A 144179-nucleotide genomic window follows, 5' to 3' on the forward strand; every position below is an offset into this window, starting at 1 on the left:
GGGCATAAAAGTAAGCTATATCCATGTTGTTGAGACTTTGAGCCAAGTCTATCCTTCTCTCCCTAGTACCTTCTTGTTTGTTGATACAAGTTATTAGCCTCACATTACTGTCCAAACTATTCTAGGGGGCTATATGAATTGTCTCTAGCTCTATGCTTATCTACATTCATTATAAAGAAATTTTTATTGCTCTTTAGTTCCTTGGCTAGATGGCTTTCTATTAGTGTACTAACTTAGAGGATATTGGAATTGTCTTTTAGCTTTGGATGTCTAGAATGGCTTTTTAAGGTCTGTGAGTCTTTGGTTCCATGCTCAATGTGCCTCTTTATGTTGCAAGGCAAGTCTTGGGCCCAAAAGCTAGGGTAATTTGTCTTTTGCTAAGTTCAATAAGCTTAAGGCCTAAAGGACAAGCCTCAAGGATTTTATAAGACTTCTTAAGCAAAAGGTCTATGATTAAGGTAATATTTTGTATCCACACTTAATTGAGGATATCATCAAGTATTACCTTGAGAGAGAATTTTAGTTGCTTTGAGTTGCTAAGATTGGTGCTTCTTAGGCAAAGGTTCTATGATTAAGATCATATTTTTGATCCACACCTAATAGAGGATATCATCAAGTATTACCTTGAGAGAGAATTTGAGCTGCTTTGAGTTGCTAAGATTGGCTAATATAGTAAAAATTGGCAACTACATAAGGGTCACAAGACTATAGTGATATCAATAGGATGTGTTGCAAGGCTTTGGAACCAAGTCCACATGCCCTCTTGGTATCATGAACGCTTTGACCTCAAGGGAAATAAATGTATCTTCTAGGTAAGTTAGAGATGAAATTTTGTAATTTAGGAAAACATATTTTAAATTCCTACCTTGAGAGAACATCATTATTGTCAAATAAAAGACTCAATATTTGAAGTGCAATTATATTTGAAAAATGCAAAAAAGTAAGACACAATTGTTTGCATACCTTGGGGATCCAACATGCAAGATCAAGCACAATCTTACTACAAGTCAACCACAAGCCCAAACAACAAGTCTAGATTGATTGTTTGTAGTTTATCATTTGCTCTTGAGATAAAATAATTTTACCTAGAGGACTAGACTTGAGAATGAAAATCATGTGAAGACAATCAAATGATGAGAAGCAACCTCAAGTGCAATGCCTAAGATAGATAATGCTATGGAGGAAGTTCAAAAACCATGTTATGGTGGTCAAGGGATGCTACAAGGGAGTTTTAACCTTGAGGATTGAAAGTACAATATTTTAACTTGATTGACCAAGTAACAAAGCAAGGAAAATTAAAGTAGCCTCAAGGGCTATCATTTTTTAGGTTTGGGGATGACCTTGATGGCCTACAATCCTTGCAACCAATTGATAACTCAAGACAAGGCTACTAGCACACTATATGATACAAAAGCAAGCTTCTAGGTGCAAGGCAAGGTGGAATAGAGGCTCAAGATCCTTGCTCTCAAGGTACTATCAATCCCCAAAAAGTATTATAACTTCAAGAGTATGTTTATCCATGGGTGCATATCCTTAAGCAGCAAAAGTATTATGACTTCAATGAGTATGTCGATCCATGGGTTACTCTTAGGCAGTTTAGGCCTTGAAGTAGCAAAAGAAATGTAGGATCACCTATCGAGTGAAATGACACCATTAAAAAGGGAATGGTATGGATCAACAAGCTTCAAGTAGTACAAGTACATGCCCTTGAGGCAAAGTATTTGAAGGCTCCAAGAGACAAAGGTAATCAAATAACATTTAGAAAATGCAATGCAAGATATAAACTAGTCAACATGATGCCTTGTGCCTTTGCGAAATGACAGGGAGTGTACATTTATCCAAGATAAACCTAAGATGCAAGAAGCAATGCCCCAATGGTAAAACTAGAAAACTTTACCTCAACATTGGCAGAATTTTATGATCTAGATACTTTAAGCCCTTAGTCTCTCATATGAAACACAAATGGATATGCCCAAATTGCTCCCCACCAATCTTTTAGCAATGACACTTTTAGGCCTTAGTCTTTCATATGCAACACAATGGATGCCCAAGTGCACCTCCACACAATAACCCCCCCCCCCGCCCCCCCCCTTCTTAGGCACACTTTTAAGCAATACCTATGAGTGAGAAGCCTCCAAGCGCAAAAATGATGTTAATCACACCCTTCCAAGCATCCCCCTTAGCTTTCCAAAATAAGATGATGATTGGATGGGTGTGAGTTGATGGTTTAAAAAGGTCAACAAGTCTCAAGGAAGCTTGGGATAGCTTGTCAAGTGAACTACCAATGCCAAATGTGGAGTATAGTTGATCAACCAATGTCAAGAAGCAAAAGTTAAAAGCAAAATTTATTCTTGTGAGGTTCTTACCTTGAGCACTAACAAACTTCTAAAGCTCTAGACACAATGCTAATAATGCCAATGCTAGTTGAAAATGTGAAGCCCATGCCCTAGGCATGATTTTCCTAGCCTTTGAGGTTTTTTAAATACCCAATTTTACCTTAGGGTGATGAGATGCATGATTATAGAAAGTTTGATCTTTGAATGCCTAAAATGCAATATGGTTGCTCTAGCACATGGCTAGTGTCACAAGCATAATTTCTATGTGCCCAAGAACTATTGTGTGCAAGGACATATTGCTTGATGCTCAACTCTCAAAAATCCACTCTAAGTATATATTGATCTAAGGGTATGCAATTTGGTTCTTGTAATTGAAAATTAGTCGAACAAACTAGGGATGACCCATTAGGTGAATTAATGCTAGCAAGCAAGGAATAATGGGGATCAAAAAGTACTTAGATGCAAGATCAAAAGTACAATGATAAATGTTTAACTTGAGGGTTTGAAATATGAAAGCACATGCTCAAGTAAGCATGCAACTAGTGGAAGGACAAGCTCAACAAATAGAAGAAACAATGGACAATTTTATACATAAGCACTAATAGAAAAGGCTTGAGATGCAAACGTCACAATGATATCCCTTGATGCCCTAAAGGTAAAATAAGCTAGTTTTTACCTTGAGGATTAGATGTTGGTGGTATTTGATGCCTTTTGGGTGCCACAAGTTCCCAAGACTTTACCTATTCATAGTAGTCAAGAATTAGACCTCCTATGCAAGTTCACAAATATCTAAAAACACAAAATGGTGCCAAATGTGTCAAATAAAGATAGCATTGAGGTTAAAACAAAGTTTTTGACATTTGGGAACTATCTTTAGTTTTCAAGTGATATGCACATCTTTTGACCAATGTAAGGTGCCTCAATCGAAGATGATGCTCAACAACTAATCTCGCATGCATGCACCAATTTTAACCATGCGAAGTGATCAAATAAGCTAAAAATCCAAAATGTAAAGTTTGCCTTGAGGGAAGGGAAGCAAGTGCAAAAAGACTCTCAAAACATGATAGACATGAAGATCTTCCAAGATCTACAAGCTACAATGAAGGTAACCATGCATATACATTAATTACACGATGTTGAATGTATTTTCTTTGAAACTTTTTAAAATTTCAAATTGATTGACATTCTAATCTACTCATTCTTCTCTAACCTTCTCTACTTAGTCTTTTCTTCCCTTTCCTACTTTAATCCTAATATCCATAGTGGGTATTAGATTAGCTATGTTTTCTTCGTAAGAGAAGTAATGGATCGCTTGATACTTCTCAAGTAATCATTGTGTCCTTTTCTATCAAAATGGTGGGAAATTAATGCAAGCACCGAAAATAAGGAGCTCTGGCTTGGTCCTGGAAAGGAACTAAAGTGAATTGGGGTTTACACCTCAATCTTGAGATGATGGTAGAATGCTTAGTCCTTTGAGCATCCTCCTTTATAATGGATCAATCAACCTCTCACCTAGATCATTCGGGGAGTTGTTTCTATTGGACACTCCATTGCACACCGATCTTGTTGTAGTTTAGCTACGAAAGGGTAGCTTCAATAGTCCCATGGTCACCCCATGTACTCCTTTAGATCTCCAAGGAAATGCCTCCTCTCTAAAATTGCAACCATTGTTGTTGATGGAAGAAAGGGAGAAAGTAAGAAAAAGAGGGGAAGTCTCTCATCAAGCTCACACACTCTCTCTTATTCACTCCCTCACTCTCAACCTCTCTCACAAGCAATGGTACTAGAAGGAGGAGAAAAGGATAAGTTTGAGCCTCAAAGTGTGTAGACACAATAATGAGTTATTTATTCATATTTACACAATATATACAAGGGATTCTTTTTGGATGGGCGCCTTTAACCCTTTTGTCCCTCTTGTCCATTCATAATGCCTTGGTTTTCACTATATAACTTTTGATATCTTATGTTGTCTTTGGGGAGCTTCTTTAACATTTTGGACTTTAGCATTTCTATACTGAGTAATTATTATTTTTAGCAACTACCATTTTAGGTAGTTACTAAAATTAATTAATAGAGGGACCGAACTATCCTAAATAATGAATTATATTCTTATTCCTAGATTGCCATAAGGTTTGAATTGATTCCAAAGAGAGAGCACACCATAGATGCTCTCAGATATAAAAACTCCAATTTGATGTTGAATGTAACAATCAGCCCACATAGGGAGAACACCATACACTCTCTTGGAGAAATGTAAGATTCTAACAAACCAATAGAAACTGAAAGCACGGTGTTCTTTGTGCTTCTAAATTGAGAAGATGTTTGGAAAGAAATTCTAAAATTCTTCTCGGTGAAGTCTCAAGAGGATTGCTAAGTGTAATGTTGACTTTGATACCCAAAGAATACACCTTAGCCTTCCCAATGTCATGATAATTACTCCCTTTAGTAAAGGGGAACATGCTTATCCTCAAGGGAGAAGCAAAAACATTATATCAAGATCCACCATAACCAATAGAGAGGGGATAAACAAGTGCTTGAGGAATTTCTTGAAGCAAAATATGAGAAGAAAAAGTCTCTAAGCAAACTCTTTTTTATGAAAAATATTTAGCACTATATAGTTGTAAGTGCATCCAAAAAACCAATGGTGTCTCACGGACCAACTGTACTAAAATCGAATATAGGAAATGGCACAATAGCAGCTTCATACTGGATCCTGAAGGGAAGGCAATTGAAACACGAAAAGTTCAACAAAAGTGATCACAATTTGTTGTCAATTCCATAGCCAAGACTTCTTGAGAAACACTTACTCCAATTTTGTAGTCATTCTCGAGTGCTACCACTACCAAATCTACTAAATCAACAATTCAAGAACAAGCCTTCATTGCTTCAACAAAAATGGATTAAAAACCCAAGTCGCAGAGCACAACTGACACATCAATTTCAACAATACATTAGATGTGTGTAATGGATGCTCAATCAACAACAACCCTTGGTTGGCATGCAAGTTTCTAGAAGATTCCAAAACATTCTAGAATATTCTAGAAGATTCAAGAAAGTACTAGATGGTTTTAGATAATTCTTTGGAAAGTTCTAGAAGACACTATCAACATCGCTTATGTGATGACTTATGTCAATAATGCTTACATAATCAATGAAATCATCATCTAGAAGCTTCCGCTTAACCTCCTCAATTCTAGTATAAATACGGTCATGAGCTACAAGCCCTTCAGTCTTGCCAAACTATTATGAGCACAGCAAGTGCTCTTCAAGAATGAGGAGATTGCTCTCGCAACTTACAAGAGAAGAACTTCCAAGAGAAATTGAACTAGAACTCGATTACAAGAGAATGGCTACAAGAGTGTGGCTTGATTACAAGACAAGCCTCCATACAAGGCAAGAGTAGAATGAGACAAAAATTGAAAGCGGACTTACCTTGCAGGAGCCTCCTTGGACTAGGAAATTCATGGACAAAGAACTTCTAGCTATTGTGGACTCCTTAGAGACCTAGCGACACCTAGTTGAAGGCACCCCTCATAAGATCACTATCTATACGGATCACAAGAATTTGGAATATTTTATGACTTCTCGTGTCTTGAATTGTCGCCAACAAGTAAGATGGAGTGGTTTCCTATCCAGATTTGACTTTATCATTACTTGTAGGCCTAGCCACAAACAAGGGAAGCCAAATACTTTATCTTGAAGATTCTAGCTAGCACCAAAAGAAGGTAATGAATCCCGTGACCAATAGAATTCAGTAATCTTGAAACCTAAGCAAGTGAAGTTAAGGGCAGTTATTCGCAAAGCTCCAAAAGACTTTGGATTCTTGTCAAAGCTCAAGAAGGAAATTACAAAAGACTCATTTGCCAAGGATATAAGGAGGCAATTACATCAAGGCCAAGAACAAACTCTAAGGGATTTCCAGGACACTGATGAGTTGCTCTATTATAAAGGACTTGTCTATATTCCTCTTGGTCCTTTGCAAGTGGATACACTCAAAAAGTGACATGATCTCTCCTCAGTAGGGCATTTTGGGGTTAACAAGACAATTGAGTTGGTTTTAAGGGATTTTTGGTGGCCGCAAATCTGGAAACTAGTCAAGGACTTTGTGCGTTCTTATGACATGCGCAATCGAGCTAAAGTCCCTCATTAATGACCTCATGGCCTTCTTCAACCATTACATACTCCAAGTAAGCCATGGCCATCTTTATGCATGGACTACATTGTCAAACTATCTTCTTCTAGAGGGTATGATTTCAATTTCGTGGTAGTTGATTGATTCAAAAAAATGGCACACTTTATTCCAACAACCAAGAGTATCTATGGGGAAGGGACAACAAGGCTCTTCCTAGAATAGGTCTATCTGCATTGCAGGTTACCTGATAATATTGTTTGTGATCGCAACTCCTAGTTTATATCTCGGTTTTGGAAAAGCCTCTTTAAACTTCTAGGAGTACAATTGAATCTTTCTTTAGCTAATCACCCATATAGTGATGGAAAAATAGAAAGAGTGAATCAAGTCTTGAAGCAATACCTTAGCTGCATAATCAACTATCATCAAGACAATTGGATGGATCTACTACCCCTTGCTGAGTTTGCATATACAATAATTCCTCCCATGCCTCCACTCAATTCACACCATTCTTTGTTATTTATGATCGACACCCAAGGATAGACAATCACGTAAGATCACAAGAAAAGCATCCAATTGCTACAAACTTAGTTCAACATCTATTTGATATTCATAAAGAGTTGCAAACACATATCAAACAAGCTCAAGAGAAATATAGGAGAAATGTGCATGCAACACCCATCATACAAAATTGGAGATTAAGTTTGGCTTCTTCCATGTGATCTACATTCTTCTTGCCCCTCCCAAGAATTGGGTTATCCAATGGCTTGGGCCCTTCAAGAGTCTTGGCCAAGTAAATCCAATAGCTATCATCTCTAGCTTCCCTCATCCATGAAAATCCATCCTTTACTCCATATTACAATATTGGAGTCATGTCATACATCCAATATCCTTGGTAGAATACCAAAGCCATCACCTCCAATCATAATTGAAGATCACCAAGAATATGAAGTAGACAAAATCCTAGATTTGAGAATTTTCAAGAGGCAGATTATAGTATCTTGTCCATTAGAAGGGCTATGATGCATGTGAATGAAAATGAATCAGATTCACATATTCAAAGAGCTCTTGTTAAGGTTCTCAAATTTCATCTTCAACACCCAGCCAAGCCAAGGCCTATTCAAAAGTACACCATTGCCCCTTGTGGAACTCGATGCTAGAAGGGGGGTAATGTAATAAACACTCGAGCAAGGACATCCCTTGGTTCGTATGCAAGTTGGCCCTGGTTGCATGAAGTGTCTAGAAGATTCCAAAATACTCTAGAACATTCTTGAATATTAGAGAATGTACTAGATAATTCTAAGAATTTCTAGATAATTCTTTAGAAAGTTCTAAAAGAGGCTTGCATCAAGACTTATATCAACATTGGTTATGCCATCACTTATGCCAATGATGCTTATCTAATCAAAGTTGTCATCATTTAGAAGCTTCCCCTTAACCTCCTCAATTCTAGTATAAATAGGGGTCTTGGGCTACAAGCCCTTCAATCTTACCAACATCAGTTGTGAGGCTCCTACAAGGTAAGTCCTCTTCTAGTTCTTGTCTTACTCTAGTCTTATCTTGTATCAACTCTTGTCTTGTAATCAACCCACACTCTTGTGAGCATTATTTTATAATCGAGTTATCTCACAATCAAGTTCTAGTTCAATTTCTCTTTCAAGTTCTTCTCTTGTAAGTTGTGAGAGCAATCTCCTTGCTCTTGAAGAGCACTTGCCATGCTCATAACAATGTGCTCTTCTCCACCATAAACTCCAGAATGGACTTAAAGCCTTAAAATCAAGAGATAGCTAATAGAAATGACAAAAAAACATGGCACAAAAGGAGAATCGACTATGATCCATGACTAAATGCCCATAAGAAATTGATGTTACAATGACAATACTTGCCCAATTCTATGATCAAGCACAAAAAAGAGTGTTACCTAAAAAGCATAAAAAATTTCTTGCAATACTGATGACACTAGAGGAGCAAGGACACATTGACATTGGTTACCCATCGATTCTAGAGGAACTCTTGAAGCTCAAATCCAAGGACATAATTGTTATGCTCAAGTAGATTTCCTCTTTCCACACATAAGTCTACCAAATGGGCCTAGAGGCTACAAGAGTTGAAATGGAAACCAGCAAGACAAAGCCCATTTAAACAGAAATGGTATGCCACTTGAGCATCGATTGTCAAAATAGGAAGTTAATTATAATGACTAATGCTAAGCAAAAAAGAGGTATAAAGACTTTGAAGTGTGATCCAACAAATGCAACTCTTGGTTCCCCTATGAGTGCTAGCAATCATGTGCAATTTTTCAAATGAGCAACTATTACAATAACTTTTGCACGGCAAGCTCAAAAAAAGAGTTACATGTTGCTAGTCGATTAGGCTAAGAGAACACAATCATGGATATGATTGTCTACATATCATTATTGGTCATTACATCCCATGTTCTTGATGATTATGCATCTCTTCAAAGTGATCCAAAAGGCTTATTTCAAGGCCGACTAGCCTTATAATATAAACCAAATCTTTCTATAAATAAATAAAACACAATTATTTCCATTACACATAAATGATATTTGCAATAAAATAAAAATAAAACAAAACCTTTAATGCACACCAAGATTGTAGGCAACAAAGATAAAATGTGAAGTGACCTTTATGTATACCAACTTTTAGTTTGTAAGTACATGCCATGCTTATGGGTTAATCTAATGACTTCAAAGATCAAGCACAAGTGACAAGTTTGTAGAGGACCAAGCTTGGAGACACCTAAAGGAGAATAGAGAAAATGCAAGTTGATTGCTTCAAACCTTGATCAAAGCTAGGAGGGGGCAATGCCTATCCACTCTCAAACCTTATCTTTATGCTAATTAAGGAGGAAGCCATCAAAGCCCATTAGTTCAATCCAACCCATATTCAAGCAAATTGTACCTCGACAACCCACCTCCTTTGACGTAAACTTATTTGAGAAGAGTCGCTTGATGCTTCTCCAAATGGCTCACAAATCTTTACATTGATAACATCCTTATAGAGCTTGATCTTCTACAATAGCAATATTATCATCAAATTTCTCAATTTGCATTATTAATATCCTAGCTTGTACTATCTTGTATGCACTCATGTGTATGTCATCGCATTGGGAGAAAAAGATGTAATTCCAATCAGCCTTACACTTTAGCATGCTATGTCAACAAGGCTAGAAGCTTGAAAAAATGATATGTATGAACACAAAAAAGCAAAGATGGAATAAAACATGAAAAACAAGAAAAGTCAACACTCATATTCACCACACTAAGGGTTCTCAAGTTAGAGATGTTCGATGGCCTTGGTCGATTAGCTTTATCTCTAACCCCTAGCCCCCTTCTCAACCCCCACTCAGGTCACATGAAGGGAAGAACATTGCTAGGAAGCTCTTGCTTACATAGTTTTAGATTTAACTCCTTGAGCCACATACACCTTTCTTTCCATCACTCCATTTAACACCCTAGTGCCAAGAAAGGAGCTTGATGATAGCAAGGTGGAGAAGGAATTTCAATCAAAAGGAGATTCTATGTGCACCAACTACACCATTTCAATTGGTGGTTGTGCTTATAATGGACATTGATGTATCAACTCTACCATAGGTCTAGGTCAAATTCATGAGTTTGTCTATCTTGCCTTCTATCTCCTTACGATATTCATGAGTGACCCTTTTCTTCAACAATGCAATGACAGTACTTCCCATCCCCCACAATGAAGATTGCCTTTGTTACCATGACAACCTTCAACAAGAAGAAACCAAAGAATTTTTCTTCTAACTATGTATTAGGCTTATGTAAACATGTGCACTCATATATTAGTTGCACTAAACTCTATACATGGATTATGTCCTTGAGTGTGCAACACACAGCTTGCCTAGTATTAGCCTCATTCCCAACCCAACAACCATATGTCTAATGCACAATAAGACTAGCACTCCCTTAGAAAGTGATTAGACATTAGGTTTTTAGTTTCAGGTGCTAAATCTTGTGAAGAATCGCTCTTCTATGCCAAGTAATTCCTCTTCCCAACACCTTTAGTCATGATCATTATAGAAGCACCCACTAGTCAATTGTACCACCATGGATAATAGCACAATCCTTTGCAACACTTGTCATCCACCCTAGCCTCAACCAAGATCCATCTAACAAGACCAAATGCATTTCTGACCTTCACGATCATGAGCTATACATCCATCCATAGCCAACTATTGCTCTCATCCATCAAGCTATGCCACCCAAGTTTCAGCATTTCATGTCTATGTTACACACAATAGCAAGCTATATTTGATAACAAGTGGCAAGGGATTGGTACTCATATAGAAGGGGGGAAATGTTAACCAAATTTTGGATATGCTAAAAATAACTATCGTTAGAAATGATAAATGCAAGAGTTAAATATGTGAAGGAAACTATTAAGGATATTAGGAGTTACTAGAAGCATTATTTTCACAAGTTGCCATAAATTGTAATAGTTAACATTTTTCACAAGATGAGAGAAGTCAAGACATGAGAGGAACGAGGGTTGAGGCTACCCACCCAAGAAACCCTACGTATTTAATGTGTAGCATGAATAGAGAGCCTTGTTCTTGTGTGTGCACTCTATGAGCTTAACCCTTTTTCTCATTGTCCTTGCTTTTGCCATACTTGTGTGTGAAAGAGAGACGAGAGGTTGAGAGAGTGTGAGAATAAGAGAATGAGGGAGTGTGAAGGACTTGAAGAGTAGATCTCTCTCTCCCATTTCATTCATCTCCTTCTCTTCTTCACATCATGGGTTTTTGAGGCATTCATATCCATTTGAAAGGGTGCAAGAGAGTGAGAAAGTGAGGGAGAGAGTGCAAGACCATGAAGGACAATGAGAAAGTGGAGAGAGTGAGAGATTGTGAAGGAGAAGCTTCTTTTCCTCTTTCACTCTCCACATCCTCTTGGCAACATGAGTGGAGCATGGCAATAGAAAATTGAGAGCTTGGAACATGATAATCATACATTTGTCATGTGGGGCCATTTGTCACTTGCTTTGGTGATGCACTACAATTAGAATTTGAGAAATAGGCAAGAATACTACATAGTTCAAGTTCTTCATTTTTTCTTTGCTTTCATGGGTTGAGAGGGAGAGGGGGGGGGGGGGGGGGGGGGGGGGTTTGGTGGCTGGGAGGTAGAGTACGAGTTAGCTAATTTAGACATAGTTCAATCTCAAGCATAGAGGAAACACACAAAAGAATGTGTCCTTGAAAGTTTCACATTGTTGAGGTCCACATGAGCCTAGTAAGAATACTCTCTAATGTCAATTCTACCTCACATCTAAGAAAGAAGATGTGGCCTATGATCAACAAGAAACATTACTAATGAAACCTAGATAAATTCGATAAGTATATACTAACTCCTAAGAGCCACAGTGACTTTGCCTTCCTCCTCCAACTAAAGAAAGAACTCACTCATTGCCCTTTCTCTCAAGATATCAAATGCCAACTACAACAAGAAAGAGGAAACTATCTAGGAAATTTTAAGGACATTAATTGGTTGCTCTACTACAAAGGTCTTCCCTACATACCATCAGAAACAATGAAATCGTAAGAGCTCCAAGAGAGACAAGTTCTTCCAATAGTAGGACATTTTAGACTCTCAAGACAATTTAAATTATCATAATAGGGAATTCTTGGTGGCCTCACATGTGATCACTACTTACTTATATGTATAATAGAGAAAAGGTGCCATGACATTGTCCACATGGATCACTTCATCATTTGCCTATTCTTCCTAGTAGTAAACCATGGTCATCGACATTAATGGATTTAATAATAACCTTCTTCCAAGAGTTTCAATATCATTCTTATGGTGGTTGACAAGTTCACAAAAATCAAACATTTCATTTGAAGCAATCAATGAAGAAGAAACAAAAATCAATAATTTTCCTTGAAAACATATATCACTACCATGGATTGCTTGATTGACATGGCCTCATATCATGAATTTCATTTCATATCCAATTTTTAGAGAGGAAACTTCAAGATCTTATGTGTACAGATCAACCTCTTTTTGACTTAGCACCCATAAAGATTTGGACAAATAGAGAGGGTGAATCAAGTATTAGAGCACCACCTTTGTTGCACAATCCACTATCATCAAGAAAATTTGTGGATCTACTACCCTCATCCGTGTTTGCCTATTGTAAAATTACTTGTGCTTCTACCCAATACACCCGTTCTTGCTAATTATGGTAACATCCTAAGATGAATACTGACACATCTTATCAAATCAAGGGTCTAGCTACTACAAATCTAGCACAAATGTTATCGAATATTCATAAAGAATTAGGAACATGCTTATTGAATATTCATAAGGAATTAGCAACACATCAAACAATGCCAAGATAAATATAAGATGTATATTGATGTCAAATGCAATATCAAGCAAACAACATTAGACATTGAGCTTGGCTTCTTCACCACCATGATCTGGTCTCATCATGCCCATATTAGAAGTTTGATTAAGAATGACTTGGACCTTTCAAGATTATTGGCCAAGCCAAAATCCAATAAGTTGTGGACTCTAGCTACCACATCCCATGAAGAGTCATCAAGTTTTTCACGGTTTAGTCTCAGAACAATGCATAACTCCATGATTCCACAAAGATCCTTACAACCACTACCACCCACAAAGATTGGTGGTCATCTAGGATTTGAAGTCAATAAACCCTTGGATTCAAGGGTCTCACAGGGACAGCTCTAGTATCTTGTGCATTGAAAAGGTTATGACATAAGTAAAGTAACATGGGAATCTACCTCCAACCTCCAACAAGCACATGCTAAAAATTTTCAGTACCATCAATGCATCCATCAAAACCTACAACCTTATCAAGAATTAATACCACTCCTCCTAAATTTTGTCACTAGAGGAAGGACAGATGTCACAAATATGCAAATTCTCTAGGGCTCCAAATTCACAAAGAAAGTTTTAGAAAATTCTAGATTAAGATTCTAGAAGCTTCCTTGGATCTCTCTAAAACATCACTTACGTAAGCACTTACATCAACAATGCTTATATCATTGTCTATGTCATCAAGGTTTATATCATTGTTTATGTTAATATTACTTATGCTATTGGTGATATCATCAAGGCTTATATCAATTCTTTTGTCATTTTCAATGTCATAGCTTATGTAGGTGCTTATGTTCGCACTTGCTCAGTAGCTTCCCACTAGTACACTAATGTCATCAAGGCTTATATAATCACTTATATTAGTATTTCTTATGTTATTGTTTATCTCATCAAGGCTTACATTGTCACTTATCTCATGGCCTATGTCAATGCTTATGTTAGCACTTGCTTAGAAGTTCCCACTAGGGCTACAAGCCCGTCTTGCCAACGTTAGTTGTGAGGCTCATGTGAGGTAAGTCCTCTTTCGATCGCTATTTTGTACTCTACTCTTAACTTGTATCAAAACCTTGTCTTCTATCACATTCTTTTATATCAATCTTTTGTTATAATACTATTAATTTTTCATAGAATTATTATGCAATAAAATTATTGTATTCAATCTAATTTTGTAATATTGTCTATTCTCCATAGAATTATTATGTTGTCTTTTTGTAATGTGAGGCTAAAAAAGGATAAAAAACACAATGCCCTAGACTATCACACCTGCCACAATATCATAGCAAAGCAAAACATCCAAGAATCATAGAAATAGACAGGTATAACACCTTCTAGCTTTAAGAAAGGTTTAATACCACTCTTTTATGACCAATTACAAGGGTGAGTTTACTTAAAACTATTACTTAATGAAGTTGAGAGCAAGTACACCATGAGAATACTTCAATGAAATAGATAAAGCATCACACACTATGAATACAAACGTACTCTCCACATTGAACATAATAGCTCCCTTGTATTCATAGTCCTCCTAGAGGACCAAATAACTATCCACCCATGGCTCACAAATCAACAATATCAACGTACCTAGATTTCCTCAACACCTAGGCAAGTATATCATCAAATAGCACCCTTAATACTATATTAGGGAATTGGGAAATTCTCATATAGTTTGGGAATTTCCAATATAGTTAATATTTGGCCACATGATCAAATCTTGTCCCCTTACTTGAAACTGGAGTCTACCCTAATTACTATATAGGTTGTCTTTCCAATTTCCACTTTGAAGCATAGGTTAAGATTTAGCCACATGGCCAAATCTTTACTCCTTATTTGAAAGTGAGAACTTGGGAGATTCCCAAATTCTCTAATATGGTGTTCCTTGGGGTGTCCACTAACTCCAACCCATAGCTCCAACTCTCCATGCCACCATAAACAATATCTTCTCTTTGAGCACCACAAATAACAATAATAGCTCCAATTTCACTTTTCCTTTTGCTTGTCATTATGCATTTTATAGCATTATGGCCAAATAAGACCCTACTTTTCACAATAATGACAAGTCAATGCTCACTTACTACAAAGTCATCCACGTGATTGGAAATGAGACTTCTGAGAGTCTCTCCCATAGTGGTCATTATTGCACTTATCATTAGTGTCTCTAATTCAATTTCAGCCCATCAATACGCATATTCGCATGCATAGCAATACAGAATGTGTCCCACGACTCGAGCAATGTAACCGGCAAGAAGAAGGGATGAAGATCGTCCTTAAATTCAATCCCTTGTGAAAACAAGAGGCTAAAAATAGAATGAAGCTCATTTAAGTGGGCGGACATGGAAGTCCTCTCCATACGAAGGTCCATGAGTTGCTTTTGCTAATACATTTGAGAGGTAGAGCTTTGCTTATCCTAGATATTACGAATCTCATCCCATAACTACCAAGTGGTATGCCCTTTAGAGACAACATTATAGTAGACCTACTTAGAGAGTGACACAATGATTATAGATTTTTGTAACATCCAATTCAACCCAATCCTTTGTATCAAAGCATTCGAGCTTTATACCCTCATGTCTCAATGGCTTAATCAGCAATGTTTGCACTAGAACTTGCCTATTTGTGCCTTCCAATAGTTGTAATTTGTGCCATTCTACTTGTTAATATCGAAGATAGAATTGTCATTCAACCAGTCATAATGCAAGAAATGAAGGCATATCACAGTATAAAAGGGCTACTATAAATGACTGTAAACAACCCCAAAATCATAACCGAATCAAGGGTTAAGCAAGAGGAGCTAGCAAATTGGTGAGCTATCCAAAAATTGTAATCAAGCAATGGTCAAATCCAAGTACCTACTCTAAGATAGAATGCATAAAATTGAAATGATAGCTTGCTATAAAAATTTGCAGCAATATGCCAACAACCAGCTATGAGCAACCAAGAAAGAAATACCAAGAATAACTTGCATTGAAAGCTATCACAACTACAATGTGTCGATAGCCATACATGCTATAGGCATTAGTAGAACTCCAAGCAATGAAGCGATGTTGTCCCTATATGTATTACAATATATTTCCCACATTATACAACAATAAAAAACTCACTAAATTGGAGCTAATGTGAGCTCAAAGTCAAGCCAAAATCACCTCAAGACATGCGCTATGTAACATGTCCACCTATTCACTTGTAGGACAGGTCTTAGCAGCCCATCAGGAAAAGAGTCCACAAAGCGCCGCCCGGCACTCCCACGGAATGTCACGGGGTTTGCGATCTGGGTCCTCCTGAGTCTGCCATGTAGCGGAAGCATTCCGGCCGTTCCCACTTAGGACCGGGGTTTTTTCTAGTGGTTAAATTCCTAGAGCGGTAGCTAGCGTTGAACCCCAGGAGAAATACTTTACGATGAAATGTCAAGGTCGAAGCGGATTCATGCCGCACTTGGTTCAAGGAGAATGGGAAACGAGAGGGATGCAAAGCTCGACCTCTCTACCAGTAAGGCATAGTCCCATTCTGTTCCCCTAAAACATCATAAATCGGAACTCTAGTACTCTAGATTCTAGGTCATCGTTCCTTGCTGTCAATTTCCTTTGAGAAAAGTTCCTGGCCAACTGGGACTACCCTTCCATAGGACGGACCCATGGTCACATCTACCGCACTTTCGTCAGGGTTGCTTTAGTTATCTAATTACCTACCACATTTAGTTTGATATGCAAAGACAGCTTCCTTAATTAGCCAATTAGTCACTAGTTCCTTTATGTAACTTAAGCACAGATATAGAAAAACAATGTCAAACCAGTTCCTTTTCAACACTTTGATCTTATTTATCAATCTCAGGAATACATCATATAATCTAGCCTGAAGGCTAATCCATAATCCGCCCGAAGGCTATTCCAGCAATCCTCAAGGATTGCTATTCCAAGTTTCCACCCGTAAACTAGTATGTGGGCCTCGAGATCCAATCTCGAGTCACGTCGGCCTCTTGTGCAGGACACGGAGGCAAGGGATTTACAGGCAGAGCCCCCCCTAGCACCCAAGCGTCCTCCTCCTCCAAGTAACACCCACGAAGAGACCTCTCGCGGCGGGTTCAGTCCACGTACCCAGCGCGGCTAACAACCCCCTTGGTTAGGGTCAGGCAGACAGTCGAGGGTAACTGATGTCGCCTCTCCCTCCAGGCTTTCAACCTGAAGCATTAGTTATTTTTCAGCATTAGATTCCTTGAGCAAAGAAGTACAAACAGTGCTCCTAACTGTACAAACACAGTCAATCCAGTGGTCATTTGTTTGGCCAACTGCTAAGGTGTGAATCCTTCTCTTCGAATGCATCCAACATTCGATCCGGGATCAATTGTGACTTGGCAAGATCCCAAGGGTTTTGTTGTTTGTTTACCCTTTTATCCTTGGGTTAGGGTTTATACCCTGTTAATCCAAATTAACCAACTTAGGTTCCTTAAATTAAGACAGTAAATCCTGGGCAACCTTGTCGCCCTATCTTGATTGGTCATTTGCTTGCTAGGCAATACATAACTTCCCTAACTTGGCAAATCAACCCAAGGAAGGGTGATGTAGCGGGATGACCACTCATCCTTTTTGCAAGTTAGACTTGCACTTAGACTCGCCAACCTTGTTCCAAGGAGTGGCAATTCTACTTTATGATTTAAACACAGCATCCTGCGACGTTGCAACTTGTTGCATAGGTGTCGCACCTAGCTTATGGGGTTATTTCTCCCTCGCACGGTATTCCTTGGTCAGGGATACCTTGGTCAAGATGTAGGGTTTGGGAGTCTTCTTGACCTAGCCCAACCCTAACCCTACTAGGCCGACAACATTTGGCCCTAGGGTTTCTAAACTCAATCGAAAGTCTAGTATTAGGCCAATAGATCCTTCGGGTAAAAACCCTAGATCGTTCTTGTATAGGCGTTCAGCTAGCCCTAACATTCTATGAATGTGGGTAGGATCTTTGGGATTGGAAGTCTTGACTTGGCATCCCAAGTGCGATACTAGGTAGAATTCTTAGCGTACTAAACTCTACCTAGCGCATTGAGATAATCATCGCTTGAGTTACATCATTGCAAGCGAATTACCTAATCAAACTAATTGTCTTGCGATAAGAAGTGATATTTCCTTAAGATGCTAATACTTTTTCCTAAACAGATGTAAATAATTTCAAAATGCAAGATTCCATGCAAATATGCGGTTCACAGACTTTTTCCTTCTATGCAACTATGAGATTTACAATGACCATTTCTTTTCTTTGCCTAAACTATAAAGATTGATAATTTAGGACTAACACGTATGGAAACCTACGTTGAATTTCATCAAGAACTATGCTCATAATGCTTCCCTTAATGCATTAAATTCAAGCTTTAATATGAAATGCATCTTTTTGTAAAATAACTTCGATAAAGAAGTTCATGCATGAGTGAATATCATAGGACTATTTATTGACTTAATCCGTCCTACAGCAATTTAACCCAACCTAGGATGTAATTAACATTTCATGCAACTTGCAAGGTGCATAAATCCTTTTCATGCATGCAACTACTTGGACAACCTCTAATAGACGTCAATGATTATCTCATACGAATCACAACTAGGGGATTACTATCTAAATGTATTATGCGTTGTTTCTTTTTCGCGAGGAAACCAAGGATACATTTAGACAAATCCACCTTTTTACTTATGCAATATGCATTTAGGATTTTCAATTTGGAAGTGCAAGCAATTCCAAATGCACATTACGCAACTAATTCTTGTACGTCGACGAGCAATTAAAATTTTCAAACATGATTAAACTTGCCTATGAGAATTGGACATGCCTAGTGCATTCTTTTCATGCGGAATCAACTTTTAAGAACCTGGGCATGAGGACTCGCAGCGTTGTCCACGCGTGAACTTGGGTTGGAGGCTCCCACGTGTGCACCTTGCGTCTTTAGGTTTGGAGCCATCAATGGCATAGATCCTTAACTCCACAAATTGTCCTTGCCTTTAAGCGATCTCCGAACTTCCTCCCGGCTTTGGCAAATCAGCCTCAAAAACTGCCTACTCCCCTCGCGCAGGAATTGCCTTTACAAGACATGGTTTTAAGAAACCCGGGGGAGGCCGTGTGTATAGGGCTTATGGAAGCCTTATTTTTTTAGAAGCTTCTAACTCTGTGGACAGAAAACATGACATGGAGAGAGAAAGTGGATGATGGAGGAGATGATGATAATAATGATGATGATGATGGTAGGGTTGATGAGGGCGGCAGCGTGGCCCAGCAGCGCCCTGTGGTGGCAATGTGGCGGCAGCACGGCGGGCTTCACGACTGCTCTAGCAGCACGACGCTCCCTCTCCCCTCCCCAAGATCCAAGGGGAGGAGTCTTATAGGCTTTGAAGGGGGGGATGTCCACACATGTGGATTGATTGCATGCCTCCTCCCCTCCCCCATGCACTCCACCACTACACCACTCCTCTCACACTCCCTTTCCCCTACCATCCATCGGCTGAGGGGGGAGGGGATTATTAAAAAAATTTGTCAAAATTTTAACCATTATCCCTCTTTCCCTCTAGAAGGTGTTCTCATGCGGGCTTGCGGTCTTCAAGCCACGGCCTCTTTGCACGTCATGGAGCTAGAATTTAACATTGCGCGCGGAGGGAATACTTAGCCACCGACATTAATCGATGCGGGAGATTATTTTTGCACTGCTTTTGCACGATATGTGCGGGGTTTTTAAGGTCGATTAATATTTCAAGCGGAAACATTACATCCTCTCCCCCTTAGAGGAATCGAGATGTCCTCATCTCGAGAAGAGCTGGGGGTATTGTTGGTTGAGAGTACTTTCATCCATCCAAGTGGCATCCTCTTTGGGATAATCTTTCCACTGGACGAGGTATTCTCTCAAGGTTCTGGATCTCAAATGCCTCTCCCAAACATCTAAGATCCTGTCAGGCCGTAGCTCAAGGACTCCTTGACTAGGCATTACAACTTGTTGATTATCAAGCACGTGACTAGGGTTAGGCACATACTTTTTCAATAGATTGATAGGGAATACATTATGAACTTTTAGGTTTTCAAGGAGTTGCAATCTGTAGGCATTAGGTCCTAGGCACTTGAGGATCTTGTAGGGTCCACAATACCTTGGACTTAGCTTTTTACATTCACCCAAGCATAGGGAACTCTTCTTTGGACGTATGCGAATGAAGACCATATCTCCTTCAGCAAAGGATCTATCTTGACGTTTCAAATCTGCGTAAGCCTTCTGTCTGTTCTTGGCGGCTTGGATGTCCTGTCTTATTGACTTGATTTGGTCATCCATATCTTCTAGTATCTGCTTTGAAGCTTCAACCCTCAAGGTTGGATCCGAAAAGTTTTAAGGACTACGACAGTCGTGTCCCTACAATGCTTGAAAAGGGGTCATCTAAATGCTTTGTCGGTAGGAAGCATTGTAGGCAAACTCAACCAGTGGCAAATATTGAATCCACTTTTTGGGTTCGTGACAGCAGTGTGCCCTTAGCATAACCTCAATAACTTGGTTGAATCGCTCTATTTGACCATCGGTTTGGGGATGGTAAGCTGTACTGAAACAGAGTTGAGTTCCAATGGCTTCGAAGATGGCTCTCCAGAAGTGTGATGTGAAGAGAGAGTCATGATCACTAATGATTCTTCTGGGTAACCCATGCAGTTTGAAGATTTCCTTAATGAATAGCCTTGCAATGTCTGAGGCTTTATAGTTTGTCTTAACAGGAATAAGATGTGCAACCTTGGCGAGCATATCAACCACAACCATAATGGAGTTGTATCCTCCCTAAACTTGGGGCAGGCCAACAACAAAATCCATACTAATGAATTCCCATTTCATTTGGGGAATGTCAAGTGGTTGCAATTTCCCTGGCATTTTGACATGTTCAGCCTTAATGCGTTGACAAGACAAACATTCCGTGACATATTTGAGAACGTCACCTTTAAGTCTTTCCCAATAATAGCTCTTTTTGACTGCATTGAGGGTCTTGGCATAGCCAGGATGTCCTGAAAAAGGGGAGTCATGAGCTTCCCAAAGTATCTTATGCTTGAGTGATTGGCTTGCCGGTATACATAATCTCGTTCTATAGTAGACAAATCCACTATTGATAGAGAATTCTTGATACTTTTTATGTAGCTTCGGGTCCTAATCCTTGATAGGGATCTCCCTTAGCAATTTCTGATAGGTTGGATCATGGCATGCCTCTTCTCTAGCTAGCTCAAGAATTGGGTTGTTTGGCATGGATACCTTTGTGGAGAAAGATCTAGCTATTGATGGATCTTGTAAAATCAGAGAATTCAAAAATGCCTTGCGATTGAGTGCATCGGTAACTACATTCTCCTTTCCAGGCCGGTATTTGATTTCAAAATCATATTCCTCCAGCACTTCAATCCATCGATGTTGCCTCATGTTGAGCTCATTCTGGGTAAAGATCTACTTGAGACTTTTATGATCCGTTTACTAGGGTAAACTTGTTACCCAGCAAATAGTGTCTCCAAACCTTGAGAGCATGGATAACAGCCAACAGCTCCAGATCATGGGTAGCATAATTCCTCTCATGGCTCTTCAGTTTCCTTGAAGAGTATGCTACAAGATGACCTTCTTGCATAAGCACACATCCTAAGGCAAGTGTGCTAGCATCAGTTATCACTTCAAACTCCTTGCTAAGATCTGGAAGTTTCAGGATAGGTACTGATATCAAGCTTTGCTTTAGTTTATCAAAGATAGACTGTTCAGCAGGTGACCATACAATTGATGCTTGCTTCTTCAGTAGATCGGTCAGTGGCGCTGCAATCAAAGCATAGCTTTTGATAAATACTATGTACCATCCTGTCAATCCAAGAAAACTACGTATTTCTTTGACAGTGGTTGGTTGGTGTTGGCCACTCCAGAACGTCTCTAACCTTGGCCGAATCTACTGAAATTCCTTCCGCTGATACAATGAATCCCAGATATTCAATCTTTCGCTTGAAAAATGAACACTTCTTCTTCTTGGCATAAAGCTTGTATGCCCTCAATGTCTCAAGGACAATGCAAAGCTAGGGTTCATGATTTTCTTCATGTTTGGAGTAGACTAAGGTATCGTCAAAGAAGACGAGTACGAAGTCGTCAAGATAGGGCCTAAAGATATCCTGCATTAACCTGTTGAAGGTAGCAGGTGCATTTGTCAGCCCGAATGACATGACCAGGAACTCAAAGTGTCCATATCTTGTGCTGAATGCCGTCTTTGGGATATTTTCTTACTTGATCCTTATCTGATAATATCCAAACCTGAGATCAATCTTGGAGAAGATCTTCGCACCTTGAAGATAGTTAAAAAGTTCATCTATTCTTGGAATGGGGTATTTGTTCTTAATGATTGATTGATTCAACCCTCTATAAAATCAGTACATAGCCGGAGCATTCCATCTTTCTTCTTCTGGAACAGCACTGGAGCTCCCCATGGCGAACTGCTAGGATGGATGTAGCCTTGGTCTAACAGTTGCTTGAGTTGCTCCTTCAGCTCAATTGCTTCCAGAATAGACATTCTATATGGTCTCTTTGCAATTGGTGCAGCTCCTGGCGCTAACTTGATTTCATGATCAACTTCCCTTTGAGGAGGAAGTTATGTCAGCTCTTCAGGAAATACGTCTGTGTACTCCTTTAGCCATGAAGGTTCTTCACTAGACTCCTGATTCTGATCTAGCTTATTTAGCTTAATCAAATAGATAGGTAGCCCCTTCCTAACTCCTTTTATTATCTGAGATGCTTTGGCCAATTGAATTTTTGGCTTACCAGCCTCTCCTTGAGTTGTGACCAATTCTCCTTCAGAATTTCGAAAGGAAACTCGGCCCTTTCCACAGTGAATGTGGACATAAGCCAATCCATTCCGAGCAAACACTCGTGGATACCTAGGTTCATAACCCTGAATCTGACTGAAGTCAGATTTCCACCCATTAAGAATCTCACATTACATTACATGCCCAATTCAGTTTCTAGCCAAGTGACCTAATCACTTAACTTCTTTACCAACACTCACAACCATGACAAACATTGATAAAAAAGTCTTATTTCATTCATATGGGCATAGCCCTTTCTGAGTACAATTATTTTTGGAAAAATGGAACAAGCTTTTACATTAATTTGGGGAGAATAAGATTGTGTTACATTCAGGTATCGGAATTGAGTAATAGTATGAATTGGGGTCATGGATTTTCAGGAATCGATAGGTCATAGAAATATTAGGGTATTCTTTCCTTTGATACCCGTTCTTCTCATAACGTCCCAACACCTTGATCCTGTCGGCAAGGATTATTCGAGTCACTTCCTCGTACACATACTTGTTCTGCTTGACCTTTCAACTGCCGACATGTAAGGTTGTGTTTGCGTGAGCCTCAACAAAGATGAACAGCTTCACGATCTTTAAGTCTTCCATCCACTTGATTCTCTTCAAGTTGGTCTGAAGGTACTCAAGTCGGTGGGCAGCTATGTAATAAATTCCCAAATCGCCCGTCCATCTCCGTTCCACGTACAGGGGTGAAGGATTGTAGATGCGGTCTAGGATATTCATCATATCGAACCTTCGTCAATAATCCGAAGCACGCATCACAGTCATAAACATAACCTCGAACACCAAGAATTGGTTCCATGCCTCGCGACTCTGCAAGCCAACATCGATAAGTAAGTAAGAAAATGTTCTTAACAGCAACATTTGCTCTACTTCTCCTTATTAAGTTTCCTTATAAATATTAGATCCTCGTTGGTTTGCTCTGATACCAACTGTAACGTGTCCACCTGTTCACTCGTAGGACACGTCTTAGCAGCCCATTGGGAAGAGAGTCCAAAAAGCACCGCCCGACACTCCCACGGAATGTCACGGGGTTTGTGATTTGGGTCCTCCCGAGTTTGCCACGTAGCGGAAGCATTCCGTTCGTTCCCACTTAGGACCAACCTGAATCAGGGTTTTTCCTAGTGGTCAAATTCCTAGAACGGTAGCTAGCATTGAGCCCCAGGCGAACTACTTTACGCAGAAACGTCAGGGTCGAAGCGGATTCATGCCGCACTGGGTTCAAGGAGAATGGGAAACGAGAGGAATGCAAAGCTCAACCTCTCTGCCCATAAGGCATAGTCCCATTCCATTCCCCTAAAACAGCATAAATCGAAACTCTAGTACTCTAGATTCTAGGTCATCATTCCTTGCTGTCAATTTCCTTTGAGAAAAGTTCTCGGCCAACCGAGACCACCCTTCCATAGGACGGACCCATGGTCACATCCACTGCACTTTCCTCAAGGTTGCTTTAGTTATCTAATTACCTACCACATTTAGTTTGACATGCAAAGACAGCTTCCTTAATTAGCCAAATAGTCACTAGTTCCTTTACGTAACTTAAGCACAGACATAGAAAAACAATGTCAAACAAGTTCCTTTTCAACACTTTGATCTTATTTATCAATCTTAGGAATACATCATATAATTTAGCCCGAAGGCTATTCCATAATCTAGCCCGAAAGCTAATCTATAATCCGCCCGAAGGCTATTCCAACAATCCTCAGGGATCGCTATTCCAAGTTTCCACCTGTAGACTAGTATGCGGGCCTCGAGATCCAATCTCGAGTCACGTCGGCCCCTTGTGCAGGATCCGGAGACAAGGGATTTATGGCCAGAGCCCCCCTTGGCACCCAAGCGTCCTCCTCCTCCAAGTAGCACCCACGGAGAGACCTCTCGTGGCCCTCTCGCTCTAGGTTTTCAACCTGAAGCATTAGTTATTTTCCAGCATTAGATTCCTTGAGCAAAGAAGTACAAACAGTGCTCCTAACTATACAAACACAATCAATCCAGTGGTCATTTGTTTGGCCAGCTGCTAAGGTGTGAATCCTTCTCTCCGAATGCATCCAACATTCGATCCGGGATCAATTGTGACTTGGCAAGATCCCAAGGGTTTTGTTGTTTGTTTACCCTTTTATCCTTGGGTTAGAGTTTATACCCTGTTAACCCAAATTAACCAACACCTTAGGTTCCTTAAATTAAGACAATAAATCCTAGGCAACCTTGTCACCCTATCTTGATTGGTCATTTGCTTGCTAAGAATTACATAACTTCCCTAACTTGGCAAATCAACCCAAGGAAGGGTGATATAGCAAGATGACCACTCATCCTTTTTGCAAGTTAGACTTGCACTTAGACTCGCCAACCTTTTTCCAAGGAGTGGCAATTCTACTTTGTGATTGAAACACAGCATCCTGCGACGTTGCAACTTGTTGCATATGTGTCGCACCTGGCTTATGGGGTTATTTCTCCCCTCACACGGTATTCCTTGGTCAGGGATACCTTGGTCAAGATATAGGGTTTGGGAGTCTTCTTGACCTAGCCCAACCCTAACCCTACTCGGCCGACAAGGTTTGGCCCTAGGGTTTCTAAACTCAATCGGAAGTCTAGTATTAGGCCAATAGATCCTTCGGGTAAAAACCCTAGATCGTTTTTGTATAGGCATTCAACTAGCCCTAACATTATATGAATGTGGGTAGGATCTTTGGGATTGGAAGTCTTGACTTGGCATCCCAAGTGCGATACTAGGCAGAATTTTTAGCATACTAAACTCTACCTAGCACATTGAGTTAATCATCGTTTGAGTTACACCATTGCAAGCGAATTACCTAATCGAACTAATTGTCTTGCGACAAGAAGTGATCTTTCCTTAAGATGCTAATACTTTTTCCTAAACAAATGTAAATAATTTCAAAATGCAACATTCCATGCAAATATGCAGTTCACGGACTTTTTCCTTCTATGCAACTATGAGATTTACAATGACCATTTCTTTTCTTTGCCTAAAATATAAAGATTGACAATTTAGGACTAACTCGTATGGAAACCTATGTTGAATTTCATCAAGAACTATGCTCATAACCCTTCGCTTAATGCATTAAATTCAAGCTTTAATATGAAATGCATCTTTTTCTAAAACAACTTCGATAAAGAAGTTCATGCATGAGTGAATGTCATAGAACTATTTATTGACTTAATCCATCCTACAGCAATTTAACCTAACCTAGGATATAATTAACATTGCATGCAACTTGCAAGGTGCATAAATCCTTTTCATGCATGCAACTACTTGGACAACCTCTAATGGATGTCAATGATTATCTCGTATGAATCACAACTAGGAGATTACTATCTAAATGCATTATGCAATGTTTCTTTTTCGCGAGGAAATCAAGGATACATTTAGACAAATCCACCTATTTACTTATGCAATATGCATTTAGGATTTTCAATTTGGAAGTGCAAGCAATTCCAAATGCACATCATGCAACTAATTCTTGTACGTCGGTGAGCAATTAAAATTTTCAAACATGATTAAACTTGCCTATGAGAATTGGACATGCCTAGTGCATTCTTTTCATGTGGAATCAACTTTTAAGAACCTGGGCATGAGGACTCGCAGCATTGTCCACGCGTCAACTTGGGTTGGAGGCTCCCACGTGTGTGCCTCACGTCTTTAGCTTTGGAGCCATCGATGCCGTAGATCCTTGACTCTGCAAATTGTCCTTGCCTTTACGCGATCTCCGAACTTCCTCCCGGCTTTGGCAAATCAGCCTCAAAAACCACCTACTCCCCTCACGCAGGAATAACCTTTACAATTCGTAATTTTAAGAAACCCGAGGAAGGCCGTCTATACAGGGCTTATGGAAGCCTTATTTTTTTAGAAGCTTCCAGCTCTGTGATAGAAAACGTGACGTGGAGAGAGAAAGTGGATGATGGAGGAGATGATGATAATAATGATGATGATGATGGTGGGGTTGATGAGGGCGGCCGCATGACGACGCAGCAGTGCCCTGTGGCGACAACGTGGCGACTGATGGCAGCAGCACGGCGGGCTTCACGGCTCCTCCAGCAACACGATGCTCCCCAATCTCCAAGGGGGGGAGTCTTATAGGCTTTGAAGGGGGGGGTGTCCACACACGTGGATAGATTGCATGCCTCCTCCCCTCCCCCATGCACTCCACCACTACACCACTCCTCTCACACTCCCTCTCCCCCTGCCATGCATCGATTGAGGGGGGAGGGGATTATTAAAAAATTTTGTCAAAATTTTAACCATTATCCCTCTTTCCCTCTAGAAGAGGTGTTCTCACGCGAGCTTGCGGTCTTCAAGCCATGGCCTCTTTGCACGTCACGGAGCTCGAATTTAACATTGCACGCGGAGGGAACACTTAGCCACTGACATTAATTGACGTGGGAGATTATTTTGCACTGCTTTTGCGCGAGATGTGCGGGGTTGTTAAGGTCGATTAATATTTCAGGCGGAAACATTACACGCTAGAAATCCTAGCATGAATGTATATGCATATGAGCATCAATAGAGACAAGAGTGAGCTCCAATGACTAAGAAGACCCTATTTAAGCATGTATTACAGTAGGTCTACTATATATTACAACAAGTAATTGAGGTTGGGAGCTCCAAATGGTATCCAAGATGTGTAATGTTGATATTCGAGAAATGCTAGATGATTGCCAATGGCCAATTGAGTTGTTGTAGAGGCCTAAGGTACTACCCAAGCAACTTGCAAAACAAGCCCACTCAATGTGGGTAGCTTTTGGTGTTGTGCTAGTTATGCTGGGCACAATGGTGGTGGAGGCAAAGCTCAATGCACTCCAAAGAAGCTCTTATACAAGTCTTGAGTAGTCAAGAAGAAGCGAATCGTGAATATTTACCTCCTCAAGCTAAAGCCATGGATGCTATGAGTGAATTGTTATGGGTATTCATCGTGAGCTGAGAAGAATATCAAGGAAGCTCTCGAGTGCAATGGCTTTGGTACCATTAAAGGGAGAGGCCTTGAGTGGAAGCACACAAGCAGACGCAAGAGCTATGGTGGAAGGAGCAAGAGAGAAAGAGCAAGAGACACAGGATGTGGGAACTCCAACTGTCTCAATGAATGATAGAGGCCCTTCCTTATTCAAATGTCACTGAAAGAATATAGAATGAAGTGACAATGATGGGTGCCATCCACCTGCAATGTACATGTGTGTGGGTACTATTAGTGTAGTGAATACATGGGTGGTTAGGCACATGTGTCTTTATCCCCAACACAAAATGCTAAGGGAAAACCCTAGCTTCGACATTGATGCAACATGGATGGATCCCTTATCCATCAAAAGTTCTCCTGACATCATATCTCTCACTTAGGATGCTCCTCATTCACTCTTTAAACCTCAACAAAAAGTTGTTAGACTTAACAAATCTATTGGTCCCTCTATTGGAGTCAAGATGATGGGACAAATTAATTGGTTCTTGATGTGTGTATGGCCTCCAACAATCTTAGATGGCTCCAAGGGTTCATGCCTCATAGCCTTGATGCTTCAAGAGTCTCTAAGCTCTTCAACTCCAAGCAATGGCTTCAAGCTTCAATCTCTTGTCAAAAGAGAGAAGAAAAGAAAAAGAGATAAAGGGATGAGGAGAGAAGCCTCCCTCTCTTACACTCGCTCAATCAAGCTTCTTTCCTCACTCACCTTCAATCTCTCAAGTAGTAGAAAAGAGAAAATGAGAATTGAGAATGAAGACCAAAGTTGGCACATGTAAGAACGAGCTTACTATTCCACTTTACACATTATATGTATTAGATCCAATTCCTCTTTTACAATGTTCCATTCTTTACCAAGGTCTTCCTGACTTACCATATGATATTTCTTATAAATTTGGATATGAGAGAACACTCAATACTTGTTTTTACATGGAATAGTTGAAAGTTGGAAAATGCAATGACTCAATTTTACAATGGTACTACATTTGATTTTACTTGTCATGCATGCACTAACCTTCTTTACTCTTCTTTGAGTTTTGTTCTTTTCTTGTTGCCTTTACTTTTAGCCTTTGCTCTCATACTTCGATGCTATGTGTTTACTACAGAGGAGAGGAAGCGAAAAAAGAGGCATTAAGAGGAAAAGCACAAGGTGGAAAAAAGGGCGCCTCAAAAGAGAGCGGGACTAGAAAAAACCTAAAAGCATGGGAACAACCACCAGGAGTCTAAGGCGCAACGATGGAAGCTGCAAAAAAGTCAAAAGCAAGAAGGGGCAACCAATATATTTGTAAAAGAGCGCCAAGCTCCCTCCTGTGCAATTTGTAACCATGAACGGACGGTAGGACTAAGCTAGGAAGTTAGGGCAAAGGGAAAAAGGGCCTAGGCTATAGCCAGGCCATGTAAAAAGGGGATGACTGCCCAAGGGAAAGAGGGCATGTATATAAGCCAAAAAGTTAATGGAAACTCTCATTCTTGGTGTGTGGCAAAAAGCTTATTCTCTTCTTCTTGCCTTCTTGTGTGCGCTTGAGTGAGGGAGTGAGGGGATGTGAGGAGAGTGAGGGAGTGAGTGTGTGAGAGTGAGGGATCGAGGAGAAGAAGCTCCCCATCTCCTCTCTTCATCTTCTTCTCTTCTCTTCTCTTCTCTTCTATTCTCTTCTCTTCTCTTCTCTTGCGCGGCTATGGAGGATGGAGCTTGACCGAGAGGGATTGAGGTTGCTCGAACTTGCATCAAGGATCATGGAGCTACCGGTGTGCATGGGAGAGGAGGGTACTCGATCGGGTATCAAGGTAAGCTCATTACACCCCATAGGTAGGGAGAGTGCATCGGCTATGTGAGAGGTAGCCATAGCCGCTCGGCTCGAAATGCTTGACGAATAAGCAATCCGTAGGTCTCGAGGGTTGAGCAAGAGAGCTCCCTTCATTTTGGTTCCATTGCCGAGACCGACAAATTCAAGCCTTGAGCGCCACATGCTTCGAATCAAGCATGGAAGTAGGGTTTCATCCCCAAACCGATGCTTGAGGTAGATAGGAGATTTAGGAGTGTTAATCATCGAAAACAGGTAAGTATTTTTGGGTTTGGATGTGTAGATGAGTAGGCTAAAGAAGCATGAACATTATCTTGTGATTTTTGCTTGCATTAGGTAGGATAGGATCAAAACTGTGTGAGCACACAGTAGGGTTTTTGATGCTGTATAACAGGTTGAAACAGGAAAAATAAGGCCAAAAAATAAAATCTTGGGTTAAATGCTGGTAAGAGGAGCAAGATTAAGGTGAATGAAGACCTGGGCAGGGCAATAAGAGGCCAAGACTGGCAAGAGAGACCTCATTTTGCATTTGAGAGATTAAGGAGAGCTTGAGAGAGAGAGAGAGAGAGAGGGAAAGACAGAGAGACTTGCTCACCAAAAGAGATCATGGCATTCAATTTTTGAGCTTTTCCTTTGATCCAGGTATGCAAAACCCTTCCTTGCTTGGCGTAGATGTGATCTAGAAAGCCTTGCAGGCAGTCGTGAACCAAGCATGAAGAAATCGTCAAGGATCATCGTGTTCTGCCCCGTCGGTCGCAGTCGAACCACTGTGTCTAGGTCCCGACTCCTAGAATCGAGTAGGCGAACCATCCAATTGCGAGAGTCCGACCATACCCCTTGGTCTGATCAAACCGCCTGTCTAGTCACCGTACCAACCCTAGGGAGGATCAGACCACCATTTGGAATTGGACCAAGCTGTCCGATTTTGGGAGTCAGACTAGCTCAGTCGGACCATCTGACTCTGAGAGTCGGGGGACCCCCTAGAATCAAATAGTCCGATTCTGGGAATCAGACCACAACCCATAATAGAAAAACACAGAGACAGGACCACACCTAGAGTCGAGAACTAGTCGGGATAGAACCCAAAACATCCATGGAAACCTGCCCCAGCTTGCAAAGGTCAAAAACCAAGGAGAACAATAGTTGAATGGCCTAGAGGCAACCTCTAGTAGCTTGGTCACATAACCAACTAGACTTGTAGCCCAAAGTTGGCCTCTAGATTGTAGCCCACCAGCCTTGATAGAGCATAGAGGGAGCAGTAGACCCCGGAAAATTCCTAGGAGTGACCAAAGACCGCGCTTAGAGCCATACTAGATCGTAGACAAGCCAAGGGGGTAGCCATACTTGTATGATTGTTTTGTTTTGTTTGCACACCCCACATCGATTTCTTTTACACAAGTGCACCAAAAGAACACTCAAGCCCCTTAGGGACCTCCTGGACAAACCTAAGTGGAAATGGACTAAGGTGCATGACCTAAACTTAATGTATAATTGGACCTTAGTCACTAATGAAGGACAGGCTAGAGACGAGAGTCTAGGGGATGACGAGCAGTCATGAGGAGCTAATTCCAACAATGAGTATGAGGACTGCCTCTCTATTAGTGAGGAAAGCGAAGAAGAGATAGACACCGTAGAGTCAGAAAGGGAGTGCTTACAAGATAGAGAGAACAGTCATGCGGATGGAGTGCAATCACTCCTGGTTGAAGCACATAGGAGCAAGAGATTACAAACAAGCAAGGATATCCCAACCACCCACAACACCCTTGCCTAGCATGGACGCATCCACCGAGATACAATCCCTAAGAGAAACTCCTTCCTCTAGTGAGGATTGCGGGCTTAATTTTGAATCGAAGGTCAATACAAAGAGTGACCCACAAAGATACCTCGACCTCCTAGGACCCAACGCACCAAGGGGGACCTGCCAATTCACCTGAGACGCAGACGATTTAAGGAAGAAAGGAGAGGACAAATGAAGAAGTTAGAGGCAGAACAATAGAAGAAACTGCAGGACCTACCAAAATGCTTTACAAAGTTTAAGAAAGGTGACAAGGTAGTGATCCTGGTGGGGGCGAAAAGACAAGGACAGACAAGTGAGCCAATCAAGGGACCCGCCAAGGTCAAGGAAGTCAACATGGTAGGGGAAGGCGAGAAACCTCGACCTGTGTTTATAGCTAATGACCTGATTGAGGGGGAAGAGGTCAATCTCATTGCGCTCTTGCAAGAGTATGTGGACATGTCCACCTAGTTCTTAGATGAGCTCAAAGGAGTGGATCCTAGAGTGGTAACGCACAACATACCAATGGCCCTAATGCGGTGCCTGTAAAACAATGACCATACCCTATGAATCCAAAACATACCCAAGCCATGAAGGAGGAAATCAATAAGCTAATGAGGGCAAGATTCATCTACGAAATAAAGCACATGGACTGGGTATCACCAATCGTGATATTCATGAAGAAGAATGGGAAGATCCGAGTGTGTGTGAAATATAAGTTAATGCTGCGACAAAAATGGATAATTACCCATTACCATACATGAAGTACATGCTCAAAAAGGGTAGCATGTAAAGAGGCCTACAGCTTTCTGGATGGCTTCTCAGGATACAACTAGGTACAAGTACATCCTGATGATAAATTAGGCACAAGATCATGTTTGCCACTGAATGGGGTGTCTTCTCTTATATCGTAATGCCCTTTGGATTAATGAATGCACCTGCAACCTTTCAGTGTCTAATGTGCACCATCTTCAAAAATATACTTAGACGAGAGCTAGAGGTGTTTGTAGACAACCTGTGTGTGCACACTAGCTAAGTAGAACACTTGGAAAAGTTGCAAGCAGTCTTTGAATGATGCCGGCTTTAAAACATGTCATTGAACCCCTTGAAGTGCCAGTCCTGGGTCAAGCACATATGCATTCTAGGGCACGTGGTGTCCAAGAACGGCATAGCCATCGACTTTTCAAAAGTCAAGGTCATTGTCGACTTGCCGCCACCCAAGGATTATAAGGGAGTTCAATATTTCTTAGGTCACATAGGGTACTATCGTCGGCACTTTGTGGTGAATTACGCATTGATTGTGAGACCATTGTACAAGCTGTTGATTGTATCCGAGTGGACCAACGGGTGCCAGTAGGCATATGAGGAATTAAAAAAGGCTCTTGCAACTGCACCAATCTTATGAGCCCTAGGCTCAAGCATCACGTTCCACGTGCATATAGACGCATCTAAATTTGCTATTGGAGCTATCTTGTGCCAACCTGGTGAACGTAACTTGGATTACCCTATGAGTTTTGCTACTAGACAGCTCATTGACACAAAGATGATTACTTCACCACAGAAAGGGAGGGGTTGGCCATGGTATTCACTATAAAGAAGTTTCGACACTATCTCCTTGCCATGCCTTTCGCCTTTTTTTGTAGACCATCAAGCATTGTTGTATCTTGTGAATAAACTATGTCCTACTGGATGCATTGCGAGATGGTTGCTTCTTCTTCTAGAATTTGATTTCTCTATGGTGGTACACAAGGGCAAGCAACACTACATGGCTGATCACATGTCCCGAATACCCACAGGAGAAGCCATTGGACAAGGTATAGCTGACGATTTGCCAGATGCTCATCTTTTTAGCTTGTCTAGCAAGAAAGACTTGTCTAGAGCTGATCTAACGCCATACTGGGTGGATGACATAGTCCAAATGCTAGAGCACGGTTTGCCCAAGAGACTTATCAAGAAGGCCAGGCTTAGGAGACTTATTCTAAAAATCCAACCTTACCAATTGATAGCCGGTCAACTTTATAGGTTAGGGCAAGACAGGTTACTACGACGATGTGTGTGCAAGCACGAGATGCATGATGTGTTGAGCAAAGTGCATGGTGGGATTGCTGGAGGGCACTTCAGCGGGGATACAACGGCCCATAAGGTGTGTTGCAATCTCAGATGTGGTGGCCCACCCTATTCTGCGATGCTGTTAAGTTCGTAAAGCATTGCAATGAGTGCCAAAGGACTAAAGTTCCTACATGAAAGGATAAGATGGAGTTGACCCCTGTCATTGCACGATAACCCTTTGAGAAATGGGGAATCAACTTCATTGGACCCAACAATACTCACAGGCTAGATACATCATTGTAGCAACTGACTATCTTACAAAATGGGCCGAGTCACAATCCACCAGGAAGAATGACGTTAGAACCATATCAAAGTTCTTGTGGAAGTAGGTTATCTTACAATTTGGTTACCCTATCGAATTAGTGAGTGACCAAGGCACTCACTTCATCAATGAGGCAATTGCCCACATGCTCTCAATCTTCTTAATCATCCACAAGAAGCCTCGCCCTACTACCCTTAAGCTAATGGCCAAGTAGAATCCACGAACAAGATCTTAGTCAATGTCCTTACAAAAGTAGTTTCTACCTTGCGAGGTGACTGGAACAACAAACTTATGGCAGCATTATGGGCTTATCGGACAGCCTATAAAATGGCTATAGAACATATACCCTTTAGGCTGACCTACAAGACTGAGACAATCTTGCCATTAGAATTCTTTGTCCCTAGCTTGAGGATAGCAGTACATGAGAGATGGGAAGGGAAGGAAGCTTGGACCGACCGTCTCATGGAATTGGAACGACTCTCTGAGACTCAGCTCATAGCCACCCATGCCCTAATTTGTGAGAAAGCACGACGAAAGATGTGGTTTGACAAGTATGTCAAACAACGCGACTTTTGTTGAGATTTGCAATCACATCCATGTTGCCCCTTTGTAAGAATAGATGGGCTAAAGACATGCAGGCTGCATGAATCCCATATGCATAGAGAGGAAGACTAGCACCTACCCATCTCTATATAACATTGTACTTGGATGTTACTTTCATATATGATGAATATAATATCATGATGCTTTTCCTCTCTCAGTTAGTGTCTTGGTCATTCTCAGTCTCACACTCAAGATTGTGTTTATGAGTCCAAGCTTTCATATTGGAACCTAATTCACTTGAGTAACAGGTCAAGTCTTCAGTCTATGTCATCATGAACATTCTCTTTGTGTTCCATCCGCCATAGCCATGCTCTAGATTCCGCGTCTTTTGACATGGTATCAGAGCTCAGTTGAGCATGGACCCAGCTCTCCTTTCACTCCTCTTAGCTTCTCTTCATCTCAGTCTAGCTCAATGTGAGTGTATGACTCCAATTCCTCACTTGAACCCCACAGTCACTATTTGGCAGCCATAGCTAGACAGGACCTACAACACTTGGAGCTTCTATATCTTACTCTACAGGCCATATTAGCTCGCTATTTCTTCTGTAGACATCCTTCTCTACTTAGGGCGCTGATAGATGATTGTCCCCATCGTTTTCCTCCCCCTCTTGCTGGTGTTTATAGCTTGGAAACCCTTGAAGGTGAGGGCATGGGCTTCTTTAATGGAAATTGCATGAAGAAGTACTACCCTCCCACGCATCCATTGCATGAGCCCCCTATGCTAGAAGCCCCTGTCAATGATCACGTAGCCACCATCACCGAATTAGAGGACGAGGATGAGGAGGTAGTAGCACCATCATACATGTGCATCACGGCCACTGCCTGATGCACGCAGGCATTTGATGCCTTGATCAATGAGGGAGCTAACTTCAATGTCTTGACTTATGTTCATTAGACCCTCATTGGTTAGCCATAGTTACAACCCACCAATGCTAAACTCGGCCCATTTGGGGACAAACCATATGCACTCCTAGGGAGGTGCAAGATCACAATCTCTATCAATCGGAGAGCCTACCAGTCATCTTCTATGTATTGCCAAATACGAAGGATGCATGTCAAGAATTGCTATTAGGACGCACTTTCAAGAAGCAAGCACACTGCAACGTGGACTATGATCTGCAGCGTATTTAGCTTTCCATTGGCAATGTTCGAATTGTGACAGCTTTCAACAAGGGCATCAAGGCTCTACCAAAGCTTGCTATGCCACCGATAGAGCTACCTAGGACCAAGCCTAAGGAGGGGGGTTGTGAGTCATCACAACCAACCCAGACTACAAAACCACCACCAACTAAGGCCATCCCCAAAGCCACATAGCCCACACTTAAATGGGTGCCAAGGCACCAAAAGCGACCTACTCATAGCAAGCAAACACAACCTTGCAAGGCTAACAACTATCATTCAAAACCTAAGAGATCGACCCAATGCTATCGACGTAGGTGCACAATCAAGCTGCAATGGATTCCCAAAGATCTGTTGCGAGCCCAAGGATACTACGAAGGCAACACCTGGATATGGGTGCCCAAGAAGGGAAATCATAGAAGCATAGCCCAACCACGACGATCGCTTGCCACCCCACCCCCAAGCAGCCACACTCCATCTAAGGCAGTGACAACCCACGAAACCCAAGCTGCAAGAGCCACAAAACCCACGATGGTTGCGGTCACCGAACCCCAACTAATATATCGATCGAAACAACACCTTGATATCTCGGAATCATCTAAGTTAAGAGAGCTTGGCACCCCAATGGTTTTGCAAGAGAAAAGCAATGCACCATCTATGCCACTGGAGCCACCCTCAGTACCCCAAAATAGCACTGGACACATGGATCAGACTGCAGAGCTCCCCTTAAAAACACCACTGTCTAGTCTGCTGCCCCTAGAATCATTACTGTCTAGTCCAATTCCACCACAACCACCTACAGTCTTAGGCCTTCCTATGATCGATGTTTGTTTCTATTAGTCGCCAAGGACTTTGCTGAGAATACATGAGATGACTTGGTGACTTGCTTCAAGCTCTTGGACAACACTTTCACCACGTTCGCTAGGAGCTATGAAAGACTTGACCTCGACTTGCTCGATGAACCCCTTGCCTCTAATGTTCATTCCTTATCCTGCACTTCAAAAGAATACAAGTTCATTACCATAAAATACCCCAAGGTCGCAAAGGAGTTGATCGATAATGGTGAAATCTCAAAGGAGCATGTGCTCATCAGATGACTAATAACATCATACTACAAGCCCTAAAGGCCAGCATCACCTGTTGAGCTTGAGGAACTCACTCGCCTTGCTGACTCTGACTCATCGTTCTTACAAAAATGGTGTAACCTACATCTCCAATGGGAGAAACGGGGTTGCCAAGTAATGACTAATGCTGAGCAGCAACGTGCGATTAAAACAACCGAGTATGACCCAACTTACGTAGTACCAACCTCTTTCAGGGTCTTGGCCATCACTCGAAACAAACACCTATACATTAATCACATCCTTACAGAAGAGGAGCTACATGTGGCTAGCCATCACTCGAAACAAACACCTATACATTAATCACATCCTAACAGAAGAGGAGCTACATGTGGCTAGCCACATTAACCCAGATGATTTTCTAAGTGATGTTCTAACTTACATTACCCAAGTATGCGTTAGCCCTCATAATCTCAATCATCATGCCCACTTGGAATACAACCCTGATTTCTATGATTGGCTTATGCGAAAGTAGATAGCACCATACTATGCTCAAATGCCTTACCTCTCCCGTGTCCAATCCTTAGAAGGATTCTCATCATTTCATGAGGGGGAAGGGGGTAAGGTGGTTAAGAATGTGATTAAGAAAACATAGGCAAGAAGGAAACAAAAAGCATTAATTAAAGTTAAAAGCAGGAAAGAATAGGGAAAGAAAAAGGGGTTGGAAAGAAAATGTCAAAAATGTTTTGGAATAAATAGGCTGTTGTTCGAAAATTTCATGTCTTTACTTCAACTTCTTCATTCTCTTCATGGAAGCAAAATCAATTTCCTGCTTACCAAAAAGTCATTTGAGGAATACTAATGTTGGATTATGATAAATGACAGGTACCCACAATGGCAGGGCAAGATAAAGGTGGCAAGCTCCCTTTCACGAAAAAGAGCAAACTATGTACGGCCCGAGTGTCGAGACAAGGGGCTTTAGTCATTTCACCTTCAAACACATACTAAACTTGGACGAAGCCATCTTGGAGGAGTCGGCTGTAAAGTAGCTGGTGGACAAATGTGCCCTTCGGTAGGGCAAGCAATTGACTATAGCATGTGTGTGCAGAGTTCCTAAGAATCTTTGATGATGCAAGGAACTGCATCACAGTAACAGTCAGGACAAGAGAAGAAGAGCACCAAGTGGAGGTGCCACTAAGTGCTGCAATGGTGGAGAAGGCCCTAGGTTTGGTCTCCCAAGAAAGACAAACACCCTCGAAGAGATGTATATGCCATGCTGGGAGTAAACAAGCATGATGTGCACACATTGGTGGACGAGATAAGTCTAGCAGACATCCCAAACCCTGAAGTAAGGATGCAAGCAAAGATTGCCCATACCCTCTTCTCCGGACAGAGGTACAACGCATTGATGAATAGAATTGACGTGCCGCTGCTAGAGAGCATAGCCGTAGGGTCCCCTAAAGAAGTGGACTGGAAGGGTTTTGTCCTGAAAACCATCAAGAACTCAGCCGCTGTCCTAGCCACAAGTGCAGCACCAGTAGGAGGGGAATCCCCAGCCTCAACAACCAAATCAACACGAAAGAAGCCTACTTCTAAGGCATCCACGATCAGTTTTGGTGGAGTCTTAATGGCTATCATCCAAGAGGCTATAAAGGAGGTAGAAGGAGTTGAAGAGGAGGTAGGAGAGACACCCCAGCAGTCGTCGCACCCTGACGTGGAGCAATCTAGCGAGAGAACCATCAGCGATCGGGGAGAGCAAGAAGTATAGACTACCCAAAAGGAGGCCAGGGCACAAGAGAAGAAGAAGGCCACAAAGCCCTAGCAACAAAGGAGAGAGGAGATGATGAAGGAAGAACAGGTGGAGCTAAAAAGAGCCCAAAAAAAAACCAAAAGGGAAAAAGAAGAACAAAGGAGGAAAGAGGAGGAAGAAACGAAGAAAGTGAGAGAAGAATCACAAAGAGTCAAGGAGGAGAGAAGAAGAAGAACATAAGAAGAGGTTGAGGAGCTAAGGAGAAAGGATGATGAAGACATGGTGGAGGCCATGCACACGTCTATCAAGGAGACTCATGGTGCTAGAGAGATGAACCCCCTGAGCCCACGACAGGAAGGCAAGCCCAGCAGCAGTGCGGGAGCGGCCCCTGTTGTTGCAAGAAAGGGCAAGGCCCCACTACATCCCCTCCCTTCGACTTTCATGCCTCAAACCACCGCCGCCGCCGCCACAACATAGGAGCCAGTGCCTTCCATGCACACCACTCAGCTCATGTCCGCGATGCAGTTCCTGGTCACGAAAGTACAAGAGATGGTGCCAGGGGTAGGAGCCAAATGACCGACTACAACAGATGCCGAGTCAAGGCAAGACCCAAAGCAGTAAAGGTTGGAAGCATCCACCACCACAGCACTGCCAACAATGCCTATGGTTGCAGACTATGATGCCTATGTAGCTAAACTCCTAGCCCAACTAGAGAAGGCTAAGGAAGAGAAGAAGGCCACCATTGCAGAACTAGAGGTTGAAAGAGAAGTTTCTGCAACGCTAAGGCTAGGGATAACATGGCAAGCTGTGGAACATCAGAAAGAAATTTGAAACTTGAAAGAACAACTCAGTGCCAAGGAAAAGGAGGCACAAGAGAATGAAGATCGCCTAAGGCAAAGGCTAGAGGATGAAGCCCAAGACCTAGTAGCGGAGCAATGGGGCCACAAGTTGCTCATCCAACAATATGTTGAGCTCCAGCAACGAATGGCACGGATGAAAGAGATGAATGCAGAACTGCGGGAGAGCCAGCGGGAAGGGGATCATGCATCAGAAGAACAACGCCAAGGACATGAGGATGCCGTGGTATTCAGGCTATGGTTAGCAATGGAACAAGGAAGGCTAGAGAGAGAGAGATAGAAGTAGAAGTCGTGTCGAAGGAGAAGGAAGAGGCCATAAAAGAAGCCACCAGGAGCCTGCAGGACAACCTACGAAATGCCCAGCAGGAAGTTGAGGGACTGATAGCCATGGTCATGACTAAAAGAAGGCTGCACCGATGGGCAGAACTGCAAAGCCAAGTGCAAGTCAATGAAGATCTATCAGAAAGGCTCGCAAAAGCCCACCAACAGTTTGTGGTGGTGGGTGGTCACGGTAGAAGAATAGCCGATGAACTGCCAGGATAAAGAGAAGACCCAAATGCTGGAAGTGTGGAATGAGCAGCAGTAGATGGTAATGATGTTGTCTCAAGAGATGGAAAGGGTAAGGAAGATCTAGAAGAGAAGGCACAATAGTGGGAGAGGTGCAATTTTGAAAGAGTGCGAGGATTGACAGAGCGCATAGCAGTGGCAGAGTGTGAGAGGGTGCTCGCAGAATCCAGAGCTAAGGCCACTAAAGTGTGCTCCGATACGCAAAAGCAAGCCCTTTTGAGCACAATGCTTCATGTCACACAAGTTGAAGGTGAGGATTCAGTGGAGAGAATGAAAAGAAAGTTGGAGTTGATGACCATAGCTTTAAGGTATGGCTTACAAGAAAGCACACTTCCGACCGGCACAGGCATAACCCAGGAGTAGCAACGCAGCTACTTGTGACAAGTCGACCTCTCCACTGATGAGCTCAGGGAACTTGGATTCGAAGAACAACAATAGCCCCATCCACCCCCATTTCAACCCACGATGGAACATGACATCGAGGAGGGGCCGAACTTCGAGCAAAAATTGGAAGAGGAACAACAACACAGAGAGCCGAGTCTGCCCTTGCCTAATCTACCCCCGAAAAAGCTAGAGGGTGCCTCGGTCCCGTGCACATTTATTGTTGCAAGAAGAAGAAGACAGGAACTTGTGGAGCAAGCCTAGTAAAGAGCATGAGCACGGCCACTGCAGCTTCTTGATGAGCCCATGCCACTATGCGGGGATCACCATCCCGTTATGGCCGTAGGAGCTGACTATCTGGCAACAGCAAGAGCTCCAATCCCGACCCTTCAAGTTCTCCTTCCTCTACCCACGAGCCTTGGATCGAGTCTTACCCTTGGAGGTAGTGGAAAGGATCATTCGTTTGGGCGATACTTTAGCGAACTAATGGGTTGAGGAACAGAGTATCGTAATGACACAATGGAGGTGGGAACCCACAAACTACTGGCAGGATAAGGTCTATCAGGTTCCCAAAACCGTCCAATGTTACAAGGCACAGCCAAAGTGGCAGAGGAGGATCTAGGACACCAATTTTGATGCATGGATGGCCTATCTACATGCCCTACCCTCACAGACATGGACTGGATTATGATAGGGGGTGCATGGTAGATATGACTTCCTGAAGATCTACAACATCAATGCAACAACTCTTGACGAATGCATGAATTTTAAAGTAGGGGACTTGCACCCATCCACCATCAACCACTTCCTTAAGGATTTCTCTTCCTGTATGGACCCAGCCTTCATAACTACTTGTCATTACCTTAGGACCATTAGGTTTTTGCTTAAGCAAAAGCCATTAGCTGAGGAAGGCCACCTTCCCCCACTGTTTTTTGACATTAACTTAGGAATAGATAGTTGCACTATGGCTAGGCTCATGATGAGGGTGACCCTACTTCCCTCTTTTTGTATGAAGATCCTTGAGGACATGAGCAATAGCCACTTTACGATGTGTAATCATCCTTTCTTGTCAACCACACCTCTTAATGCAAAGGCTAGTATTAAGGAATACCTGCAAAGCCACGCCTTTTTGACTAAGTCCCTAAGACCACCTCACGAATCGTCCGAGGAAGATCAGGGCATAGCCTGAGTGCACCCTTGTGTTAGAATGCTAGCTGTAATCATCTAATCCAAAAAAGAGAGAGAGAGAGAGAAAAGAAAAGGAAAAAAGAAAAGACAAAGAAAGAAAAAGTGGAAACACTGGATCCTCCAAAAACATCTTGAATGCCACAATCATTGCACCTAGGGTTTTATACCTAGCCCCATCCCCCACTACACATGCTTAGGGCACATCAAGGGTAGGACATTCTCCTAGACCTATCTCCCTAAGTGATGCACTGCACATATAACGATGCACAAACTAGGTCCTCAAGTGTGGGACACCAAAACGAGGGCTTGCCCAAGGTTACTCATCTCCAAGTTCCACAAGGGCTTGCCCAAGGTTAGAGACCCATCTCCTAGTTCCACGAGCACGTGCACCATGCACTACATGGTAAGGTAGACATACCCCTTAGGAAGTGCACAACTTTGTCTTGCAGGTTAAGATCATGTCACATCAAGGAGAGGGCACAACGAAGGAAACCTGTCCAATGGCATCCTCAACCTCGAGGACAAGTCTACCATCCTCGGCTTCTCCAAGAAGCATCCACCTAACACTATTTTCAATTTCAAAGGTAGATCCACCCCTAGCCTTAAGACAGGAAGTTTGCCCCAACATCATTTTCAATTTTAAAGGCATACCTCCCCCAAAACCAACTCCCGGGAGGGACTCACTCCAACACCATCTTTAATTCCAAGCATAAATTCCTCCAACACATCCTCAACCAGGGCTTGTATACGAACTCAAAAAGCCACCCAGCTACCCCATCACCACCCAGCATTGCCATGGGACTGGCACTTGGCTAGGAGGGGGGTAATGTTTACTACGAAGTAGAGGACGTGAAAAAAGAGGCATCAAGAGGAAAAGCGCAAGGCATAAAAAAGGGCGCATCATAAGAGAGCGGGCCCAGAAAAAACCTAAAAGCATGGGAACAACCACCAGGAGTCCAAGGCGCAACCATGGAAGCTGCAAAAAAGCCAAAATCAAGAAGGCGCACCTTTAAATATAAAGGCGTAGCCAAAATCTTTGTAAAAGAGCACCATGGTCCTTCCTGTGCAATTTGTAACCATGAACAAGCAGTAAGACTAAGCTAGGAAGTTAGGGCAAAGGGAAAAAGGGCCTAGGCCACAACTGGCCATGTAAAAAGGGGATGACCGCCCAAGGGAAAGAGGGCATGTATATAAGCCAAAAAGTTAATGGAAACTCTTATTCTTGGTGTGTAGCAAAAAGCTTCTTCTTCTTGCCTTCTTGTGTGCGCTTGAGTGAGGGAATGAGGGATTGAGAAGAAGAAGCTCCCCATCTCCTCTCTTCATATTCTTCTTTTCTCTTCTCTTCTCTTGTCTTGCACGGCTATAGAGAATGGAGCTTGACAGAGAGGGATTGAGGTTGCTCGAGCTTGCATAGAGGATCGTGGAGCTACAGATGTGCACGGGAGAGGAGGGTACTCGATCGGGCATCAAGGTAAGCTCACTACACCCCATAGGTAGGGAGAGCATGTCAGCTACGTGAGAGACGCTTGACCAATAAGCAGTCTATAGGTCTCGGGGGTTGAGTGAGAGAGCTCCCTTCACTATGTCTAGTAATCCTAATAATAAATGGCCACATGACTAAGTCATGCAAATGCTATCACTGGGCCAAATCCTTAAGCCTTTGGTTTTGTCAAACTATGATACCTCTCGGGACACCAACATTGCGTTGGTGAGGAAAGACACCAAGCACCACATTTAGGGGCTCAGGTAACCCGAGACTTGAGAAAGGATCACCCTAACCCTCATGTACAATGCCCCATCTCAACTGATTCCCATGTGGGCTATTCAACACACTCTCGCATTTCATATCCAAAATTCTTAGCATTTGCAGAGAATCAATCATGCAAAAAGATTAAGTTTATAAGAACTAACAATGGAGTTGACAACTCCTAAAAATCATGCTCAAAATGGTATGGCAAAAAAGATGAAAATGACCATTTAGAAAAGGGTTTGTAGTATGCTTTCTTATGTTGGTCTCACTAATGGGTTTTGGGCTAAAGGTGTAAAGTCAATAGTACACTTGATTAATAGGTCTTCTAACAATCTATCGTGTAATGAGCCCTCATACTAACCCTAATCTATGGTGTACTTTTACTTGTTAGTGCAAGACTATTGAAACAATGATTCTTTAGACCTAACCAATGCAATAGAGCTATAAAAAACCAAATTTATTGCAACACAAGTGATAAGGTACTTACCTCCTTATGTATGATAATAGATGTTGTTCCCTACACAAGTCATTGATTGTGAGCACAAGCCTCTTGGCCACACTTGATGATTGCCTCCTAGTGTATATATGCCTTGATTGCCTACTTAAGGTGAGGCAAAAGCTGTAAAGACAGTAGTACAATTGATTAATAAGTCTCCTAACAATCTGTCATGTGATGAGCCCTCATGCAAACCCTAATCTATAATGCCACTTTTACTCATTACTGCAAGACTATTAAAACAATGATTCTTTAAACCTAACCGATGCAATAGATCTATAAAAAACAAATTTGAATGCAACAAAAGCAACAAGGTACTTACCTCCTTGTGTATGATGATGGATGTTGTTCCCTACACAAGGCATTGATTGCATGTGCAAGACTCTTGGCCACACTCAATGATTTCCTCCTAGTGAGTGAAAAAGCATACTGCTCAGGGTTTGCACAAAAACATGATAAATATGAAAAACCATCCAATTCTCAACATACCAACGCTTAAGCAGGAGCTTGAAGGCCTTATGGCCAATCAATACCGACTTTTGCTTTTCAATAGACTTGCCTTTTGATTTGCTTTTTGAGATTATTGCGTTTACAATAACACATCAAGTATAGACTTAAAGTTGTTTTGTTTGTTGTGTGTAATATCAATGCTATCATGTTTGGCCCCTCAACTCCTATTTAATAGTTTAAGTTACTAGATCCCAAAAGTTGAGTGTTTACCCTTTTGACTATTCTCTTTACAAATTTACCCATGTCGAAGACTAACTAAACAAGGAAAACATTGACCACGCATGCTTGTTCTGACAAAGAAGAAGAGTTTTTGCTTTATGTTTTGTTTTTTATTTTTGTGTTTTTTGAGTTTTTTGAAAATTTTAAGTTTTGGGTTTTCTACTTTTTTAATGCTAGCCTAACCTATTTAATATTCTCAATATCAATCCAATGAATCAATTTGTCATTTCTAAACTAGTCGTGTGCATTTCGGAGTAAGCAAGTCCTGAGCATAAGAGATCAGGTCAATGTTCCACGTAGATTCAAGTGGGCAAGCCTCCAATTCCACCATACAATAAGAGTATGAGAATATCGACGGTTGATTCCATCCTCTCTCTCCTAACAACAATAGAACCAGAATGTTAGCCTCAATGCTGAACAACGGGACATTGGATAGAACTCCTATTGTTTGAAGAGCTTCCACCTCCTTGGATCAACTATTTCTCACCTAGTTGTCTTACACTTTGACTCCAAATCAACCATGTATTAATTCTCTCTATCTTACGAAAGCAAAGAACACAAGACTAGCTTTAAGGTCTAGTGAACTTAGCTACTTACCTTTGCATGTTTTAGTTAAAAGCTTGAAGGCTCAAAGATAGTTTTGTGATCCAAGTTACACTCATAAGCAAATGCCTTAGCTCCTCTACATTCATATTGAGCATGCGAACCATTGAGAAAAGAAGAAGTCTTGTTGGGTCTTTCAATCTCTCACAAGCTCTCCCTTATATACAACTCCAAGCTCAACCTCTTACCAATATGGGAAGAAAACAAGGGAAGTAAAAGATGGTGTAGAGTTTCACTTCGATGAGTCCCTTACTTATGTACATACTCTCACTCTCTCTCTCTACCCCTCACTCTCAAGCAAAAGTTGCACAAGATGGAAGCATAGATGGAAGAAGTGTGGTTTCTCAAAGATTGCACCCACATAAATAGCATGGTCCAATCACTTTTTGCCTTTTATACATGAAAATTAGGATTAGGGTTTCACCCAAGTTGTGTGTCCTATCCACTCTTGTGGTTCATGATCAATCCTTTCGTAAATGAATGTTTCCACCTTAGATTAATTGGAGATAGTCCAAGCTAAGTGAATAGAATTACATGGTTGCAACCCTCACATCTATTGTCGGTTGTCTTATCTAGCATTAGCAACTTGCCTGAGAGTGAGTTTGAATCTCACAAAATATTACAAAAATAATAGTGTCTCTCATGGAATAAATTACAAGTGCCTAAAATAATAAGATGAAGCTTGGAAAAATAATCTTTTTTTAAAAATAAAATTTGGTACTTTGAGGTTGACTACTGCTTGATTTGTCTTCCATCTTTTGACTTTTTCCTTCTCATTTGCAATTAATAACTTTATAAGTAAAGGCTCATTATTTTTAGAAAACAAGAGTTGGGACATGTGCAAGTAAAATTGAATTAGGTAAGTCAATGTAGTGGGGTTGTGATCGACTTGTGGATAAAGCTTCAACTCTACACATCATAGAGTTAAGTAAAGGGTTGCTTGGGCTAATTGACAGCATTTGATTGGAAGTAGTTGGAGTAAAGCTAATTGACAACATTTGATTGGAAGTAGTTGGAGTAAACAACAACTATCTCACACACACTTCCACCTTAGTAGATCTATAATGAATTCTACTTGCACCCACAGTTGCTAGTCCATTCACTAGCATGTGCAAATTCATATACTTGCATGTGTTGATCAGATTACATGTATTTTCCCATTGTTATAGCAATAAATTTTGCAAAGTCTAGAGTTGTGAGCCTTGTTCCTAGAATTTCGAAAACCTTTTTTAATTTTTTGTAATACATTTTACATGGAACCTTAGTTTTTTTTTGTGAACATGAGACCTTTGAGAGCCAAAAGGACATGCCATATTGTATACAAATTTTTTGCATTGCTCGGCTTTCAAGAAACTATGGGGAGTGTTGTGTATGACACGTTCTTTAGTCAATTTGTGTTTAACATTTACAAAAAACATTTTTAGTAAACAAATATAAAGACCTTAAATGCAAAATTTTGGGGGGATTTTTTGAGTTGAATTACACATTTTTACCAATTTGATAGCTAAAATTTTTGAAAGATTCAAGGTTTTAAACCTTCTTCAAATTATGGCCACCTCGAAAATCTTAAAAATTGGATAACTAATTTAGGCTTCAAAATGGAAAAATGATAACAAAATTGTATTTATAGCTTGGGAATTCAACTCCACTTAGACTCGGTGCACACAAGTTTGGACGAACAAGAGACCTCTCCTTAAAAAGGTATGTGTTAGTTTCACATAGTCCAAATGGAGTATTTATTAATAATAAAATTCTATTTCACATAAATAGAGTTTAATTGGTGTTATGAAATGAAGCTATATTTGACACATGTTAGCATGATTACATGTTACATCTCACTTTTGAAATATTTGCTTACCTTTTGATCTTATTAAGGTGGATATGCCCCCCAAAATCTCCTCTCGTAGACAATCTTTTCAACCATCCATTGCATGCCATATTAGCATCACACTCTTGTACTCATAGGTGATTTAGACTAATGTGAAACCCATCTTGATGCAATAATTTTTGATTGAGACGATTCTTTGACTTGGGCATGGATGACCCAATGATGCTCTTGGGTGGGCCTCAACGCTATCTCCCACATGCATTTAAGAGTGGGGAGAGTTGGGATCGATGGCTAAAAGGAAGCCCCACTCTTTGGATCAATCCTAGTCATTCATCGAAAATGTCACATCATGCAAGTAAACTAGGATGAGAAAGTAAACTAGGCTGTGCAAGTAAATTAGAATGGTTAGAAAATTGGCATATGGTCTAATGGATGAGAAATTTACACTATTTCCACAATACCATAAGTCCAAATCCCTTAATTTTTTTTGTCTTAAACATCCTTACAAGCCTACAAAGTTTGTCTTTCTTATTAACAAAAACTTAAATTTTTTAACAAGATAGTGTGAGTCTAGAAGCCTAAAGCCCTTCCAAAAATTATTTTTTTAAAAATATGGTAGTTTATTGCTAAAAGCCTAAACTCGATCAAAATTTCCGTATGTTTTAGTTTATTTGTGCAGCCTAATCTACTCTCTCATACTAGTTTACTTGCATGAATTGACATGTTGGCAAACAATCAAGGTGATCGAAAGAGTGGCCTTCCTTTTAGCCACTGATCCCAAATCTCCCCCCTCTTAAAGGCCTGTGATGAGAGATAGTGTTGACTCTTGAGGCTTGGGCAGGGGATGTTGCCTATCTAGATCTTTGTCCGCAGGGCTGGAAAATGCAGATTGTGAAAGGCCTAAATTTGATGGGTCCCTTACATTTTTTTAATGACAGGAAAATTTTTAAAATGCCTTTCACATGACAAGTGATATGAAAATTTGTATTAGTCAAATAAGAGACAAAAAATGTAAATGATAGGTGGCATAGGAAAGTCTCTAATTAAGGTATTAAAATTGCAAATTTGAAAGCTCATAGGATCTAAAATCAATGTTCAGTCCAATTTGAATATGAAAAATAAGTTTCACTACCTAGCAACACTCCATCATAAGAAAATAAATTCAAAATGCAACAACCCAACATGAGTCACAATCCATCATGCATACATAGATTCTTAGCAACCATTCATCATAAAATAAATAATTTAAAACTCTCCTTGAAATCGTCGACACAAGTAGCAAGAAGATGCATCCATCCGATCATTCTAATGGCATTGCCCTTCTATTCTTTGCATCCATCCAAATATCCCAAATATCTTTCCAATTAATTTGGGAGCTATCACGTACATCAATGGATAATACCATCAATGCATCCAATGTATCAAGGCATAAGTTGAATCTCAAATTATTTTTTATTAGATTTTGTCTAGAAAACTCTTGCGCTCACAAGAGGTTGTACTTGCTGGAATGACTATGCATGTTTGCCATTAACACATTATCCCTGGATATAAATCCCACCAAGTCTTTGTGCTACTACAAAACTCTCAAGCATCATACATGCCCCTATTTCTTGTGATATGATATAGCATCCCAACAAAATGCTCTCGCTCATTCATACATCTTTGAATATATCTATTGTTTGAGTGTCAACATTAAGTTTCTTGATTAGTCTTTCCAGCCATTCTTGGCTTCTTTTGTCCTGATCAATATCATCCATGGGATATGAAGAAGGATTAAATATCTTGAATGCATTGAAAACTCGTAGATCCTCAAATCTACTAGTCAAAGCATTCAAAACATTTCGCACGTATGCTCGTGCAACACCAATGCATTCTAAAAGAGAACGTGTCTCATTTCCATCACCTCCAAGACTTGTATTTAAGTCCAAGTCATCGTCATCTTTTTCTGAATCACTTGTATTCTTAGCTTCTTTATTCTTCTTTTTTGACACTTTTGGAATTGCAACATACTTCAATACATGTGTATGTGATATACCATTAGCATCTACAAAAGCCAACTTTCCATTTTTTGTCATATTTAGGAATGCTGAGAGATGCTTTGAACCAATAGGCCGCTAGACAGCATGCTGCTAGAGGAGGTTTGAGGAGGAGGAGCCAAAGATGAAGATGGAGAGTGAGGAGCCCACTAAGAGGAGCTGAAGATGAAGATGGAGGGTGAGGAGCCCACTGATAGCGGGCCGCTGGAGGAGAATCGAGGAGGAGCTGCTGAAGATGAAGATGGAGGGCAAGAAGGCTGCTAGACATTGGGCCGTTGGAGGTAGGGTAGCAGACTACTGATGGAAGATGGAGGAGGAGGAACCGAAGATGGATACAGAGGGGGAGGAGGAGGAGGAGCTAAAGAAGTAGGCTCGAGCGGCCACCATCAGAGGAGGAGGCAAAGATAAAGATGGAGGGCAATGAAGATGAGGGAGAGTAGAGGAGAGGAGATGAAGATGGAGAGTCGAAGATGAAGATAGAGGGTGATGAAGATGAAGAAGTAGGCGACAGATGATGGAGGTGGAGAAGTTGGACTCAAGGAGTCGAATGAGCTGGAGTCTAAAAGATGAAAAATACCAAGGACTCAAGGAGATGGGAGTGAATAAATAATTTGAAAAAAATGGTCATGACTTACAACCATTGTTCACAAAAAATCGAGGTTTAATGTAAAATGAATTGCAAATTTATAAAAATCACCTTTTAAAATATAGATAAAAGGTTTAGCGAATTTCATAAAAAAGAGAATAGAAATTATTTGCATGTAAAATAATATTTGAAATAAGAAATAAATGAAAAAATTTATCAAATATAATTTTTTTGACTTGATATTATATTTCTAAAATATATTTAAATGATATATATTATAAATATAATTTATTATTATTATTATTAAATATATAATTTTTAATTATTAAATAATAAAGACTCTTGAGTCTTGACTCATGAGTTATGAGGCATAACTCATGAGTCATGACTTGGCAGTTATGAGTCACATGTGTAAGATTCAAGAATATTTAGTGTGACTAAGAAAAATTTAATTTATTAAATGGTCCCTCAACAAAGTTTGAAAATTGGGAGTGGAGACGGGTAATCATGGCCTCCATCTCCCCCTTCTTCTTCAGCTCCATCTCTCACTCCTTCTTCCACTCCATCTCTGAGTCCTGAGTCCTGACTCTCCCTCCATTTTCGGCTCCTTCTTCAACCCCATCTCCCACTCCTTCAACTCCTCCATCTCTCTGATTCCTCCATCTCCCCCTCGTTCTTCCACTCCTCCATCTCAACTACTCCATCTATCTCCCCCTCCTTCTTCAAACCCCCACCACTCCTGTGATCTCCCCCTCCTACTCCAAAGGGCGCTTCCCACTCCTGTGCCCACCAGTGGTGGTAGCACCGCATCCTCCTCTAGCAGTGCTCCTTCACCTCTAGCACTACCATACTAGGTGGCTCCTCCTTCGCGTCCTCCTCTTGCGGTGCTGAATTACTCTAGTGCTGCCTTATTGGGCAGCTTCTCTAGCATTGCCTCTTGCTCCAGCAGTGCGTTCTCCTCTTGTGGGGCCTCCAACATTTCTCCTTCGCTAGCGCTACCTTAAGGGGTGGCTCATGCTCCTACAGCGTCCAATGTTGTGCCAGCGGTGACTCCTCTAGTGCTGCAAGCAGCTCCAAGGCTCCTCCAACGGCATCCCCACTCTTGTGATCTCCTCCAGTGCTGCAGCAGGTGCCAATGCTACCTATTGGGCGGCTCCTCCTCCTGCAACATCTAGCCATGACTCCTCTAGCGCTACAGGGCAACTCCAAGGCTCCAATGCTCCTCCAACAACGTCCAATGCTACCAACGATGATCTCCTCCAACACTACCATTGGTGGCTCCTCCTCCTACAACATTCAGTGCTCCAGTGCTGCAAGCGCCAGCATTGCCACCACTAGTGACTTCTCCTTTAGTTCAATGCTACCAACAACGTCTCCTCCTGCAGCATCCCTGCAGCTCTCCTCTAGCTCCTTTAGGCCACAGTGCTGCCATCAATGACTCCTCTTGTAGCAATCTCTCTGGCTCCTCGGATGTCCAGGCACAACGACCTCCTCCAATTTTGCTGTCGATAGGGTCAATAGTAGATTTTTTTCCCTTATAATTTATCAGCTTCCTAAATTACTAATGCTCTAAATCTAGTAGTGGCAGCTCTAAATCTAGTTGTGGTAAAGAAGGCTTTGGAATATAGTTAAGTTTGGTATTCATTTGAGATTCATGCGAGATTAGAAGCTCTACCTATATAAACCAATGAGAACCTTAGAAGATAGTTAATCTTGGTATTCATTTGAGATTCACCAAACTGGAAATATGAGAGAGAGAGAGAGAGAGAGAGAGAGAGAGAGAGAGAGAGAGAGAGAGAGAGAGAGAGAGAGAGAGAGAGAGAGAGAGAGAGAGAGAGAGAGAGGCCTTGCACCGCTTATACCATGAATTTTGCACAATGAATTGCTTGAATACAAGCAAAGTTGGCATTACCCACCATGCACAATCATTTGCTTGAAAGAAAGCGAAATTTGTACATCTAAGTTTGGAACACATCATTTGGCTAGGAGCTCTTTTTTGATTTTTCGTCTTCCTCTCTCATTTGATCCAGCAACAAAGCAAGCATTGCTAAATTCATTGGGGGCATGGATGGAAGAATAGATGAAAATGTTGCTAAGTATCAATTAATCTAAGTTTGTATAGTAGCTTACACCCCTTTTGCAATGGTCTTCAATGATCTTATGAGGAGGCCTTAATATTGATGGGGTAAACTTTTGAAATAAAATAATAATAATCTTGATTTTCTTTTGTTTAATTGCAGAAAATGAAAGATACTTAGCAAAAAAACAAGCAAAGGCAAACATAACTCTTAACTATACCAAGCTTTACATAAATGAAAGTAGAAAACTCTAAGCACTCGCAAGTTGAAAGCAATGGTAGTACCTCGGAGGTAGATGCATGAATTACAGAAAATATGGGTGAGGAAGAGGCAATTGGTATTAAAAACGCATAGCATACATGGAATGAATCTTGGGCAGTTCGCTTTGATTGGGCATATTTTGATAAATCACTAGGAAGAGTGTTTTATAACATATGTAAAAATCATAAGAAGTGTATAACTGAGTATGGCACTACCTACCAGGTCCATTAATATTTAGCTTAGTGCGATAAAGCACCATGTAGACTCCAAGGCACATAAGTTTGCAGCTTATGTGCAAGGATACAATCAAAAGGCATTCGAAAATGAGTTACAAAGATAGCAAGATAATGCGGATGATAATGGGCTGTGTTTATTTAGAGTAGCTTATTTCATTGCAAACCATAACATGTCTTTTTTGAAATTTGCTCCACAATTGGAACTATTGCATTGTTGTGGTGCTAAAAATGTTCCAGAGTACATGTATAACAACGACAAGGCTACAGCCATGTTTGTGTCTTTTATTGTTGATTCTATGAAAAATGATATTATTGACAAGGTAAAGCGATCTTCTTTCTTTGGGCTATATGTAGATGAATCTACAGATGTCTCAGCTACTTCGCATATGATTGTGTATGTTAGCTACATGTGGAGAAATGAGCCACATGTTTCTTTTCTTGGTTTGCTAGAAGTATATGACAAGTTAGCAAAAGGATTGTATGCATTGATTTCAGAATTATTTGCAAAACATGGAGTTGATATGTCAAAGATGGTTAGTTTTGGGCTAGATGGTGCATCGGTAATGGCAAGAAAAGAAAATGCCCTTGCTAGTATGTTAAAGAAAGGCAATCCATTTCTTACTACAATCCATTGTATTGAACATCGAGTGCATCTATGTGCAGGTGATGCAATGAGGGGAAGTGATTACACACACAAAGTAGATATGATTCTTAATGAAATTGGTACCTTCATAAAACAAAGTCCTTCGCGTATAAAAATGTTAGAACAATTAGAGCAAGAGTTTGATTGTTCTACACTTCATGTAAAGAACATTCATAAAATCAGATGGCTAAGTCGGCACAAAGTTCTTCAAACCATTTGTGAGGTTTTTGAGTCACTTTTGGAATTTTTGCGCATCAAAATCCATCTCTTTATGAGCAGGTATCATGCTTTGAGCTTGTTTGCAGTGTGCATTTTCTTGCGGATTTGTTGAAACATGTATCACATTTGAGCTACACATTTCAGAGTGATTTTGTGGATGTCACAACCATTCCTAGTATTATTAATGCTACTATTAGAGCCATTGAGTTAGAGTTTATTATTGACCCAGTTGTGGATGTTAATGCTTGGAATCATGATAGCAAAGGATATCCTATTATTCCTGATTATGGCTCTAAGATAGGTCACTTGGCATCTTTGAGATCATCTATAAAAGGTGATTGTTTTCATGGTGTGAAGCTACAAAGATGTGTAATATGAATTGATTTGCATATTGCTCCTACTTTTCAAAAAGAGTATTGCTCTCAATTGTTGGGTGCTTTGAGAGAGGTTTGAATACAACTCCATCTTGAAGAACTAAAACATATTATGTCCCTCTTCCTTCCTCATTGGACAACTTTTTAAGATATATGGGATTGAAGAAGTGAATGCCTTGATTGACTTTTATGCATCTCCTAAAACAATGGATAGTCATGTATACGAAGGCATGATTGATGGTATGAGCTTGAGGGGGGAATTTCAGATTTTCAAATTTCAAGGTTCCTTAGAATGGAAAAACCTAGCTTTAAAAGATACTTAGACTCGAATTAGCTTCAATCTAGTGCTATGCGAGAAGTATCAAAACTTATTAAAGCTTAGTCAAATTGTACTATTGCAGTGTTCAAGCAATGCCGTTTGTGAAAGAGGCTTTTCCATTCAAAACCTAATCAAGACATGCAATAGAAATTAGCTAGATATAGCACATATGGAAGCTTTAATGATGATTTCTATTGAGGGTGGTACTCTACAAGAAATGGACTTTACCAGAGCAATTGAAGCATGGAAAATTTGCAAAACATCAAGGCATATCTATGGTGCTCCTCAACCTTAATTTGTAAGGTTTTAATGCTCTATATTTTGTTATATTTACTTTCATGTTATTTTAAAGTATACTTATGTAACTATTACTTATGTTTGAGCTTTCAAATTATGTCTTTTGCAGGTGTGGAATTGCTCACCGATTGGCTTCTTCATCTCTTACTTAAGGAGTTGAGTCTTGCCATTCTCTTTACACATGTTTGAGATATTTAAAAAGTTGTTTTGAAGGTAACATAACCTCCCCTTTTTATTTGTAGGTGATGCTTTTTTGCTTGAAGATGACTGCAAACGTGGAATTTTGGGACAGTTGCATATCTTACTTTGTATATGAAAATTTGCATGGGGGCTATATGACTCATCCAATGTCAAAAGACAATAGTTAAACTTCTAGTATGCACTTGATGCAGCTTCAAGGTAGTAGCTTCTTTTTGTAGTACGAATAGAGCTACCTTGTATGATTCATTCACTTTCTCTCTATTATCTTGGATCCTTGTTTGTCATTGAGAATGCCAACTATAATACAAAAACACCTCATTTTGCGATAAACTCTATCTTGCAAATTAAAAATTTTAGAATGCAAGATTATTTGGTACAAGGTTGTTGATAGTTAGATTATGAACTTGAATGTAAAATACCTTAAACTTTTAAGGAATAAATTTGTGAATTATAAATATTGAGTAAAAACTACATTTTCACATGTTTAAAGGTTGTTGTATTGCTTATAAAAAATGTCATTCATGAACACTGCTCACAACTCACTTTGGATGCTACCCACCCTTCTCATTCTACTATTTAGAATCTATCGATTCCAAATTCCAATTTCCAAACTTCAATGCACTACTCAACCACCCTAGATATTAACACCTAATAAATGAAATTTTGTCACCAAATATTCTTCTAATCTTTCTTATATGTTTAATCATCAATAATTATACATATCAAGCGTTGAGCCATGAGTTATGCCTCATAACTCATGACTCATGACTTATGACTTTTTAATAAATAAAAGTATATATTTAATATTTAATAATTATGTTTATGATACATGCCACTTTAATATGTTCTTTGAATATAATATCAATTCAAAAATTTCATGTCCTATCAATATTTGCATTTATTTACTAGTCTAGATATTATTTTACATGCAAATCATTTTTGTCTTCTTTTTTATGAAATTTGCCAAACCTTTTATTCGTATCTTTAAAAGTGATTTTTGTAAAATTGCAATCCATTTTACATTAAATCTCGATTTTTTTAAAACATTGGTCAAGGGCCATTTTGCATGTCAAAACAAGACTTTTAAAAAATGCCGCGTCAAAATACAAGTCGAAGATCGAATTTTGCCTATCATCATGACATGCCTAGCCAAAATGCCCCTATCATTTGACATGTCAACATTTACAAGTTGCCTTTCATTTTTACTAGCTGTATATTGGTATTATATAGCAAGTCAAGAATTTGTGACTCTCAAGTACCTAGCAAGTACCATGTGAGACTTCAACTACTAACTAGGTTAGTGGCTTGGTAAGATGGAAGATTATTACTATTACTATATTTCATTTACCTTATCTAAAATTAAAACCTAGGATTTGAGAATCAATGATCAGGATCAATCTAGGTTTCTAACGTAGTCAAGTAACAATGCAATTTTGCAAACTTCAAAGGAGATACATCATACTCTCATCTCCAATCCACCGTGCACATGCAGTTTGCAAACAACCATTTCTCAATCTTCAAGTTCAAATTTGCCTTGGTCTAGTCTCCATCCAACGGGTTGAGGCTAAGCAGTGGTACAATGTACTTGAACTAGGTAGCTGAACCATAAGGCTTAAGCAGGTCCAAGCTTGAGGCTGCAACTCGCGAGGCACTAAACAACATTGGGCAATTACGAACATGGCTCGGGAGTCAAGGGCTAGAGTACCAAGTCTAGCCAAGTTTTGAGTTGCTTAGCTTTGGGCGACTACAGGCCTACCACTGCGGTCCCCAATGACTCATGAGGCATTTGGATTCTATTTGGTGCGAGGTCGAGCCACCTGGCTATTAGGTGGTAGGCTCAGGGCTGTAGCTACAGGCTAGATACAAGTTACGAAGCCAGAGTCTGGAATCACAACCCAATGAGAGTGGGTGAGGCATAGTCATTAGTGACTCGTCAAAGCAGTATAAGGAAGGCAACCCACTACCCAATTCACTAATAGGGCAGCAGTTGTGGGCCTCTCATAACTCAATGGAGGGCGAGGGAGATGAAGCAGCAAGCCTATTGAGCACCGGACTGAGATGACTATATTAGACGAAGGCTCGAGAGTCCATTGACTGGTAGCAAGAGTCGAGAGGAGGCTTGTTCAACCAAACAGGTACCTACAAGGCCCATGCTATTACTAGTGATACAATGGCTTTTTTTGTTCTATTAATTGAATGATTTAAGAAGATTTAAGAAGATGAGAGGGTGAGGCTTTGTTACTTGTTAAATTTTGAAGAAATGTGAGTCTTTTAGAGCCTCAAGTATGACCTAAAACCAAGTTTTAACCTAATGCATTAAAAAAAGTCAAATGTAAAAGGCAATGAATTTTCAAGCTCATCTTTGAAGTAAGGAATAATATGCAGAGTAGTTATTCTCATAAGGTCTCCTTTGTTAGTAGTGCCAATAAGGGCATGCTATAAAGATGGTTAGGGGAGTCTAGCTTGTATTTAAGGGGAAATTTATCTAGTTAATTAGCATGTTGCAACTTCTTTTAATACATTTGAAAATAAACAAAAGAGTTGTCACCTTGTAGGTTCCTTTAATCAACTTAAAAGTAGTAAAAGAGATAGAAACCATCCCTTTCATTGAGGATTTGTTTTAGGATTCTCCTTGTGACTTCATACATGTGTCCTTAGGAGCAATATCTTAGCCAACCTAAGTGATTGGTGCATGCATGTCATCTAAAACTTTGTTTCATCTTTTCCAAAGAGAGTCTCTGGTGGGAAATATTAGCCTTTAACCCATTTAAGATGACTTCTTTTGGACTTTTGAACCATATGTAAACATGCACACTAATTTTCCTACTCTAAAAAGTATACAAAGAATGGATGACATGAAGCTAAACCAAAAAGGAAGATTCATGCCAACAATACTTAACAAGTACAAAAGTAGGTGCATGAATAAAGTATGTGTGATGTGCCTTTGGGCCTATAATCTATTGGCTCTTTGCAATAGATTGGAATGCAACCAAGTGGTTACCTTGATTATAATTTTGTGCATCCTATTAATGGTGCTTAGCATGCAATACTTGAAACACAATGTTATACTCAAAGTATAATATGCATTATGATTCAATCTGCCAATGGTGCTTAATATGCAATACTTGAAACATAATGCTATACTCAAAGTATAATATGCATTATGATTCAATCTTTGATGGATGTAAGCAACCTTGATAGTTATTGCGTGACAATAGATATTATTGGAGATTTAGTGGGAGGCTTGGGACTTAGAAATCTCTCTCCAATTCACCAACGTATATCAACTTGAGCTATTAGCTTTCAGGTACACATTGACAACCTTATTTTGTTGTTTCACTTAACAACCTTTCAAAAGCACGTTTATTATAATCATAACACAAAGTACATTACTTTATGTTATCTTTCTATGTATTGTAGATAGCTTGACCATGAATCCATCCAAATCTCAAAAGGCTTCGGTGAGGAAAAGAAAGGCTTATCCTTCTATAGCGTGTTTTCTATCGAGAGGCCAATGATGCCAGGAGGCAAATTTCATGGTGGATTCCGTGCCACGGTGGATTCCGTGAGGTTTTACAGTGGATTCCGTAAACTTTGTTGACCGGGGCTCATACACAAAGTGGATTCTTTGTGCGAGAAGTTGATGGGGACACCTATCCTTTTCGAGCGTTTCATTAATTTAATGTGTACATGGGTGATTCCATAGCGGGTGATTCCGCAAAATGCATATTAAATTAATAAATATTTATGAGTTTAGAGTGCGCACTCGTAATAAATTAAGGTTAGGATTGATTTCTAACCAGTTGATTTATTTATGTAGCTGAAGACTGCTAAGTATTCACTTTTGTCGGTTTAATTGTATTATTTTACTAACGATTGTGAATGCTTCAGTTGATGTGTAGAGATATCAGCAGTGGCGGAGGAAAGCATTGGAGGATAGCGAGTATTCGATTTATCATTTATATTTTGATGGGCACATACCTTAGGCATGGCGCCTATATTTTGTCACGCCTATTTATTGAGGTATTGGATATTTATTTATTATTTTGTATGCGCATGGGCGCACGATTATGTTATTTGTACTTGGACATTGTATTGGGTATGCCAGACTCTTTGGGCACCGCCACTAGCTTTATTTCTATTTTGTGCTAAAGCAAACTCAAAAGCTAAAAGCTTGCTATTTTGTAATTTGGGCTATTATTTGAGCTTGAAGGTGAATAATACAAAAAATACATGCTTTGTGGAGCGCTCACACAAGGCATGGGGGGAGATTGCACCCAATTGGTCTCTTGTTCATGTCGTTCATGCTTTTTACCTTGAGTTTTGTGCAAAAAGTAGAGTTCTTTTGTTCTTGGGGACCTTCCGGCATTCACTACGCGAGCGTACAGCATCCGATCTGCGCACCAGCCAAAGTGCTTGGGAAAGGCCAAGGGTTTTGGTATCAGGAGATGCCAATGAAACTATGGGTTAGATGTCAGCACTAAATGCAAATGCTTCTAGAATGCAAGAGGGAATGACTTCAGCAAAATGATATAGAAAATATAAATGTGATGTGGGAAATACAACAAAGAGTTCTTCCAATGTTTATGCTTCTATTAAAAAGGTGAAACAAAAGTGGCGACATCAATGGACTCTTTTGCATCCATGGGCATACACATGTAAAACTCTGTGTAATGAGGAAATAGTGAAATGCCAATGGTGTCAAGATGCCAGCAAAGTAAATACCTATATACAAGGAGTCTCTCAAAGCATCCAATTGTCAGCATTGAATGATTATGCTAAGACCTCTGATCACATTAGTGCAGTATGTGCTTGTAATGCCAAGGCAAAGATTGGAAGTGATGGCAAAGGACCTATGGACCATGGATTAGATACCACAGTTCATAGTGAACAAAAGCGGATCATATCATGTATGAAACTGGTATATTTTCGTGTGTGTGTGTGTGAGGACATACCATTGGAAAAATATATGCAGTTATGCAGGTTGCAAAGGGAGCCTTGTACTCCAAATATGCCAACATCAAATGAGTATGGATCGTATGTAAATCTAATTTTAAGAAGGGAAATGATGTTGGCTATGAGGGACCATATTCGAAAGCAAATCTATTTTAGTCAATAAATTTATAAATTTAAAAGATCTAAAAAAAATTACAAGTCCACACATCCAAAGGTTTTTATATTGGTTGTAACAAATGTTTTTCCTCAACACTGCCCGTGACAAGAAAAACAGCCGTCAAATTTAGGCCATTGCAGAGGCTGCATCTTTTTGGTGCGTGGCAGTACGCTCCTCGGGAACTTTCAGGAACACTAAAATGCTTGGAATGTTTGACATTCCTGCAACGTACCGACGATGGGAACTTTTTCAAGCCGACGTGGCGCGAAGAGGTGGAGGACACGTGGCGGGAGACTTGATTTCAATCAAGAGGCACGCAATCAGGAAGGAATAGATGCTCCGTCGAAAAGGCGAGCGGAAGGAAATCCAACACAGAGAGAGAGAGAGAGGCAGTGGCGGCGGCACACACCACGAGAGGAGAGGTTCCGAGCCCTGTCACACCCCCCTGCCATGGCTGCCAACGCCCTTGCAGATGCCTTGCCTTCAAACCTCAGCACAACCCCACTTGCCACGGAACCCAACGCCGGTCCTCCATCCGCAACACCTGGTGATGATCACCATGATGGTGGTGGTGCACCCACGCAGCACACCCCTTCCCAGAGGATCTCCCACCTGCTCCGCAGCCCCTCCATCGGCCCCGCTCCCCGCATCAACCCCTTCGATGACCCCCGCTCCCTGTCGCCCCTCCGCATCGCCTTCATGGTGCTGATGCTGCCCCTCTTCCTCCTGCGCGTCATCGTCCTCCTCGTCCTCATCCTCGTCGGGTACCTCTCTGTCAAATTGGCCCTCGTTGGCGTTGTCGACCCGCTCTACAGGCCCTTCCCCCCATTGCGCAGGTCGCTGCTCTGGCCTGTCCGCATCGGCGTCCGGGCCATCATGTTCTTTGTCTTCGGGTACTATTGGATTCCTGTCAAGGGCTCCTGTGCGCCGCGAGAGGTGGCACCAATTATAGTGTCCAATCACATCTCGTTCCTCGAGCCTCTCTTCGTGTTTTACGCACACTTACCTGTCATTGTCAGCGCCAAGGAGAACACACAGCTTCCTCTCGTGGGAGTCTTTCTGCAAGCTCTGCAGGTGCCTATTAAGTTGTTTCGTTTTTGCAAATGGTTATTGTGATTTATCAGATTCTTCAAGTATCATGATTGCAATTATCTATGTTGTATAGTAGCTAACACCCCTTAAATTGTGACCATGGCAACACTAATGGTGCGACCCTGCTGCTCATAGAGCTGCATAATGAGGCATTCTAGGAAGTCTTGCGAATTGCAAATTTTGTGTGATTGCACTTTTCATGACAATTTTTGGTGTCTGAGCATCCTTTCAGCTGGGTTACTCACATCGAAGAGTCATAGAGCACACTGACGTGGAACTAGAGAGCATTAGGCTGGGTTCAGATGGAGGCAGCAGCACTGCAAAACATGACCAACCTTCTGCCTCCTTTGTGTGAACAGTGAAGCCGGAGGCACAGTGTATTACAAGAAGGTAAATAGGTTTTTTGTTAGTGCCAAGGCTCTTCCGAGGGGGAGGGGTCGGTAGAAAGAGGGTGGGTCCGGCGGAAAGAGGAGGGAAGTCTCAGCCATTTGTGGGATGCCATGTCAAAAGTATGCCCCTTTGAGATATCTCTGCCGCCGCTCGTTTGAACTGAGCCTTAGCTTCCGATAGATGTTTTTCTTTGGGGAACAGGACGACAGGGTGGGTGCATTCATTGTGTCTGAGATGCAGTGCACTTTTGCAACTTTACTTTTTGCCTCCAACTGTCCTCCACAAGTTGATTAGTTGATCACTTTATGCGAAGTGGTAGAAGGTATTGAGGCTGTGGTTGAAACACTAGTTATTGTTTTGCAAATTTTAAGAGGCTTTTAATATTGTTCCATGGCATTTGATGCATAGCTCAAAAATAGGCTGAAACATAATATGCCCTATGAGCTGCAATAGGATTCAAGGCTATTTATGGAGAGTGTGTTTGCATAGCTCTTTTTTTCACTTGATGGTATCCAAGTAAACGAGTAACATTGGTGTAAAGCAAAGATGCCTATTATCTCCAACACTCCTTAGTATATTTGTGTATGGACTTGAAGACTGACTAGCTTGTGAGTGCAGTTATCTAGTTCAAAATGGCAAGTCATGTGATCAGAATCTTGCCCACAATGGTGAATGCTAGTTCCAAGAATAGAAAAGGGGTTGCAATGATAGTCTTGAGACTTTTTGGTTTAAAGTAACAGTCACAGGAGTCTCCATTTGTAATTGAAATAATGCATGACTATGTCATATGAGGAAGCAAGAATAGGTGGATGTCATAATGCATGACTATGTCATATGAGGAATGCATGACTTTTTCAAACATACAGAAGAACATGGTGGAGAACAGGTGATCAAACTTGGCAGTTTTAACATCATGAAGTTAACACGGTATTGATTTATGTGGAACAGACAGTGTTCCATACAGCTGTTGAAGAAAAAGACAATTGATCTCATAGAGTGCATTTAAGCTCTCATAAGCTGGAGACTGAACTTGGGCAAATGCGACGTGTATTGAAAAATACATTTGCTTGTGTTCTCATTGATTAAAGGTAGAGGCATGTCCATAGTGCATCTCGTGCTCAACGAGGAGGTTGTTGGATCTCTCCTTGGCGCACACCATCTGTTGAAGTCTCTGGAATATCCAGTGGGGGGGTGGTGGCTCAGTCGGGGAAGTTGGTAGGGAAGTCGTATCCTCATCTAAAGAGGAAGCATCTCCATGAGGCGTAGGCTCCAAAGTTACAATCGTTGGTGCCCAACCATCTTCGGGATCTCCAAGCAGAAGGTGCTTCTCACCCCCCTTTGAGACTGGAACCTCTATGAACCAAACATCATGACTTGTGTAGACATCACTTAACGGGATTATACAACCGGTAACCTTGGGAGCGCGAGCTGTAGCCCACTAACCCCTATCTTCGAGAAGCCGCTTCAAATTTATCATGCTGTCTCCGGGATGCGGACATAGGCGTCACACCCAAAAACCGTGAAATAAGAAACATTAGGCTTAGATCCAAAATGTGCCTCATAGGGTGTTATACCAACAACGACTGAAGTAGGGGATCGATTAAGGATGTGAATTGTAGTAGCCACAGCCTCGGGCCAAAGACACTGAGGTGTTTGTCTATGCTCCATCATGGTGTGAGCCATCTCAATCACACTTTTGTTCTTCCGCTCCAATATGCCATTTTCTTGAGGTGTGTTGGTGTTTGCAAACTCTTGGTGGATACCACAATTTGCACAAAAGGTAGCAAGCTCATTAGAAACAAAGTCTCCACCCTTATCTGATCGTATTATCTTTAGTTTTTGGCTTGATCGGTTCTCTTCAAACAGTAACCAATCCTTGAAATGGGAGAAAGCCTTTGACTTCAGCTGTAAACAATGAGCCCATGTCATCTTGCTAAAATCATCCATAATCAGCATGAAATACAAGCTTCCCTTAAGAGACTCCGTCCTCATAGGTCGAAACAAATCTGTAGAAACAAGCTCCAAGGGTGTTGAAGACTGCCTTGAAGTCTTGCTAGGAATGGCATGACGGTGCTATTTTTCACGAATGCAAGATACACATGCTATTGGCTCACCACAATGTCCTGCATACCTCGAACAAGCTGTCCCCTAAACGCCTTCCAAGGGTAATCATAATTTAGGTGGCCAAATTGAGCATGCCAAAGCTCGGACTATGTTTGAGAGGTAAGAAGAAGAGAGGTCAAGGCAGAAGGAGACCATAGCTTATAGACTCCATTCTTCTCATAACTGGGAGTAAGTACCTATCTTGATCCATGATCAAGAATCCAAAAAGCTCTGCCAAATCATAAGACTTCAAGATGGCAAGCATCATTATGTGCCGTATGCGGTAATTCTGATTCAAAGGCTAAAAGAAAGAGTGTTTTTGAAAAGAAAAGAAGAAGGAGAAAATTATAACAAAGCTTCCCTCTCTTTATTTCCCAAAAAAAAGGTTGAATTGTGGCATTAAAATATTTGGCCACCAATGAATTGTACACAGCTTACCTTCCACATTAGGACACAAGTCAAACCCCCCTCCCTTTCCCCTTTTTAAATAGTCGATATAGTTCGCGGATGCTGACGTGACCATGAGAGGTCAACTTGCCCATTGCGTGGTCAATCGGCAATTTGTCCACCCACCAAAACCATGATTGTCCTCGCCTGTTCTACTACGTCGTCCTTACTTATGGCCGTCTTTTCCCATTCTGTTAGGCTTCTCGAACTGACGGACAACTTCGGACAGCTTTATTTCTCTCTCTTTGTTAAAGATGAATTGAGATGTACGCAAAGAGAAGTGGGAATACTTGAGTAGACTAGAAACAAAAATGTATTCCATGTTCTTGTTAGAGAGTGACATCTCCCAGACAGGTAGGATGCCACGTGACAAGCAGGTTGGCCAGTCGTAGGTGCCATGTGGTAGGCAGTCGGACTACAGGAGGTCAGCCAGCAATCGGCTGCATTTAATGCAGCCGACCTGCATTATTTGGGGCATTTTTTCTAGCCTATTTATAGGATTTGTTTTCAGCAGCCTTAGTCAATCATTTTCATAGATTTCAGGCTGCAGACAATGGAGATTGCCCTTGGGGCCAACGGAGACTGAGATCTTCAAGGTGAAGACGTATGCAAATATTCTCTCGACACGTGTATATTTCTGCATGCTTATACAACATTCTTCACTGCAGATTTTTTGCATTTCACTGTCTCTTTCTCTCTCTCTCTCTTCTCTCTCTGTTCACTCTTTGACTTGGTCATTTGCTTCCGCATTGCTTCACTTTGACATGGTATCAGAGCATTGAAGGACTGAACCCATTTGAAGAGGAGATTTCAGCGCAACACAAGGTTGCGTTTTCAGCGTTCAAGTGCGAGCAGGTGGGGTGTGCATCAAAACAAGGCTGAGGTGAGCGTGGGCGTGTGAGAAAGGAGAAGATTTGCTGAAGCTGCTGCTGGTTTTTGCTGTTAGAGGAGGAGGAAGGTTGCGTTTTGGGCCTTCAAGTGCAGATTTTACCTTTTCATCGCCTCCGGTGGGTAAAGGAGGAGCGGAATAAGCAAACCATAGCCGTAGGAGGCTGTTTTTTCATAGTTAGAGGGGGTTGCTCTTTGTGTTTTGTGCAGGCATTGTAGGTGAAGATGTCTTTTGAGGCCGAGACGGAGTTTCAGGCGATCATGGACTGGAAGGTGCTTGTCTTACCTTCTCTTCCATCAAATCAAAAGCTCGATGGTGAGAATTACCACATCTAGGGGGTTATGATGCTTGCCTCTTGGAGTCTTACGAAGGCTATTCATCGGGTGGAGTTGGGAAAGGCTCAGGCACATTGAGACAAGCTCAATGCTTGCATTCGCTTGTTTTTATTTCTCTCATGTGCTACAACTGTTATCTCTCATATTGAGCATTTGACGGTGGCCTGGAAGATGTGACTAGAGCTTGATTAGATGTACAATCGGATGACCGTCATGAAGCGAGTTTTTTCGGAAGTGCAAATGCGGACCATGAGTGTCAACAAGTCATCTTCTATGCATGAGTATATCAACAAGCTGAGGCAGCCTCAAATGCAGTTTCAAAACGTAGGGAAGGTGATCACTTCTGAAGACTCGGCGATAACTCTTTTTTCATAGTTACTGCCCCTCGAGTCGTTTTTATTATGCCTTGATTGCTTTAGGGAAATTTGAGACTCTTCGGTGGGACGAGTTTGTCAGAAGTGGAGCAGCGGTGGAAGCATAAACATGTGCTGAAATAAACTGCTGAAACACAAGACAAAAAGAGAAGAAAAGAACATGATACAGATGAGAACTCAGATGTATGCACGGGAAATGGAATCCATATATCTGAACACGAGACAGTCGCATACAACAGTGAGTCACTGGCTGCGTGGGCACTGGCACTGGCACTGGCTCCTCTCTCCACAGAGTCTGCAGATGGTGAAGATGAAGTGACTGACTGAGGAGAAGCCACTGAGTATAAATAGGCTGAAAAAGTGGGGAGCAATAATGCTGGTCGGACAGCATTTAATGCTGGCCGACTGGTGCATAAAAATGCTCCACTGGCATAAAATGCCACACCAGAAAAATACCTAAAATACCTAATAAAAAATGCCCAGCCCAGATCAAGCTCAGACTCACACATGAGCTGACAAATACTCTGCTAACACCCTCTCTCAGATCATGGGTGATCTGATACAATACAATAGTACAATGAAAAGGGATCATAAACTATACAACATAGAACCACCAAGTAGAACCATGGATACCCAAGCAGTGGGTGATCAAGCCACCACCAAGGTGCCTCGGAGAGAACCTGATGTCGATGTCGATCGTACCAAACACTTGAAAATAGAGAAGATCATAGCATGTCACTGTGTCCATCACCAATGTCTCGCAGTAGCATACAAGACCATCCTGTCAAACATGCCGCTGAACATATGTGACCATGGATTCTCCGCCTTTGGCCAGACCGCCAAAGTGTCCCCTCATGTGAGCTCCAGACGAAAGCCTCCTGCTCTCTGTCAGATAACTAGCTCAGCATGAACCTGGATGTCAATCCCAGCTCCAGGATTTGATTCCGCCAGACTGAAGTCGATGCGTCAGGAACGTCCCTCTCTGGAACCTGTGCACCTGTATAAAAGTATAGATGAGGCCCGGCTGCCCCATCTGAACACCCGCTCACACTCCCTCTCTGGCACAAGAGAGTCGTGAGGGATGACCTCATCACCACCACTAGAAAGCAACCGAGGAAGGGGCCACCAAGCCCTTCCCGCGATCCGAAGAAGAGGATCCCTTCTGCGCCTTGGACTTCACCTTGGTCGGAGGATCTGAGTCGGAGTCTGATGAAGAAGAGGACTCATCGGTAGAGTCAACATCCCGCTTCGTCTTCTGCTCCTTCTTCCTGGAAGCCGCTAACTTCTTGCAGTCCTTCCGCAAATGTCCCTTCTTGCCACAGTGGTAACACTGGGCCTTCGACTTCTTCTTCCCGTCACCCCTCTCTGAAGCTATATAAGCCTCGTCTCCATAATGTGCCGGAAGCCGCCCCTGTAATCTCAAGGATGTCTCATGCTCAAGAAGCATCGAGGTCATATGTAACTTAGCATCAGTGGAAGTGCACGGAGGAGCCATATGGAGAGGATAAGAAGAGAAGTAGAGAAGAGATGGAATTTAGAGAGGAAACACAGCCAAAACACAAGCACAGACTGCAGAAAATGAGAGTTCACATGCAATATAACCCAAAATCTGATCAATAGAAGACAAAATCTGCTGCAGAAAGTCAAAAAATCAGTCAAAAACTGCCGAAAACAGCAAAAACGGCCTGAAGTAACAGTCACCCAGCCACGAGAGATGCTGAATCAGCAAAACGCAGGCTGTAAACTGGAGAAAAACAGGTAGAAAACTGTCGCCAGCAGCTGCAGATGAAAAACGCAGGCAGCAGAGGGTGCGTAGGCAGCAGGCGATGGCAAAACTGCAAAAAACGCAGGCTGAAAACAGCCCCAAAACAGGTCGTCTGGCTGCGACAGCAGTCGTTTGATCAGCAGGGGTACAAAACAGTCCTGAAATCAGCAAGAAAACACAGCAGAAACACAAATCCTGAAAACTGATACCATGTCAGAAGTGGAGCAGCGGTGGAAGCATAAACATGTGCTGAAATAAACTGCTGAAACACAAGACAAAAAGAGAAAAGAAAAGAACACGATACAGATGAGAACTCAGATGTATGCACGGGAAATGGAATCCATATATCTGAACACGAGACAGTCGCATACAACAGTGAGTCACTGGCTGCGTGGGCACTGGCACTGGCACTGGCTCCTCTCTCCACAGAGTCTGCAGATGGTGAAGATGAAGTGACTGACTGAGGAGGAGCCACTGAGTATAAATAGGCTGAAAAAGTGGGGAGCAATAATGCTGGTTGGACAGCATTTAATGCTGGCCGACTGGTGCATAAAAATGCTCCACTGGCATAAAATGCCACACCAGAAAAATACCTAAAATACCTAATAAAAAATGCCCAGCCCAGATCAAGCTCAGACTCACACATGAGCTGACAAATACTCTGCTAACAGAGTTAGTTCCTATGGTCTTGGACCAAGAGGAGCGACTGAAAGGTACCAATGCTTTGAAATCTGAGGTCTTGGTTGGTCAATCCTCTTAGAAGAAGGGGAATGACCAAAAGGAGGAGGAGGACAAATCTAAGAAGGATAAAGACAAGGAGTCTACTTGTCACATTTGTGTCAAAATAGGTAACTGGAAGAAGGATTGTTGCGACAAGGAGAAGAAGGAAAAGGAGAGGAAGGAGAAATCTTTAAAGGATTCCAGAGCGGTGGCTGCTCCCTCATCAATTGCTTTCTTTCACTTGGAGGTGGTTGAAGATTCGACCTTGACAGCTTCTGATGCTGCATTGACGGCCCCATACACTCGGGAGTGGATTGTTGATAGTGGTGCCTCCCGGCACATGACTCCTTCTTCAGCGGGTGTTGCTCATTTGCGGCCTTTGCATGGCCAAACTCTCATTGGTGACAGTTTGTCTATTTCTACACAGGGACGGGGCAACATGCATCTTATTCCAGATGGACGTGGTGGTGCCCATACATCAGAGGTACTTTATGTACCGGCTTTGGGATACCATCTACTTTCGGTGCACAAGATTTGTGCCCTCGGTCTTTTGGTCAAATTTGATGTGGATTCTTTTTGGCTTCTTGATCGAGAATCGAGACAGGTTCTTTCTTCAGGTTATGAGGGGAATGGAGTCTACAAGTTGTGGCCTTCTTCTGCCTTGACTTCTTTTCTTCTTATTGTACACACACAGTCCAAGCTTTGTTATTCTCGGTTTGGCCACCTTAGTTATGATTACCTTCGAAAGGTGTCAAAAGGACAGCTTGTTCGAGGTTTGCCGGATATTGTGGTGATCCAACAGCCTTTAGAGAGTGACATCTCCCGGATAGGCAGGATGCCACGTTGCAGGTAGGTCGGCCAGTCGTAGGCGCCATGTGGTAGGGAGTCGGACTGCAGCAGGTCGGTTGGCTGCATGTAATGCAATTGACTTGCATTATTTGGGGCGATTTTTCGAGCCTATTTATAGGCTTTGTTTTCAACAGCCTCAGTCAGTTGTTTTCAGAGGTTTTAAGCTACAGACCGTGGAGACTGCCCTTGGGGTTGACGGAGACTGAGATCTTCGAGGTGGAGACATATGCAGATATTCTCTTTGCACCCGTATATATTTCTGTGTCCTTATACAACATTCTTCATTGCAGATTTTTTGTGTTTCACCGTCTCTCTCTCTCTCTCTCTCTCTCTCTCTCTCCCCTCTCTGTTCACTCTTTGTCTTGGTCATTCCCTTCCGCATTGCTTCACTCTTAGAAATCTTGGGAAGACAACAAGAGAGCATGAAATGGATGCATGGGAGTCAACCACCTACACAAATTATTAGACTGGATGATTGGCATGAATATGCTTGCACACATTATGATGTTCATGGCTGAGAGCCTATGCCACTCCCCTCAACCCTAAAACTACCAAATTGCAGATTTTACACTGAAAAAAAGTGAGGAAGGCCATATGGAAACTGAAAAATAGAAAAGCCCAAGATCATGACGGTTTAGTAGTAGAACACTTCATAGATGCCTGAGATATCTTGGCATCAACACTGGCTCTCATCTTTAATAGGGCAGTTTGTGAGGGATTTCCAACCAATTGGTCTGCAGACCATACTATTGTGCCGCTCTTTAAGAGTGGAGACACCGTGCTACTTAGTAACTATCGAACCATCATGATTGGACACATATTGGCCAAAATATATGGCTCTATTGTGGAACAAGCATTGAGTGAATGGGCCAAGATACATGGCTTGAGATCAAAAGGCTAGGCTGGCTTTAGGAGGGGATATACAACTCTAGACCATATCTTTACATTGAGTACAATCATGGAAGTAGGCAAGGCATTCAAGAAAAAGATCTATTGCTGTTTTGTGGACTTTTGCAAGGCCTTTGACATAGTGCCACGCGCTAGACTTATGAAAAGAATGCAAGACATTGATGTGCCCATAGAGATACAATGGAGTATCTATGCCTCAAATGAGACAATGACAGGTAGAGTACGGACACTTGAGGGCATCTCAGATATAGTCAATAGTACCATTGGGGTGAAACAAGGCTGCCCACTTTCACCAAGACTATTTGGGTTGTACATAGATGAAATTTTAGAATATGTGGACACAACTAGTGGGGCTAGAGCCAGCCTAGATGGAGTGTTGATACCATTATTGCTTTTAGTAGATGATATTGTACTTGTATTTGACTCACTCGAGGGACTAAATAGACACTTGGATGCATTATCAGCTTTTTGCAGGGATAGAGACCTTAAGGTGAACCTCAGAAAAACTAAAGTTATGGTATTTAACACTTCAGCTACTTGGGTGACGAGAGTTGAGCACCAATTTACTTTTGATGGAGAGTTAGTGGAGACGGTCAGGCGGTATGTTTATTCGGGGGTTAGATTGAAGGGACCATAGTTCTCTTGGAGAGAGACATCATAGGCTCGTTTAACAAAAGCATATACAACCTTAGATGCATTGGAGAGGCAATGTGCTCACAAACAGTTTCATGAATGACGCACCAAACTATGGCCTTTTGACACCCTGGTTACACCCACACTCCTATATCAGGCAACTCCACACGAGGAGACAGCCTTTGGGAGACCAAGACGGACCAAAGAAGGAATATTATGACGGGTGGGAGCATATGGAAAGAAATGTGATCCTAGAGAGTTATAGTGTCCCACATGTAAAACCCTAATTTGGGTGACCCAAACTTTCTATAAATATGCATGTCGTCCACCACTCTCCCTTAATCTCGTTTTTGCATGTTTCAGGAGCCGTATCTTTGCGGCCTACAGCTCGTTCACAAAGGATATTGTGGTCACAGCTTCCATGAGCCATCTGCTACCATCTGATACTTGATCCCAACCTTCCTCACGTGTTTGTAGTTGTCGCCAGGTTTCACAAGCTGTTGCCTACAGTTGGGTGATGTCACCTACAAGTAGTAGTTGTCGCCATGATCTTCTCTCCTTTGAATGCTGCGTTTTGGGTCTTTGGTTGCCGCCTTGGCATTCTCTCAACATTGTCTGCTGCATTTGCACCTAACAAATGTTGTGCAGATTTTCTCTCTCCTTAGGTACTTGCTTTTTTAGTCTTTCTCTCTCGTGCATTGTCGTCTGCATTAGATCCAGCCCTCCTTGGCTGCGTTTGTTGGTATTCGACACTCGAAGGCTACCTTTATTGTGATTTGGGATCCGTTTAGAGTACGACACACTCTATAGCTCATAACCTTTGCCTTGATCCTAGAGATACGAGAGTTCGAGGTTCAATATTCATTGCATATCATGTTTGTTGCATGAGCACTATATGCTCATTATTCATTCACTTTATTATTCATTGTGTTCAGTGTCTCTGTGTTATCCTAACGCTAACTCTAACCGTGTTTTGAGTTTATCAGTTTGTGCTTTGTTGTATAATTGGTTTTGTGTTCTTTGCCTTTAGAGCATTTCTTCACATTGTATTAGAGCTAGGCACTCTTTGAGAAACCTTGGCCTTTGATCGAAAAGCTCATTTGCAAAAGCAGAAACAATAGAAGGTCAAATGACTTCGAACACATTCATAATACTGCTTCAATCTCCACAGCCAAACATGGAAAGAAATGATCAGGTGTGGGCCTTTGAGCTTGCTAGTGCTTGATCTGATATGGGCGGAGAACCATCGGACTACCACGGAGTTCACAAACTATATCAAATTTCTATTGTTGAGGATCTCATCCTTGTGCATAGGGCTCAACAAGAGGTTGAAGGTAAGCTTGAGTTTTCTCCTTTAGATTCAGTACACAGAACTAATGATCTTGTAGGACCTTCGGAATCTCCACTTCAGACATGGCCATCCACAAGTGGAACATGGCTTGGATTATACATCACTTCCACAATATTTCTTTTCTCCAATGCCAGATATGAACCCTAATATTTTAGATTCTTTGCCAATCGATTCTATATTTTCTGCTAGATCGGAAGATGCTCATCAAGAAGGGACTCTTTGAAAAAAGCTTTGGTTTGTGAGTATTGAGGAAGATAGGTATTACTTTATGAACTCAAAACTAAGTAAGAAGCTAAAAGAAGAACTTGTAAGTATTTCTACCCTTCCTTCTCCTTCCAATGATTTTATTTCTCATGGTCAATATGGAGTAGGTGCATTTATATCTATGCAATGGACAAAAAAAACCTATGATGTTTCCCACAACAACATCCATTACAAATCCAGTTGGGCTCCCTCCTATCCCTCCCTCATCTTCCGCTGCACCTTCCTTTTCGCTTCCATTAAGTGCACCCCATCATCCACCTCTATACACCACACAGGGAGGTTCTACACATTTAGGCAAAGCCTTTAGGACCTCTACATATTCGTTTTCGGGTGATGTATGTGTGAGAGAGGCTCCATCTCCCATACACACTACCTCTACATATTCGTTCGGATGGTGTACTTGTGACAGAGGCTTGATCTCCCATGCACACACTTTCGGGCTATCCCTTTGGGAGTGTATACCAGACATACTCGAGTGTGGATCGTTTGGTATCACAGTTTGCCTCTATGGCATTACTTAGTAGACCATCCGATCATTTTGTAGTGCCCGAGCTGACATTTGCAAGGGTATTGTGTCCAAGTGCCTCCACCCTCAACTATGGTATCATATGGATCTATGTCCATTTTGATATCTCTGCAACAATTAGTACTCATTGGACATTAGCAGTCTATTTTTGTCTATCCACCTTTATCCCCTCCTCCTTATCCACCACTATCACCACCATCTTATCCTCCATCTTATTCCATCTATCCATCTTCACAGACACCTCATTTCTCTAGTTTTTTATCCGCCAAGCATGCATTTAATGACAAGACTCATTTCAATGGGTCAAACTACACCACTTAGTCAAATTTGAGGAGGTATGTCTTAGACTCTTAGAACCTATGGGATTTAGTGCAAGGGTTGGAACCCCAACATGATCCTACCCTTGTTCTATATGAGGTTGTCTGGTCATGGAAGACTCGTAATGCCTTTGCTATTGTCGAGCTTATGGAGGGCTTATTGCCTGAGTTTCACTCTCAGCTTCAGCATTTCGCCTAAGCATCCGAGTGTTGGGGACACTTGATTGACCGCTATGTAGTTCGAGATAGGACCCATCACATCAATTTGGATTATGAGCTCCAAAATTTTAAAATCACAGACAAGGATGACTTGAAAGTCAAGTTGGTTGAGTATCGGCGTCTCCTCGTCGAGCTCTCAACCATTGGGGCTCCTAAGTGCTCTGACGATCAAGTTAACCTGTTTTTCAATAAGCTGCCAAGAAAATATTTTCATTTTGTGTAGTAGGTGATTTAACAGTCTCAGATGCCCATATTTTATGATTTTGAATGTTAGCTGTTGCATTACGCATGGTTGCTCGATCAATTTCATAACACGTTCTCGATAGAGGAGTTCTAGTTGCATCTTCTCAGAGGGGGTAACATGGCAAGGGCATCCAAAAATCAAATCAAAATCAAAATCAAAATTCGGCTAGTGTATAACAAGATGTTCCCTCGCAGGGGAATTATTCACTTATCCAAGCACCCTTTTATAATTATGTCATCTTGATAGTGTAGATGAAGTTACAAATGTCCATAATATACAAAATGTATAATAAATAATATTTGATAGTGAAAAGTTGTAAACATCATCACTACCACTATCAAGAGAAGAAAACCGCCGCCTCTCAAACTGGAAAGAGAAGTAAGAGGAAGGCACCTTCTCCCTGTCAATTGGAAGAAGTAGAGTAGGGTGTACCAAAGCCGATCCATGGTAGAAGATACTATAGAAGCGGCCAGTTGATTGCCCTGGTTAAAATATATGCAAAGTTGTTGCTATCATGATGGCACAAACTCTAGGCGAATGGTGCCTAGCTCAACATGCTCTTTGGTGAAATGGTAGTGAACCGCCATGTGTTGTGTCTGAGGGGAGATGATAAGATTGCACGTAAGGGCAATGGCATTCTGATTGTCATAGTAGACAATTGTAGGCGACTCGCAAGGAAACTGAAGTGCAGCCAACAAGTTCTTCATATAGACGGTCTCTGTAGTGCCATCAAAAATATCCTGATGCTTTGCCTCAGCCGTGGAAGCCGCCACTATCTCTTGCTTACGGCTGGCCCAAGAGATGGGTGCCGTGCCCAAGGTGTAAAGGTAGCTGCCATGTGAATTTCGGGTGTTAGGATCTCCCGCCCAATTAGAATTAGTGTATCCTTGCAAGAATAAAATCATGACCACAAGTCAGTCCAAAATTATAGGTACACCTTAAATACCTTAACACATGAGATAAGCAATCCAATGAAACATGTGAGGCGCATTAAAATATTGACTAAGCAAACTAACTGAGATCCAATCCCTATCCCCCCATGGCACAAGAATGGCACACTATCAGATCCACTTTTTTCAGGTTTTTGAGGATGGTTTCATCACTCAACCAAGTTACATGGATACACAACTACTTCATGGATTGCGCACAATTATTGGTTAGATCCGCACCTCATGCCACCACATGAGGATTGAGATAGGAAGATGGAAGGGCATACGGATAGAGAAATGCATATGCCCACTATGTGACAGAGAGCTAGAGACAGAGGAATACTATATTTGCCAATGCACGGTATATTATGATATGCGAGGCAAATACCATTGTTTGTTTCGAGAGGGTTTTTGGACCCTTGAGACTGATCATTCAATTTGAGGATCAAAGATGCTTGGGTTTCTTCCTTTTGAAGCTACAAAGGTGTAGAGTAGCTATTCTATGGAGGAGGAGGTCTCCATAGCTCGGCTCACATAGACAGAGAGCAGTCACTGACTTTTTCATTGCTACATGAGGGAGTATGACACATACCACTACTATTGTCACAGCCTACAGGAGTACATCATCATTGGACCTCATCTTCTGTAGGTGTCCCTTTGGATAGGGTAGTGGCACTCAGCCAGTCTAGGTGCCCATGTCCACCCAGACGAAGGCCTGGATATCCACACCACAGACAAATTAGAGTCATCATTGAGCACTAGAGGAGACATCTGTCGAGATGCCTCAGCCATGTGGAGATACATCTCCCTAGAGGACAGACATCTCATTGATGGAGAGTTTCGTTTTTCTACTTTTACTTTTAGATCATCGACATGTTTTCTTTTTATAGGATACTATTTCACTTTTCAGTCTTATAAGTATGTTTTCCATCTTTTCTCGTTCCAGATGAGAAACACACAATCATTATATGTATTGCTTTGGTCTAATAGGTCACATTGGCCTTTCAGAGACGTTATTATACTCTTTCTTTCTCTCTATCTCTACGCAACAGAGATGAACAAACGTCTCTCTTTCTTTCTCCACATCTTTCTCTCTTTCCACTACTAGTTTGATAGTTCTCTCCCCCCAATTGGTTCGAGAATTTCAAAGACTCTAGAAAAGTTAGACTCTGTCACTCTTTCTCTCTCCTTGATTGATAAAGTTATTCTCTCTCCTTGACATGAAGATAAGATTGATAGTACAATTTGTCTTCACATTGAACACAATGTTAACATTCAAATTAATGGTAACATTCATGTAAACATTGAATGTTAAGATGATAGTAATATCTAATGTTACATTAATATTAAAATTAATGGTAACATTAACATTCAATTTTAAATTGACAAAAATCATTGCCAATCAACTACAAAATTTCAGCTTCCTATGATGGTTTGCCATAGTCTTGGAGTGGCAGCTCCCAGACTTCAATCATCAGAACTATTAAAATTTCTTGCACACAAACATCACCCCAACGCAAAACCCAAGCACGAGTACTGGACAAGAAACATACCTTGTCATTGTACCCGCCACTTGTAACACATGCCCCCTATGCACATCCCTTGTGCTAGCCACGCCCCAAACCACCCTTAAGAAAATATAGGCGTACCTATTAGGCATGAACCATCACGGTTTTGTGAGCAAAAGTGGTTTTGTGCATGTCAGTAGATCTCGTGTCCAATCGCAGGTTGACGTTTTGATACCAATGAAATGCTCCCTTAGGATCCAACATGCACACGGGACATGACACTAGCCATATCCACAAATAAAAGGGGTTGTGGACATTAGACTCACCTTCTAGCCATAGGGCCAATCAGGCTCATGAGTCACTTGGAGCTTGGGAGGTAGTAGCACTCCTGGTCACAACTACATCCCAAGGGTTGGCATCCCATACCACCAGCCCATACCATCTTGGTGTATGGATGTGTCGCCCAACGGGCCAAGAGTCCAAGAGTGGTGATTACACAATGAATGTGTCCAATAGGGTCTTGAGTCCTATAAATAGGACTTGGTTGCCTTAACCCTAAAGTGCCCTCTTTGTTGGAAAAAAAAAAATAAAATTGCTCTGACATTGCATTCGCACTAAGTCACTTCATGACCATTGTAACTAGTGCCACTAACACCATCCAAATGTCCAAGGACATAACACATATAGGCAATATCATTTTTAAAAGGAGTCATGTGGTAGGAAGTGCCCTTGTTCACAAACCACTCATAAGGTTGTGGGGCCATTGTCGCTGCATTAAAAGCCGCTAATATCGAATCCTCAATCACCTCTAAATGTAGGAAGGTTGTTGATGAAGGAGCATCCACCACTCCTGAGTCCTTTGTAGATTTCTCCTTCTAGGTGTCCTTGTTTGTGTCGGGGCACTCCTCCCTTTAGTGACTTGTCTCACCACAAATGTGACAAGTAGCTGGTGCCATTTCTTGATGGCATGAAGGATGGCCAGCATTTCCTGATCATAGACATTCATAACCCTCTCATTTTTAGCCAGCTTTCGGCTCTCAAAAGCTATGACCCCATGTTCTTGCAGCAAGACTGCACCAATTCCTCTTCCACTGGCATCACACTGAATGGTGAATTCCCTAGAAAAATCAGGGCATACCAAGACTTCACCTTTTGAGCATTCTAACCTTTGAGTTGTTCCTATCGAAACCAACTCCTTTCACTTGAGGGTGTCTGTCTGCCCTGCAATCAAGGTAGAGTAAAATGCACTAGATTGGGGCAGTAATTGTGAGAGAAGAGTTATCGTTATATCCTTTGAGGTAATTGCCTTCCTTGTGTTTTGTACTCGCATTTGCAGTTGCCAAAGCTTATTGACATGCTCCCACATCACTTCATCATGGTCATCCAATTGTACAACTCATCTAATTCTAGCCATATCTCGCAAGCAATGGCCAAATTGTCTATGTGGGCTATTAGGCCGGTGTTCATGAGAGAGAGGAATGATTGGATATAGGCATTTGGCTTGTCCCAATATGCATGTACCTTCACCAACTCAACTTTCTCACTAGAAGAAAGCTTGGATAAATCAAAGGCTATAGGACAGTCTATGGCCTTGGTCACAAGTCGCTAAATCATAGGATTCCAAGATGGTAAGCATCATTACCCGCCATATGTGATTATTCTCCCCATCAAGTTTTTGATCTTGAGGAATTGTTGGCAACACGAAGACCTTATGGTACATAATAGCTGGAAACTCCACGTTGAGTTCTAAAGACATTGTCATCTGAATAACTTGCATAAAAACAAGGGCAGCCCTCTTTGACTCCGAAAATGCAGCTTGCTAGGGCTTTCTTTGCTTGTCCTGAACTAGTTTCAACTGTTGGAGGCAATGAAAACTCAAGATCTGTAGTAAAAGGCTGAAAATGCAGCCTTTTCTCCTTCACGAACAGCAAAAACCTGCAAAAAATCAGCAACTTTGCTCCTTCCTCCCGCTTCTCTGCTTGTCTCAGTCTTGTGTTGATACGCAACCTTCCTACTATCCCTCGAATGTTGAAAACACAACCTTTCATTGTGTGAAATCTCCTCTTCAGGTTTGCCCACGATCAATTAGCCCTTCTACGTTGCTTTGATACCATGTTGGAGTGCACTAAGTGCATAAGCGTATGAACGGAGTCCGGACTGAAAAGAGAATGAACATAGAAAGAAAGAAAGAAAGAAAGATATATCAATGTTTACATAAGGCCAATGTGGCCTATGAGACAAAATCCAGAGTACATCCATGTCTAATGTCATCTCATCAGTAAGGTAAAGATAACATTACAAATAAGTGGGTGGCCTATGAAACAATACTGAAAATAACTATTTTATGAAACAATATTGAAAATAACTATATGATGGGACTATACTAGGGTTGAAACATGTGTAGTGTTATTCCATCGAGAGAAAAGAAAAGAAAAGGAAAGGAGAACCAGATCTGATAGAACCATGCACAAAAGTGTGGTGGGGACTATGGGCTGTAGTTGATCTCAAGATCTGCACATGATCTCAGCTATGATGCAGTCCCTAGCTGCTTCACTGATATGCACGGTGGTGAATCTATAGTGTCTCGTGATAATGGCTCTAATCCGACTGTGGTGTGGCCTCCTCGGATGTGGTCCTGGTAGACGGGGTCGTCGTGCTCGACGAAGGGAAGTGGCTCTATCCAATGTGACACCATGGTGTGGCATGTAAGGTGTCTGGCGGGGTGGCTTTGTCTCTGCTAGGTTGGTAGTGTTAGTAGGGTCGGCCCTGTAGAAGAAGTCTGTCACTGCTCTCTGTGTGTGTCCCTTTGGGTGAGTTGGCCTCCTGTCTCGGAGTCGGCGTCTCTCGAGCTCCAGGAGGAAAAGACCTAGGCATCTCTGGTCCTCGTACTCCATGACGTGACGAAGGGGTCCAAATCCATCACGGAAGAGGCAGTGATACCGTCCTCGTATGTCATAGTATACTGTGCATCTGCATATGTAGTGCTCCTCCGTCTCAAGCTTTCGACCACAGAGCTAGCAAGTCCTATCCTTTGCTAGGGTATTTGTCCATCTACTTGTCTCCATCTGAAGCCTATGTGAGGAGGTGCGAATCTGTCCGATAGCAACCCGTACGCTATGGGAGAGATGAGTGTCCATATATGTTGGCCGAATAGTGAAACCATCATCAGAGAGACACAAGAAATGACTCCTGTAGAACTCCATCCTCGATCCTAGAGGGAGTGGTGGATCCATGTCCTTGCTGTCTCAATCCTCAAGATATCAGCTCTGATCACCTGGTTCAACTCTGATCGGCTGAGAGAAAGTGTAGGGCAGTTAAGGCTGTAATCCAAAGGTGGAAGACAGTCAATATCCAAACCATGTAGGCTCATCCAAATAGTCATCCGTGAAAACCAACAGTTCTTCTCGCCTCAGCTGCTGCTAGCTGTCTAGATGAGGTTAGTGCCAATCTAGAGTATCTATGGCGTGGAAGTTTCCATAGTCTGTGCCAAAAGGTCACTGCCCTGAAGAGTGCCTCGGTAACTATAGGTGTTGCCCCTAGCTCTGCTCTAACAATGGGATGTGGAGTGGAGGGCTTACTCCTAATCATGCGTGCTATCATCATGATCAATGGCCTTTCCATGCTATCCCAACCATCATAATAATCCCTCTCTATTCCAATCTGATCAGTGAGTGGGCTAAGACGCCTGTGGTACAAGTTGCAACCCCATACCTCTGCTCCATATAGTAATGTAGGTGTGACTTGCCTCGTGCAATGCATAGACACCCCATCGTATACCCTCTGGTACTCCAATGTCCTGCAATCTCTGCATGATGCGTGTACGAGGCACTGTATCAAAAGCTTTGCGAAAGTTTACAAAGCAACAATAAATCCTCGTCTCGGGTTCGACCCTCCTCAATAATGGCTCTAAGTGTGAGAATATGGTCCAGCGTGGTATATCCTCGTCTGAAACCTGCCTGTCCTTGTGCTCTCTTGCCTTGCATTTCAGCCCACTCACTGAGTTCATGCTCCAATATAGATCCATATATCTTGGCCAAAGTATGACCGATCATGATAGTCCTGTAGTTGCTAGGAATCAGTGGATCACCATTTTTAAATAGCGGGATTATAGTATTGTCTGACCAACTCATAGGGAAACGTTCACATATGTGCTAATATGGGTGCTAATATGTCACAAGCATGTGAGATGTTCTGCTACTAGTCCATTTTCATCCAGTGCCCTCCCATTTTGTAATCTATAAATTGCATCCCTAACCATTTTCCATGTGAAGAATGACCATTGTGTTGGCCTACAAGCTTGTGGGGGCTGCATAGGTGGCTGTCGTGGCAGGTTATACAACTCTCTCCCATAGTCAAGCCACGCATGTGGTGATGTAATCTGTATGGGGGGTTGTCTTTCATGGAACATCTTCCATGCGCTTTTGCTATCCTGCCCCAAAAATAGCTGATATATCTCTGCTTCTGCTTTCGCTAAGTAGTCTCGTTTCTTCTTCCGCACAAGGCGTTTGAAGAACGCCTTTTCTTAGCGATGTGTTTGAGTGCCTAGCTCCACTTCCCTGTGTAGGCGAGCTCGTGTGACTCTACACTCATCATCATACTGGCTATTTTGGGGAGCAGTAGATCGTGTGGGTCTACATCGGGGCAAGGTGTGTGGGAAAGCATACATGGCTGATCCATGTATGGCCTCTGCTAAATCCCTTGTACATTCTTCCAACGATCTACTCAAGTCCAATGTATGTAAACTGGTCTGCAAAGAACCACTGTAGATGTGTGAGGTGTCTTCTGTAAAGTAGTACTTAGGATGTTTAGGGAGGCATGGTGTTTCATGTTTCATATGTACACAAGAGAGCAAGAGTGTCAAAATAGTATGATCTGTTGCTATGCCAATTGGTCTCTTAGATATCTTAAAGTTTTGGATGTCTGGTATCAATGCTGGTGAGCCTATCAAGTAGTTCACAGTATTTGCCCCTCCTTTGTGATTCAAACATGTCAAATTGTCAGATCTTGGCCGTTGTGGTAGACCATTAAAGATGGCTAGTCTATGTGCACTTCCCAAAGTCAATAGGTTTGTTCCATAGGTACTCACTTCTTTATCCTGGGCTCTCTTGCGTAGGCCTATTTCATCTATGTCGATCTCTTTGAACATGGCATTATCATGCATATAAAAGTCACTCTGTCTATCTCCGGTGCGTGCATTGAAATCTCCTACTAATAATATGTCCCCAATGCTAGCATATCTCATGATATCCTCATAAAGTACATCAAAGGGTGATCCATCTCGTGTGGCATAGGTAGAATTTGCAGGAGGAAAGTAGCATATTGCGATGAATATATCCCGTGGTCTTCCTGCATGTATCCTAATCCATAAATATCGTGCATCATCATCTCTTTTCATTACTTGCACTATCCCTTTGAGGTCTTCCCGGTATAGTATGGCCACACCTCCAAAACCCCTAGTGCTTCCTGGTTTTCTAGCTGTTGGACGAAATGCACTTTCCCACCTGTATCCCCGCACGTCTGGTAGTCGGCTGCCTTTACATTGGTGTGTTTCTGTGTACATTGCTATATCTATGTTTTGGAAGCTATCTTCAAAGTAACCAGCATCCAAGCGTAGGGCTCCATTACAATTCCATATTGACATCCGAAGTGTCTCATAGGCCTCATACCATCATGAAGTCCTTTTGTCAGTGGTGATGACTCGTTCATCCCTATAAACAGCCCACTTTCCCTCTTTGCGAGCCTCCAATACCTTTGGCATGTGTTCTCTGCGATGCGCTATTTGTGTTGGGGTAAGATCCTCATCCAAATAAATCTTCTCACCCTTGAGGGCTCTCCTCTTGGTGGAGAGGAAGGCCTTTTTTTTCTCTCTGTCTCCAAAGTGAAGAATTAGAGTCTTGGACTTAGAGTCCTCTTTCCCCACTCTCCAAGCACTGACGATAGGTATGTCAGAAGCCCCAATTTTGTCAACAAGTGTCTTAGCATCTTCTTGTGGGCTGCTCTTCTCCTCCCATCCTACTACCTGTACATGTAAAACCCTAGCCCGTCTCCTAGCCTCTTCTTCCAAGGTAGCATTCATTACTTCAGTTTTGTTAATTGATGTTCCCTTATTCTTTTTTACTACCTCAATCCATGGGTTGGCTTCTTCTATCTGCTTCTGTGTTGTCTTTGCCACTTCTGCCCATGAATGAACCTCCCTTTCACATGCCTTCAAAGCCTCTTTCTCTTTTTGTAATTCTTGCACGTTCATTTCTTTTTTCTTAAATGTATTCAATTCTTCCCTCAGTTCTAAGATTTCAGATTTGTAGGCATCTACAACATTCAGCATTTCAGTTTTCAGCGTGTGCATTTCGGACAGCATTTGTGCCTGTAAGTCATTCTTAATCTTTATGTGCATGTCTTGCATTTCTGCCCTCTGATTTACCATCAGTTCGGCTTTGATCTGCTCTCGTATTTCTTTCTCCAATTCTTGTCTCATAATTCGTAGTTCAGAGCGAATCATGAGATGAATTTCTTCGTATTTCTTTTCATTCATAGTGCGTGAGGTCTTTCCATGCCTGCCAGATGTTGGGGAGACGGTCCAATCACGGACCCTATGGCCATACGTCTTGTACCGTGTGTTCTTAGAAGGGGTGTTGAACATTCCTTCCATGGACGGTTGTGTTAGTTCTTGATCAGACTCGTCTCCCAGATATTCATTTTCCACGGTTTGACGCTTGGATTTGTCTACATTATCCATCTCTCACACATTGTGTGCAAAGCCACTCAACTTGTACTTTGTACTGTCAAATCAGAGCAATTTCTGTGATTTCAGAGAGAGAGAGAGAGAGAGAGAGAGAGAGAGAGAGAGAGAGAGAGAGAGTAGAATGCAGAAATCTGTAGTGAACAAATGCTGAATAAAGGGAGCAGATCTGTACAATGGGCTGTCGAAGGTATCGGTTGGAGCTCTCTCACTTGTACACACCAAGAACGAATGATGTGTGATCCCCGGGCAGGCCAGCCTATAAATAGGCCAAAGGAAAACAATTAAATAATGCAGATGGGACAGTAAAATGCTGGCCGACTGCAGTGAACAGCCCAACTGCAACAAAAATAATAAAATAATGGTAATTTGCTGCAGTGAAAAAGCTGCCTTGCCATGTGGCACTCTGCCCAACCTGCCCGCAGTATCCGTGGTGACTGCATAATTTTGTCCAACCTGATCTGGAAATGCATAAATCTGCCCTAGAATGATTGTGCCCATCTAGGGGATGACCAAATCTCGAACATGATATTCAATGAACGTCATCAAGACAAGTGAAATCATGGTGTATAATTCTTTTTGTATGGTTGTCACTTGATGGAGTTTGGACCAAGGGACTTGTGAAAGGCATATTTCAATTTCAACAAAGATTATGATCCTAGTCTTGAAAGTTGGAAGCAAGTTCATTGTGGAGACCCCATTACTAGTCAAGGCTTTGGTATGCAATATTTATATTGCAAATCTGAAGTCGATTAGCACTGTCCATGGGTCCTGCCATCTTTGCCACTCACTAGGTTGTTCTTATATAACCATTGAGGCCTAAGTGCATCTATTTATTTCACTTGCAGTATTCTTTTGGCTAGCATCCCATCCCATAGTTGCTAGTCCATGATCTTTAAAGGCAAGATTATCCTGTCAATCCCTTGCTGGTTTTTCAGAGCACTTTGTGTAGTAAATTGCAGAAGTTAAGAACTCAAGGACAAAAATTGTATAGGATGGCATTGCTTATTAATAACATCCAGTGGAGTGAGCAATGTGTTGATGATTGTCACACCAATGGAAAACTGCAAATGTTGATGAACGTATTTGCAAATTTCTAGGGTATTCTTAGCCTGAAAACTTTTCCAGAAACTAATCTTCTTCCATGGAAAGGAGAAGATTGTCACGGCCAGGTTTGGGCTATGCCTTAACTTTTACATATTGATGAATGTGACATGAAGTCTATCAAAAAATGAAGAGCATGGTGAGTGCATGGTTGAGCTGTTGATTTGGGTGCAGCTGGCTAAACAGTTTGTGCTTGCAGTTTTGTGAAGATAGGAAAATTTGTGCTCCTATAGCTGTTTCTGTTCTCATGTGCTGGGAAGGAAGTGTACCTGCACTTGGTTGGTTCTCAAGCTCTGGGCTCATTTGTTTGCTGACACTGATATAGGTTACTTGTGTATCTTCCACTTGTAGTAGCACATGGTGTGTGCATCATCATGCTTGCCTTTGCAGAGGTGCTTCATTTTATAAATCATATCACTATTTAAAGTACAGATACCAAACCTCTTGGTTGTATTCCTAAAGGGGACTGCGTTGCAAGTGTCAGCAATTTTCATAGCACTCTTTGAATATGAATGGTGCTAGTATTGGGAATTTAGTATCGCAGTACACAGGGAAATATTGATTGTCTAATGCATTAATTTGTATTGAGCTATTGGTTATGTAAAAGTATATTTTTTATACCTTCTACTTGCTTCAGGGAAGAATCTTGTGAGGCAGGTTGGCTGCATTGATTCAAATTGCACTTGTTAACGTTAGAATATTAGAGTTTCAGCATAGAGGAGTTTGCACAAGAGGGAGAAGAGAGGTCACAAAGTACGAGAAGATCTTACTTATTTGGTTGCTCAAGAAGTACAACTGGTACACTCTCTCATCTACATTGAGAGTGACCTTTAGGGCTGTTTATATAGCCATTGGAAGCTAGGGTTAGGGTTTTCCCTATGGCAAAAGATGACTTACCAGTGAGACAGTAGGGTTTGCGGCGAGGAACATGGAGTGAACTCGGAAAACATGGAGAAGAGAAGAGAAGAGAGAAGAAACTTTGATGAATGGAATGATGAAGTTCTGAATCATGGAGTGAATGTGATACAAGGGAACAAGGGTGCCGTAGCACAAGGAAGATGATGAAGACAGCCACGAACCACGAACCGCAATGTCCTTCTAAAGGGGTGTGAGGGTAGCAGAGAGGCTGGAGAGAAGAGGTGATGGATTGAATGAATCAATAGTAAGGAATGAATGAGAGAGTGGCCTATAAATAGGCACAATCAGTCTAGGATGGCGCCCCTTTTTGGGGCTGCAAACCCTAAACGCAAAACACAAAAACGCAAACTGCGGGTGAAGGGTTTCTCAACACCCTATCCTTTAGTCCATTCACACCTCACCTTCCCTCATGGACCCTTGCTTACATGGGGTTCATATGCTATACTTCTACCCCCCCATCTCAATGCCAAGGTGGCATTGGATTACATATCATGGAAATGTTCCCCTCAATCAATTAGTGGGATGTCTTTAAAAAGTAGGCCACAACGATGTTTATGGAAAGATGATACATCAGATACTAAAAACGCGGTCATCAAGTGCTTTGGAGATGTAGTTGGCTTCCCATTCTTTTGCTGCTTCAAGGGAGTTAGGACATTTACTGGTAATATGTCCTGTTTGCTTGCATTTGTTGCACTTCTTGTTGGGATATTTTTTTTAGCAGTTGCTTGCAATATGTTCCTTTTTATTGCAAAAGAAACATTTAGTAGAAACAGTATGGACTAAGAGTTGATCATGGGTTATTGAGGTAGATGTTGAACTAGTGCTTTCTTTCTTTTGATTTCTTTTCCTCTCATCCAGACAAGACTGAATGATACCTTCAAGTGTAAGATTTGGTACATTTGTTAGAGTAGTTATAAGAGTTGGAAAGACTTTCCTTACAGCTTGCAGTAAGCAATGACAACTAGATTGATCAGTAGTGTTTAAAAACACTAATAACCAAGCTTAGTGCAATGCTAATGTCGGAAGTCAGTTGAATGACGGGTTTGAGAGTCACCTTTGGGACAAGAAGCTTCAAGTATTGAGCCTCTAGATTTGCAATGAACTTGAATCTTGCTTAGTCAGTGATTAGAATCACTGTTCATGACTTCAATAAGAAGAAAACTGAAGAAAACCAAGCTTCAAACTTTTCGGTTATGGCTGTCAGATAGGGTGATAGTTAGGGATTTGCCCACAGTGGCCATTAGAGGAGGAATTTTGGGAAACCCTTTTAGGTGGGGGTAGCCCACTTGGGGGGCTGCCAATGCCCCATGGAAGTTGCTAGCATTGCATCTCCTATAGCACCGGACCAGCTGTGAATTGAGACATTGTCGAGATCGGCACTTTTTGCCCAGAAACGAGCAATGCTCGGCTTTGAGGTGCCTAGTGTGGAGGTTTATCGTGCTGGCATGGAAAGCCTTGAGGTGAGGAAGATAATATGCCCTCCTTGGGCCACACTAAGTCTTGCAAGTTCAGTGGGTTGGAGACAACTATGGAGATTGAGAAGATAAGATGAAGAAATGAAGGTCGTTGGCACTTAGGTTAAGATGTGATTGTGGGAAGCTCAATGGATCAGAGGTGGCTTTGGTATCATGCTAGAATATTAGAGTTGCAGCATAGAGGAGTGTGCACAAAAGGGAGAAGAGAGGTCACAAAGTACAAGAAGAATATCTTGCTTATTCAATTGCTCAAGAAGTACAACTGGCACACTCTCTCATCTACATTGAGAGTGACCTTTAGGGCTGTTTACATAGCCATTGGAAGCTTGGGTTAGGGTTTTCCCTATCTTTTAGTCCATTCACACTTCACCTTCCCTCATGCACCCTTACTTACATAGGGTTCACATGCTATACTTCTAACCCCCCTTCTCAATGCCAAGGTGGCATTGGATTACATATCATGGAAATGTTGCCCTCAATCAATTAGTGGGATGTCTTTAAAAAGTAGGCTACAAGGATGTTTATGGAAAGATGATACATCAGATACTAAAAAAGGCGGGTATCAAGTGCTTTGGAGACATAGTTGGCTTCCAATTCTTTTGGTGCTTCAGGGGAGTTAGGATATTTACTGGTGATATGTCCTGTTTGCTTACATTTGTTGCACTTCTTGTTGGGATATTTTTTTTAGCAGTTGCTTGCAATATGTTCCTTTTTATTGCAAAATGAACATTTAGTAGAAACAATATGGACTAAAAGTTGGTCACGGGTTATTGAGGTAGATGGCTAGTGCTTCCTTTCTTTTGGTTTCTTTTCTTCTCACCCAGACAAGACCGAATGACACCTTTAAGTGTAGGATTTGGTACATTTGTTAGAGTAGTTATAAGAGTTGGAAAGACTTTCCTTATAGCTTGCAGTAAGCAATGATAACTAGATTGATCAGTAGTGTTTAAAAACACTAATATCCAAGCTTAGTGCAATGCTTGTTTCGGAATCCAATTGAATGATGGACTTGAGAGTCACCTTTGGGACAAGAAGCTTTGAGTATTGAGTCTCTAGATTTGCAATGAACTTGAATCTTGATTAGTCAGTGATTAGAATCACTGTTCATGACTTCAATAAGAAGAAAACCAATCTTCAAGCTTATTGGCTACGGCTGCCAGACAGGGTGACGGTTAGGGCTTTGCCCATAGTGGCCAGCAGAGGAGGAATTTTGGGAAACCCTTTTAGGTGGGGGGAAGCCCACTTGGGGGGCTATCAATGCCCCATGGAAGTTGCTAGCATTGCATCTCCTATAGCACGGACCAGCTGTGAATTGAGACGTTGTTGAGATCGGCACTTTTTGCCAAGAAACGAGCAATGCTCGGCTTTGAGGTGCCTAGTGTGGAGGTTTATCATGCTGGCATGGAAAGCCTTGAGGTGAGGAAGATATCTCTAGAAGAAGGCTGAGCTAATATGCCCTCCTTTGGCCACACTAAGTCTTGCAAGTTCAGTGGGTTGGAGACAACTATGGAGATTGAGAAGATAAGATGAAGAAATGAAGGTCGTTGGCACTTAGGTCAAGATGTGATTGTGGGAAGCTGAATGGATCAGAGGTGGCTTTGGTATCATGCTAGAATATTAGAGTTGCAGCATAGAGGAGTGTGCACAAAAGGGAGAAGAGATGTCACAAAGTACAAGAAGAATATCTTGCTTATTCAATTGCTCAAGAAGTACAACTGGCACACTCTCTTAACTACACTGAGAGTGACCTTTAGGGCTGTTTATATAGCCATTGGAAGCTAGGGTTAGGGTTTTCCCTATCCTTTTGTCCATTCACACTTCACCTTCCCTCATGCACCCTTCCTTACATAGGGTTCACATGCTATACTTCTAACCCCCCTTCTCAATGCCAAGGTGGCATTGGATTACATATCATGGAAATGTTGCCCTCAATCAATTAGTGAGATGTCTTTAAAAAGTAGGCTACACGGATGTTTATGGAAAGATGTTACATCAAATACTAAAAAAGGCGGGCATCAAGTGCTTTGGAGACATAGTTGGCTTCCAATTCTTTTGGTGCTTCAGGGGAGTTACGATATTTATTGTTGACATGTCCTGTTCGCTTACATTTGTTGCACTTCTTGTTGGGATATTTTTTTTAGCAGTTGCTTGCAATATGTTCCTTTTTATTGCAAAATGAACATTTAGTAGAAACAATATGGACTAAAAGTTGGTCACGGGTTATTGAGGTAGATGGCTAGTGCTTCCTTCCTTTTGATTTCTTTTCTTCTCACCTAGACAAGATTGAATGATACCTTTAAGTGTAGGATTTGGTACATTTGTTAGAGTAGTTATAAGAGTTGGAAAGACTTTCCTTACAGCTTGCAATAAGCAATGATAACTAGATTGATCCAGTAGTGTTTAAAAACACTAATATCCAAGCTTAGTGTAATGCTTGTGTCGGAATCCAATTGAATGATGGGCTTGAGAGTCACCTTCGGGACAAGAAGCTTTGAGTATCGAGTCTCTAGATTTGCAGTGAACTTGAATCTTGATTAGTCAGTGATTAGAATCACTGTTCATGACTTTAATAAGAAGAAAACTGAAGAAAACCAATCTTCAAGCTTATTGGCTACGGCTGCCAAACAGGGTGACGGTTAGGGCTTTGCCCATAGTGGCCAGCAGAGGAGGAATTCTGGGAAACCCTTTCAGGTGGGGGTAGCCCACTTGGGGGGCTACCAATGCCCCATGGAAGTTGCTAGCATTGCACCTCCTATACCACCGAACCAGCTGTGAATTGAGACGTTGAGATCGGCACTTTTTGCCAAGAAATGAGCAATGCTCGGCTTTGAGGTGCCTAGTGTGGAGGTTTATCATGCTGGCATGGAAAGCCTTGAGGTGAGGAAGATATCTCTAGAAGAAGGCTGAGCTAATATGCCCTCCTTTGGCCACACTAAGTCCTGCAAGCTGAGTGGGTTGGAGACAACTATGGAGATTGAGAAAATAAGATGAAGAGATGAATGTCAGTTGTGCACTTAGGTCAAGATGTGATTGTGGGAAGCTCAATGGATCAGAGATGGCTTTGATACCATGTTGGAATATTAGAGTTGTAGTATAGAGGAGTGTGCACAAAAGGGAGAAGAGAGGTCACAAAGTACAAGAAGAAGATCTTGCTTATTCAGTTGCTCAAGAAGTACAACTGGTACACTCTCTCATCTACCTTGAGAGTGACCTTTAGGGTTGTTTATATAGGCATTGGAAGCTAGGGTTAGGGTTTTCCCTATCCTTTAGTCTATTCACACTTCACCTTCCCTCATGCACCCTTCCTTACATAGGGTTCACATGCTATACTTCTAACCCCCCTTCTCAATGCCAAGGTGGCATTGGATTACATACCATGGAAATGTTGCCCTCAATCAATTAGTGGGATGTCTTTAAAAAGTAGGCTACAAGGATGTTTATGGAAAGATGATACATCAAATACTAAAAAAGGCGAGCATCAAGTGCTTTGGAGACTTGTAATATGTTCCTTTTTATTGCAAAAGGAACATTTAGTAGAAACAATATGGACTAAAAGTTGGTCACGGGTTATTGAGGTAGATGGCTAGTGATTCCTTCCTTTTGATTTCTTTTCTTCTTACCCAGACAAGACTGAATGACACCTTTAAGTGTAGGATTTGGTACATTTGTTAGAGTAGTTATAAGAGTTGGAAAGACTTTCCTTACAGCTTACAGTAAGCAATGATAACTAGATTGATCAGTAGTGTTTAAAAACACTAATATCCAAGCTTAGTGCAATGCTTGTGTCGGAATCCAATTGAATGATGGGCTTGAGAGTCACCTTCGGGACAAGAAGCTTTGAGTATTGAGTCTCTAGATTTGCAGTGAACTTGAATCTTGATTAGTCAGTGACTAGAATCACTGTTCATGACTTCAATAAGAAGAAAACTGAAGAAAACCAATCTTCAAGCTTATTGGCTATGGCTGCCAGATAGGGTGATGGTTAGGGCTTTGCCCATAGTGGCCAGCAGAGAAGGAATTTTGGGAAACCCTTTTAGGTGGGAGTAGCCACTTGGGGGGTTACCAATGCCCCATGGAAGTTGCTAGCATTGCACCTCCTATACCACCGGACCAGTTGTGAATTGAGACATTGAGATCGGCTCTTTTTGCCAAGAAACGAGCAATGCTCGGCTTTGAGGTGCCTAGTGTGGAGGTTTATCGTGCTAGCATGGAAAGCCTTGAGGTGAGGAAGATATCTCTAGAAGAAGGCTGAGCGAATATGCCCTCCTTTGGCCACACCAAGTCCTGCAAGCTGAGTGGGTTGTAGACAACTATGGAGATTGAGAAGATAAGATGAAGAGATGAAGGTTAGTTGTGCACTTAGGTCAAGATGTGATTGTGGGAAGCTCAATGGATCAAAGATGGCTTTGATACCATGTTGGAATATTCGAGTTGTAGCATAGAGGAGTGTGCACAAAAGGGAGAAGAGAGGTCACAAAGTACAAGAAGAAGATCTTGCTTATTCAGTTGCTCAAGAAGTACAACTGGTACACTCTCTCATCTACCTTGAGAGTGACCTTTAGGGCTGTTTATATAGCCATTGGAAGCTAGGGTTAGGGTTTTCCCTATCCTTTTGTCCATTTACACTTCACCTTTCCTCATGCACCCTTACTTACATAGGGGTCACACGGTATACTTCTAACCCCCCTTCTCAATTCCAAGGTGGCATTGGATTACATAGCATGGAAATGTTGCCCTCAATCAATTAGTGGGATGTCTTTAAAAAGTAGGCTACAAGGATGTTTATGGAAAGATGGTACATGAGATACTAAAAAAGGCTGGCATCAAGTGCTTTGGAGACATAATTGGCTTCCAATTCTTTTGGTGCTTCAGGGGAGTTAGGATATTTACTGGTGATATGTCCTGTTTGCTTACATTTGTTGCACTTCTTATTGGGATATTTTTTTTAGCAGTTGCTTACAATATGTTCCTTTTTATTGCACAAGGAACATTTAGTAGAAACAATATGGACTAAAAGTTGGTCACGGGTTATTGAGGTAGATGGCTAGTGCTTCCTTCCTTTTGATTTCTTAACTTCTCACCCAGACAAGACTGAATGACACCTTTAAGTGTAGGATTTGGTACATTTGTTAGAGTAGTTATAAGAGTTGGAAAGACTTTCCTTATATCTTGTAGTAAGCAATGATAACTAGATTGATCAGTAGTGTTTAAAAACACTAATATCCAAGCTTAGTGCAATGCTTGTGTCGGAATCCAATTGAATGATGGGCTTGAGAGTCACCTTTGGGACAAGAAGCTTTGAGTATTGAGCCTCTAGATTGGCAATGAACTTGAATCTTCCTTAGTCAGTGATTAGAATCACTGTTCATGATTTCAATAAGAAGAAAACTGAAGAAAACCAATCTTCAAGCTTATTGGCTATGGCTGCCAGACAGGGTGACGGTTAGGGCTTTGCCCATAGTGGCCAGCAGAGGAGGAATTTTGGGAAACCCTTTTAGGTGGGGGAAGCCCACTTGGGGGGCTACCAATGCCCCATGGAAGTTGCTAGCATTGCGCCTCCTATAGCACCGGACCAGCTGTGAATTGAGATGTTGTCGAGATTGGCGCTTTTTGCCGAGAAACAAGCAATGCCGGGCTTTGTGGTGCCTAGTGTCGAGGTTTATTGTGCTGGCATGGAACACCTTGAAGTGAGGAAGATATCCCTAAAAGAAGGCTGAGCTAATATGCCCTCCTTTGTCCACACTAAGTCCTATAAGTTGAGTGGGTTGGAGACAGCTATGGAGATTGAGAAGATAAGAGGAAGAAATGAAGGTTGTTGGCAGTTAGGTCAAGATGTGATTGTGGGAAGCTCAATGGATTAGAGGTGGCTTTGATATCATGTTAGAATATTAGAGTTGCAGCATAGAGGAGTGTGCACAAAAGGGAGAAGAGATGTCACAAAGTACAAGAAGAAGATCTTGCTTATTCAGTTGCTCAAGAAGTACAACTGGTACATTCTCTCTTCTACATTGAGAGTGACCCTTAGGGTTGTTTATATAGCCACTAGAAGCTACGGTTAGGGTTTTCCCAGTTCTCTAGTTCATTCACACCTCACCTTCCCTCTTGTACCCTTGTTTACATAGGGCTCACATGTTATACTTCTAACAGTTAATATCTACTTGATTTAGGCCTTTTGGACACGTTAAATAAGCTGTACTTTGTGTCAAATTCTCATTGATGGATTGTTCACGAGGCTGTTGTGGTGCTATCTTATTGAAACATATTGTCATCATCCTTTTCCAGTTTGAGTTTGTCAAAAGTTTTAGCTAGTAAATTTTCCTTTCAAGGCACAACTAATAGGCAGTGAAGATTATTTTGCAATTCTTGGAAGCAGCCATATTGTGTAGCCTTTGATGAACAGATTGTTTGTACTTGTAAGTTAACTGATATTAATGTTGGGATGTTATTTACCCAGATCATTCCAGTGGATCGAATTTCACCAAATTCTAGACATGATTGTGCAGCACAAATTAAAAGAAGGGCTATAGATAACTATTGGCCTCATGTTGTAATATTTCCAGAGGGGACAACTACGAATGGAAAGGCTTTGATTTCTTTTAAGACTGGTGCATTTTCACCAGGCCTTCCTGTTCAACCTATGGTAGTACGATATAGGAATGTGAATCCAGCTTGGGTCTCTACTGGCCCTTTTCCAATCCTTCTTCACCTGATGACCCAGCCTATAAACTTCATGCAGGTATATTCTCTATATTTAAGATGTATTCAGTGTTCAGCAATGTCAGTCTTGCAGTTGATGTCACAAATGCTATTATTCTATCTTTCAGCAGTAAACTTATACTATTTTCAAGAGAGCCATGTTTTGAGTGCCATTGTGTGGGTTTGTTTCTGGTGTGAGAAAATGCCAATACAGAAAATCAGCCTGTTGGAAGGATTCGATGACATTTATTTGCCCATTGCAGGCCATGAAAAAGATTGTACCTTTAAGAATTCTAACATTTATGGGCAGCAATCTAGACAAATTTTGAATGGCACTATTTTTACATATTTTCATGATCAAAATATCAACAAATCAATTTCTTGAAGATTTATCGTGTTACTTTGTCCATCTCATCGTTATTTACTATTTAGATTTAGATAATGTATTGCAAGTGGTTCAAGCAACCTTAGCATCTCAGGTCTGTCAAATTTCACCTTTTGAAAAATCCATTCTTTGACAAAGACCTCAATGTGTCTTCTTCAACTACACCAAAAACTTTTCCCCTTGTTGCAAGTTCTTTCTAATGTGTCTGAAGTCTTTATGTTTTTTATGGATTTAAGCAAGTACAAAGAGTTAGCAATCTCATTCACACCACCCCCCCCCCCCCCCCACCCCGCACGCGCCCGTGATGCATCTGCGCTCGTTCACTCACTCAACACAGCACATAAAGGTAACACGATATGTGAGAGCAAGGTATTCTATTGTATTATTCAATCAAAGAAACAGTACAACATAGGCACATCCCAAGACTACACTCCCGTGACACCACACATAAGAGGGTTCGCCATTGGGTATAGGAATTCACATGTAGAGTGGAAATCAAGCAAGGCTCAGAGTCACTATTACTCCCTATATAGGTGTTTTCGATAGCAATGCCATGGTATAGTTACAAAGCCCTCACACTCACCTCCGCTTATTGGATTGTTGTCCTCAGCAATCTAAGGGTAGAGGTTATTTGACTCATCTGGGGTCTTACACAGCTTCTGCTAACAAGCTGGCCAGTGTCTGTCAGTCTAGGACTTGAATGATCCAAGTCTTCAATTTGATCAATTGGTATGTTTTGTAGGGGTTAGTACCAACTTGAAAAGACAAGGAGCAGTAACTACCTCACAAAACTATAAAACACATGGACCTCAACTTCAATGAAAAGTGCTCATAAGTGCATTGTGTTAGTTATGAAGGGATTTCTAGGCAGTCTAAAGATGTAGGTAGGTAAGAGTAGAAATGTGGAGTGGAAGAGAGAAGATAGCCAGAGTATGCCTTGCAAGAATCAACTAATACGTAGATGGTAAAGATAGGACTGCAGTCAAGTGTCACTAACATCTGAACTGGAGGAATACTCCAACATCCATTGGATTGGAGGATCTCTAGGAAACATAGGTTCAATTGCTTCTCGATTTAGAGGGTGTCAAAGTGAAGCGGTGTGGAAGCGTATCACACACACACACACACACACACATACACACACACACACAGTGGAACACAGAAAATCTGCAATGAAGAATGTTGTATAAGAAAGCAGATATGTATATGGGCGCAGTGTATGTTTGCGTATGTCGTCACCTCGAAGATCTCACAATATGTGAACCTTGAAGCAATCTCCACGATCAGCAATTTGGAAACATGTGATCAGAATGTATCCAATTGTGTGCTAAAATAGGTAATAAATAGCCTGAGAAAAAATGACAAAAATATGTGTCAGTTGCATTTAATGCAGCCGATTGTATTGCCTGACTAGAAAAAAACTGTTCGATTGCTTGCTGGTGATGTGGTGATCAGACCAGTGCTGCCACGTGGCATATGTGCCTATTGATGTGGCACACCTACGGACTGTGCAAAACTGCCAGCACACACAATTGACAAGAAATGCATGTCCAAGAGATGACAATCTCTAACACCCCCTCTCAGATCTTGGACATGGCATAAGGCTAAGGGATCTGGAGTGCTATTGAAGGAAAGCCTGAGGAAGCGCCTTCATAAACAAGTTTGTAAGATTGTTGGCTGTCTTGCAGTAGACCATATCAATAGTCTCATCCAAAAGCTTCTCTCGAATGAAATGGTACTGGATCTTGATGTGCTTTGTTCGAGCATGACGCACAGGGTTCCGTGCCAAGGCAAGGCAACTCTCATTATCGCACTGAAGAACAATAGGACCTCTAGGTGGGCAGCCAAGCTCCTCTAATAGCTTGCAAAGTCACACTGTCTCACATGTGCTAGAAGACGCTACTCGATACTCCGCCTTAGTCGAAGATAGGGCAACCGTGGTGGTTTGCTTTTTGCTACTCCATGAAATAGCATCGGTACCCAAGGTAAAGCAATAACTGGTCGTGGACCTCCGATGATCCACATCGCTAGCTCAATCTGAATCACTCCATCCTATAAGTACCAAGTTTGCATCACCTGTACGTGTTGGATAATAGATTCCAAGATTAGGGGTTCTCTGAAGGAACCACAAAATTCTTTGAACAGCCTGCCAATGCACCATCTTGGGTCACATGTAGTCAAGAGCTCCTGCACATACTGTTGTTGGGAAATAAAGATCCCCCTTGGAGTCTGATAGATCTCATGACCTAGTCCCATATTCGCCATCTCGAACTTCTCATGAAGTGCTGCCTTTGTATGCTTGACCATCTAGACATGGTTACTTATCACAATCAAGTCATCCACATAAAGGACAAATAGCATATGACCTCCACCTGAGGTGTGAACATAAAGCTGAGGGTCGCCCTTGGAATGCCGATACCCCAATTTCTGTTGGAGAAACGAGTTAATCTTCTCATTCCAAGCATGGGGAGCCTACGTAAGGCCATAGAAGGCCTTTCTCAACTTGTATGCCTTACCATCAAAAGAACCGAAGCTTGGAGGTTGCTCAACATAGATCTCCTCCTTCACTCCCCATTCAAGAAGAAAGACTTCACATCCAACTGATAGACTGGCCATCTCCTATGAGCCAAGGCAAGAACGGCATGAATAGTAGCCATTCAAGCTGTAGGGGCAAAAGTATCATGGAAATCAATGTGTGGGCCCTATGCAAAACCTTTAGTAACAAGGCGGGCCTTATGCTTGTCCAACATGCCATTACTGGGGTGCTTGGTCTTGAAGACCCATTTGACTCCAATGACCTTCTTATGAGAAGGCTTAGGTATAAGGTACCAAGTGCCATTCCTCTCAATTGACTCTAACTCGAGCTCCGTCGCTCTCATCAAATGATCATGTTGTAAAGCCTCCTTCATTGAGGTGGGCTCCCAATCCTACATGGCACGAGTCATCAAATAGTAATTAGTGTACACGAGCTCGGTGTGGTATATGCTTGGTTCCTTCGAGAATGCCCCAGGCCATCCTGTAGTTGCCACTCCTTAGGGACCCCCTCAATCCTTGCATCACGAAGAGTGTCACGTGCCCGACGAGGAGGAGGTTGGATCTCTCTTCGTCGCTCTCCATTTGGACGAAGTCTTTGGAAGGTCCATCGACTGCTAGGGTTGAATTGGTGAGTCTGGTGGTTGAGAAATAAGCTCCTCATCCGAAGAAGAATCCTCAAGAGGCATAGACTCTAGAGGGACGGTCGTTGGCGCCCAGCTATCACTGGGATCTCCAAGAACAGGGTGTTCCTCACTTCCCTCTAAGGTTGGAACTTCCACAAACCGAACATCACGGCTCATGCAGACATCCCGCTTAATGGGATCATATAATCGGTAACCTTGAGAGTGCAAGCTATAACCCACAAACACCTGTCTTTTGGAAGCCGCTTCAAATTTGTCATGCTGTGTTTTCGAGATGTGAACATAGGCATCACACCCCAAAACCCTGAAATAAGAAACATTTGGCTTAGACCCAAAATACGCCTCATAAGGTGTCATACCAACAATAACAGAAATAGGGGACCAATTAAGAATGTGAATTGTAGCAACCATAGCCTCAGCTCATAGACATTGAGGTGTCTGTCGATGCTCCATCATGGTACGGGCCATCTCAATCACACTGTGATTCTTTTGCTCCAAGAGGCCATTCTCTTGAGGGGTGTTGGTGTTGGCAAACTCTTGGTGAATACCACGATCTGCACAAAAACAAGCAAGCTCATTAGAAACAAAATCTCAGCCCTTATCCGATTGTAAGGTCTTCAGTTTCCGGTCCGATCGGTTCTCCTCAAAGAGCAACCAATCCGTGAAGTTGGAGAAAGCCTCTGACTTCAACTTCAAAAATACAAGCTTTCTTTAAGGGACTCCGTCCTCATTGGTCCACAAAGATTAGTAGAAACAAGCTCCAAGGGTGTTGAAGACTGCCTCGAAGCCTTGCTAGGAATAGCATCATGAGTTTGCTTCCCACGGATGCAGGATACACACGGTTGCTGGCTCACCACAATATTTGGTAAACCTCAAACAAGTTGTCCCTTAGACGCCTTCCATAGGTAATCATAGTTGAGGCAGCCAAATCGAGCATGCCAAAGCTCGGACTGTGTTTGAGAGGTAAGAAGAAGAGAAGTCAAGGTAGAAGAAGACCGCAACTTGTAGACTCCATTCTCCTTATAACCTGAAGCAAGGACCTATCTGGATCCACAATCAAGAATCCGAAAGGAATCCATATCAGACTCCACCAAGAGACCGAGGGCACAAAGCTTGTGTACCGAAAGTAGATGGTATCCCAAGGTTGGCACATAAAGCACCTCAGATGTATGGGCACCACCTTGCCCATTTGGAATAAGATGCATATTACCCTATCCCTTAATAGGGATAGAATAAATATCACCAATGAGAATCATGCGAAGGTGGCAAATGAGTAACACTTGCTGTAGAAGTAGTCATGTGCTAGGAGGCACTACTGTCAACAATCCACTCCCGAATGTATGGGGCTGTCAATACAACATTAGAGGCTTTCAGGGTTGATACCTCAACCACCTCCAAGTGGAGGAAAGTAGCTAATGAGGGAGCATCCATCGCTTCAGAATCCTTTGAAGATTGCTTATTCTTCTCCTTTTCCTTCTTCTCTTTGTCGAGGCAATCCTTTTTCTAGTGACCTGTCTTGTTGCAGATGTGACAAGTGGACTCATTTTCCTTGTCCTTCTTTGATTTGTCCTCCTCCTTCTTTTGGTCCTTCCCATTTTTTTGGGAGGATTGACCCACCAATGCCTTTGATTTAGAAGCATTGGTCCCTTTCAACTGCTTCTCTTGGTCCAATACCATAGGAACCAACTCCTCCCAATGAATAGTCTCCAATTGCCCTGAGGCAATTGAGGCGGAATAAAAACCATTGAAATGAGGTGTTAATTGTGAAAGAAGAGTTATCGCCATGTCTTCAGAAGCGATCACCTTCCTTGCGTTTTATACCTACATCTGAACTGTCTCAGCTTATTAATATGCTCCCGCATAGAAGATGACTTGTTGACACTTAGGGTCCTCATCTACACTTCCAAACAAACTCATTTCATGACGGTCATGCGATTATACATTTGATCAAGCTCTAGTTATATCTCTTGGAGCACGGTCAAATGCTCTATATGAGAGATCATAATTGTAGTGCATGAGAGAAATAAAAACGAGTAGATGCGAGCATTTAGTTTGTCCCAATGTGCCTGAGCCTTTGCCAGCTCCAACTTATCACTTGTAAAGAGTTTGGACTCGTCTTGGAAAGAAGGATGATAGATAGTCTCCGTAACAAGCTCCACCAAATCATAGGGCTCCAAAATGGCAAGCATCATAACCCGCCAAATGTAGTATTTCTCGCCATTGAGCTTTTGATCTGATGGAAGAGCCGGTAACACGGGCACCTTTCGATCCATGATCACCTGAAACTTTGTCTCGGCATTAGAAGACATCTTCACCTAAAATGCTTGCACAAAACACAAAAAAAGACCTCCTTTGATTGTGTGTATGCAGCCTGCTTGGGCTCTTCTTTGCTTGTTCCGCTCCTTCACTCGCTGGAGGTGATGAAAAGGTAAAATCTAAACTTGAAGGCCCGAAACACAGCCTTCTTCCTTCTCAAATAGCAAAAATCAGCAACATCTTCAGCAACTCAGCTCCTTTCTCACAGGCCCACACTTGCCTCAGCCTTGTTTTGATGCGTGGCCCTCCTGCTCGCCCTTGAACATTGAAAACGCAACCTTGTGTTGCGTGGAAATCTCCTCTTTAGGTAGGTCCACCCTTAGCAGGTCCTTCAATGCTCTGATACCATGTCAAAGTGAAAAGGTGTGGAAGCGTATGACCAAGACAGAGTGTGAACAGAGAGAGAGAGAGAAAGAGACAGTGGAACATAGTGTATGTCTCCACCTCAAAGATCTCACAATTTGTGAACCTCGAAGCTGACTCCATGACTAGCAATCTGGAAACTTGTGATTAGAATGTGTCCAACTGTGTGTTGAAAACATGCAATAAATAGCCTGAGGAAAAATGACAAAAATATGTTGTTGGTTGCATTTAATGCAGTCGATTTTACTTATCTAAATTCCATGGTGTTGACTTAGATACTTATCACCTGTGCTTGATTATCTTTTTCTTTTGCTAAAGCTGTGAAATATATTAAACGCAATTATGAAAAGTTTGTACAATTGGGAAACCTGTCAGCACTTAACCATTTAGAGACAAAAAGTCATGGCCAGGTAGCATTTGATAAGCCTTTTATACAACATGGGGCTACTCTATTTGTACGAGGCGGGGTGAGTTCGGGTGGTTGGGCGACTGAGGCTGTGCTGGTGAGGGGCTCCTGTGAGGCTGGGCAGGGAAGATGTCGGCCAAGACCTGAATGGTGTAGTCCCTGGCTGCAACTGTTTCCAGAATGCTTTTGAACAATGCATCAAATTCTTGCTTGTCTCGAGCTGCCCTCTCCTCTTTCGAGCACTTGGTGCCCGAGCGTCTGGTGGGGGCCCGCACGACCGGTGTTGCCATGCCCCGTGTGCTCCCTTGAGCTTCTATTCCCCTGGCCTGGGGATTTTTTGGCCTACGTCCGGGGCGGTGTCGCTTGGGGCCTCCTTTCTTTGCATACCTTTTAAGGGTAGGTACGTAGCGTTCCGATGGAGGAGCTTGTGCTGCATGCTTCCTCCGACGGCAGATAGCGTCCTTGCAAGCTAGCTGCACTAGGTGCCCCATGTCGGCTATCGTAGGGGGACCTGCAAAATGCGAACCAAGGATTAGGCCTTGAGACAGGATAAAACTATTCGCATGGAAGGGATTATACAGTGGGTTATCAAGTGCATATGATGAGGAGGGGAGAGGTGAGGCATGCAGTGTTTGTTGTAGAGGGACGGTCCCCGCGATGATGTTCATTTTGCCTCCATCCATTAGCAGATCTTAGCTTATGTTAAGTTGTGTAGATTGGTTGTTATGGAGTGGGGCAGGGCTCATCCTCGGAAGGATAGACCGGAAAGGGAAAAGGTGTATAGAAAGGGACGGTGTCCCATCTACACCATTAGAGATGTTGGTCAAGGCTTCCTATGGCAGTAATGAGGGTTGCATGCCCTCCACTTGGAGGCGGGAATGGTTACACGACTTCTAAATGTGTGGTGAGAGGAGAACCTGAGGAGCTTAGCCTGTCAAACCCAACTCTTCTCCCTGCGCTTGACTATCATTGCTTGTGTGTGTTGATATTGTCTATATAGGGTCACAAAATTCATTGTTTATTTATATACATATTTACGAATCCATGTCACTTCACGAGGATAAAAGCCAATTGTAGAACTCCGGATTGTACTGGAGTGTAGCACACGCATCTAGTACTCGTGGCAGCTTACTCAATAACGATAGATATTTTGCAACATCGAGTAGCATGGCACCTTGTTCGAGTCTACTGGCAACATGTAACTTCTCAGTGAGAACCTTATCAGCCAGAAAGGTCTTTTGGCTAGTTCCAGCTAAGTCCGTACCTCGAATGGCAGTTCAAACTTGAAAGGAAGTTGGTGCCACATAGGTTGGGTCTCTTTGAGACCGCCATTTGGCCAATTGCTCCTCTGAGACTGTCATAATTTGGGCTCCTAGTTCGGCCATTGCAACGCGGTTTTCAAACTAATGTTTTTAAAATTGACTTCCACCCTCTGATTGTTGCTTTAGTTACTCTATCTCTAAGAGATTTGGTTGGTAGAGCACATCATTGAATGCTACAGTTAAGTGTAGTTCGTCGGCTTTCTCGTCAGAGGTGAGTCGCATGCGTTCATGCAGGAGCTTGTCATAGTGCTCATCAAGATATTCTTGCTCTTCCCAGGATAGGGGAAATGACAAGTATTATTTAAGTTGCTCCTTAGGGAATACGCCCATGTCTGCGAGGACATAGACACGTACGAATACTTTGAGCTTAGCATCCAACTTAGTTAAGCATTCTGCGACACTTCTATGTTCAACGAGGGCTTGTTCGGTTGCTATCTCATGCAAGGTTCTAGGAGTTTCCCTAGGCTTTAGCATAGCTGGGGGCTCAGGCCTAGATGAGCAAGATTGGTCAATGCTAGGGTTGCTTATGCTCTCGGGGTTTCCATGTTTCCCTTGAGGCTTTGTTATTGCGTCATGGTTCTCCTTAGATGTGACTGGTATAAATTTGTCACCCTGTTGTGACAGTATTGTATCTACTCTTGATTGGTCAATGCGAGTTCTGTTGTTGGTGGATTGAGTGTTGCAAGCAACCGTTGATGGTAACGGCTGCTTTGATTTTTAAGAACACACGGATGTGTCTGAGGTTTCACCGCTATTAGGAGAGACATCAATGGGTTCATTGGTGGATGGTCTCGATGCTTTATTCCTCAGCTCTTTGGCACTCTTGGTTTTAATCTTCTTGGGGTCTACAGCCACTCGCAACTGCCGTTGTTGTTTTCGTTCTTTTCTCTTCTTTTTCTTAGGGAATCCAGGTGTATCCCTTGAAGACTCGGGACCTTGAATTAGGTTAGTCGTTGATGTGCTTGGTTGGGCCTCAGCATTCTCTTTCTCTAGTGTGTCCTCATGGGACATAGCCGTGGCCTGTTGAATAGCCTCACTAGATTGTGAGGATATAACTGCCTCTCTTTTTGGAGAGTCTAGCTCTTCAGCCAATTCCCTTCTGTTTACCTCCACTAGCCTAGGCTTTAGGCACTTTGGGAGTGCTGGAGTTGTCAACGATGCTGGTTGCGGCACCTCCTCCACAAGTGAACTGCTAAGGATACGTTTCGCAAGGGACGTTGTCACGGCCAGGGGTTGTGACTGCTGTGATTCCTGATTGGAAGTAGTAGCAGTTATTTCAGTGGACTGGCTACTGTTAGTAGATTGCAATGTCAAGTCCTTAGGGTGATCGGAAGTGGTTGTGTCTTTTGTTGGCCTTTGAGCATTCACTTGTGTAGATCGAGCATGAGTTGATCTAGTCACATTAGGTTGCACAGGCATATCCTTGGGCCGAGAGCTATGGATGGTGTCATGTCCCACCTCTTGGACATTTGGAAGCTTAGATGGAGATAGAGATTGGGATTGAGCAGTTGCACTTGATGACTGCTGTTGTGCTTCCTGTGTCTGTTTAGAGAAAGAGGGTGTAGGAGACTTGGGACTTCTAAGTGGCTCCGACACTGGCTGGAAGATTTGCTCGTGGCTATTAGATGATTTTACCATTTGCTTTGTTGAGCATTTAACCTTGCCATGAGCACTCCTCTTGGGGAATCAAAGGCTCCTTGGGCACTAGTGGCTTTTGCGTATCCTCAATTATTACATTTGATATCTGCTTGTCAAGCACGCTAGGTTGAGGATCTACCCTCCGATTAGTCCCGTTTGGTTTTTTGATTTCGACGGTAAGGGGCTCAGTCACTCCAATGTTTTTGACTCGAGACTTGGTTTTTCGTTTAGATCTCCTACGCTTCTTTGCTCTTGATACGATCTGGCCTTCAGTCGATAGAGAAGGTTTAGCAGGGAGTTTTGGCACCCAAATCCATCGGTTACCTGTGTAATACCCTTGAGCACGTAGCAACGCTTTGGATATCCATCGTGGTGTTGTGCTGACCCTTCATCGATGCCATTGTCTATAAGGCTTGGGCTTCTTTTGGGGTCTTCTACGATATTTGTAAGTCCAAAGCCCGTCCTTGGCATTGTCTCTTGACCTTCTTGTTTCAGGCATGGCCTCACTCACTGGTTCTCGTTATTCGACTTCTGCTTATATCAACTCTTCCAACAAGTCCTTGCTCTCGTTAGTAGGCTTGACTGTTATGCCAGCATCTTCCTTGCCTTTCCCTCGGGGTTCGATGAGGTCACCCTTGCTAAAGGTTGTGACTATCCTCACACTCGGTAGTGTCAGGTGTATCCTCTGTGCTACATAGTCCTCACACTTGGTCGCCCTTTTGAAGGGTTTTCCTAGGAGGGTTTCCTTCTCGCAATTAGCACTATTTGGAGGAACATGAAATAGGATAGGCAAGCTTTCAGTTTCAATTGTCGCAAGGATTTTGCACTTCCCTATGAGTGCTTGTGGGTGTTCCCCGTAAGGGCTAAGAGTTGCATTAGTCGGTGTGAGCTCTGGTTGGCCTAGTAGGGTCCATGCTTCATAGGTCAAGATATTAAAATCTGCTCCTTTATCAATCAGAGCATCGATAGTGTGCTCTCCTTTCGCGACGAGTTTGATCCTAAGATAAGCAAGTGGTACTATGTCTTCATCTTCAGGGTTTTGGCTTATAAATTTAAGCCTTCTAATAAATGCCCTTGGGTCTCCAACTGTACGACCAGAAGATAATGCTCAAGTGAGGGACCTCGGCACCAGCCCACCAGTTAATGTCCATCATGCAACCAGGCCACTGCTGTGCAAACAATGCTAGTCCTTCTTTTCCCATCCACTGGGAGGTGTGGTCCGCTATCTGACTCTTCAACTCTTCCTCTATGCAAACAATGCTAGTCCTTTTCCCATCCACTGGGAGGTGTGGTCCGCCACCAGTTAATGTCCATCATGCAACCATGCCACTGCTGTGCAAACAATGCTAGTCCTTCTTTTCCCATCCATTGGGAGGTGTGGTTCGCCACCAGTTAATGTCCATCATGCAACCAGGCCACTGCTGTGCAAACAATGCTAGTCCTTTTCCCATCCACTAGGAGGTGTGATCCGCCACTTGACTCTTCAACTCTTCCTCTATCTGTGTCGTCGTCCACTCCCTTGAGTAAGAGGACTGAAGAAAAAAAGCGTAGTTTGGTCCATCTGGTGGTGCTAGAAAATGGACCTTGTCCCTGCTTGACTTACGAACCACGAAGATCCCCACCTCTAGAGATAGTGGGAACTCTCCGCGCTCCGCAACTCTCAAGTAGGACCATGGGCCACTGCGGAAGAACTCTTGTGGCAACAGGTGTGCCTGTCTCGGGAACATGTGACAGGCGGCAGGGATGGATGAGCTGGTGGCTGTATGGGAGGGGGAGGACTACTGGTGCGAAGAGGATGTAGGCGTGTGTGGCTCATCACCTCCTGTGGGAGGAGAGGAGGTGGGTTTGGGGGGGGATCGCCTGAACCAGATGCAGATAAGGGGGGGATGCTCGGTACAGGAGGTGGTGGGGGGGAGGATGATCGAGGGATGGTGGGATGGACGGAAGTACATGGTGGGTTTGGGGGGGGGGAGAAGGGGGGAGGGGAGCTGGTGGTCATGGAAGTGGGGGGCTGTGGGCCAGGGTCAGTGGGGGGGGGGAGGGGGACATGGGATGTGGAGAGTGGTAGGTGTGGGGGCTGTGGGGACTCGGGAGAAGTAGTCTGTGGCGCGGGTGGTGGATGTGGGGGGTTGCGGTCCTACCGGGTGGGGCGGGTAAGGAGGGACTGTGGAGTGCTATGTCGAGGGGGCGTCACACGCCCTCCTACTTTCTGTTGCCGAGACTGGGTTTGAGACGCTGGTTGCGCTCCCCCCTGCCATCTCCCTCTCTGTCGTCTCTAGATCCGTGTAAAGCCATCAGCTTCCACCTGCGGGCCTGTCGGCGGAGCCACCTTGGCTCCGAAGGGCGTGCAACCTGCTGCCTGATGCCCATAGTCGTGGCAGCGCAGGCACTGCCCTGGCTGCCTCGTCACAATGACCTGCTACCTAAAGGAGTGCCCGCCTACCTCAATCTCTAAGAACTGTGGGATATTCTTGAACACTTTCACTACCACCCGTACCTTTGGGACTCTTGCCGTTGTCATTGCATCCGTGAAGGACGCGGGAAGAAAAGTGCCAAAGAGCCGACCAAAGTCTTCTACCAACTGGCGATACTCTATCGCCAGGCCGAGGAAAAGAAGGGTGACTGGGTGTCGGAGAAACCTATTTTGGAGTGCAAACGCCTCCACAGTAAAGCCGTTGTACCAAGGAACCATGTATATGACCCCCTTTGTGGATGCATATGGTGAACTGGCGAGTAACTCGCGAGCTGCGTCCATCGAACTGAGCCGGACCATGAAGATCCCTTGGCCCATTAGGACCGCCTCCACGATCTGCGTTGTGCGGATGCGCAGCGTGGACTGAAGCCAGTCCCGAAACTGGGCCCTGGCTGGGGAATGTCCTACTATCTGACCATAAATCGGTGTTTCCATCTCCAGCTCCTTAGCTCGGACGGCTAGGAGCTACTTCTCAGAGAGGACGACATGCAAGGTGTTTGATTGGGGGCCCTCGCTAAGTGCGCCGGCGTTTGACTAGAGGTTTCCATTGCGCGTCCCTTTTGCGAGGACTACCAATCACGTCGCGGTGCTACCTGGGGGGGGGGGGGAGTTGCTGCAGATCGAGGGAGCAACTTGGAGGGTGGGGGATCAATGGCGAGGGGAAGACCGCTTCTGTTTTGACACACTGCGGAGGAGTAGGCGGGTGGCCAGGCACGGGGGAGGGGGGGGTGTGGGCGGAGTAGAAGGCGGGGGGAGGGGAGTAGGCGGACCAAGAACTTGGGAGGGGGGGGGGAGTGGGGGGGAAACGCGGGCGGGGGGTCTTTGTGGCCAGTACTTGGCTAGTGGGGCAATGGCAAGGGAGACAGAGGTGGCGCTGGACAAAGGAGTTGTACAAACCTCACACTGGGCCTGGCTCAGATGAAGAAGATAGGTCACTAGTCCTTCCAAGTGTCGTGTGTTCTCTATGATCGAAGAAGTGATTAGTTTCACCAACTTGTTTGGATGTAGTAGCAAGTTGGTAGGAGGGGTGTAAGCTCAACTATACATGATGTGTAAGTACTCTTCAAACTCTACCTATTTGTAACAAGAGAAGAAAAAGAAGGTGAAGATGAGGTGTCTTCTTCCTCGCTAAGTCCATAATGCCTTCTTAGGGTCTCCAATGATGGAGAAACCTGATAAGACATCATGGGATACTGAGAAGGTGTTTGAGACATTATGAATCAGTTACATGTTGTTCGTGTACTTGCACAAGACCAAGCCTTCACAATATTCACAGGATACTTTTTATAAGAGCACTAGCTCTGATACCATGTGAAGATATGCTAGGGTTTTCATAGAGAAAACATAGCATGTATGAACATAACTGAAACACAGTAACACTCAGACAGTAACACAATAAATGCAAACTGTCACAACTCTATAGAAACAGAATTTGTATCCTTTTTCATTAATTTGTCTATATAATGATTTATTAAATTTGTTTCCTTTGCACTAATTAGATATAAAGAAAAGTGCATTGGAGCTAGCCACTGATGAGTGGTCACAGGTTATGGTGGACTCGTGCGGTGGGTTAGAGAAAAGATAGTTCACATTTCCACCTATATGGCCCGATTGGGCGCCTGTGACTAGAACTCACGCATATCAGGGTTAGACTCGCACACAGAAAGGATCGATGCCTTAAAGTGTGGGCTAGATCCGCCAGAACAGACAGTTACAATCAACAAGATGGCATGATCATGAAATGCTTGTACAATGTACATGTGTGGGCTGAAAGCTTGAAATGCACATTTCTTTGCATAGGAAAGTCATATGAAGATTCTGATACCGTTTTTGCGATGTACACGGAAAAAGCTTTCATATGACACCCATATTGGGGGGTCCCTAAATTTTAGGAGGTCCCTAAATTTTAAGAGCCTCGAATTAGCCTAAAAATGCTAGTCCTAAAAAATAGGGATGTCATTCTAAAAATAGTAAATTTTGTACTCTGACTGTGCTTACTAAATTTGGTTGTTTCTATTCTTGACAGTATTCAGCCCAAAAAGAAAGGCCATAGAGAAGAGACAAGTGTCAAGACACTTGTCACACAAGTTTCTAAGAGTCCTACCACTTGTCACATCTCATGTCATGTGGTTGGACACTTGTCTTGTGGTACTCCACTTTCCCCTTTTGTACTAGCTCTTCCCTCTCCTATAAATAAGAGCTCGTTTTTCTTCATTTAGCATCATTTTTCTTTGCTGTAAACTCATGTATAGCACCCACAGATAGCCAAAAATTGGCCCCATCCATCCCCATCATCATCCCCCACTTCTCCATTATCAAATTCCTCCATATTCCCTCTTCTATCACTGCTGTTTTACAGGACAGCAAGCTTGTAAATTCATTACAGCACCTTCTTCTCGAGCTCTTTCTTTCATTTTAGCAACAAGAAGCAAGCCCTATCCATGTACTGCTGATCAACGATGAAAAAAGGCTGATTTCCCCTCTTTCTTCTCTGATACTGTAAAGAAATCAGTTCTTATCATTGCATAATAGATAATGCATGTGTGTTTGTGCATCTTTGCATGATCTTGTGAGAGTGATCTTTAACCCTCAATCTTGTCTCCATTACTTTTACATTTTCATGGCTGTAATTTTGTGAGTAATTTTCATTTCCAGCTTTAAGTGTTCATTCTCTTTTATATTAAATCTCGAAAACAAACGAATATCATAATTGTTAAGCATACTACGTTGTTCGGGGTGTTTACACAAACCCTAAAGGCAAAACTCAAAACCCAAAACAGAAAAATACAAGCACAAAGAGAGAGAGAAAGAGAACTCTGAAGTGAGTGAATGTATAGAATGCTCAAGGGTAGAGTAGAGCTGTCCAACAGCTGATGGCTCTCGTGGAAGCGGGCTGAGGGATGTGTTGATATGTGTCGTCCACCAGAGATGGATCTTGAGTGCAGTAACCACTAGTGGAAGTAGAGATCGAGGAAGAAAAGTGCTGAAAACACAACCTACTATAGATGCAAAGATAAATCAGGCGGATGTTGGAAATGGAAGGACAGTAGGCTGGAAACTAGAACGTAGTTTGGGGTTGGAACTAAATGCAGCAATGTGACCACCTGAAGACGATGACAACTGATCACCAGTAGTAGTATAAGCGTTGGAAAGAATGTTAGAATGAAATACTTTGGACTTAATCAACTCGATCAACTATCATTATGAAAATGAGTATATATATATATATATATACATATATATATATATATATATGTATGTATATATGTATACATATATATACATATATATATATATACATATATATATATATATATGTATATATATATATATGTATATATATATATATATATATAGAGAGAGAGAGAGAGAGAGAGAGTCGACACCATGTTGAGAGGGGAATTGAATTCTCCCCCTTTATAGGAATTTATTGAAACAAAACCATGGGTGTCAAGTGCATAAACCATATACAAAAGGGTTGATTTGTTGCAATTCTAAAAATGAGTATATATGTATATATATATATATATATATATAGAGAGAGAGAGAGAGAGAGAGAGAGAGAGAGTCGACACCATGTTGAGAGGGGAATTGAATTCTCCCCCTTTATAGGAATTTATTGAAACAAAACCATGGGTGTCAAGTGCATAAACCATATACAAAAGGGTTGATTTGTTGCAATTCTAAAAATTAGGGTTTTGAAACTCTAATTTTTGCAAACTCTGAGCAACAAGTTTATTTTCTTCTTTAGTGGTTGGATTAGATCAAGCTAAGTAGAAAGTGTTTCTTGGATGGGAGACTGATAGGAGAATACAAATCATGTTGTTGAAATTTCAATATAAGAGCTTATTCCAAATGAAAAGAGAGACCTTCAATATATAGATGTGGAACTTAGGTGCTCAAAAGTGAAAAGTAGAGGTTACAAATGATAAGTGTTTGTTGAAAATGGCAAGTGTAGGGACAGTTGTCTCTTCAAAATGATACATGTCCCATTCTAGATGCCACGTGTCACTTTTCTAGAGAAAGAAGCTTCTAAACCTTTTGTTGAAGGCAAAATTGTTTCTTGTGAAATTATGGAGCTTGTGACGTGAACAAACTTTCCATTTGAGCAACTTTCAAAAATAGTAATCTCCTAAATTTTGGGAGTTGCCAAATTTAGCTTTTGGAGAGCTTCATTATGTAAGTTCATGGTTTGTTTCTTTGATTATGAACATCTAATTTCACTTTTTGAAACCACTCATTATATGGGCTTCTACTCAATGTGATTATCTGAGTGTAAAAGTCTTAGTCATTTGAGCTTTTTGGTCAATTTAATCGCTCGACTAAACTTTTAATTTCTCTCGTGCATCTCGTCAATGACGACCCAAGTACAATAATAGGATGTTGTGGCCATTGATCACCCTTAAATAGAAAGATGAATTGCATTTCGAAGTACACGAGCATCAAATTAATTTGGAATCATTGAGCCAATATGCCTTCTTAACAATTGATATAGAAAAGGTTTGTTACAAATAGTGGGAGGATAATAATTTATGAAAATTTATTAAGGATATTTGATCGTGTATCAAGAGGTAAATCTATTGAAAATATAAATGTTTCAAAAATGGTTAACAATGTAATGTCACAAAAAAGACCATTTTTATTTGAGTCTATACAAACACAAACAAGATCTATAGAAACAAATATAGTATCTATTCAAACTGAAAATATTCAATTAGATAATATTAATTGAATGTATCCTTATTCAAAGCCAATTCTTGTAACCTTCAGCCACATCCAACATTTGAGAGGGGTTGTTAGCTGCCATGTTATTCTATATCTTATATTGTATACATTCCTTGCTTGTGAGTCTCAATGATGAGAAAATTGGGACCTCTCACTGTCTGAGCTTGTCGGTCTATCTTGTGTGTTGATTCCTCCATTTCAGGCATTTCAGGTGGAGATTAGGGTTTCCAGGCCTTGATCATCTCATCCATTGGTGCACTTGATCGTTTTAGTCGAGAGTGCATCCATACATCATCCAGCCACCACCATCATTCTCACTCATCTTCTTCAGTCAGATTCCCATCTTCTGCCATCAGTGCAGTGCCCTCAGTGATGCATCTCGGCAGCATGTAGGGCCGATTTTGTGCAGTCTTGTATCAGAATTCAGATTAGTGTTTTCCTTCTGTTTCTTGTGTTTCATCTGCTCTTCTCTTCTTTCTGTGTTCCTGCTTCCATTGCACACTCTCACAGAAGGAGGCTCACCCAGTTCATGAACCATACAGTGGGTGGACTCATAGGGCTGGCCTTTGGGAGTAGCCTCTTTGGAGCATGGGGCTATCACCCTTCACAGCCCGTGGGTAGATGTTTCATTTCCATGAGTGATGTACCATGAGCATGTTTTATAACCTTGTTCATCTGTACAAGTGTGTGGTCTGCAAGGGTAGAGCAACTTATTTGACCTATGCAGCTTGAAGGTTTGACTCTCACCTTACAACTGAAGTGTCTGGTTGGCACAGGTGACAGGCATGATAAATTGTTCCAGTACATGAAGCTCTTGAGATTTTTATGTGGACCAGTATAGTTACCCTCTAGCCTGATGGTAGAGTTGTATTGAGTTTGGTTTCTAATGATTTCAGGTGTCTACAGTTTGGTTTCCAAATTAGCATCTTCTAGATCCAAATTGCACAAATGCTTTTAGGGTGGGGATCTCTGTGGCTATCTGGTGCTGTGGAAGAAAGTCATTTCCTTCAAAGAAAAACTATGTCACTTACCAATTGAGTTGTACTTGCCATTGTGTATGGGCACCATGAATGGAAATTTTCTGTTCTTAGCACCGAGTTTGATCTGAAGGCTTACTATGAGCACTCCGCTCCTCACACAGCCTGGCTGAAATTGTGGCACTCATTTCCCAATTTACCAGCTACAAGGAGTACATGTCAAGCACTTCTTTTCCAAATTTAGGCTTCGTTATGGAGTATGTGTGAAGCACGAAGATTTAGGTCCCTGATGCACTCAGTAAGGGGCATCCTATGTGCATAGTGCAGAGTTTCTACCTAATGAGACCAAGGGAGTTGTAGAAAGGTTTCGGATGCCTATGCTAGGGCCCTGGTCTAAGAATTCCTAGCTCACGCTCATGAAGTTGATGATGCCCTGACCATTTTGCACAAAGGAATTGGGCAGGGCCCTCAAAACTCACCAAAAATCTGGTCGATGCTTATTGTGCCTATCCTAGTTGCAAAACAAAGGAGAATACGTATTTGATGGGCTTTTGACTGGTGCAGAAATACATTTTCCTTGTTTCTGCAAAATGTTATATGCAAGCCTTGAAATTTATCATGTATGAGTGCCAGACAGAATATGATAAATTCATAAGAAACTGAGTGTTAGATGGACTTCCAGACAGAATGTGATAAATTCATAGGAAACTGAGTGTAAGGTGGACTTCAGACTCTATAGAGTTTGGAATTGCATTGGGTGATTTCTGATCTAGCTTTTGGGATATCAAGTATTACATCGTTTACAAGTTAGATATGTTTATGCTTGCATTTGACTGACTTTGTGATAGTCATGGAGTGGAGACATAGGTGGAGTATCTTCCAGTTGCCTTTCCAACAAGGCATGAAATGGGACATCCTCGTAGTTATGCTGAAAGAGTCCGAAGAAGCATGGCCCAAGCACTAAATGTACCATGGACTGATCACACGTTTCTGGATGCAAAGCTTTCAATGGAAGCTGCCAAGCTAATGCAGCCATCGGAGCTTTCTTTAGTAGAATTTGGAACCATGGAAAGGCTTTTTCATCTGAACTATGACACTGCCAAGCACTATCTGGAAAAGTTTAGTGCTATGGATGTAACTCACAGGTATTTTTTTCATAGTATATTCCTGTCCCATCTAACAAATGATAAGTGTTTGACAGTTCTCAATCCATTTGCTGAATCTTGGTGAAAATTGGTCAGGAGTAATCTCTGAACACTAAGCAGTGGTTTATAATTTTGCAGTGGGTATCTTCGAATTGATCAATTTATAGCAGCGCTTAACCTTCCTCAAACGCCGTACACTCAAGAAGTATTTCAATTATTTGACAAGTCCGACAAAGGATATATCAATTTCAGAGAGGTATGTATGCTCTGAGAAGTATCAGTCAAATGCAGCAGATAGATTGACTACATATGTTTTGATGGAATCTTGTAGAAATATATCTCAATTATTTGAAGTATAAATCAAGGGTAAACAAAGTTGAATGAAATGTTCTCTCTTCAACCATATGTATGCTCTATTGGTAAATAGGCTGAAAGACATTTCTGCTAATTGGAAGACAAAATTAGGAGAAGCAGACTCAGAAACTGGGGTATCCGGAACATTTAACATGTTCTGATGGTGATGGCTGTTTGTTTGTACACATCTACGTGGTTTACTTTTTCTTGATCCATCATGAGATTGTAAAATGTGGACTCTCCCTCCTAACATAGAAAGTTTCTAGTGCATATTGAACTTAAAGCAACCATGATGAGAAGATGTAGGTGTGAATGGCCAATGGATGTAAAGTTCATGGCTTTGAAATATGCCAAGGGAACGTTTCATCTCATTCTTAAACTCCACCTGAATAGTTGTCTGTTTACCAGAGGCTTTGTGCCTTCAAGAATACATTGCTTAGGACTCCATAGTCCACTTATTTTTCATACTATGAAGTTTCCTTGAGGTTTTTGATTGATGGTATGATATTTAGGTCTTTTCATTCACAGAAAAATAAATTTCAATGAAAGTACGTGTAAGATAAAAAGCTTGTGGAAGCAGCTCAACTTGAATCTTCCTTTGCTTGTGTTCAGTTACCAGTATATAGAAACTTGCTGTATCACAAGCCATTTCAAACTAGCAGGGGGGATTTAAAAAGAGTCTTCTAGAAGCACATGTCAACTGTGAGCAGTGCACCCCTTAGAGTAAAATTTCAACTGATATCACACCAACCAAAGCTCTTTTTTTGTGTTAACATAAACGTCCTTATTTGGAATGAAAGGCAAGCATGTCGATTATGATTAAATGGGTATTGGGTTTCTCAAGTATTGTAGTTACTAACTGCAGTAAGGATCTCACAAGCTTTTGATGCGGTAGAAATTAGGTGTATGGTGCCAATGATGATAGAGTGAAATTAGGTGTATGCAGAGTCCAAAAGTGAGTAACCTGGTAGGGGTTTAGCAGTGGCTCATTGACCATAAGATAATTTCATTGCTGCATGCACTGTTTAGATACCACTGTCCATTCTAATGTGGAAAAGATCTTGGATGTAAATGAACATAAATGAATTGATTTATTTTGCTTTTTGGGTGGAAAAGTTTGTAGCAGGTATGGCATTTTTGTCCTCGCAAACTTCTTTTGCGAAGACAATGGAGGCAGCCTTTCACGCATGTGATGTGAATCATGATGGCTTACTATCAAGGTCAGAAGTAGAACGAAGTCTGAAAACCATCTTTCCAAGCATTGAAACCTCAGAGGTATATGCAAAATTTGAAATGCGGTCTTTTATGTAGCAATATCAAGGTTAACTTTGGTTATCACAGGTTAACAATTTCCATATGCACTGAGCAACTGAGGTTAGGAATCTTTTTCTGAGTCTTGATTCATCCTGCCTTCCTCCAGGTTGAGAGGCTCTTCAATTCTTTGGATTTGGATCACGATGGGACGATAAGCTGGGAGGAATTTAGTGGCTTTCTGCAATTGAACCCTGAATATCTTGCTGTAATTTTGGCAGCTCACCCAGAACTGCTTAGCTAGGCTACCACGTTTACTGCTTTTTTGTCACCTCTGATGTACATTAAGTTAGCAAATTCTTTTAGCATTTTTGGTGACTCCTCATTAAAACTGACAACAATCTAATTAGATTGCAAATTTAATTAGACAATTTCGGTCAACAGACAGCTTTCTGCATTTTCTTTTGGCTAATTTGTATTCAGAAATCAGTAGTCGTGTGCACTTGTGTAGTTACATGATAAGTTCTTTGTGTGAATGCAACATAAGAGTGTTTCTTCCGATTTGTGAGCAGATTCTAGAGTTTGTGATGAATCGGTAGCAAGCATAAGAATGACAGGTGAATGTTATGGAGTCCTGATGAATCTACATTTCTGAGGAGGAATTGAACTGTACTTGTTATCAAAAAGACGATGTGACACAGGACAGTTGGTACTGTTCAGATGCAAATAAATCTAGGGTTTTACTGCAAAGCAGTCATGGACTTACCCAAGTCTCAACTGTGTTGCATGTAAAGCAAATGCAGGGTTGGACTGATGCAGGCTATGAAACGAGCGTCGCTAAAGGCTTGTCTCGGGAGGTATGCTCCTGCCATTACAGAGTCCTCAACGTCTCTTAGCACTTCGAATTACAAGGATCGAATCACGGAAGAGAGCGCATAACATGAAGTCCTCTTTCTTTTGCTCTTGTGGCCTTCCCTGTCAGGATAGTAGAAAGGCGTGCGTTCCTCGAGTGCTACAAAGAAATAAGGATGCCCCAACCAACAAACTGAGGTCAGTGCCATGTACATGGTAAGTCTTTGAGAGACACCTTAAGATTTCATGGTAGGCCTTAACATTTCTTTACATTTTAGTCACAAAAATAGCCTAAGCATGTATCAATAATGACTCATAGCTTTTAAAGTCGAGGTTCTCCATTGGTTTCCAAGATTTTTTGGTTAACTTCATACATGGAACTTTGCCTTCTATCTTTAAACCCCTCCCAAAATAGGTGTGAATCCCATGGCATGAAATCATCTTGTCTTGCTACTCATAAAACATACTTATTTATCAAATGCGCTTTGACGTAATTCACAATATTTTTGAGAGCAAGGAGACATCTCTCGAAAAAACGATCAGAAAGCATCAATAAGCAATGCAATGTGAGAAAAAGAAGAGATACTCAATTGAGGCTTGAGTGCGCTACTTTGATTGCAACCCATTTTCTCTCTTTTTGCTTGTGCAACAAAGATGCCGCCACTTGACTAAAGGGAAGTGAGGCTTCAACCATATCATGTATTGTCCAAATAAATATTCCATTTCATTACAAGTTATAGCCCATCCCATCTATTACACTTTTTTACTTCAAAAAATTTTAGGGTTTGAAAAAATGAGTACGTAAAAAAGAGGTGATATTGTATATCCTTTATTTTAATATTGGTTTGGAAAGATGCCAAAGTTGTACTTTTGTTTACACAATTCGGTCCTTGATATACGCTTGTTTACATCATTGGATCTTTTTTTGAGTGACTAAAAATTTGTTCACGATATTGGATCCTTTTCTCTAAGTGGCCAAAAATTTGTAAATGAATAAAAATCTTGTTGGTTTGGAGGGTGGTTGGAGTAGTGAAGGTGGAACTTTCCAATTCCACAATGTGGTGGCTTTATGATGTCATATCTTTGTCTAGCTACGTGAATGGGGTTAGGTTTTGAACCCGTAATCTCTCAAGCCTATCACCATAAGTGCCTATCATCATAAGTTTAAAAAGTGGCCTAAATGTGTAATTATAATTGAAGCAAAATTCATTATTCTTACATTGATAGAGTCTTTGCATGTAATTTGTGCCTTGCATATGTGCATGTGTTTTTTGTTCATGCTCCACTTTGTCTCAATCGCCTATTGTGAGAGTGTGATCCATAACTTCATGTAGTATCCATAGAATCTCTAGCATTTAGTAATCCTCATTACTCTTGTTCCCATTTCTAATCGTGTATATCACATCAATCACAATCGATTTATACAATAGTATCTATCCTAAAGACTTAAGGTCTAGTATTAAGCAAAAGATAACTTGCAAAAAAATAGTTTGAAAGTTGAGATCATAATTTTTATGTATAATTTGAAAATTTTGTGGATGAAGGCTCTTTTATGCAATTCCAAAAAGGTCGCTTGAGCATTGATTTGTAGAGTGTTACTTCCCTCTTAGGGCTTTTATATGTCATGCATATTAGATTCATCAAAGTGATGAAGTTGGCAATAAAAGAAGAGACCCCCTTATTGCTCTTAGAAGAGGATTGAATAAAGCATTAAAAATGCACAAGAGATTTGTGTATAGAAATGTGCAAAACTTACGGAATATGCTTGAAGCGTTATAGTGATGACAATGTTAAACACTTATTAGACTTTAGTTATGCAAGCTACATTTGTCGAAGTGATATCGTTGGCAAAGATGGACCATACTTCATTCTTGGTATCAGGAATAATCCTCCACAACTCTTAAATATATGGATGTAAGAGTATTGTTGAGGCTAAGCCCATGCATATAATAAACTAAAAGACTTTGCTAAGAACATTGTCAAAAGTCAATTGCCATTTATAGTAAACATGATGTGGGCGCATGTACACTCATCACTCATGATATAATTTATATGGAGCAGCCTCTTAATACTTGGCCATAGACGCTGAAGGTCTACTTGTCACACAAAGTTTTAACGTTTTGGGGAAACCCCATGTTCGGAACAAATTTACATGCTTGGACTCTATATATTCAAAATCATGTTGAAATATAGACATGTATCCTTCAATTCATGCTCTTTAGTCTATGCATATATGATATGGGATGCCTTCTTTTGATGCATTTCTCCAAGAAATTAAAGGATCTCAAGTAAGAGCCTTCCATGGTCGAATTCTAGTTTTGAGAAAAGAAATTTTCTATGCAAAGGCTTCTTCTCTCAATAGGCCTATGCCCAATTTGGATTCTACATAATTTTGGGCACATCAATGATCATGGTGATAAGAAGAGCTTTCCTATTTTTGTTGCCTTGCAAACATGGAGGTTGCATTATCCACAATAGTCAAAAGTTAAAGGCTAGGGAGGAAACTTATAAACTAAATTTGGATTCAGAAAAGAAAGATCCTACACATTATGTTAAATAAGAACATGCATTCACAACGCCATGTACTTGTGATTCTCTTGCTTAAGACACATTATGGCAATGCTTGAATTTGTGGTTTGGTTTTGTAATAGTGGTGATTGTAAGAGGAGTTGTTTTGCTCCTTGAAATTTTCTTTAAAGGCTTTGTTCAATGTACCAACACCTCTCGTATCCTATTTAGAGATATTGGTAAAGTGCACCAACGCCTTTCATCAAAGTGGATTGGATACCCATAGTGTTTCATTTCTATTTCTCATCATTCGTGGATAAGGTGGAATGTTCATTTCTGTTTCTAAAATCAGCAAAGAACTATAAAGAAACCATAGAGCTAAATGCATGGTGCTCTAGTGTTTGGTCATATACAAGAGCAATCATAGTGGTTATAAAAATAGGCTCATAGTTGGTCCCCTTGAAAGATGAAAAAATGAAACCTTTTTGAACTATCACCATCTACTCTTACTTTGCAAATGGTTGGTGAAAATTGAGTAGATATCCATTGATTCTAAGTCCTTGAAGGTTTGCTAGCCAAGCTACGCTAATCTTGAACTTTTGATTCAATATAAAAGGCCATGTTTGTCTTGAACTTGGTATCAGTATGCACATCTTGCTTATTATCATAGTTCAATAGAAAATCTTCTTTAATGCTACTTATTCTTGTATTATACTTATCATTGAGGACGTTGTAAGTGGTGTGGTTGGATTGAACATATTCCCATAGACTGAATTGTTGTAACACTATAAACTACATTTTTGCTTTAATTGTGCTATACAACCAAAAAGCAACTTAAAGATATTTCTCATACTCTTTAATATAGTTCCAATATTATTTAGGCTTCCTTGCGATCATTCATTATGTATTCCATAATTTTCTCCACCAAGCCATTAGATTATTGATAAAACTTAATGCCCCATAGATAGCTTGCTTAAGATTATTGCTTACTAGGACATCCGCTTTGAAAACTTGGTCCATGCTTGAAAACTATCTCTAATAGCAAACCAAAGGGGGTATATATGATAATATACATGCATTTTCCTATCCCTTTGGTTAACTTTAGTGTATGTTGCACATCTAGGAATCCCTCTTCTATTTCCATGATTCACTCGAGATCATTGACAATTAGCTCTTGGACTTTTTCTTCAAACCTTGGGCTTGCTCCAACCCCCCTAATGAGTTGGCAAAAGAGTGTTTATGAAACAAACATTCGACCCTCCTCACGAGTGGATGAAGGATGCTAGGAGACACATGACCAAGCTCATTGCAATTATATTGTATGAGCATGTGTGCATATTGCCTCCATTGATTGGCAACGCCTTCTTGAAATTTCCTAAAGAAATTATGGCTATGGTTTCTACAACAAGTGGTGACATTATGGTTGTCTCAAATGATGGGTTGGATTTTCAACCATATTGATTAAGGGCTCAAATCCATATTGATTATGGGCTCAACCATATTGATTAAGGACTCAAATCCATGACCAAGAAAAGAATTTGACAAGGATGGCATGGATGGATTCACCACTAGTTGTTTGCTACCATCTTGCAAGGCAAGGATGAAAAAGACGGTGAAAAAGTGAAGGTTCTTAAAAAGTAAAGAGTGTCGAGCAAAAGGATAGAGCAAGGAAGCTAAATATAGATGTTAAAAAGTTGGATCGAAAGAAGCAAGAGCTTCTATCAATAATAATTAACTTTTCCAATCCAAGTTTTCTCTTATCCTTTCATTTTATAAAATTCGTTTAGTATTATTTATAAAATATAAGTCCGGGGGTATCTCCTAGGCAAATCATTAAATCACATGGAAATAGTGTGAAGGTCAGTAGGCCAAGAATCAAAAGTTGTAATAAGTATGAACAACCAAAATGTTAACATAGAAGGCAAAACCCTATCCTCACTATTTGTACATAGGTGATCAATGCAAGGCTAGCTCTTGCTGTTGCAAACCTCACTCACTCACTCACTACACACACACACACACACACACACACTCTCTCTCTCTCTCTCTCTCTCTCTCTCTCTCTCTCTCTCTCTCTCTCTCTCTCTCTCTCTCTCTCTCTCTCTCTCTCTCTCTCTCTCTCTCTCCCAAAAAAAAATTTAATAGGTTGTTGACCTAGCGATCTAGGTTAGTTTGAGAGTATGAAGTCATGTCTCTCTTTCGTTCATGGGGAGGAGAGAAAAAAAGTGCAAAGAAAGAGGAGGAAACAAGACGTCCATAATGTTTCTTATGCGATTTACAACCTTTCAAAAGGGAAAGGAGGTATTGGTTTCCCTAACTTGAAGGAAATGGCTAACAAGATAGGACCAATTGGATTTCTAGGAGCCTTCTATTTCCTTATGAGGACCCTAATAAGTGCCCCCCTTTATTGAAGTGCCATTATCAAGCTTGTTTTAAGTCTAAGAGTCTTATCATTCTTTCTCCTAACTTCCACCACACTCTTCCTTTAGGCCTTACAGACTTTGTTCTTTTTAATGTACAATTCTCACCCATTTTTGAAGTTATCTAGATCTAACCCATGCTATCCTAACTTTTAAGAAGGTTCATTGGGAGGATTTTTGGGATTTGAAAATGCATGTTAGAAGTAATCCTTTAGTATTAAAGCCCAATTCAATCTTCATGAGTCGGTGAGCATTGCCTTGAGAAAAATGAGAGCTTAGAGAATGCTTGCATATCTATCCAACTTAGAGGCCAATGTTCTATGCATACCTTTTGTTGGAAGGATGCACTTCCCCTCTCATCTTTTTCCTTCAAGAAAAAGGGTGATGTGACTATAAATTCAAATAACAAGATGAAATCTAAATTAGAATAACTCTTTGTAGGGATTTGGATTTTGGGGCTTTTCGAGATAGGGACATCCCAACTAAAGTGTGTATCCTATTAGGGCTAACCCTTCACAGTGATCTACACTAGGGAAAGACAATTGAAACGAGATATAGAAAATAGCCTCTTGCTTATGACTTGTATTGAAACCTTATCCCATTTGTTTATTAACTATAATCCTAACATAATTTTGTCGTATTTTTGCATTGATTGACTCAATATCTCTAGTCATATTATATACTTGGAAAGGGATTTTAATCAAGATATTCTTTTGGTTTGCCTACTATAGTTTGGATAAAAATCAGGGCCCATTATCCATATCATATTCTTGTGAGATGCTATTTGATGGCAATCCCTACAACCTAGCTCCTTGATTGAAGTGGGCTTTGATTGCGCATGAAGAAGCTCAACAAAAGGAGGTATCCTCACATGTAAAAATGCAATTTAATCAATCAAGTCTATTGGATTATAAGGTAAGGAAAAATGTTTACATGAAGATAAAGTTAAAAATGAAGTGCCACAAGTTTTGCTAACCCTAAATAATGACCTCCTTAAAATATAATTAGATGAAATGCATGTTGTTATGGTTCTCTACCAAGGCTATGTATCTCAAAAGTTGAATATGATGTTTCTAGTATAAAAAAGAACTATAAAATTCTTTTTCCTTACTCTTTATAAAATTGTACTCCTATTTTGACCTACCAATCATTGAGGAATCCTTCAAGTTCTACCTTGGATTTGTAAGCTTTGATTAGATTGAAGTGCACATACTCAATTGGTGGACTATGTCATGCCTAGAGTACCATTCAATTGACTATGTTCACACCAACACTTGTATATGTAATTCCATTTCTAGTAGTGTCACACAAATTAAGTATTGGCATAATGATGTGTCTTTAGCTTCTCTCGTCTTAGATTCATTCCTAAAATTGTACTTCTCCTATTTTGGCGTACAATTGCTGAGGAATCCTTGAAGTTTTATCTTGGATTTGTAAGCTTCAATTAGGTTGAAGTACACATTCTCAATTGCTAGACAATATCATGCCAAGAGTACCACTGAATTGATTATGTTCACACCAACCTTAGTATATGTAATTCCATTTCTAGTAGTGTCACATTAATTTGGTACTAGCATAATGATGTGTCTTTTGGCTTCTCTCTAGACGTAGATTCTCTCCTAATGCTCCTACCTTCTTCTTGGTTGTTAAAGTGGGGGCATGTGTGCTTAGAATTGGATCCTACATGTTGACTATACCTTAAAGGTCTTCCATATAAATATTTTTCCTTTGAGTACCATTCTTATGGATATAAATACTCGTGGAAGCTAGTGAGGATATCATTCTTGAATATATCTCTTTGAACCTATTGGTCTTGGGTCTTTGAGGTAAATGGCTCTGGCCTTGGTAGGGATTTCTCATAGATCTTTTTTATTTAGTAGATTAGATACACGTCTCCCAAATGTTCTTCTATTTATTGAGGTTGATAAAGTTCCAATGCTTGACATTCCTACAATACTCTTTTAAGTCTTGAAACTCTACTTGGCCATGTTTGACCCAATCCTTCACCTTCTTGACTACTTCTAATTGATGCTTAGGGCCACAATATTTTTCTACTTTAGGACTTTGTGGTTTCTCATATTTTAGGTGGTGTTGTCATACTCTTTGCACAACTTGGGATCTATCCATCGTTGATGGATATGGTCCAATATGGTCCCAAGGAGGCTTATACCTCCCCTTTTACTTTTTGTGCTCTTGTCATCATATTTACCAAAATGGGATTGCATCCTTGTTAAAACTCTTGACCATAAATAGTCTCAATGCATAGATTGCACAATTTCCTTGCTTGTGGACATTTTTCGCTTAAAGAAACTAACATGTGTGTGAATGACACTGTACTCATGGCAGTGTTATTCAACTTTCTATGTCTATTTGGATATTTCTTTTGGGGCTTCTAGATGCCACATGCCCATTTTGAATGCCAATAGGATATCTCTTCTCTAGGCTGGATCATGCCTCATTACCATGACCTTGTCTTAAGACCATAATTGAAATAGGCATGCACATTACGACTTTAGCTCTATCTCAAAAATAGGCGACATAATGGTTCCTCCACATAGTGGTGGGTAGGAATGTCATTTGGAGGGTGTGTCACAATTGGGATATAGGCAATCTCAAAATTCTTGAAGGATTGATATCAACCCTAAACACCATAGACTTATGGTCATTAGGTGAAAATAGAGGTAGAGGGGATCCTCTTTCATATGTGATCCTCTATTTATAGAATACAAGTTACTCATATAAGGATTTGAATAAGGTAACCTCCTTGTTGATTGATAGATAGTTGTGTCATGGCCATATATTCCAAAATTTTTGCAAATCTTGGTCCTAGGCCTAGGACATTTTGATGGTAGATGATTGCCACCACAATGGATGCACTTGAAATCTAGTCTATATAGATGAGTCTTGATGCCCTCAAATTTTTTTGTTAATTCTTGTTTGAGATCTGCTACCATTGTCTAAGATACATTCAAATCCTTGTCCTTACCCTTGTCAGCTTGGAGCTTAATAAATTTGGATGTTTAGTAACTTCTCTTGTTTCTATCTTTGAAAATGTCATAGAATCTTATGGCTTTTTTTAAAGCTCCATTTAGGTTTTATCTATCTAGACTTGAGTTTCCACCAACTAGGGATTCATATATTTCCTAATCATTGATGCTATTAGTGAATGTTGTTGCTACAACATTCTAAGTTAGCTTCTTTGAAGTTGGGATTCTCTTGTAGAGACCTTAGATACTTGTCATGTAGTCTCTAATAATCTCATTCTCCTAGTGGCTCATCCCGACTGACTATGAGATTATCTACATAGCCAACCAAAGATAACTTTTCTCTAAACAATTACTTTAGGATGAAAAAATAAGATTTTTCTACCACATTTAGACTTGTAAACCAACTCTATCCTTTCTTATCTAAGCACAACCCTAATGTTTGTGATTTCTTCTCACTAATTGTGAGGTTGCTAGTTTTGAAAACCTATTTGAGCTACTTGAAAAAACTATAATGATCATCACATATACTATACTTCTCAAGTTGATTTTTATTGATCTAAATTCACAAAGTTTATTGAAATTCCTACAAATCTTGCATTATATATTAACTTCCTGATCCTATCCACCATCACTTTATCCAACTTTCCTTTGGTATCTTGTTGCTCTAGAGTATATTGTATAGCATTTCCCACGATACACCTTGTTGACTCCTTTCTAGCTTCCACATTGACTAAGATTTGCATTGTCCTTCCTTTAGTCTCTATTCTAGATGACTCCAAGTAGTCCCTAAGCTCAATCTAGAGAGCTTAAGGGAGCTTGCTATTGCTATCATTTGCATCTTTCTTGCCTCTCGATTTACAAGATTCTCAATGTGGTCAAGTAGTGGGATGGTCATTTCTTTGAAGAAGTGGTCCTTTGGTGAAGAGACCTTGAAGTTTTATGTCTTCATGAAATGGAAATATAAATCCATTTCTAATTGTACAAAATTCCTTTTATATGCATTTTTTATATTTTATTGTAAGGAAAAGAGTCTCTTAAGGTTCTACTTTGCAATTGATTTGCATACCATTATATGTTGCATGGGTTCAATGTATGTGCTAAGATCTTTTACTCGGTCTTATGAGGTTGATTCACTTCCTAATTTTGCGAAGCTTTCTTTAACTCTTTTTAGGTCAATGCTACTTCAATTTTTTAACAAGTAAACCATTTGAATATTGAAAAAAGTATTTGCTTGAAATTATTAACTTTCTACACATTCTTGAAGCCTTGATCATTCAATGATATCAGAATAACCATGACAATCAATAAAAGCATACAATTTATGACTCATAAAATATTACCTTCACCCTCACCTTGTTTAATAGGTTCTTGAGGAAAGTGTTGGATGAGCTCACCTAGGAACTCTTCTAAAGACTCTCACTAAAATGTTATTTCTGTCTTACTTTTATCATCTCTAGTGGCCTCAAGCTCTTCCAAACATTGTGCTATCATTTATTTGGTTTTGTCTCTTTCCATATAGGTTGTCTCAACAAGGTTTTCCAAAAGCTCTTTATTATCTTGTTTTAGCTAATCCATCTTAGTTCTGAAAGCAACTTATTATCTTCTTGTGTCATTGTGATGGGTGTGGTGTGTAGCGGAGATCAATTCACCTTTTATGTAGGTGCTCTCATTATTGCTCTCCCGAAGTGTATGCCCACATTTAAATGCTTATATGCTCATTTGACCTTTCTCTTGAGAATGTCACATGTAGGATTGATTATTTGTTATTGTATATGGCTTTCTCGACCTCCTCAATATATTTCAAAAAATGAACAAACCATACCAATAGGTTGACAATCCAATAACTTCAAAGGAGTTTTGTCCTTGTAGTGTATAAAATTTTGAAACAAGGTATTAATCTTGTGAATATTTTTGAATATAGATCCTTGACCTTCTTTAGAGAGGAAGGTGACAATCTACGTGCCTTTGCATGAGTTATCAATGGGAATAGTGACTAGTTTGAAGGGCCTTGTGTGCCCTAGTATTAGAATAGAGTCCTTCATGATCCTTCATGACTCTTCTAGGTTGAATTCACTTGTTGAACTACTTGACCATGTTATTGAAGTGATTATCCATTTGTAGACCACTACTACAACATGAAGCTTAAGGAATTCAAAATATTTAATATTTTATTTCTTATTGTTCTATATTCATGGCAAATCGAATTCTTTCCACCTTGTCTACACAAAATCTCTCCTCTACTCTAATGTATGTGCTTATGCAATGGAAAAAGCTTATGTAGAATGCATCCAATGGAATAATTCGCTTACTTTACATTAAAGAGCAAGGGGTGGGTTGAGAAGCCCTCAAGAGAAACAAACTATAAGGATGGTGGACTCACATAGTCTCTTTCAAATGCTAGTTTGTTGATTGACAAGGCTATGTGCTACACATGCCAAATTATGTTGATATGCACCAATTGATAAAACTGATTTATCAATTGAGAAGGGTACATGCTATGCATGTCAGACTCACTACCATGCACCAATTGATGTCACCAATGAATGCAAAAGCTTATCTACAATGCATCCAATGGAGTAATTCTCTTACTTTACATTAAAGAGCAAGGGATGGGTTGAGATGCACTCAAGGGAAACATATGTGTAAGAATGGTGCGCTCACATAGTCTCTTCCAAATGTTAGTTTGATGATTGACAAGGGTATGTGCTACACATGTCAAAGTATGTTGATATGCACCAATTGACAACACTAATTTAACCATTGAGAAGGATACATGCTATGCATGTCAAAGTTTGTTGCCATGCACAAATTGACCAACAAATACACTTCTTGATATTTTGTAAAGTGAAGCACAACATTATTTGTGTGTAAACCATTATGAGGTATTTTATTCATATGTAAAAAAATATCATCATGGCTACAAAGCCACATGCTAGGATCGGGCAGTTTTTTAGATGCATTCAAACCATTGATCATCATTGTGGGGTAACCTAATGAAGTTATTTCGAGGCACTAGGATTCATATTTAGATTAGCCACCTCTATCCAATGTTGAAGTTTGGAGCCTAGTGGGGGAGAATTTCAATCAAACAATGAAGAACAACCCCTAGTAGATGCACCATCAATCAGATCATTTGAGGCCGTAGATAGGGTACTTTACTTTGTGTGAAATATGCCCTTATGTTTTCTATTTTATAGGATCATGAGGCTATTACTATTGAAGAGGTTGTTTACATATGATATATGCTACTGTGCTATGTAGGAGAAGCTCAATACTATTGAGCATTATCAGACTTGGGAGTTGGTTTTGTGTCCATAGAAGCTGAAGGTGATAGGTGTGAAGTGGGTCTATAAGACCAAATATCTAGTTGAGGGCACCTTGGACAAGAAAAAGCTAGGCTTGTTACCAAGGGATATGCACAGAGGACATTCTTGGACTATTTCAAGACACTTGCACCTATAACCCATATGTCTACTATTCATGTTGTCTTGCTGCTCATTACAGTTGGCCAATTTAATAGATGGATGTAAAGTCAACCTTCTTAGATAACATCCTTGAGGAGATTTATATTGATTAATCTCTTTGTAGAGGGAGCTCATGCTCAACCGCCACCAAGACCCACAGACCGCTTATTGTTTCAAGTGTTTCAAGTGAGCACCTATGGCTATCTCTCACCTAATCGACACGCCTTGGATCCTACCTGAGTGTAGTGAGCTTACCTCAATGCCCAAATGAGTTTCCTCCTCCCTCAAGCACACCGGTAGTTCCACAATTCGTGATGCAAGGTCAAGCATCCTCAAGCCTCCACCTCCAAGCTTCATCCTCCATAGCCGCGCACGAGACAAGAGAAGAGAAGAAGAAGAGAGAAGAATATGGAGAGCTTCACCTCCAAGATCCCTCACCCTCACACACTCACTCCCTCACTCCCTCTCACGAGCACACACAAGCAAGCAAGGATAAGAGAATAAGATGAGTCCACTTGTGCCACACACCAAAGAATGAGCTTCTCTATTCACTTTTTGGCTTTTATACATAACCCTAAATCCCTCTTGGGTGGCCATCTCTGTTTTACATAACCAGTCATTGTGGCAAGGTCCTCTTTTTCATCTCCTTCTATTTTCCTTATCTCTTTACCTATGCCCACCTACCTTTTACAATTTGCACAGGAGGGAGCCTGGTGCTCTTTTACAGTAGTTTTAGGGGCACCCTACATTAAAAGAAATGTGCTTTTGCCTTTGACTTGATTTTTTAGGCCGCCCTTGCACTTTTAGCTGTTCTCCATCTTACTTCTTCCATTGCATCTACATTCTTGACTTCTTTTTCTTCTGTCTCAAACTGGGGTTAACATTACCCCCCTCCTAGACGAGTGCCAGTCCCATGGCACTTACGAGGTTTTGCTGATGAGGGCTTGGTGCTTGGGTGGTTTCCGAGGTGATGATTGGCCTTGCATGGGTAGGGACTGGGTGAGAAGCTTGGCACATGATTATTGTTGGGGGCCGAGGATATGTTGCATGGATGGCGAGGCCTCTAATGTTGGTGGTTTGCAGCATCCGTCATTTCCTGGAAGAAAAGAAGTGTGCTACCTAGGGGGTATGTCTATCTTATCGTGTGGTGCATTGTGCTCATGCGAGTGGAACTAGAAGCTGGGTCTCATCGCAGCAAGTCGGGGTGGTGTCCCACACTTGAGAACCCGGTCCGTGCATAAGAGAGGTGTGGTGGGTACAGCTTATGGAGACAGGTCTCTAACTGCAGGCGAGTGTGACCTCCCTAGGTATGTCCTACCCTTGATGTCCCCTAAGCGTGTGTAGTGGGGAATCAAAAGGGCTAGGGGTTTAGGGATGGAGTCGGCTAACTGAAGCCACCGAACATTCCTAACATGAGAACCCCTATATGTAGTGCTCGTGACCTATCTGAAGTGAGGTGATCTAACTGCTTTGCTTGTGAGGTGCTTCTCTTTCCTCTTTGTTTTCTTTTTTTGGATTGTGACCTTTGAGGGACAGTACAAAATAGAGGGTCTAGTCCTCAGGCTCTTGGGTGTGAGATGGGGAGGTAGGGGGCTTCAATGATTTACTAAGTTCCTACTTAGCATATACCCTTTTTGGCCCATCCTAACATGGAGAGGAGTGGTGGACAAAAATGGATAGCTACAACTGGTAAATTGGCTATTGTTCATGTCCTCAAGGAGCGCCATGCAAAATGATGAGAGTAGAGCAGCACATAGCATTAGCTAAGTCACGGCACAGCTATCTATTCCCGCATTACTATCAAAAAAGAGTGGCAAAAGATGGTATTCTGCTGGGTGCGGGGGGTTGCTTGAGGAGTGTCCTAAGTAATCTAATATAGTTACATGTTGTTATAAAGGCGGGGTTTGGGCAGAAAGAGAATTCCATTAAGAAGTGGGCCATGGAGTCCCATAGATCTTGTTTTGAGAAAGTGAGTGCTTGTTTGGGCTTTCAAGTGTTAACGTTGTAGATCTTAGAGAAGTCATATCAGCCCCATGGATGTCAAGATCCAAATCTACTCCTACCCTCCGAGGATAAGTCATACAGTAGGTAGGTCGAGGATCATTTCACTAGAAGGGTAGGGAGCCGCAAAATGACATCTAGGCATCTACATTACCATTCCAGACTCTTCTCCTCCATTTAGGTTGGGATTCATAGCCTTTCACCATGTGGGGTACCTCTTCAACCTTATTTTCCCAGTAGTCTGGAGATTCTGTTCCCCATGCAGTTGGATACTTTTCTCTTTCGATGAGCCATCGGCCACCAAGCCTTCTTCCCATGGCGATCACTTCCTTTACCACTTCGGTGGATAGTACTTTGCTCAGGGCTACTGGGCATCGGAAAGTGAAATCAAAGGGTCTGCGGTGATTTTCCCACTGCTCCCATGCTGACAACTCCGTGTTCCAGTTCATGGGTGATCAATCTTTCTTTGGTGGGATAGGAGGCTTTGGGATTGCAAGCGACTATGGCTTTGCTCTTTTATGTGCTTGTTCAAGCATTCTAGCTCTTTTCTTTTTAGCCTCTACTTTCCTTTCCACGGTGGTGTCTTGCTCTTTAGGGGGTTCTGGTTGCGGCGAGGGAGGTGGCGGAATCCACTCCTCATCTTGTTGCACCCCATCATGGCTTGATTCTACTTCTTCTACTTCCTGTGGTTTTTCCTCTTTGAGTTCTAATGTGTTAACCTCATGCGACGTCAAGCTTGCTCTCAGCAGATTTTCTCATTGATCTTGCCAAGTCAAATTGGGTCTTGTGTCCTTGATTTGGGAGCACATCCCTTATTTTATTGCCTTGTGAGCTATTTCCAGGTTCCTTTTAAGCACGTCAAGTGCCTCCTCTTCTTTAGAGAGTGTGATGTCCAAGATTGTGTTGAGGAAGACATGTTGCTAGGCCTCTAGACTTGCCTGAGTGGCATCTGCCCTACTTTCTGCCAGTATTCTACTTCCTTCCGCGAGGGCCAAATGGCTCCCTAGGTCTTTCACTTTCTTCTTGCTCTTGGTCTCCCATTCCTTTGCCTTCTTTTTCATTTCTTCCAAGCCTTCATTTTTCTTTTGGAATAGGGCCACTATCGTCAGCTTCTACCCCTTCCATTTTTGTGCCATTTCTTCCATCTCCTTTGCTAGGCACTCAACCTCCTTAGTTCTTCTATCTCTCTTTGACGTTCCTCTTGTTCTTGTGCTCTCTCTGCCTCTAGTGCTGTGAGCTCTTCCATGTCCTCCTGGAGTCTTCTCATCTACATTTTGAGCTCCGCCTACTATAGGACTAGGAGCTTGTACTCCCTTTGTGTTCCAATGAGCTCTTGGTTCTCTTCTTCTAGTCTTTTTCACCAATGTTCCTCCTTATCTTCCTTGGCCTTGAGTTCTACTTTTAGCTCCTTGATTTCTTTTTGTTGTAGGGCCACTTGGCATGTCTTTTCTAGTTGGAAGGCGGCTGACATTTCTTTTTCAGCTTCTCGCTTTGCCACTGCGGCTCTCTTCTCCTCCTTTTCTCTTTCCAATTGGATGTAAAGCTCCTTGACATGCTCGTACTGATTAGTGGGTTGCAGCCCTATAGTGGTGGTAACCTCGACTCTTTGTCGCTTGGGCCCCTATTGGGATTCGGCATCTACAACTGCCGGTCTTTTCATTCCTGTCATTGGGGTCCCTACACTAGAGTCAGGTGTTGGGGTATGGGCTTTGTCGACTAAGAATTTTACCCACGCCATGAGGTTGCTAGCATCAACTATGGTTGGCGTGCGTAGTGTATTGCTGTAATGATTGGGGTGGCCAGCAAGATGGTGGGGGATAGGGCGGAGTGTGGCCTTGCCTTTTCCCTCTGGAATAGGTGGGGGCAAGTCCTCTGGTACTTGGCTACATTGGTCCCCGGCTTGTCTTGCCTTGGTGGCTTATCATTGCCAACTCCTCGTGCCTACATTGTTGCTCAATGGACATGTGCATGGCTTGTGCTAAGTCCTCTTCTTCCTTCCTTCTCAACTCTCCGTCTTCTTCTTCCGCCTTCCTTCTCCTTTCCTCCTCTTCCCTTTTTGGTTCTTCTATTATTCTCTATAATTCGACCTTCTCTTTGTTTCTTCTCTCTTCTTTGGCTTTCTTGGACTCTCTTTGTGTTTTTATTTACTCTTCCTTCTCCTCTTTTGTCATTCTCTCTTCCTGCTTCTCCTGTGTCATCTTTCTCTTAGGCTTTTTCGGTTTTCTTTCACTGGACTAGTCTTCTGGTGCTCCCTCCTCGTCATTAATTATTCTTTCACTTGACTGTTCTTGTTCTCGACTAGGAGGTGACCTTCTAGGTGTCTCATCAACTCCTTCCTCTCCATCCTGCGTCTCCTTCACATCTTCCTTGATGAGAGTAGTCAAGATTCCCCCATACCCGATGAATGAGGCTTTGGATGATGATTTCTTTCTCTCAACTCCCTTTGAAGCTGAGGATTATCCACCAGCGGCTTGCTTCCCAGGGCTAGTGCATTAACAGATTGATTGATGGCTTTTCGCACATAGCCATTCCAATATATTTCATCCAATGCATGAGTTGTCAAGCTCTTCAACATGGACACACTGATTCTATGCATGAGGGAGTTGTATTGTGGGCTAGAGAAGAGGGAATGGATCACCTTCACCTGCATTCTAATTTCTTGGTCGGGGATGTCATAAATGCTTATGCTATCATTTGTCAAGACTTGCTCCTTTTTCATGTTCAGCATGGCATAGACGCCCCGCTTCTGTCTCCTTTCCACCTTGGATTCTAGACCCAGTACCTTCTCCACTAAGGACTTTCTGAGCTGAATTTGAACTTGCTTAGCTCCTTCTCCCCTCCCCACAGTTGCCATCCCACATTCCCTATCAAGGTTGTAGGTCCTCAAGAATTCCACGCATTTGGTGTGGTTGGGGCTCTTGTCCAAACTTCTCAAGGTACTTGGTCAAGTTGCATTATTCCATGACCCTTTTTGCAACCTCTTCCTTAGCCACCACTTCTACAATATTGTCGATGCTTCGGAACTTGAGTTGGTTGTAGGGTGTGATTTTCAAGGAAAAGGCCATACTTTGCTCTTTCCTCATTTGTGAATGGAAGATAGTGGGCGCGATCCTGTTGTGCTTCCATCTTTAGCTCCTGTCATGAAACCATGGTTTACCATTAGTGTTCTTAAGACACTCTCTTGCTAGAAGATAAGCAGGAGTTGATCATGCTTTTATGGAAATAAGAACATACTTAAGTACAAAAAAAAAATCCTTTGAGAAGTTCTATTTGTTTCCAAAATTTTATGACACTTTTCCTCAATCACAGGTTAATTTTCATATATTTTGGACATTGATTGAGACTTTAAATTTTTCCTTGCGTGTTTCATTCCCCTTATATGTTTAATTTCACCTGTTGGTTTTACCTTACTTTATCTTATTACTTATCACCCCCTCCTCCCTTGGGAATGAGAAGAATACTTCCTAGGATTAGAGGTCGAGAGGTCAAGGGCATTCAACGTGTGTTTTTGGCACTTTACTTCCGCATGAGCCAAGCATAGAAGTTCATGTTGTATTCTAGATCAACATAGTGGTCCATGTCAAAAGAGCGGATGCCTACTTGAGTGATGTAGGTGAGAACATCCATGAGGAAGTCACCATAGTTTACTCGATTGGCAAAGTGTAACACCTCCTCAGTCTCATAATTTGATCTAAATGCGGGTGGGTCAAGAGGTGCTTCTAGGGGTCGGTCACGAATGGTGGTTAACACCCTATAGGAGGTGGGAGCTACATAAGTGGGGTCATACTCTAAGGTTTTGATGGCATGTTGTTGCTCAACATTAGTCATGATTTGGTAGCTCTCTAGCTCCCATTTGAAGTCAGAGAGCATACCATTTTCTCATGTGGCTTCTCCTGTGGATATGCAAGACATATGGTAAGCCATGTAGTGCTACTTCCCTTTGTGTACCACCACAGAGAAGTCAAATTCTAAAAGTAGAAGTAGCCATCTGGCAATGTGTCCCATAGCATAAGGTTTATTAACAAGATAAAGGAATGCCTGATGGTCAACAAAGAAGGTAAAAGGCGTGGCCAAAAGACAATGCCAAAATTTATTTACAACAAATACCATGGCTAAGCCCTCTCTCTCTGTTGTTGAGTAATTCATTTCTATATCCGTGAGTTGTATGCTAGCAAAGCTCACTGGATATTCTAGGTTGTGTTCACCAGGTTGGCACAACACAGCTCCCACAGTAAATTTCGAAGTGTCAATGTGGACATGGAAGGTGATTGTCCAATCTGGGGCTCTTAGAATTGGTGCAGTGGTTAGAGCCTTTTTCAATTTCTCATATGCGCCTTGGCATTTCTCGGTCCACTCGAATATAATCAGCAACTTGTATAGAGGTCTAGCAAAATCAATGCATAGTTCAACACAAAGCGTCAATAGTATCCCATGTGCTTTATCTAGAACTAGCACTTCAAGAGGTTCAAAGAGAGGCAATATAACCAACATCATTCAAAGACCGCTCGAAACCAAAGGGCATGACTATGTAGGCAAAGACACCCCACCCAATGGTGAATGCAGTCTTATGCCTATCGTCGAGATGCACTTACACTTGATTGTATCCCAAGAAGCCGTCCAGGAAACTGTAGGCTTCTTTACCCACCACTCTTTTGACCCTATGCTCAGTGTATGTGGCAATCGATAATTCTCTCTCTTCATAGCAGTGTTTACCTTCTTGTAGTTGACGCACAATTTAATCTTTTAGTTCCTTTTTAGCACTATCACTGTGGGTGAGACCTAGTCCATGTGCTCAATATCGTAAATGAATCCTTCTCTCAATAGCTTATCAATCTCTTTTTTCACTACGTGAGCGTACTTGGGATTCATTGGATATGGTCGCTGCTTGACTGGTGTTGCATCGGGCATCATGGGTGTGTTGTGAGTCACTATCCTTGGATCTACCCCTTTTAGCTCATCGTGATGGACCAAGCCAGGATGTCTATATACTCTCATAAGAGAATAATGAGACTTACTTCCTCTTCCTCAATCAAATCCTTGGCTATAAAGACAGGTCGAGGTGTCTCCCCTTCCTTGGCTAAATTGACCTCCTTGACCTTGGCGGGTCCTTCTATTGGTTCGTTGGCTTGCCCCTAGCGTTTGGCTCCCAACAAGATCACTATCCTATCACCTTTTTTGAACTTCGTGAATCGCTTTGGTAGGTCTTGCAACTTCCTTTTCTCATCAGCCCCGTGGGTGGTTCCTTGGGCTGCTTTCTCCTTTCCTCCTTCAGCCTTCGGCGCCTTAGGTGAACAGGTACATCCCCTTTGGTGTGTCTAGTCTTAGGAGGTTGAGGTATTTCAGGATCACTATCTGATCTTACTTCTGACTCAGAAAATCTAACTCTCCGTCTTTGCAAGAAGAGGGAGTCTCTCGTGGAGGTCACAACTCAGAGAGTGAATCCGTCCTAAATAATGGTGCGGCACTTGGTTGGACTAGGCCTACCTATTCATAATCTATTGCTCCTTTGTGCTCCAACCATGTGCGGTTGCAATCCATGCGCATGACTCCTTTCTCAATCCTAAAAATGTTTCTCTTACTTGGTTTGGAGTTTGGTATCTGTTCTAACACTCGTCCCTTAATGTCGTATTCTATGGTATCCATCTCTCCTTCTCTTTGGTCACTAATAACGAAACAACAGTCCTGGTACTCATCGTTAGAGACATCTTCATCCAACTACTCGTCATCTCCCAAGTCTTGATACAACTCCTCCTTTTCATTGGTGACTAAGGCCCAATTGTACATCAAGTTTAAGTCGTGCACTTTGGTCCATCGCCACTTAGGTTTATCCAAGAGATCTTGGAGAGGTTTAAGGTTAGCAGTCAAGTTTCCTGCTAGCTTGGTTGTCAGATGCTCCAAGATCTCAAGGAGTTCTCGCTTATTGCTAGGAATATGAAATTTGATAGGGTTTGGCCATTCGTTTGAGCTCTTCGCCATCGTGCAAACTGGCACTGAAGGTTTTATCGATTGCCTTAGCAGCCTGCTCATACTCCTCACCATCCGAGAATGGTAGATCGATCGTGGCTAGCACATGCATCCAATCTTGCTCATCGTCTGGACAAGGGATATACTTAGTCAAAGGCCTATAATATTTTCTAATATGGGTGTCACCTTTTAGCATGGCTGAGATGGCATTTAGGCCGACTGGTGTTGTCTTCCAAGTGTCCATCTCTACCCTCACTACTTCTACTCTATTTTCTAAGAAGATTAGACCATTACCCGAGTCCTCTATGGCACGTGCATTGCACATCTAGGGCCAGCTTAACAGGATGTCATAGTCCACCCCCTTCATGACTATAAAGTCAACAGAGAATTGGACTCTTACGATCTTCAAGGGCCAATTCTTTAGTACTTTGAATGGCCTTACCTTCATTCTGTTAGCTAGCATGACATTAAGCCTAGCATTCTCAACAGGTGGGTTACCCCAAGCCTCTGGAGTACTGCGTAGCTAAGTACACTAACTCCTGCCCGCATGTCTACAATTCCCTTTCTCTTGCGGTATCTCCGAGAGCTAAGTGGATAAGACAGCGTGTATTTCTGTGCCTTCCCCCAGAAAGCATTGATGTGTAAGGATTTGTGCATTGAGTATAGTGTCAGACTTGGTATTTCTATCTCTACATCATGTTCGTGCAAGTCAGCGGTAGTTTGCTCCCTCAAACCTTCAACCCACTGTTTCAGCTCTTGCCACAGCGTCGGATGCTACCTAAGCCAGTCTCCTAGGCTTAGTGTCACAAGGGTGGTCATTAGTGTGGTGAGGAGGTTACTAGCTGCTTGCTTTTCTCCAAACCCTACATTTCCAGGCCAATGGCCTTGACTGATTTGCTAGCTCGTAGCATTCGGGCTCTATCTAAGCGGCACTGCTTGTGGTGTAGTCGCATCTCTCGATTTTGGTCGTGGTGGTGAGATTGGTGTGCTTATGCTTGAAAGATCATCGATCTCAACTTCCAATATAGACTCAACGTCTTTTAGGTGTTTTTGGACCTCTTTCACCCACTCCTTCACTTTTTCGATGGCGTCAAGTTGGCACTTTGGGTTGGGGTACTCCTCCCTGACCTTCGCACTTCACTTCTCCGCTGTCTTTGGAGTCAAATTTTCTGTCTATATATCTGTCACCTTTCTTCCAACAGGCAACATTGTGGCACTCTCCATTTTTAGCATGACCTTTGTATTCGGTTTCTTTTCCTTCACCTCTTGCAACTCTTTTTTCGATTGAGGCTGCATCTAAGTTGCTAGACCCTAGCAAAGATATGTCGACCTGCTTCGTCTGTGCACGGGTCATGACATGCAACAGGATGGGTGTGGCCTCTCCTTAAGTGTCTCGACACGAAACAACCCCAATGGGACTGATAGCACAATTGTTGAACTAGAGGATGGTTTTCATCTAGGGAAATTGGCAAAGAAATGAGTGATTCTTGCGCATCTAAGATTTGCCTTATCATGGTTGGCCTGCTCCCTCTCGGGGCAGCATGAGGAGATATGTCCTGGGTGATTGCGAGCCCACATGAGATCAACTCTTGGGTCTGCCCTCCTATGCCTCTACCTCTACCTCTACCTAATGTCATCACTAGTATTGGTCTATAATCCATAAGGATCGTATTACCCTCTTCGTCATATGAGACGTAAGGGTTCACATAAGGTTCTTCGTCGTTCGGCTCCTCCACATAGTGGACTGGAGCGTCGCTCGCTGGAGGGGTTACGTAGGGTCCATGTGGTCTGGGTATTCCTATGGGGTTTATCTCCATCCTAGGAATGGCTGGTTTAGCATCATTGGGTACCAAGAGACCCAATGGGACTTCTCTTTCGAAGAAGTTTGGTGGCCTATTCACTACGTAAGGCTGGTTGTAAGGCCACACCAAAGAATGAGCTTCTCTATTCACTTTTTGGATTTTATACATAACCCTAAATCCCTCTTGGGTGGCCATCCCTTTTTTACATGACCGGCCATTGTGGCAAGGTCCTCTTTTCCATCTCTTTCTATTTGCCTTATCTCTTTAACCTATGCACGCCTACCTTTTACAATTTGCACAGGAGGGAGCCTAGCGCTCTTTTACAATAGTTTTAGGGGCACCTTGCATTTTAAAAAAAGTGCTTTTGCCTTTGACTTGATTTTTGAGGCCACCCTTGCGCTTTTAGTTGTTCTCCATCCTGCTTCTTCCATTGCATCCACATTATTGACTATGTGCAAGGGAAGGAGCATCATGTCTACATGTTGTAGAAGGCCCCTTTGGCTTGAAGTAAGCGCCTAAGACTTGGTACCAAAAAATTCATTGGTTCCTTCTTACAGAGTGGCTTCCATTGTTTTGATCATGACCCCAACCTTTATTACAAGGTTGAGGGTGATAGGTGTACTTTGGTCATCTTATATATGGATGACTTAATTATCAAAGGAAATGACTCAAAATAGATGGACTGGATAGGAGAATTTGCAACATGAGTTTGACATGAAGGGCCTTGAAATCCTACACTCTTTCTTTAGTCTTGAGATTTGCCAATTGACATAGGGCATTTTTATTTCCTAGCACATGTATATCTCCGTGAGTATATCTTTGAGCTTCTTTTGGAGTTTGGTAGTCTTGAGATTTGTCAATTTACATAGGTCATTTTTATTTCCCAACACAAGTATATCTCTACAAGTATGTCTTTGAGCTTCTTTTGGAGTCTGGTATGCTTGATTTCATGCCCCATGGACCTCAAGCCCAAGATGGTGACTATTGGTAAACCATTCCCAATGATACTTCATATGCATGTCTTGTTGGATCTTTTATAAAGACTCCTATACATGATCATTGGAGATTTTCTTTGCACATATTGCATATTTACAAGGACTTGATCCTATGGGATCATGTATGGAGAGAGGGGGCCACTCTTGTTGGATGGAGTGAGCCAGATTGGGCAAATGATGTGGAGTCTCAATAATCCACTATAGGTTTTGCTTTCTTCCTTGGATCAAGATCTATCTTATGGAGCAGTGAGAAGCAATCTACCATGGCCTTATCTTCTACGAAGGTTGAGTGCTGAGAATTTTATTCTCCCACTCATGAGGTAGTTTGGCTCCATCACTTGTTGGTAGAGATTTTCTTTCCATAAGCAGGACCCATATAGTTGCATGTGGATAACCAGAGTGCCTTAGTTCTAGTAAAGAACCATGTGTTTAATGCTCGCACGAAGCACATCAAGGTTCAATATCATTTTGAATTAGAGCGAATCATGGATTTTGTGCTAGCAATGGAGGACAATGCAATGGATTTCCTCACGAAGCCTTTGCCAAAGGCTTCTATGCTTCATCACATGAGCTCATTGGGTATTCAAATACTCTCAGGATCTGAGAGGAGGTGTTGACTTGCCATTTTTTTCAATTTTTCATCTCTTGGTTGTGAGATCCATCCAAGTTTGATAGAGAGATTTGAGCTATGACTAGTTTTGCCCATTGAGTTTGTATGCGTTTCTTTTTCAATGAGTGTTAGGTGTGTTCACATTGTGTAGTGGATAGTTTGCTTGGCAAAATTGTTGGAAGCATAGGTAGAAACTATGTAGACCTTCTCACTAGCCACATTGATTTCAGCACATCAAGTATAGTTCCTTCATCATATACCCATATCATAGAGGGTTGTTGATCACATGGTGCCTCTCCTACCCCATATGCAGCCTTTCGTGAAAAGAATATAGCACTCTAGGGAAAAATCAAGAGCTTCATGTTTCCCAATCTTAATTTCTTGAAGAGCAAGCACATCGAGCTTTCTCCTCCTTAGGATTCCACACACCACTATCTTCTTGTTGTTAGAGCAGAGACCTCTAACATTCCAATAGATGATGGAATTCTTTCTTGGGGGGACCGATAATATTATTGATATGATGCATCATAGAACTTATGGTCTGCTTTGATACTTGCATAATCATTTCTATCAACTAGAGTTAGAGATGCCAACCTTTTCATTGAGATCTTACCTTGGGTCTTTTTGTTACCTATGCTTGAATCAGCCCGCAAGTTAACATTTCCCTTTCCTTTCTCCTTATTGTCCTTTGATGGTCTAGCCACTTGCTTTTGGGTCTTAAGAACTAGTTTGGATTGTTGCTTAGGGGATCTAACTTCCTTTCTATTTGTCTCTGCCTTCTCAAGCTTGGAACATCCCTATTCACTTAATTGTTCAAAGGCTCCACCTTTTGAGAGTTAGAATTGTGATCGACCTCCTTCTCCTTAACTTCATCTTCATTCTTTGCAAGGAAATCCTTAGCAAAGTAGCCCATTTACTTACATAGATAGTGAGCATTTGGGAAGTTTTCAAATCTAACTTGCATAACAATCTCAGAGCCTTTGGTCATAAACCTCCAAGAACTTTGGTGGTTCTCTACTTTGATCCAATAGGATGCGTACTTTCTTCTCGAGCTTGAGCGCATCAATAGTGAAGGCATACAGGAAACATATAATACCTTACCCAAATCACTTGTGATGGCTGCAACCTCATCATCAAGCAACACTCGAAGATCTAACAGAGTGACCCACACAAGGCATCATATTGGAGGATTGATGGTGTGGAATAGATTTATGTATGGGTCCCCCCATTGTATTGTGGGGGGACCCATGCAAAAAGGTGAGTGGCAATAGTGGGTGCGGGTGCAAATTACCAAGCACCCTTTTCTTTTTCACATGAGCCCTCAATATTTTTTACTAGAACCCCCACGTGCCAACGTAGCCTATTTCCATGGCTGCCATAAAGCTCCCACAAATGTTGTAGGGATTTCTCCAATTGAAGTATTGTGCACCACCAACAACATCAATATTAATCTATGCAATTAGACATGGGTCTCCTAAAATGGCTACCAAGGGGGGCATGTGATGTAGCTCATCCTACCATCCAACAACATGTTAGGTGGCACACTCCCCCCTTGGCTTGACAACCTCCCCAAGCCGCAGCCTCCATGCCCTCACCCACCTCAACCTCTCCTTCAACGCCTTCTTGGGTGCCATCCCCTCTCTCTCTCTCTCTCTCTCTCTCTCTCTCTCTCTCTCTCTCTCTCTCTCTCTCTCTCTCTCTCTCTCTCTCTCTCTCTCTCTCTCTCTCTCTCTCTCTCTCTCTCTCTCTCTCTCTCTCTCTCTCTCTCTCTCTCTCTCTCTCTCTCTCTCTCTCTCTCTCTCTCTACTACTCACCAAACAATCAATCAACCACCACCAGACTTCTATGCACTTCAAAGCTACAACTCACCAAAGAATCAATTAGCCACCAAAATTTTGTGCACTCCATCTTGAGTTTAGAAACAAGAATACTAATTTTAGATTTATAAGTACACTGATCAGGATCTCATATTTACACCCCATTTTCCTACTCAATAGCCTCTTTCTCTCTCTCATGTTGCTCAAATCAGTGTGCCTCTTTCTTAGCTCAAGGTGCTTGGTAAGTCCACCAAGGTCAACAAACTACTTTATGTGATCTTTTAAATTCTCAATATGCTTGTTAGATTATTATTCATGGTAGTCTTAGTTGGTTTGTTTATTGCACAGAGAAGGGAAGTGAATTATAAGCTTCATGTTTGTGTGATTGAGTACATAGTAGTGAATGCTCTATTTGCATCCGTGTTGCTGAAAGACATTGTGCACAAAAATTATGTACTGAGTTTTGAGATTTTAATTCAGAATGATGATTTTGGAAGGGGAAGGTTCTATTTAAGAAGAATCGTAAGTTGTGAAGTGAATATTATTATTGTTAGATATTGTCAAAGTGCCCACATCTTGCTTATTACTGCTATATTCCAAAGTGCACATTATTGACCCAAAGTAAACTAGGGATTTCCAATGCATCGGAGTTTTGTAACACCAATTGCAACTACAATTCAGCTGAGTTTTATGTTCCAACTAGAATTTATATTTGTGATTATGAATCAAGCTAGATATTGATTCAACTTTGAGAAATATATGTGCCAATGAGGTCATCCACAGTAACAAGCACAATCGCCAAATCTCTCTCAATGTTGCTGCAACATTTCCTATTTGATAGATGTTATTTTCCTAATAGTAATAGAATACAAAACATCATATGATTGTGATTATGAATCTTAAAATTGATGCAACTATGGAACCGATATGTTTTAACAATTTTGAGACTAATGTATGTCTTTTAACTTTTTCTAACTAATAAGCACATTTTTTGACATTAGTAGATATCTTTTATTTATTTATTTTCACAAGTATTATCAAAATGAAAGAAGCAAGGAGCCCATTCAACATTTAATGGCCATCTTTTGGTCCCTTCGATACATCACCACCATTAGCATGGACATTGAAGCATAATCCCTCTTCATAGTTTTCTATTAATTAATTGGCTACATTCCTCAGGATTGTGTTCAAGATTTTATCCATGGTGAGGTTGTATTGAATAAAAGCACCCCAACAAAATTGAGGACCCATTCTAGTCATGCAAAGAACTTGAAGGAAGATCTACTGCTCCAACAGAGAGTACTTGGTTGGAGCAAATATGGTACGTCCTCGCTTTCCATTTGATCCGGGCTATCTTTTAATAGATTTCTCTTTTCTATTAATGGTTTCTAATTAATATTGTATATGTCAATCCTTGCATCTTAGCTATTGGTGTGCATTTGGGCCACGTGATAATTGAAACAATGTCATATAACCAAGACATCCAAAATAGATTTCTCTTTTCTGTTAATGGTTTCTAATTAATATTGTATATGTCAATCCTTGCATCTTAGCTATTGGTGTGCATTTGGGCCACATGATAATTGAAACAATGTCATGTAACCAAGACATCCAAAATGGCCCAATGTCAAAGGTGGGTGGCAACATCTAGGATGTAGATGTCACTTCTATGTGTATAGGTTATTTCTTTGGCCCACTATTGCTAGGATAAACTATATAGAGCAGTCCCATGTAGATATCAATGGAGACATATGCAATGGGTATGACCATGGTGGTTCCAACATGAAGCTATGTGTGGCTCTATGGTTGTCATAAAACATGAAGCAATGGGTACAACATGAAGCTATGTGTGGCTCTATGGTTGTCAGAAAACATGTGACAATGGATTGCATGACTACTCCATAATGGTTTCACATCATAATAAGTATTTAAACAACACATTGTCATGGTTGAAAGAACTACATTACAAAATTGTGCTAACTATCCTAGAAGAGATGTTTTTTTTGACAATGAGAGACATCTTAAATATTGCATCAAAATTAGAAGGCATCAATTTTCAAATAGATCAAAGTGATGCTACTAGTATGCACAATTGGATCTTGGAGAATAAAGCTAGAACTTTTTTCTACCGAGGAATGCATGGTGCTTGCAATCAACCCTTCATATTAGGCCTTCAAATCATGGAAATGCTAGTCTATTTGGCAATGGATTCTACTATTGGTACCAATAAATATAAGATGTGTGCATTCACTTTGCTTTGCATTATTTTAATTTAGATTTAGTAAATTTCTTGTTTTTTGTAATTGACTTTTATTAGTTCAATTTATACTCCATACTAGGTTTTGATGTGCATCACAATGGCATTCATATGGCCTGGGTAATCACTTCTTCCACGGAGTCCTCATGTGATATGACTTGGTTGACTGCTTTTCAAGATCATGTGCTTGACTTCAATTCCTCATGAGAAGCAAATGATTGGATACTTGATAATGCTCAAGTAGAGATAAATGCCCTACAATAAGATATAGACATTCTGATTTCACTACTTAAATATTTATACTTTTCTATTATGAGTGATACAATCACAATCTTGCATTTGCAAAGCTGTATTTGGTTTGCTAATATACTTCTATGTGTGGCATCTAAGGAGATCATGGCTCAAGAATTTAATAAAAAAGGTTCAAGATATCAAAACAACTCATGCAGAAATGTTTCACGATTTGGGAGGATTATGAACATGAGATGTAGAGGACTCTCCAATGAGGCTAAAAGGATAAAGGATGCTTTAGCACTAGTTCCTGCATTTGTTGACGAGTATAAGTCTGAAGCTTATTTTGTGTCGTATTTCAAGCAATATTGAGTTTCTCAAATAGATAAGACCGTGTTTGTGGTATCTGCATTGATATGAGTCTCAATCCTTTTCATTTAGTATGAATTCAAAGTTTTATGTTGCACACATGTGAGTTCGTGCTACACATATAATGCATTTGGAAAATCAAGACACAAATGGATCGATAGATCCTAAAATGGAACACCAATGAGTAAATTTTTGACCGGTTGCCAAACAAGCCATGGGTGTCATGTAGATTGGGTGATCCATGAATCAATGACTACTTGTGATCCTTTCTTCCTCAATCATTATCTCAAGTTTGTGGGGGGAAATGGAACACTTGCAAAGGTGAAAAGTGTAAGTAACACTGAACTTTGCTACACTGTTCATAGTGTGGATTGCAAGTGGGCATTTTGTACGGACCCACTTTTTATACTATTGCTAATGAGATCATGAAAACGTATCATGGAATGGTTGAAAGTAAGTTGCATGTATTTAATTAAGGAAATTTTTATGACAACAATAGAGCTTGCTTAATATCTTGTTTCATTCATGATGTAGGCCACAAAGTTTATGGCCACTCTACAATTCCCTCTAACCATGGAACTAATGACCCAATGATTAACACCACCCGATTAACATTACCCATCCAAAAATTGCTTACAAGGACAAAGGACCAACAATCACTTCAAAGGACAAAGGACATGACCAAAATTCATTTGTCGTTGTGGCATGATGCTTTTGTGATTCAATAGTCTTGACATGTGATTTTGTTCTTCTCAATCAAGTCATAATTATCACCTATTGATTATGTTAAGTGTTTACAAATGTAGATGCAAATCTTCAATTATTACCGCATTTGGAGTGTCTACCCAATTGTTATCCTTAGTAAAGCAAATCCATGCCGGCCTAAGTGAGGAAATATTTCATCCAAGTGGTAAACTTGAACACATTGATGATGGGTTTTGGCAACACATTTCATCCTCAATATCTTATTTGGCATTGATCATGCTCTCTTTTTGAAGGAGGAATACCTAATGCTCAATGTGGACATGGAGAAGGCTTATGACAAGGTTTGTTGGGAGAAAAGCAAGATTTGGTGAGAGATTCTAATGGTGCTCTAGTCCTATGGAGAAGTAGGAAGTTGGGCTACTATTTCTTGGGATCAATTTGTCTCTCCTATTACTGAGGGTGGTGCTGGCTTAGAGCCTCTACAAGAGAAGGCAAACAAGGAGGCATTCTAACTATTGAAGTGAATTTCGGAAGGTTAGCCATGGAGAATTATTGTCATGGGCTAGCTTATAAAAATGAAGGTTTTTGGAAGGATTTGGATTAATGTCAAATGGAGTGATGTGATCCCATCTAGTTTTGGCAAAATAGCCATCAAGCATTCAATAGCTAGTTGACTCTTAGAATAAGATTCTTGCCCTACTGCAATGGGAGGGTGCCTCACATGGAAAAAATCATACCTCTCTATTCCTTAATTTTTGGAAAGGGTTGCTAAGCAATTCAGCTTGAATGCTTAAGAGGTTGAATATGCGATTTCAAAGATGAAATATAGCTAGCCTACATCTATCATTCTTGACACATTCAATATCTTCAAATGCTTAACTAGCAATGGGGGCAAGCCCTTCAATGCCATGAAAGCTAGAAATGACTTTAGGGAGCCTAATGGAAAATGGTTCATGAGGGTAAAGGAGTCATGGGTAGAATAGAGCCAATACGAACCTTTAAAATTTGGAAGAAGTAGCTCAAGAATGCTTAGAGAGCCACTCCCTTCTACAGGGTTAATGTGCTCTTGTGGAGAATAGTTGCCAACAAATTGGCAATGAGGTATAGTATATCCCAAGTTGTGCAGGTATCTCCAATGTGTGTCTTCTAGAAGAGGAAAAAATAGAGTATCAACATGTCTTTTGGGATTGTCATGAAGTGCAAGCTCTTTGGAAAAAGATCAAGCAAACCATAGCAAGACTTAACTTGCATCACACTATGGAATGCAAACAAATGCTACTTGGTGATGGTGGTGATATCAACAAAGTTTTGGAGAGAGACTTGGGAATAGTTAGTGGCATCACCCTATTTTGGATTTGGTGTGATAGGAAGAATCTAGTATTTGGACGTACTAAGTACCCCTTTTCCCCTATGTCCAACCTTGGAAGTATATTGGATGTCAAAAAGAATTGCCAAGAAGGATACTGCTATGAAGCCTATATCTAGGCTCTTTCAAACCTTGACATAGTTTTTTTTATCCCATCAAGATGGTGTACATATTTACTACTATAATATAATGTTGCACATTATTTTATAAAAACTTTCACCATTATAAATCCGTCACCATGAAGTTGTGATTGCTGAGTTCTTGGGGTGGATCACTAGATCTATAACTAATGTAGGTAATAATTGTAGGGCTCTCGGTATCTTAACTAGGATGTGTGTGCCTTGTAATGATTAGAACAAACTTGCCTTGTCATGATTAGCTTAATGGGCATTAAGATGGAACTTGCTAGTATCACATCAAGATGAAAATGGAAAAATGAGTTCCTTGACATTGGTTAAAAGAAGTACAAAGTAAGTTTATCATTGCAAAGGTTTTGATATCCCACTATATCAAATTGTCATTATTTTGCCTAATATTCATATACTATGAACAAAAGATGAACTCTATATTCTCGAAATTTTTTGGAATTGGGCTAAGAAAGCTCATGATCCTTCACTTATCTCTCAAGATAATATCATGATTATTTACCTCAAAACTGTAAGCCACTAAGTCTATCTTGTATTACAACAAAGATACCAAAAGGTATAAAAAAGATGTTTACATTAGTCTAAAGCCACCTATTTTAGCTTGTAGTATCAAAGAAGGTACCTACTATGCTATGTAGATCAATCATAAATCATGTAAGGAGATCATCATCTTCATTGTCCTTCACTTGAATTCTAAAATTTGATGATCCAAATCACTCCATCTAGATTTGTCATCATCTATTGCATTTGTTGTTATCCCCATGACATCTTGGAGGCTACCTTGTTGTGTTTTGAGATCCATCAAGAGTACATCACACTCCATTACCTATGCCTCAGTCCTCGAGACACGAGTGTTTGGGGTGTACAATTTTCATTCCTTGCATAATTCATTTGTTGCATGAGCATTGTATATTCAATATTCATTCATTCATTCATTCTAATCTTCACTACATTCATTGGCTTTGTTGTACACTTTTATTTATGTATTTACAGTAGAGTATTTGATCACATGGCCTTTCAATCCTTACTACACATTTCAGATTGTTGGTAGCACCCAAATATGTGACTAAGATTGTTGGACTAACTTGGGAAGGTGTTGGGCTAACTTTTTGCTTTTGAGCCATTTTTTATCCATTTTCTGTTTTCATCATGCTATTTAACCACATTAGTCCATGTCCTCAAGCCATTCTTTACATGTGATTTGAGTTCTTTTACCTGTTCCTGCAAGTATGGATTTGCACTCCTATTTTAAGATGCCTCATTTGTATATAGCTTACTCTTACATGATGCAAACTGTCCCTTGAGGTCCTTAATCAAAGCGTCCTCTTCACCACACATTCCATTACCTATACATTTGCCCTCACAAAGCTCTAGAGTTTTGTGATGGGGGGTCTACTCAAAATATCACGAAGTAGAAAGTGGTAGTGACCTATGGGGGGTCTGCTCAAAATATCTCGGAGTAGAAAGTGGTAGCAAGTTCATGTACTTTGGA

General features: G+C 41.4%; 2 protein-coding genes across 7 annotated transcripts; one reads left to right on the forward strand and one right to left on the reverse strand.

Moving 5' to 3' along the window:
* The first annotated feature begins 59215 nt into the window (after positions 1–59215).
* Positions 59216–113910, forward strand: LOC148023028 (lysophospholipid acyltransferase LPEAT2-like). Of its 6 annotated transcripts, none has more exons than XM_087696030.1 (9): positions 59216–59940; positions 91421–91702; positions 110311–110588; positions 110727–110844; positions 112059–112217; positions 112363–112461; positions 112766–112902; positions 112988–113050; positions 113176–113909. In XM_087696030.1, the coding sequence occupies exons 1-7, from the start codon at positions 59317–59319 to the stop codon at positions 112790–112792; spliced, it is 1587 nt and encodes a 528-aa protein (XP_087552156.1). In that variant the 5' UTR covers positions 59216–59316; the 3' UTR covers positions 112793–112902; positions 112988–113050; positions 113176–113909. The 6 variants fall into 6 exon arrangements, with proteins under 6 accessions (XP_087552156.1, XP_087552157.1, XP_087552154.1 ...); XM_087696031.1 differs by having other exon boundaries at positions 112997–113050; XM_087696028.1 differs by having other exon boundaries at positions 112766–112810.
* LOC148023029 (uncharacterized) lies at positions 80399–81466 on the reverse strand. The gene has a single exon (XM_087696543.1). The coding sequence runs from the start codon at positions 81464–81466 to the stop codon at positions 80399–80401; it is 1068 nt and encodes a 355-aa protein (XP_087552669.1).
* Positions 113911–144179: the final 30269 nt, after the last annotated feature.

This window comes from Lygodium microphyllum, chromosome 16, assembly GCF_053477565.2.
Source record: "Lygodium microphyllum isolate KBCC chromosome 16, Lygodium_microphyllum_v1.1.10, whole genome shotgun sequence".
In the NCBI taxonomy this organism is placed as follows: Eukaryota; Viridiplantae; Streptophyta; class Polypodiopsida; order Schizaeales; family Lygodiaceae; genus Lygodium; species Lygodium microphyllum.

Excerpts from the sequence above, each read along its gene's own strand:
- LOC148023028 (XM_087696025.1), top strand. The coding sequence starts at position 59,317 with ATGGCTGCCAACGCCCTTGCAGATGCCTTGCCTTCAAACCTCAGCACA. Across the intron at positions 91,703-110,310 it reads AGCCTATAAACTTCATGCAG|GTGGAGTATCTTCCAGTTGC; the intron begins GTATATTCTCTA and ends GTGGAGACATAG. Across the intron at positions 110,589-110,726 it reads GCTATGGATGTAACTCACAG|TGGGTATCTTCGAATTGATC; the intron begins GTATTTTTTTCA and ends ATAATTTTGCAG.
- LOC148023029 (XM_087696543.1), bottom strand. The coding sequence starts at position 81,466 with ATGGATAATGTAGACAAATCCAAGCGTCAAACCGTGGAAAATGAATAT.